Source organism: Megalops cyprinoides, chromosome 1 (assembly GCF_013368585.1).
Source record: "Megalops cyprinoides isolate fMegCyp1 chromosome 1, fMegCyp1.pri, whole genome shotgun sequence".
Lineage (NCBI taxonomy): Eukaryota > Metazoa > Chordata > Actinopteri > Elopiformes > Megalopidae > Megalops > Megalops cyprinoides.
In genome coordinates, this window is record NC_050583.1 from 35372250 (window position 1) to 35489024 (window position 116775).

The following is a 116775-nucleotide window of genomic DNA, read 5'->3' on the forward strand; positions in this document are numbered from 1 at the left end:
CAATAGAATAGAATTTTTATATGTAAGGGAAGGGGAAAGGAGGAACATTTAAAAATAACTGAGAATAAAGGATCGAAGAAAATAGAAGGCAAGGGAGGAAAGCGAACAAAATTAACCAATTGCCAATAGCAGTATTATTGTGTTATCAAATGTATTGTCAGTGGATGACTCAATGCACAATTACATATGCACTCAGAAAGAGTTTTACATTACTCTGCTATTACACAGAGATCTGTTGGGTTTTAAATAAAGAATTATAGTGGTCATTCCATTCCAAGTAACTGTCAAAATCTAACAAGCTTCATAGCCACTTTAGACTGGAATTGTCCTCTAACTGTGTGGTGGAAGATTGGGTGTAATTTGCTGTTCTACTACATAAGGGTGCCCACATCTGCATGTTCATAGGGTTCCATGCTGGTTCAGACTGTTAAATGAATGGCAGATGAATAATTCTGTCCAGTACAGCAAATCTGTATGTATGATTGTTAATTAGGGCAAACTAAAAATGCCAATTCATGCTATAATAATTTCCTTGTGTAGAACTAAAACAACAACAACAATAATAATAACAATATATGTTGTTGTAATAATTTATTTGGACAACAAAATTAATTTAAAAAATTAATTTTGTTGCATTTTACTATATTTTCTAGTTTTCATTTAACTGTATCAGTTGCACTCCACTTTTAAGAAAATGTATGTCTATTTTAAATGTATTTTAAAAGTATTAAGCTGGGATATATACAATAAAGCATGTATGTTTAATTATTTAATTGAACACCTTTGATCATTCTCATGTATGTGTAGTGAAGTGAATGAATATGTCCTATAAATAAAAATGTATGTACAACCAATATTTGAGTGCTTTTCTCAGCACATCTGTATTTTGATTCTTTTCTTCAGCTCCTACTTTCAGCCACACATGTATATTTTCACTAGAAACAACAAGCTAACACAAGATGACTAAACTACTAGTAGTAAGGAGTAAGTGTTCAGGAATATTTGTTACAAAGTTTAAATGGGAAGGTCATAGCAGGTAAATGAATATAGCAAGTAAATGTCAGTTCACTCCGATGCAGTTCTTTTTGAATAGATTAGTTTTAAGAGAGAGCCAGGAAGTCATGTTGCTGTAGTGTAAATTCCTTTTGGTCACAGCCAGTAATTTCTTGATGGGTATTTATTAGAGATATGGATTCAAGTAACATGACTTGGACATAAAAGTGATTTGATTCTGGCCACCTGTGATTTACCTGACTGTTGCAGCCTGAGACTTGAGACTTGCCCATTGTTACTCAAAACATAATTCAAGACTTATGACTTGAGAATCACTTGGAACATGAGTAAGAGTGATTTAGTGCCATGTCTGGTATTTGTCCTTGTTCTGTTCAACCCCACAAGGGGAATAAAATGTCCTTTGGCTCTTTTGGTGGCCTGGCACTATGTCTCTGTTTAGGATATTTTTGCCGTCCTGCAGAAACAGCCCTTTGGATCTTTCAATGAGGACATTTACTTTCAAACTCAATTTTCAAAGTCACATCTAAAGACTTTGTGTAGAAGTCTAGTTGATTTGCATTTAATTTATATTAGAGTAAAATGCTGTAGTATTAGTTATGCACATATTTATTTATTGTTTTAAGTGTGTTATGAATAAAAGCCAATTTTTTTCACCTGGCATGCACGTGATACGTTTTTCACATTACAAAATAATGTAATGTGCATTTGACATGGTTTTTATATGTTTACATGACCATACAATCTGTACTCAGCCCTCACCTTTTCTCTCTTTATATGCAATCTCTTGGCTCTGTCATCTCCTTCCACGGCCTTTCATACCACTTTTATGCTGATGACACGCAACTCTTCCTGTGTTTTCCGTCATCTGACACACAGGTTTCTGCACGCATCTCAACTTGCCTGAAAGACATCTCACAGTGGATGGTGGACCACCGACTAAAGCTGAACCTGGCTAAAAACTGAGATTTTCATCCCATGCAAGTATTCCCTGTTTCAAGACCTCTCCCTCAACATGGACTACAAGGCTTATCACCAATAGCGCTGTCAAAAGCCTTTAATGTAATGTTTGATAGCCAACTGTCCTTCACCTCTCAGGTTACAGCGGTGAGCCAGATGTGCAGATTCTCAGATTCACCCGTAGCTCAATATTCATTGCAGCTCCTAGTTCAGGCCCTGGTCCTTTCATGCATGGACTACTGTAACTCCCTCTTTACTTGTCTTCCTGCCTATGAGATCAAACTCCTACAACTAATCCAGAATGCAGCTGTATGACTTGTCTGTCTCCCCAAATGTAGTCAAGCCCCCCCCCCCCAATTTACTTCATTGGCTTTCTGTTATTGCTCACATCAACTTCAAAACCTTGGTGCTGGCAAAAAGGACAGTGAATGAGACCTATAATCAGTCTTCAAACCAAATGTTCCATCAAGATCGCTATGCTCTGTGGGGCAGCTCCGGGTCACTCATCTCAGATGTGATCCCTGTCTGTACTGGTCCCCAACTGGTGGAATGAACTTCCCATGGGGGCCAGGACAGTGGAATCACTGGCCATCTTCTAAAGCAGACTGAAGACCCACCTCTTCAGACTGCATCTTGGTTCCACCTCAGTCCCCGCCCCCTAACACCTGCTAGTATTTGATATCTATTTTACCTGTAGTATTGTCATGTATTTTGAGTTCTTTGTTGTAGTGACTGTTGTATCTCAGTATGCTTGGCTTCTGTTACCTAGTCAGATCACACAAGTTAGCTTGTGGTGCTATACTTATGCTCACTGGTCTGGGACTGTTGTTAGTCTGGTCTGACACTGTCTCTCATTTGACTTGAATGGATATACTTATGTCCTTTTGTGCCAGAAGTCACTTTGGATAAGAGCATCTGCTAAATGCATGTAATGTAATGCAGTTGATTACACGCTACAGCCAACCAAACTCAGAATACCCTCCTCCAACAGTAATACACACTCTGTATGCCTCTGTTCACTCACAGTTGAAACTTCAGCAAAGAGCTTTACAAAAGACATTGTAGACTCTTACATTTCTCTTCAGTCAATGTTAATTTTGACAATACAGTTGGTTGATGCATATTCGGAATTATAAAAGGCAATTGTACATGCCTAGCGGCTCATATACAACAGGTACTCCAATTGCATTTCACATTTTAAGTGTAGGTAATTCAGCTATTAGACTTTTCTTAACATGTACTATTTTACTGATAAATGCATTTAAATAGTACATTTTTAAGAGAATTTCACAAAATGAATAAATGGGGCCTAATGATATCAATCTTTTCAGTATAGTGTGTTCATTTTGTCAATATTATTATTTTATTTTATATACCGAAAATAATACAATTAGACATGCCCCCAATGTTCACCAGTCCTCAAAGTTAGTTTATCCAAATTTTCTTGTAAACACATACAACACAGTTTGGAGGACCTTGACATTTCAAATGCTTATAACTGACATTTTAGACAGTCTTGATAATGAGCAGTTACTCATCATATGTTGTGCGTCATGTGGAACTGCAGCTAAACCCTATAACATACCATTTGTTGGTAAATATTGTTATGTGTTTTTTCAATACTTTGCTCAAATGCATAAGCCTCTAAGCCCAGAAAGTGAGTGCATTTCACATATGCTTTGAATCTTGGATGGTTTAACTACATAGTGAAAAGGGATTCTGGTTGTGTGACTTGATTTTGTCACCATACCCCATTCATCTTTCTCGTACACTATCTATTTAAGAATCCAAATAAATGAAGTATAGGTTATTTTTGACCTATTTTGATGTTGTTTTTAATATGTGATTTATGCTTGACTGCATCAGATGGTTTGTCAGCCATAGCGTATATGGTGGATACTGTAAATCCCCATATATTTATCATTTCACAGACATCTCCAAAATGTTGGGCAATAAACTCTGTTCACACAATACACTAAAGCAAAAATACCCTCAAGCATAAAGTGCAGCAGAGGGATATCACAGCACAGTGGAAAATGACTTATTAGTACAATAAATATCTGAAATTCTTACAATTTTACTATGGCAGCTGTTAGAAGTGGTCCTGAGCATTTCTACAGTATCTCCAGCCCTGTAAATCATCGCTTCACACCCTCTACCCTTTCGCTGGCTTGACATATGGACAACTGTCCTTGCTGCAGGAAACCCTTTCCATTGGTCTCTCTGTTCTTCAGACAGAAATGTTTGATGGTTATTGCATGTTTACCGCTCCTGTTTCAGATCCTTGCATCTGAGATCTCCAGTTCATGATGGATGGTCTTGCTGACAGCATTGTCTTCTGCAGGGTCAACAGTATTTGGGTGTTGTGTATGAATGTGTATTCATTTTAGTATGAATCTCTCAGTTCCAGATGAGATCTCGATTGCATGAAGTTGCAGTCTGCTCAGTAACCTTGACAGAGGAATCCTGTCACTCTCAACCTCTGCATCAATGTAGTCTGATGTCCAGTCAGTCATCTTACATACCCAAAGTGTTTCCCTTTTTCCAAAATGGTTTTTGCTTTCAAGGAGTTTCGAATGACATAACCAACCCCACTATTGCCTTCATACAGACCAACACCACGTGGCATCCCCACCCCCATGACCTTTCTCTTCCTAGGTCCTTTCCATCCACCCCTTTAGTCCAATCCCACCCCCAGAGTGTATAAGAGAGACAGACAAATGGTAGTTTGTCCAGGAGCACAGACAAGAAGAAACCACCAACATATTGTAAATAATACCCAGCTTTAAGATGCCTGTCAGAACACCATCAGCCAAAATCATACCTGATTCCAAGAAGCCAGGTAGGAACTTCCAATTCATCCAATATGCAAAAATATGAATCAATTTCTAAGTCTAAAATCTCATTGAACATCCTGTACAGTGTACCTGTATGTCTTCTCACTAATCATGCGACTATGTACATGCACTCCTAGTTTATTGTAATTTACTCTTTATTTTAGGTAAACTGCTAAACAGAAGCAGTCTACACAATAAATATGCATCTTCATATTGTAAAGGAATTATCCTGAAAACAGAGAAGTGGCATGCTCAAGCTCATGACTGTATGAATATTGTAACATCTTGTCTCCTGCAGTAATAGTCACACCCACTAGTTGCTCACACACTTTAAGACAGTCATAATCTCGGTACATGTGGTGCATGTCCTACAACTGTAACGAACAGTTTTTTTTTGTTTGTTTGTCGTTTGGGGAAAGACATGAAAATTGAAAATTTGGGAGAAATGAGCTTTTTGGGGTCAATTAGTTATACAGGAAACGGGCTGTTCCTCATACAGTGTGTCTTCTCTTTTAGTGCCCAGTGAGAGTCCACTGAGCTTTTGTTTTGTCAAGGCCAAACACTATGAAGTGACTGATGCAAATCATGGCATTAAAAATTAGCAGTGTTTACAGAGCTGACCTGCAGCTAGTTAGTTTTAACAAGCTCAATAGGTTGGTGAACTGCAGGGTACGTTGACCAAGCTGATATATTATCACTCCATTTTCATGTTGCTCTCAGTTATATAACCGATTTAGGTGCAGACCTTGTTTTCATTGATAGAACAGACATGAATTAACTTATACTTAGACTTAAACTTAGAACACTGTTTACACAGCCATACATATACACTTCTTTGGCTATTTAGAAGGGTGTGGAAAAATTAAGATGGAGTCCAAGACAATGTACACTTTTTTATCAAGATGTACATGAAAACTTGGTATAGGGTTGAAAAACCCTGAAATTTGCTTGACTACAGTATTTGACAGCTGAAGTTTTCAGGTACATATAAGAAAATGTTTGCATAGCTAAATATACAAGGCAAATCATAGAACAATCCTGGTGGCATAGGACAAGTTCCAGAATTTATGCTGAGTGAATTCATCAGCTCTAAGATATTGTAAGTATTTACCAAAAAATAACTTAAGCAGTTCAAGACTATCACAGGAGTCACTCTGATTTGTGTTCAACAGATCTGTCAAAATATTAGTAAAAGCACATCCTAGTCACACACAAAAAAAAACAGAAAACAGGTGCAAGTCATAAGATTATGAGAGATAACTGTAAAATATCTGTCATTTTTCTCAGGTATAGTGTTAACATTATAATATTGATCTGCAACATAACAAATTGTCAAGTGCAATCTCAGCTATTGAATGTGTCCAACACAAAAATTTTGCCAACTGAGAGGACCTGTTTGTGAATGAAACATTTAGCTTTACTATGGTGACAGCTGGGTAGAGAGTAGCTGCGTAAGTAATACATATGGTATCAGCTTAGTAAACTGCAGTCATTCTAAAGACAGAGATGAGAGCTATAATCTTGGGTCCCATAGTTTAGGTCATGTGGAAACTGACTCACCCCTCTCGAATTCTTCTCAATTTACACAAAAAGGACACAAAGTTACCTAAAAAAAGATCTCAGGTAGAAGAGTATAAAATAATAAAAAATTTCAGATATTCACAAGGTTTAATTTTTTTTTGTTTTATCTCAATGGCATTATTTTAATTTAAGCTTCTTTTCTTTGGTATTGCTCTTGTCTTTTCTTTTTATCCTTACTTTTCTTACATTTTACTTAAAAGGAGGAAAAATAAAGACTGGGCTCACTTCTGCTGGTAAGAAATTAGAAATCATTTTCTTGAACATCTTTCAAAGAATTTGATACTACTGTCACAGTGTGCTGTATGTGCCCTAAAGCTTTTTGTGGTGAATCATCATTTTGCAACTGTCAATGTGCCACTGCGTCCAGTCACTGAATGATATTATATTTTCCACCACAGAAAAAATTCCAGTCTATGATCCAAATATTCCAGAGCCCACAAGCAGAGCTGAGCTCCTGAAATGTAAGACAATGCCTCTTTAATTAAATGTATCCCTTTATCACTCTGATACATTAATTCTGCTGCAGATGTAATGCCATTTGAGCCATCACAGTACACAATTCTCCTCGTTATGTGATACCCAAAGCTGATTCCTTTATTTTCTCTTTTCTACTCATATTTTCCCTCACCCTTTTTCTTTCAGATTGGATCAATCTCTCTCTGGATGAAAGAACTGCCCAGAAGTTGCTATGGATTTCAGAGGGTGGTGCCAAGGTGTCCCGCACGAACGAGGCAATTTGTCCCTACCTGGACAGACCAGAGAGATATGACCACTCACCACAGGTAAGTCTGTCTTTCACTGTTGGTATTATTATACTGTTGTGAATACTCAGCTGGTTTGTATGAAAAATGCTAATCCTTCCTTTCTTCATCTCCCTCTCTCATTCTCCAGGTGCTCTGCAAGGAGGGTTTATGGGGTACAAGAGGATACTGGGAGGTGGAGTTTTCAGGTTGGGTTGTCATTGGAGCCACACACGAAGGAGCAGTTAGAAAGGCCCATGATGGGCCCTGTGGCCTTGGAGAGAATGATGAATCCTGGGCTTTGGGTTGGGCAGGATCCTGCTATCATGTTTGGCACAAAGGGGAGAATGTTGAGATCCTGGGGGTCCCCTACTCTGGCACTCTTGGGGTGTACATGGACCAGCCAGCTGGGATCATCAGCTTCTATGTGGTGGAGAGCAAGCAGGAAGGAGAGGAGGGTACAGGGAAGAAAGAGGTTAAGCCCCTTTACAAGTTTCAAGCTCAAATAAAGGAGCGGATTCTTCCAGGTTTCTGGGTCGGGTCTATGTCTTCCTGCCTGATACTTAAGAAAGAGGAGTGAGGGAAGGAACTGGAATTCAAGAGAAAGAAATGTGACTTTCAGGGAAAGGAAAGATTGGGGGTAAAAGATTGGGGCTTACAATAGAATAGACTTTTTTCATGTAGTGCAGAGGGAAGGGGCAAGAAAGACCTTTTCAGAAAAAGACTGGGTATAAAGGACAGAAGAGAAGAGGAGAAAAGAGAAGGGAGGAGAGGAAAGAGAACTAAACTAACAAGACCTCAATTAATATGTAAGTTACAGAATAGTGAAAATGGCTGGTGTTAATATTATTTTTATCATAGATTATGCTTCAAAAGCATGGAGGACTCATTAAATGAAAATTATTGCAATTCTCCTAAAATCAAATACTGTACATGCAGTAATGAATTTTAATATATTAACTATGTGCAATATATTTGCTTTTACGCAGACATACATCACTGTTTTATGCAGCCATAAAACATGTCCAGTAGCCTACATGTTCCTTGTCAAATGTATTGTCTGTGAGTCATTCAATACATGGATACATAAGCACTCGGAGTGAGTTATTTTCTATTACACCCAGAACCATAAATAAGGGTATGCTAGATGTCATTCCATTCAAAGAACCTTTCAAAATCAATTACCTTCATAGTCATTTTACACAGGAATAATCTTCTGTATCTATGGTAAAAGCTGGTTTTGTGTAATTTGGGGCTCTTTAAAATCCTGTTATGTACATCTGCATACTTTTAGTTGGCTTCCATGATGGATGGGACTGTTAAATATACATCAGATGTAATTTTCTGTCTTGTCTAGTAATTCTGTATGTACAATTGATTTCTTGAGAATATCAAGAAAAAAATACCAATGCCAAATACAAATTAATAGAATTAAATAAATTAATAGAAAATATGAATGATATAGTAGAATGTTATCTTTATTATTTTAAAAAATGTGATATATACATAAAATCACAACTTTGTACAATACAGTAGAACATACAGAAGTTTATTGTTTATTTCATTGAATAACTGAAGTGCTCACACTCATGGTTTTGTCATATGAATAAAATTGTATATTATAATCAATGTTTGATGGAATGTTTCAGTGTTTCAGTTTGAGTATCTTGTACACTGCTGCTAAACCGTATTTTGATGCTTTTCTCTTATAGCTCCTATTTGCTTTTCTTTTCAGCCACATGTCCATACTCTCACAATAAACAAAAATTAAAACAAGAGGCCTGCACAACAAGAAGTAATTCAACTTTCTTACAGATTTTAAATGAGAATCTTCACTGGTAAATTGTTAGTTCACTTAGTTAACTAATTACAATTTTAATGTCACTATTTTAAATAAAAGGCACACTAGGTATACATTTAATGCCACTAACCACTAGGCCAAATAAAAGGCTTACTAGTGATAAATTGCTACCACTAAGAAAATACTTGTCACTAGTGAGAATTTAATTAAAAGTAAAACAAAAATTTTAAAGGATTCAATAGGACCTAAATGTGCAAGTGCACTGGTTAAATTTTGAATGCCATCAATGAGAAAATAATCAACAATAGTGAGGCCTGAATTGTCACTACTAAGATGTAGCTAGTAGCTACATAGTGAACTAGTAAATTACTAATTGACTAATTATAATGGGGTATTAAATGTGTAAGAGACATATAAGTGTAACTAGCTAGTCAACTTGGATGCAAGCCCGCTAATAAACTCACATGCTTCTGTAGCTAATAAGTTAGTCCATACGATTAATGTTTACAATTTCCATGAGAACACTTATTTATGCTTAACATAATGCTTAGATGATTATGAGCTTGCTAACTACAGAAGCACTACCTGTTGTAGAGAGATAGCTACTGGTTTATCAAGTCATCTATCAAGATATTAGCTATAGCATTACAACAAATTACTAGCCAGCTATTTAGCTACCTAGCAGCTTAATTATTAGGTAGCTAACTTATAATAAACAGCTAGCTACAACCTCTATCTAGTTAACTTGCCAGCTCATCATATCTGTGGGTAACAGGGCAATCCTTGCAAACTTTGCTTAGCTTAATCTATTAGCAACAGATTGTAACCAGGTGATAACTTACTTGCTAATTATCACCTGTAATTGATTGCTTAGCTGAGCATGTTTTTCTCTTAAAATGCTTATAGCCAAACATATTCCCAATATTCAGAACCAGTGTCTTCACCCACTGATCCACAGATTCCCCGGCTGTTTTTCTGGAGTGTCCTGTTAACACCTATGAGCCAGAATGGAATAAACCCTTTTCTTGTCTTTTAAATTCTAATGAATTTCAACAGAAAGTTTCATACTTTCCAAAAACAGAAATCACATTTTGCTGGCAATTTGTTTCCAATTCTCTCAATTTACACAAAATGGTTAAAGTAAAACAGCATTTGCAATATGATAATACAGAGGAGTGAAGGAATTACACTTGTCTTTTCCAGATCATTCTATCACCAGCAGTGAATGAACCATGAACAAATTCAATGTATGGTTTAGTCACTCGTAAATGTATTGTTCAATAAACAAGGGTACATTGTAGTTATGTGTCCATTGTTTTTACTCTGAGACAGCAATCTGCCACTCTGGAAGATCTTCTCTAGCAGGGCAGGGCAAATATTCCATTACATTATACTATTTTCACTTAGCAGATGCTCTTATCTACAGCAACTTACACAGGTTACAATTTTATCCATTCATACAGGCGGATATTTACTGAGGCAATTGGGTTAAATACCTTGCCCAAGGGTACAACAACAGTGCCCCAACAGTGATTTGAGAGAGCTGCCTCTCAGTTACAAGTTTTGCTCCTTCCCACTACACCACACTTTAGCATTTCCACACTATAACTCACCCCTTGTTTAGAGGTGAAGTGTAATAGAGGGGCTTGACTGATGGAGGTTTTCTCAACTGTAGACTGCATCAACAACCAACACTGTCCCCAGCCTGTAGTTTCTTTCAAGCAAATGTCTGTGTTCACTGGTGTAAATATCAGTGGCCCATCAAGGAAGGCGATTTTTTGCTGCTTTACAATTGTAGGTGGGGCCTCTCATTCATTGACCATTTCACGCAGTCTTTGAAGTAACCATTCAACGATATCACTAAAATTACTTGTAATTGTGATAGTTATATATACCAACTTCCCACCTTGTATATAACACTTACGGTTTTGAGTCATGGCCTATTTTTATGTATTTTCGCTTGTGCGCTTGTGTTTGGGGCAAGTGTGTGTGGGGGGGGGGCAAGAAAAAATATTTGCACTGGGGCCAATCAGAATTATGTTACACTACAGTCTCTGTTCCTCAGTAGCGAAACTCTTCTCCTGCCACTGGTAATGAGACTGGTTTACATTCAAACACAGGATCTAGTGCATTATGGAAGTTAGGGCGTATCTACAACACTCCCCAAATAAGCAATAAAATTTGATTATGTATTAAGAAGTCTTTTTATCTTTTGATAGTTTTTTGTTTTCCCACCCTTTTTGTTTTGCAAGGAATTCTAGGATAAGAAACATGAAACATGAATCTGGATAGTGTACAGCCAATGCACAATTCCTTTCTTACCAATTGTAGTTTGACATCTGGCTACTTTCAAGCGTGCTATACTATCCCTACTATCAGTTGTGAATGTGGGTAGATGGCCAAGCAGACCTGCTTAGCACATTATTTAGTATACTACTGTGCAGCCCATAATTTTCTCATATTGTTAATTCACTTGCACTAGGTAAGTATATTCCATATCATCCCAATAGTTTTGTAACGTCAGGCAACATGAGGAAATTAACTACCCTAACCTAACTAATTAACTGCCCCAAGTTTTGAAAGGTTGCTCCTGCAATCAAATAAAGTGAGGTTTAGCCACTACATTTAAAATGGGATTTAAAAAGATCAGAGTAAAATTCAAACTGGGCTGTTCACATTGACACCACTGCAAAAAATGTTTCCCAAAGTTTTCCGTCTATGCTACCTGTCTTACACTCAACTTTAATAGAAAAATTGTTATTTGTGGATGTGAATACATTGGAAAAAAAAACTCTATGCATTAATTTTCTTCAGTGATTCTGTTGATGTCACCATAGGGAGTAAACAGTTTACTATGATGTCACAGCCTAGACCTATAAAGACTCTACTAGTCAACTTGCAGTTCTTTTTGGGTGCTTGTGAAAAAAAATTGCAGTCCAGAAGTGCTTCCTTATTAATACATATTGGATCTACTTTTATGATGCTAGTCTTTCAGAGTGAATGTTCATTTAAATTTATAATCTAAGCTGCAACAGTCTCATATTTGCTGACCTATTTAATTACTACATTTTGAGCAATAAACCTCCTTCAGCAGCTCATGCCTTAACCTATTACATCTGAGACAGGATATATAATTGACAATTGTTGCTCAGTGCACAAACTATAAAAAGGAGAGTGAAATAATTAATTGGTATATGGCACTGTGCTGTTTTGTAAAATGAAAAACAAAACCCTATTTTTTTGTTCCATTCTCTTGCCATTTGCGTGTTAAAAGTAACTTTTCATAGTTTCAATAACAGATGGGCATCTATGTGAGTGGTGCAGACATATCTAGATCAGGCCATTCCACATGTCCAAATCAGCCCGTTTCAAATATATAAGTCTCTATTTATATGTGTTGTACATGCCTTACACCCATCCCATTTAAAGTAATGTAGGTGAGCAGTGGAGCAGACTCCCCGTAGGGGTGATAGGCAGACATAGACTCCCTTCCCCTTGCGTCACATTCACATGATTTGTGTATTCAGCAACATGAGCATATGTCACCAAGGTTAAACATTACAAACAACATTACAAACATTCAGAAGGCCCTATCAAAAATGTGTATTGACCAAACTGCCTCATGAACCATACTAAAAATAAGAAATACACATCTGTTCATCTATTTATCTGTAATTGTCTTTAATAATTACTCCATATATTTTAGACTATTTATGTATTAATTCTTCAGTTGGCAGGTTTTGTCCTCCCAAATGTTTAGTTAGGTTGCTATAACAGTGGTGCTGGTGATAAGGACTAAAGAACTTCCTTTAGCGAAGAAAACCCCTCTGTCTAAAACCCCTCTGTCTAATTTGTTTCTGAAATGGCTACTGTGTCAGTTATGCTGTTCTTTATTTGCTCCCAGGCATCATGTGTTATTATCACTTGTAATGCTTAATTACAGTCAGTCTGCAATCTGCAGTTGCACTAATTGTCTCTCTGAGGTTGTGCCTGGCTCTGGGCACTGGTGCATTTGGGTATTAATCCCTAAGTTCCAGAAGTCACCTGGTTTGCATGGCCTCTGGTTAGAATGTAGGTCAGTGTGGATGAGTTTCCCTTGGCACTGCTCATCAATCTTGTGACTCACGCCTCTCTGACTCTCTGCTAGTGTTGATGTACCCTGAAGTCCCAACAGTCAATCTAACATACCCAAAGTGCTTGAGTCCATCTTTCCACTCTTATAAGGACACTTGGGTTCTATACATTTCAGATGACATAGCCAAGCCCACTGCTACCTTCATGTCAAACCAAACCACACCCACATCTGCTCTCATCCCATCCTCCTTTCCATCCCCCCCCCCAAATCGGTGGGTATAAGAGGCTCCTCTGGGCAATGGATGAATACTTGTTCCAGAGGGAGGAAGAAACCGAGGTCAACACAAGAGAGAAATAAGCCAGCCTCAGGATGCCTACCAGAACACAAACACCCAGAATCATCCCTACATCCCAGAAGCCAGGTAGGAACAGCCCATTCAGCCAACACACAGTGAACGAAATGTATGAGCTTGTTAAATGTGTGTGCTATTTATTAAAAGTATTACTTAAATATTGTCTATAATGCATATAATCATGCATTCTAGATATATTCTAGATTTTTATCACCATTACATATTTTACAGTGACACCTTAAATAATGTAATCACAATGTTACTGTCTAGATTTCCTTAAAATATCACTGTAAAACAATGTTTATAAACACAGAAATGTAACAGGTGGGCTTAATGAGTGTGAAATTGCAGTGTTGATGTCAGCAGAATATGTTCCCCATGTGTTAAGAATCAGAACATTATCATTTTCTATGAGAGATTTTAAACACATTATAAGTGCAGAAATCTGGCAAATTCTACCCAATGAGATGTGTATTACTATTACGACTTATCTCTTCCACACTAATGTTAGGTATTTAGGATAAATTAAATTGAAAATGCATGCTTGATATATGTCACTTCTGTGAACCACAGCTGTTCTTGTTCAGATTAAACCATCCGGGGTGTTTTCAGCACTAAATATCTGGCTTTTTTCTGGGTCAGTCATATGGTAAAAGGTTGGGTGGGTATTTTGTACTTCTGGTTCAGCCATGTCAGAGATAAATGGTCTGAGAATTGGTATTTGCTTACTTGGAAACACATATCATATCTTTTATTGTCCACCTCATATTGACCAGGTTTCTCTTTTGAGGGTCTCTGGGTCAAGTGTGTGGGGCATGGGTGTGCCTATACTTCATCATCTATATATTACAGTGTGATATTAATATGTGATATCAAGTAATAATTTGAATGCAACATTTACTACATTAGCACAAGTTTCTGTTTCCTAGTGTTCCTTATAGAAGTTAATTTGTTGCTTGACAGGTGTGACCGTGCAGGTGATTTAGAATATTTAGGTCAGTGGGTTAGCATGTACTTGGAACAGCAGACTAATTTGACAGCGTCACTGCTGGTTGCATGTTGACTGAAGTCCCCCACATATTATATGGTGCTGGAATGTACATTCAGAGGGAATGAGAAGCAAGTTACCAATGGGTTCATTAAAACAGTAAATGGCCAAGCAGGTAGGAAACAGGGGCATAAAAGACAGTTAAGCCCTCATCACTAGGCATATTTGTTACAATTTATGACCTGATTCATTTGTTGTTTATTGGCAGAGTGATCATGTTACAATAACATCTTGTTCTTTACCATGTCTTCCTTGGGAAGTAGACATCTTGCTCCCTCTCTTACACTGCAAATCTTTCCTGTCTCATCAATCATCTTGCCAGTTCTTTCTCACCTTTCATCTCTGTCTTTTCCTGCTGCTCTCTATCATCTGTTTTTTTTTCTCTCTGCTTAAATTCCTCTCACTGTTCATCCCCTATATCTCTCTCCATTTTTTATTACAGTTAACTCTACTTTTTCCTTTCTCCTAAGACCTTTATTTTTTCCTTTTATATCTCTTTCTGTTGAGTCTTGTTGAAGCATGATAAAGCTCCATTAAATGCTCTATGTGATCCCTAACTTACTTCAATTAGGGAGACTCCATGAAGTTGACACTATTTTGTCATCAAGCTGAACCACCTTTCACTGCCTTTCACTGACTCTTATAGCAATGGACCTCATGGAAATAGCTCCTCATGTCTTTTTATTACAACACTTGTACCAGAATATTCCTTCAAGGTTCCAGTAATCAGTAACAGTTGTCAACAAAGTAAAGTAATATTGTCATTGATTAATGATTTTAAATTCTATTTGATTGTACAACCTGTGTGTCTGTTTGCTCATCTCTGTTTTACTAAACATTTTTATCATAACTTTCATGTAGTCATACTGTTCTTATAGCAACTGATCTTTGGAAATATATCTTTAGTCTCTGTCAAAATAGCTGTAATCCATACAATACGTTTTATATAAATTTTTACTAAGGTGATTGTGCAAAATTAATAACTTGTGTTTCATGCATTTATCAGACGCTCTTATCCAGAGCGACGTCCATCACAATTGAACATAAGTGTATACATTCACCTTAAACAAGCAACAGTGTCAGACCAGGCTTACAACACTCCCAGACCAGTGAGTATGAGCGTAACACTATTCAAGCCCTACCACAAGTTAACTTGTGCACTCTGACAAATACTAAGTATACTACGATACAACAGTTCCTAGAACACAAATTATAATACATCGTAATACTACACATAAAATCAACATCAAATGCAAGATGTAGCAGGTGTTGGGGGTAGGGATAGAAATTTGAAATAATACAATAATACTACTCCCAATACACAGTTTCTAAGAAACTATTCAGCTGAACCCGCTCCATCTGTAATGTGTCCGCCTTGCCCTCTAACTTGTCTATCATTCTTGTGCCTTCCATCTGTCTGTCTTCACTGAGCTTTAACACACACCTCGTGAGCACAGGGTGTTTACAAAATTAGGGCCGCTACTCCTGTTACAGCTCATTGATCTTGCTCCTTACTTTTCAGTCCCTCACCATGTCATTATAAATTAGCTGTTATATCACTCATATTACATTTGCGTTATGTGACACATTAAGATGTCTGAATGAGATTACAGAAGAACCCCCAACACAGCACAGACATAGTCATCTGGGAAGATCATGAGGGAAATTTGCAAAGCATAGCATAGCAGGAACATTCTGCTACTGCCTTGTTTTCACTGGTCTGTTTTTAATTTCATTAGGGGAGGAAATTTGATATCAGAGTCAGCATTTTGAGTCAGCACAATATTATACACTAGCAGAAATCATCTTACAGAGGCTTATATGCACATATCCATATGCATAAATATATACATAAATATAGTAAAGATAATCACCTTTCAGAATAGCAAACATTATTTTCCTACTGAATTCATTCTAATAGAATCAGCAGTCAACAAGCAAACCGTTAAAAATTTAAACATTTATTTTACTCTCATTTATTTTACTCTCAAAACCTTGTAATCAAAAGTAAAGTTAATGACAACACAAGGAAGTCTCTAATGTGTTGTCGATTCCTGCTTAAAATCTGTATAAACCTACAGAACCTTTTTTTCCTCATTGAATAACATCTCATTGAATAACATCAGCCAATGACCTGTGTGATTCCTTTTATGTGTACTTACCATGTGCACAGTCTGAACTAGATAGGAGACAGCAACTGCCGGGAGACTTTTGATTTTTGACGCCTTTGCATTGACATGTTGGTCTCCCTAACACATATGCAATGACGTACCTATCTATTATTAGAGCCTGTTTTAGGAAAGCATATTGCGATGAGAAAATTCCAAATAGGAGTGATCAGTTTCAGCTGGGAACAGCACATCAACACCTTTATTTTTATCATAAATAATTAGGGACTCACACATTTGAAAAAACACTTTGTTTCTCAAACAGGTTAAGGTTGTTTTTAATTTGCATTTATTTTAGAGACATCTAAGAAATAAACAAGCTACTTTTTACCATGAAGCAGTATAGAACACTTACACGGGTAAGCACAAGCATACATGCAATTCAGCAGTTTCAATTATTGTCATATTTATATCTACATATATCTAATAAATAAATCTCATATTTTACAGTATTTAATTTGAAAACATTTTCTCCAATAATTGCATAACATTGCATCTATAAAAAGAAATAATTACTATATGTTCTAAAGTATCCATTTTATAAACATACTGTACAGTGTATTAAAAACACAAACATATTATTATAAACGTATTATTTTAGTTCTTCTTTCATTTGAAGTTTGCATTTTCATAAATCCTGTATCCTATCAGACACTTGTTTTCCTCCTTTCACCTCCTGAAGTAGCCCCTCCCAGTTTGCCTTGCATACATCATTTCCTTATAAGGGAGGATTCTGGGAGCGTGTGGAGAGAGAGATGATTTATGGAGTGTTGTGTCATCACCCGTCCATTGTTCTAGGTTTTGACTTGGATCACACATGCACTCATATTGCAACTCTCAATGCAACATTCAAGTACAAATGTCCCATCAGTCAATGGGTATGTAAAAATTGCATTATATTTTTGTAGTAAGTATATTAAAATACTTTAGAATACATATTCAATAAGTTTAGAAATTTAATACCATTTTGTTCCCAGCTTACTCTCTGTTCATTATTTTCCCATGTAAGTCATATGTACTATGATTATACAACAATATTTTTTTTTTTTTTTTTTTTTTTTTTACCAAAAAACACTTAAGGAAGTGAATTTTTTTAATCTCCCATGTCTACACAATAATAAGAACCAATGGTTTCCATATCTCATAAAGATAGGATATCTCATAAAGATTAGGAGTGTCATGTGCCCCTTTTACAGGACCTCTAGCAGGGTTAAGTCACCTCTGCTTAATATTACATATATTCTATTCATTTCTCTGTCAGATTAGTCTTCAAGTGATTTAAAGTCAGATATTCCAGTTCCAGCCATTGAAGAGAGAATATGAATAAGGCTTTTAACATAAAATTAATCTGATGAAATGCCGAAGGCAGTAAATCTTCACAGATTTATTTACTAAAATTTCATGAGATTATTTTAGACCATATGAAGAAATTTAAATTATATTTAATTAGTGCAGGATGTATAGTTTATGCAAAAGTCATCCCTCTAAGTTTTCAATAAATGAGAGGAGTCAAGAATTCTGGCAATGCAGCTGTTCAGATCACTACTGTGGTTTATTAACATTTATTAACAAACTGAACAACATATTATTATAATATAATAATTATATATATTATTATTATATTATATATATATATATATATATATATATAATTTTATGTAATATTAACAAATTGAACAACACTTTCTTTTGGTGGATGTCAAGTCAAGTATGAACTTGAGTATGAGTATATCTTACTCTGGGGCCTACATGAATCCTAGCCCCCCTCCCTCCCCTCTCTTTGAGAGAGTGTAAGGATGTGCAAAAACAGAATTTACAGCTAGAGATTTTTATGACCTTGGTAGTTACTGGCATGTACCTCTTTGCCTTGATGTAAATATATACTAAAGTATGTATGGTTTATGGAGCTATGAGGAAGCATATCAAATTTTAGTATGTGTAACTAATGGAGGTAATTCTGCCTTTTCACAAGTACTGTACAAAGCCTAGGAAACAAGACAGTTCCACAGCTCAATTCTTTCTGACAGAAAACCACTCTCTACTCTTCTGCTAATAAGATTGCATCCATTAATAAGTCTGTTTTAATTGGTGTAGACTACTCCATAATTAAAACCAGATCAGACTAAATGTTTTGGATTGTGTGAAGCATTGCATTAGTCCTGGGAATGAAGTTATTTACATGACCTTGCTTTAAGTACAGGCAGTTGGCAGTAGATTACTGCCTCAATGAACATGTTGTTTTTCTTCCAATGTGATAAGCAGTATACTAATTTGGTGGTGACCCTGACTGAAACCCACAGGCATAACATCCACTAAGTGCTTGCTTGTGGCTCTATAATTATTTTCCATGAAGGCCAATTAATTTGAGACAAAACTCCAGACCCAGCAGAAGAATCAGATATTCTAAGCATGGATACTGATGGTAAATGAAACAAGACAATTAATGGATTTATTTATAGCTTAGAGCTCAGCATAAGACTCTGCCTATTGCTATATGATATAACGTGCTATATCTGTGTAGGTGATAAAATTAAGCTTGCTATTTTCTTGTGCCATACATCGAAGAGATGCCTTCAAATATTGTTGAGACTGCTAGGACACGCCTTAACATTTTCTTGCATCCATGTTGCAGACATCCCACAGTATGTTACATATTGTTATCTTCATGATGTTACTCAGCACCCTTTGGCAAATGTGTATCCTGATTACACAGCTTGATGCCCACAAAACAATTACAAGGAGACTGATATTGGAAAATAGCTTCAATGTATTCTGGATATCCTTTTGCATTGGCAAAAAGTTAAAGTGGTCCAACAGAGACACTAATCAGTTTCGAGATTTTTTTTTCCTAGATCAAAAGGTTAAAGTCCCCCAGGGCCACATCTTTGAACTAGCCATTAGAATTATGCTGTCAGATGCACACAGTGTTTTCTCCAAGCACGTGTGTGTGAATGAAAGTGAAACTTTTATCTGTGCATGTTCTGGTGTGTGTCCTGGGCAGAGTAAGAAACACCACCAGTCAAAATAAACTGCAAAGTAAACCCCTGCCGTTCAGACTGTGCTCTTCGCTACTTTCCTTCTGTTTGAATCTCAGTGAAAACCTTTTTTCTTTTGTAGGAAGAAAATTAAAGGCTCTGCCAACTCCTGTTGGTAAGGAATGCTGTGTGACTTGAAACACATAGTACATAATTGAACAGCAATAACCATGTCCTCCTGTCATAAAGAAAACATGCCTGTTGTTTGAGTACCCTATGCGAGACTAATACAGCATGTCATCCAGTTTTATGACTAGGTGAGGTTAATGGCTATCGTGTGCTCTTCAATATAAGTGATACACCAGAGTACATACAGGCATGCAGAGCTTGTGATAATGTAAGTGTTGAAATTTCCTTTGGTTTGAGAACACTTCGTAACACTTGTTTTGTCTTCCACCATAGCGGAAATTCCTGCATATGATCCAAATGTCGCCGAGCCCACATGCAGAGCTGACCTCCTGAAATGTAAGGAATTGCAACTCGATTTGTAGTGTGTTCATCTGTATGCTACATTCAGAGTAAAGTTTGAATGATAAAGTTTGCAGCTACTATCAAGAGGATCGTTATCTAGAACTTGTGTTAATGTGCAATGTAACAAAATGGCATGTGGTCTTTATATAGCACTGAACATTACAATTTAAGTACTGTTGTTTGGAGTTAAAGTGTTTTGCATTGGATAAAGACTGTCCTGTAAAACAAATACATTGGGGTTATCATAAGCCAAACTCGGATTCACTCATGGTGGCCATTTATTTATCTATGTTGACTCCCATAGAGGAGACTGTAAACTTGCTTTGTATCAATTTTCAGCTTAGCTGACAAAATGCTTTATGAGGAATGCTGCATTAGAAAAAGCTTCAATCTGATCCATGGTCCACGGAGGTCATTTTGTTTTGCTTATTCACTTTTGGTTAAAACACCTAATTAAGAGCATGAGTATGTACATTCAAGTTTCATCTTAATAGGTAGCACAAGCAAACAGTACATCACTAAACTGTGAGAAGAACACTAATAGCAGTGATGTAAAGTTTTATGCTTACATGAAGCCATTTTGGATTTTTGATATTTTTGTGATATGGTGGAACAATAATCAAACAAGAAACAATACTTTTATATGATACTCAAGTCAAACAATTTGAGCTATCATACTTGTAGGATTTGATTATGTCATTGTATAAGGGTGTATGCTTTTGTCTCAGCTGCTCTGCATATGATGCATGTACACTAATGCTGATTCAACCATTCTTTCTTTTTCTCTCAGACTGGATCAACCTCTCTCTGGATGAAAGAACTGCCCAGAAGACGTTGTGGGTTTCAGATGATGGTAGCAAGGTGTCCCGCATGACTGAAGAGGTCTGTCCTTACCTGGAGAGACCTGAGAGATATGAGCTGACACCACAGGTAAGTCTCATTGTTAATATTAATTACTTTACTGTAAATACTGTAACTGTAAATAATACAAATGTTAATTCTGTTCTGATTCAGCCAGTTTGTATGAACAATGCTAACCCTTCCTTTATGTCTCTTTCCATCTTGTTCTCTAGGTGCTCTGCAAGGAGAGTTTGTGGGGTAGAAGAGGATATTGGGAAGTGAAGTGTGCAGGATGGGTTATCATTGGAGCCACGTATGCCAAAGTGGGAAGGAAAGCATATGACGGGCCCTGTGGCCTTGGAGAGAATGATGAATCCTGGGGTTTGGGTTGGGCAGGATCCTGCTATCACGCCTGGCACAAAGGGAATATTGTCGAGATCCAGGGGGTCCCCTACTGCCCCACTCTTGGGGTGTACTTGGACCAGCCAGCTGGGATCATCAGCTTCTATGCAGTGGAGGGCAAGCAGGAGGGAGGGGAGGGTACAGGGAAGAAAGAGGTTAAGCCCCTTTACAAGTTTCAAGCTCCAATGGTAGAACGCATTCTGCCAGGTATCTGGGTGGGGAGGATGTCTTCCTGCCTGATAATGAAGAAGGAAGAGTGAGGGGGAACAGGGAAGAGAGGACTGGGAACAAGAAGTAATTGAAGGTGAATTTCAGGAATGAGGATTTTTTTGGCAACTGGGAAAAGAAAACGAGAAATCAAAAATGGGAAGGAAGGAGAAAGGGACAGTAATTATTGTTATTTTTGTGTTCCCGGAATTTTCTTATTATTGGAAACATATCCATTTTAATGATAATGAGAGGAATCAGAAGCCAATAATGACAATAACTGGAAAGCAACTGGATAAATTTATTTTTGTTACACCTACCTATATATACATATCTATATTTTTTTCTAATTTGCATTAGACTGTATTAGAATACATCAATATTATGATATTTTATGTTTAAAAAGATACTTTATATATTGTAAGAGTGTTAATATCTGAATTGTTAATGGTTGTGGGAGTATGTATTGTTCAGGGAATGAATATTCCGTGTAAATAAATGTGAATGTTCATACAAAAGTATTTGTGTGGCTTCATTATCAGCATTGGAAAATCTAGTCAGGTGGGACCCTCATGCTCACATGTAGGAGAAAGGATGACATTTTTATTAACATTTTTAAGTTTGAAAATTTAGTGCATATTGGTAGAATGACAAACAACATGCTTAGACAGTGGTTTTGCCACTTCCTTAACAACTGTTTGACAACCATCCTTGATATTCAACAAATACATTGCCCCACACCATTCATTAAATAATACAAGAAAAGAAATGTAAGTGATAAGGATACTGACTGAGTGTGCAACACTGGCTCCTCCATTATAATTCAACATGCAAAAGACTAGCACTGAGTGTACCACTTGGATGACTGAACAGCTGGGTCAGACCACTAGTTCATTATCCAACAAGCTAGCTACCTGCCTAAAAGATCTCAATATCTTGCCACTGCTTCATCACTTTTGGTTGTGAGATGCTGATAACATCCCCTGACCCTCACCGGAACGACACCTTGGCCAAAACCAAGAACACACAGGTCATTTTCAACATTGCAGTGGTTTGAGTTATGCATCTTTCCAGGTATTCAGACAAACACTAGTATAAATCATAAAAGGCTTCTTTGCCCAACCAACAGTGCTGGGCACAACACCATAACATCTAAGCAAGGCCTGGGGATCCACCTGGGCTTCATCCCTTTGCAGGCTGGGTCTGGTCTCTCCTGTCTCAAGCAGGTGTCCCATAGGACACATGGCAATTTGTTTTTGTAGAATATTACATGATGGGGATATTACTTGAGGACATATATAAATGTGTCATGTGACCAATGAGTACATGTTATGGCAGTTCTTTTTAGTACATTCACTAATGTACTAAATGTACTAAAATGTTAGGTGTATTTCCCAGGTGCACTTCATGTCCCATCTGCGCCTGACCATCCCAGAATGAAGAAAATATGATATCATGTTTAAAGACAGAAAACATTCATCATTTTATTGATAATTGTTTGGGGCTACCAAAATTGGATAAATGCAAATACAAAAATCAATATGTGTCAGAAACTGATTATAAACAATGTTGATGTTTGTCACTGTGGCAATGTGAGCATGAGGTTTGTGGAGAGAAAACCTGGTAATAAATGACACACACCCATGTCTGGCTAATTTATGGCATACTCTGGCCCAAAGGTACCTCTGCCTGTATGCCTCCTACATAGGACGCTTAAGTTCAGACTTCACCCAGTGGTAATAGAAAGGAGATCTTGTAGGAAGTGCTTACTTTTTTTTTGCATATATTTTTCAAGTCTGAATCAGCCCCAAGTCTGAATGCACGAATTAGGCATTCACCTGCTGTTGTCACTCTTAAGAAAAAAAGATTTGCAACTCACCCTTGGGGAAGGAGGGTGATAGGCTATTGCCTTTCCTTAAAAACATTTGTATTTCCAGTGCATACATCAGTGGCCCAGGGAATTGTGATCATTCATTTGCATGCTGGAAATATTTTTTCTTTAGGACCGAACAGAGGAGACAGACCAGAAACATTTAACTGTGTCCTACTTATGTTTGAAATCATGTGTCAGAGCCAAGTCGAAATATTTGGACAGGTCTCAGAATTCATTCATGCAGTGATTGGAGACCCCCTTTTCATTAAAACTGTCTGAACCCTTGAGTGGAGCATTTTTGTCAGTCCCACAGTATAACCTTATGGGACAGCAGTGGGAGATAGCATCTGTATATTGTGCTCTAATCTGTGTAAAACTTTCAGCCAGCCAGCACTGCTCTTCTTTAAGTAGGTGCTGGGTGTAAATCCCCCTACGCAAAGTTCACTTGGGTGTTATTTGAGTGGTGTTAATGGAATTCATGTGGATCATTTGACAGAGTGACAGCTGTGCTCCAGCCCCCCTCCACGTTTGGACCTCTGTAGGGGATATGACGGGGTGTTTGTTCACCTGTGCTGCACAGTGGGGTGCACACGTACTGAACCAAAAAAGAAACTGGCACAAGCACACACACACACACATACACACACACTCAACACATAGTGTGGTAAGTCATGAGATGCACTTGCAGTGATATGGTGTCTCCAATTTAAACATCGTGCTCCAAGGACAGGACCTTGGAACTATTACATGCAAATGTTACGTCCTCAGATTATGGTCTTGCTGAATATGAGATGACTTTCTTATAAGCCAAAAGAATTATTGCCATTCAAGCCCTGCAAAATGCTTCGAGATTCAAAACATACAACTGAAAACACAGCAGACACATACAGATTAACTAGTGGAGAGCTTGTAATAAAAGTTCAGGGTGATAGGGTGTTGAGGATCCACCCCCATAAAGGAATGAGGTAGAATGTGACTGTAATTTACCATAAGAGATAGCCAGAAAAACTACATTATCGAATTAAACATGTCCTCATTCCCAAGTGCACAAAATTACCTGCTGCATTCAAGGAATATTAGGTCTGTGAGGTCAGAGTCGCTATATTTGAGTCTGTAGGAATACATAAATGCCAGGTGACACATCTATCAACCTTTCTATGCTTTGAAGTGATGCTGACCTACATACTGTAAAATTAATCATATTTTCTTCCCTACCGTACTCCCCTCTCCTTTTTTCATAATTAATTTCATCCACCCAGTTAAAATACTCATCAATTAATCACAGTGAAAATTAGAACAGGCAAATCTTTGAGATTCTTTCCAGACCAACAACATTAGCTACATGAATAGACAAAAAGTCTTTCACAAGCACAGAACAAATATGCACATATTCCTCCTGCACCTCCTGCAGCTTGCTGTGTAGTTCAGTTATCATTGTGAACACAAACATTCTAAACTAACACTCTGAGGCACACATACTGTATACACACATTACATGTATGTATGTTTAATGTATAAATTAAATCAATGTTTATTATGTACTAGGGCTGAAGGATATGGGGAAAATATCTAATTGCAATTTTTCTGACAGATATTGCGATTGCGATGCTGCCACTATAGGATAAAGTGCAGAACAAATAAAATCTTAAAATTACTCTAAACAACAGAAGCTTTACATAATACTCGATTCCCTGACATCTCTACTGGTTCTCTACACTCACTGCAGTCTTTACAGATTTTTTGTCAAGAAAACCAGCAGGTTTGCTGGTTTCAGACATGAACACTGGCATGTGACTACATTGCCCCCAGCACTAAACACTCTCTCTGATGGCGAACTCGTGGCTGGTATGCACAGGAATTTGCTAGCCAGTTTGCTCAGCATCAGAAAGTTAACACTGTGTACCTTCCACCAGGCCAGGGGATCTTCCTCTCCATCGATGGTAGGAGTCATCAGGTGGCTGTTGAGTTCAGCTTCCATGGAATCCTCCAACTGCAGGGATGAAGCAGGGGGCACAGCGCTGCTCTTAAAGAAGCTGCCCAATGGCCGCTTTCCCTTCTTCACAGCGGATGGCTCTGCCTCTGCTGCGCTTTGAAGCACGGCGTCTGTGGCGCTGACACGAGCTCTCTTCTCCTGCAAAACACAGAGATGAGAGCTGTTCAGTTTCGCAATGTGATGTCATTTTGAGCAACTGGGCATTTAATGTAAACATTTTGAAAAATTTCCAATCAATGTAATCAAAACACAACAACTTATACTGCATGTGGCATCTTGAATTCACTAAACTGCACATAAAAACAAGACAAGTTACTTTTCGTGCCACCTGCTCCATTTCAATCTTCACTCTTGCTTTGATATCTTGGACATTCTCTGTGCTTATGCAGTTAATCTTGAATCTTGGATCAAGGAATGAAGTGATGTCCAGAAGCTCCTGTGTGGCTGGGTCACTGTATTTATCCTCCATGTAGCCAAGGGCTGTTGACTTTATTGCCTTGGTAAGGTCTGTGTCCTCGTCATTTTCAGCCAGACTTGATGTTCTCAGGAGATACAGGACTGGCTTCAGGTATGACACGCTTACATACACTTCACCAGAGAGGGAATCTGTAAACTCCTAGAGAGGACGCAGGGCGTTGTTGATTGATATGAGGACCTCTGTGTCCTGCCAAGTGGGGACCAGGTGACGCGTCTTCCTGTCTTCAGACAGAACCTGAGACAAGGCCTTGCTCTGCTCCAGCACCCTCCCAATCATCCTCTGCCTTGAGCGTCTTTTTGGACGCTCTGTAATCAACGAGTGCTCCAACAGATTTAACTCTTGCTGTGCCTCACTCAGTGTGGTCTTCTTTTTCCAACTGTGCGAAAAATGGCCAACCAACTGTTTACAAAGTCCTATTGCCCGATTTTCACAGGATTTTCTGAAAAAGAAAAAAAATCATGAACCAAAACATTATTTGTGTAAGGTACAGTATTGCATTTTTCAGACTGAAAATGTAATAACAATAACAATAATAATGATAAACTTTACTTGTGTAGCACTTTTCTAGCAAGAGCACAAAGTGCTTCGCAGAAACCAATACAATCAACAACAACAAGGTTATTATTATTTATATTAATTGTAATAATAACATTAATACATTAAATAATAATAATAATAATAATAATAATAATAATAATAATAATAAATATTTATATAGAACTTATCATACAGTGCATCTCAAAGTGCTTTCAAACAATAATATCTAAATCCAGCGTTTGGAGGAGTTTTTGAAACCCACCTCTGGTCACAGTGTTAATAGACACCATGTACAGTTTCCAAACATGTACAGTTAGCATATAAAACATGAGTAAGTATACGGTGTAAGAACTGACATGCCCATCCTAGGGCCAGCTGCATAGAGATGAATAGATATGTACCACTATATACAATGTGCTTGACTTGCTGTGGAGCCAGAACAGGTGAATGAACTATCATGCTGTATGTGACCCTTTTATGCCAATGGAATAACTGAACATTTACTAACTCAAAGAAACCACACAATAAATTCTCTTAAGACACGGACAGCACTGCTAAGCGCAATAGAACACAGACAGAACACTACCTAATATACCTAATATTATTTAATAGTAACTCAACTCAAAATCACTAATTTGATATGTTTGTTAATATCTATTATTGTGCATGAAGTTATCCTTACATGTTGGAAAAACATCAGATTCAGAGTGATTTCACAATCCCAGTCATTTCACTGGATAAATGCACTCTCTGAGGTCACATCCATAACATTACCCCTCAGCACAATTCTAAGGTCCACACCAGGTTCTCATATAGTCCTATCAATGTGCAGTATTTGCACTGTGATGATTGCACTGTTTAGACCATTTGTGAAAAAATTTAACACCCTAAATGAAACTCCAGATGATGCTTACACTTCCCCCAATGAAGGATGCCATGCTAAAAAGCCTTGCTTTTTGGTTGTGTCAGTCTGTGTCAATGAGTCAGTTCCTGAACAAATTTGTTGTGCACATTTACATTTATTTATTCAGCAGATGCTCTTATCCAGAGCAGCTTACAAACAGTGCACTCAATGGAATTAGGTATGCAGCCATATAAGTCCTGGATCTTCAGTGCCATAACTGTAATATAGCGCCATAAATATAGCGGCTGTTCACTAGATATCAATTTCCATACAACCGGTCTGTCTAGGTTTGATTAATTTCAGAAGGATTTTCTGACAATTCTCCTCACAAATCTTCATTTGGAACTTTAAGATTTAATTTAATGTAACAGAGGTTGTTCTCTATTATCTATCAAGGTCAAAGTTATGTACAAAAGGGCTGTTTTTCTGCTTATATGTCTTACATGTGTATATGCTCTGGGACTGGGTATGACCTTTGAAGTTCAGGAGGCCAGATTATGGTAGAGGGCTCCATTACAGCTGTTTCTCTTGCATTCTTTGAATTTCACAGCCATTTTGCGATTTCTTCACAATGTGAATTGTGTAGTAGAAGAAACAGATGCCAGATGCCTTTTTGTTAAAGAAAAGCTTTTTGGTTTTCAAGATCATTTTCTCCGAATCCACATCATGATGAGGTTTGTTGAGAATGGAGCACCATTTGCCAGCATTTTCCACCGTCCACCTCATGGCATCTGCATTCTCAAGTGCAAGTGTAGATGCACAAGTGCCATACATTGTGTGGCAAAGTTTAGATTGTTCTTTGTTTAAGCATGGTAGCAGGTGAAGCTTGTGAATAATGAGTGGGATATACTACATTCTTTCAGCTAAAAGCCCTGTGAAATCTACTTCTCTTCCAAACTGAAAGGCAGTTTCTCTAGCGTAGGACTTCTGCCACAAGCTGTGTTAAGAAAGGCTAGGCTTGGTAGGACAGCAGTTCTATCAGCATGTCTCCCACCTCTCTTAGCTTCTTAGGATCTTCATTTAAGATTCTGAGGAAAAATTTCAGTCTGATTAAAAACTGCACTTTCAGGTGGCTTATGCAGATTGGCACCACTCTGCTGTTCACGGAAGAGTTTTGCTGATGTGGATTTAGTTAATTAATGAAGTTAATTAGATTAATTCATTGTGGCAAAAGCAATGCAATCGACTAACTAGACAACTAGCTAACTAAAATGAAAATGTGAAAAATCCACATTGTGTAGCTTCACATCTGAGCTATGCACATGCTTCCCATCTTGTCAAATTTTTAAAGAGACATCAGAAAAGGGTCCTTTGGCTAAGAATACATTCCACATTTGAGAAAAATGGTACATTGCTTCTACCTAGTGCTTAAAAGGATGAACTGCAACAACCAATTTGATTGCCAGATATAGCGAGATATAATAAATGCTAGTTGACACCCTGACACCATAATTTGTGGATTTCTCCATGATTTTGAAAGGGCTTATTTATGACAGTAATCCACAGAACACGGCATATTATTTTAAGTTGGATATAATTAGGGTGACACTGTTTCAATGTCACATTTATGTAATTAATTGATATTTTTACAGATTTTCCTTTTCTGTGATTTGTTCATAACTTTTTCAGGCATTGCCTTTCAAGAGTGTACTGTTCAGGTTACAATTAAATTAACAGAAGGAAGAGAGGGCAAGATATACCTTCCCAATTGTCTTACCTGCATGAAAGCAATTTTTGCCAAAATACATCCAATCCAATACAAGTGACCCCATAAATGTAGAAAACCATTATGAAATCAATCAAATGCACAGGACTATGAGAAAGAAAATCAATAGCAAAATTTAAAATAATAAGCATAACATTCTCTTTTTGTATAATACTGTCTAACAACATGTATTGTACAATGTGTTGTATTGCATCAGGTCTAACAAGTCTAACAGCAGCAAATCCTCAACAATAATTCTAACCAGTGAAACACCAACAACTTTCACCTTCCTATCATAAATGCAAAGGCATCCTCTGCTGGTGATTTTGGGTATTGCAGCAGTATTAAATACAGTACCACTAAAAACTGCTCAAAGTTTCTCTATTGGACAGAATAGTCATATTTTTCTACAAAAACACTTACTTAAAATACATTGTAACATGTGATTATAAAATGGCTGTCTTCCTTAAAAATCCTATCCTTAGCTTTCTTCAAATATCACTGAGATACATTAGGATGTCTGTCTCTTTTAGTGAGCTATTATTTATTGTTGCATAGCTTAGATTTGATAAATAAACTTATTTGCATTATTTGCATTCATTCTCATCCTTTCAATCCTTACTGTCTTCTAAAATATGATTGGAGGAATATATATAAATATAAATATGATAAATATGATAAATGTGCGGAAATAGTGTTTGCATTGGTTACGTTTGCTAGCTAATCCCTTCAGCATCACCTTGGAATAATGTTCATCTGTTTTATTGTCCGACAAATGAAGAAAATTTTACTTACCCGTACATTACGAGACGCCTTCAACTACGCGTCTATGTCTTCCACATTTTCTTTATTTCCCTCTCTTTCCTGCTCGTCTCCTCTGTTCCTCTTCATGGTTTTTAATGAGAGTTTGAATTTAGGTTTATACCGCCACTCATTGTGTTGGAGAGTGGATGATAATAACATTCACCGCAAAGGTATGGAGGCCGACGGAGACCCTCTAAGGACGAAAGCAGTGTTGAGAGCGACAGTTTTATGACCAGCTTTGCTGTTGAATTTATAACATGGTTTTAGGTTACCGTTGTGATTCGACAGTCTGGTTCTAGACCAGTATCCGAATAACTCCTGCTTCGAGTGTGTTAGGAGCAGTGTTTGCTACCTACATTAGGTTGTAGCCTATGATTTTTCCTCGTTTCCTGTTCATCTGAAGGAGTGGGTACGGTAATTTGAGGGTACACAAACGACTAAATTGGTACAGTTTGGGTTAGAATTGATAAATTGAGGCTAAGAATTAATAAACAGTGGATACGGGTTGTTAAATTCGGATCCCCCATAAAGGGGACTTTATGTATTGTCCACGTCCTCTAAGGGGGATCGTAAAATTCTGCCACCCAAAGCAATGAAACCTTCTGACCCAGCCGATACGGACTCAATAGACCAATAGCCTAACGGTTCTCTATTTAAAACAGAAATCTGATTAGGGATTATACTTTAATTGTAACATTAAAAAATGTAGCGCCCCTTGGAAAGCAGTTTTGCGATGGAGGGAGTGAAGGCTACATGTAAATTAAACACCTCTCAAACCCCATGCAGCAGGTGACTATTCCAGACTGTAGACGAATTTACTCTGTAATAATACAGCAGGCTATTCAGATAAACATGGAATGTGGTGTTCATGAAATCAGGCCTAATGTTAAATCATCATTAAATGCAAAGAAAACGTTAGGCTATCCGAAGTCACTGGAAAACATGGTACAAGATCAAGTTTATGTTGCGGTTTGTCTATTTCTGGGAAAATAAATAATTAAATAGTATAAATCAGTATTAATAGAGAACTTGAGTGACTTTCTAAATCGTCTCCATCGTGCTAAATCGTGTGCCTTCTTGGCTTTTACATTACCGTTGGCAACCACTGATTTCAATGAGTAGTCTATATTTCTATAGCTCCTTCACGGTGATCGCATGACTACGGCCTCCATCTGCAAACTGAGAATGGATTATGTATAGCAGAAAGCTAAATTGCTTTCGAAGCTAAAGGAATTATATTGTTGATTGCCTACAAGGCGCGGTTTGTTGACTGGTAAACATCGACATCGAAAGTATGGATGAGAAGCGTCCAGTTCCCGAAGGGAGGATGTCAGTGTTGAGCGTACTACTTTCAAAACTGAATTTCGCCTCTGGCTGAAAAACGTTCGGTCGACGTGCCTATGGAACCACTCCTGGTGTGTGTGTGTGTGTGTGCGTGTGCGTTGTATTTTGATGAAAGCATGCTGTATATATTGCTGCTACCGTAAAAAAAAAAAAAAAAAACTCGTTATGTATGATAAAATGACGTCATATATATATATAAAAATTTTTTAACGTGAGTAGGCTATGCAAGATATGAGGCTTTCGGTCAAGTTAAAAGTCATCCAGGAGTGCTTTCAGGCATTCAGGCACACTTGGGTGATTGCTGTTAAAAGAGCTGAAAGAAAGATAGTTGAAAGAAACTAGACTCTGGAACAGTGCCCAGAGGACAGGGATATAGAGAAAGAAGAGACGGGGATGATGAGAAAGGAGAGCAAGGTGTCACTGCACTGCTGTCCTTGAACAAAGTTTTGAGACTCAAACAGCTGTTACACTTAGGGAGCCAATTGAAAATGAGACGGGAGAAGAATAATACAATTGTTTCTGAATATTCCTTTCTTTTTCTGCTCTTATTCAAACCCCACTTAGAGTATGCACAGAGTATGCATGTTTTGGATGGTTTGTGTATACCATCTTTTTTCTATATTTATATACACATCCCTCTTTTACTGTCTGTTGTTGTAGTTGACCAACATGTCTACCTCTCAGAATTCACTTCTATCATTGTGTTGGTCCTCTATCTGCCATTGTCTACCATTAAACCTGCTAACAAATTGCAGTATTTTATTTGCAGACAGTCATATCTGGAGCACCTTGAATACCTTACAGTTTTTACATGTTACATGCTTGATATTTATTAAATTAATCAATTTTTGGGTTTAGTACCTATGGCAAGAATACAAGGTCAGTGTCCCACCTGAGAATGGAATGACCAACCTTTGGGTTACTAGCCCTGCTCCTTACTATGCCACACTGCTGCCCATGTTTGATGCCATAGCACACTTGTGTCTTATGATACATTATTGTATTTTTCTCTTTTCTTGAACCATTTGGGATATTTTCAATAACCTGGAATGGATGACACCTATTAAGTAAAATGTATTCTCCAACCCTATAAATAATACATTAGATTGTTTTTGTGGTAATTGTATCTTTCACCTTCCCACTCCACACTCAAGGTCATGATCCCTATCCTGTCCTAATTTCTGTCTGTTTGTCAGTCCCTATATCTTTATATCTTTATGAATACAAGGACTACCATGTTGATGGCACATGGAACATCTTTCTCTTTTTCTGATGTCTGACATTGTGTACAAGCAGATAATAATCATTTCATCTGAATGGTTATATTATGTTTTTAAAAGATAAAATGTTTAAAAGAAGGAATGTTATTTTAAATATGAATTATTATCATTTATATATAGTATGATTTATATCGGATTAGTTGTAAATTATAGCATTTCTGTCACATGGAATTTTTGTAGTTTTTTTTAATCAAAGTTTAGTGAAGGATCAGGTTTTTTAAATATACTTTCCAGTTGTGAACCATAAGAGGTCCATGATTTAACGTTGCTTAATGCAGTCTAATTACTGAGTGAACTGCCCGTAGTCTTCTATCACGCTGCCGTGCTCACTCAGCAGGTGTCTGTGAAATGTCCCTTGTGGGAATAGGAGCACACTTTTCCCCTAACCAGAGAAATGGGCTGGAAAATAAGGGGAGGAGAATGGATCCTCCCTCTCCCCATCCTTCTGTCTCGGCTTTTTCTTCTGTGCCTTCCTCACAGTGTCTGTTTGAATACAGCTGCAACACATGAATTTAACATGCTGGTTAAACAGGCCATCCATTTCTCGGTTTCGCACCTTGTCTAACTTTAAGAGTCTATCAGTTCTTTCTGTTTTTTTAAGTGTAGTTCAAATTACTTTGTTGGCTTGACTTGACTATGCATTTGTTCTGCCAGTATACCATCGTCTGCTGTCATGTGAGCCTCTGCCAGTTATCTCTTTTTATTGGACTTTCATAAAACTTTTTTTTAAAAACAGCTGTGCTCCTTCCCTTACAGTACATCCTTTTAAACAGCAGAGAGAGGACATTTGAGATCCTTAGCAGTTAGCTGTCCCTGCATAGGTTCTTAGTGTGACATACTTTATACTCTGTGGTCAACCCTCTGAGTCAAGGTATGGGTTGAAGTGAATTTTGGGTATTTCACTTTTGAGTGATTTGCATAATATTACAGGGTTTGTCACTGCTTAATCTTCATGAGGTCAATACCCTTTATGGCTTTTCTAACTAACTTTCCTAACTGACCCTAACTTTCTAACTGTCTCTCAGTGTGCTGTATTTCCCTAAGCAGCCTACACTCTGTGTCGCAGTGTATGTATGTGTCTTTGAGTAGTTAAGTGAAAACAAATGTGAATGGAGTCTGCTCCATGGCCTGATCTGGTTTGGTATGTGCTCTGGTGACTTCATTTTGTCTCTGTCTGGCCTGAGCCCAGCCACAGAAGGTCCAAATCTGTCCATCCACCTGATTATTTCTGCTCCTTGGTGTTGGGCTTTTGGATGGGTGACCTTCACAGCACAGTGAAGGTATTCAGGATATTATAAGTGAAAAAGGCATTGTAAAAATGAGCCCTGTCTGCTTATATTATTATAAATATACTAATATTGTTTATGTTGGAGTTATCTGTGTTTAGTATTTATTTATTGTGTTAGATTCCTTGAGAAAGATAGTGAAAATTCAGCAATGTCTTAATGCTCAGTCTCAGAATTAATGCAAATACTAACTTCTTACAACTGAAAAAGAAAACAAATGGAGACTGACAGATGTAAACACCACAAAGGCAGTAAGTAAAAAGTCAAGTGAAGTTACTGGCTGTGTCAAATACAGTGCAAGTGGCCCTGATGAGTGTGACCCCCCCTTATGAGCGACCGCAAGCCCCAGAGGAGTGTGTGTGTTTGTATGGGTGCACAATAGACCATAAGGCCAGGAGCTGGTGTCTGACAGTGATTTGTGAGGGGGACAATACGCCTCATTGACCTGCCTACCATCACTGTCTGTTTCACATACCACACCCTGCCCTCCCTTATGTATTTGTGGAGCTTGAAACAGATAAACAGATTGATACATAGAGAGAGGGAGGGTGCCACAGGTTCCTTTGACAATGAAATTCCTCGGAGAAAAAGAGAGGAAACATAAGTGAATTTACAAGACGGAACTGAGATAAAACTTAGAAGTTATGTACAGAGGTAGCTATAGATTTTCAGAGCAGAAAGCCACAGAAAGACATATTGCTGTATGTATATATACTGTATGTAGCCTTTTTGTACAGTACACAGCACTCTGTGTCTCAAACTGTCAAGACAATTCTTAGCCTCAGGCCAGGTCTGTTCTTACAATTTCATTTAAGTTACTTTCATTTTCCTGATCGATAAGAGCCCCATAGCAAATCACTGGGATGAGGGTTTTGATACTGTGATTAATGTGCTGGGACAGAAACATCTTCCACTCTCTGTTTTCCTCTGTTCACTTCTCCCCCTTGCCCTCTCACTGTCAACAAACATATTTGTTCCATTGTTATTCATTCCCATTGTCACAATTTGGAGATGACCTCTTTTTGCTCTCCCGCTCTTTCTTTGCCAGTCTTTCTCCGTCGGAGACAATCTGTTCCCTTCTCTCTCTGGGCCCCTCCCTCTCTTGTCTGCTCTCTCCCTCATGCTCGCTCTCTCTTTTCCCTTCTCTGTCCACCTGTTGATGCCATTGTTGAGCCTGCACAATTGCAGACTTTTTATTATTTTATTTTTTACCAGCTCTTCCCTCCCCTCTTTCTTCTCTCTCTCTCTGTCCGCAACCCTCCCTCTCAGCCATTCTTTCATGAGGGGTATAAAAAGATGAAGCAAGCAATGAGGAGTCAGATCTGAGAGAGACACATGTCCTGACACACATAGATTCAGTGGATGAGGCACATTTGTACTGACAAAGAAGCATATTTGGTGGAACAAGGACGCAGATAGGGGCGCAGATACAACCACAGACAACGCAGAGACACAAACAGACTGTTTAGATTAGGGATTAGGGAAACATTCATTTAGAGACGAACACGGCACATCTCTCTCTCTCTCTCTTTTTCTCCCTTTCTGTCTCTCATTCTCGCACATTCTTTCTTTGTGGCTTTGGGATGTCCATGTCCCTTTGGTGTGAGGAGGACAGCAGGGGCCCCCAGGAGCCTCAACTAAGAGCGCCGTGGGACCCCAATGCATCCGGGGCACGTGTGATTAGCAGGCTACTGCAGTCAGAGGAGAGGTACTTGCCCTCACCACTCTACGTCTCTGTCATTCAAAGAGAGCCGCAAAGGAGGGACGCGCTGGCCAAATGGGCACTGGAGGTATGCCTTTTTGCAAATTCAAATGGCTGCATTAGCATGAATCACATTTCTTTAAGTAGCTACTGCAGAAGCTCACAGGTTCAAGATCACAGGTTCAGCTCACAGGCTGCTAAAATATTTAAATTGTCTGTCTTGAAATTAAAATGTAAATGAACTGCAATTTTAATTATATTGAATTACATTGAATTAACTGGATTAAATACAGCAAATTAAGATTTGTTTTTAGGAAAGAGATTGTTATTAATTTAAATAAAGAATTGCCCAATATACTCTTCATTAGAAATGCCTAGTTTTTCTGCTAATTAACTTTACACGCTATAAGAATTATTTGCATGTTTTGCTTGAATGTTGCTAAATGTTGCTAAAAGTTTACTTGTACTTGATTGTTAATAGTTAACTATTAAAATAGGGCATTATGTAAAAGTCTTCATTGTGAGATCATGCTAATAGGAAATTGGTAGGCTGTATGTATCTGCTTATAGAGCATTTCCACTAACCAGATATTTAAGGTTGTTTCTACTGGATCAGAAATTAGGACACATAAATGTAACCACATTTTCAGAGGAGAATGCAAATTTACCTAAATGTTATAGCATCCGTTGTAGCAAATAGAAAAGAACAACAGCTACAGAAATGAAACTATGGCAAATAACAATGCTCATGGCGGTGGACTAAAATTAGAGTTAAAAATCAGCTGTTTTTTTATTCCACACATTAATTAGTGGTGATAAATTGACAAGGTAATTAGAAGTGATTGATGCATGAGTAGCGTGCAGTAAACGTGTGCCTGTTTCTTTCTGTCCCAGGTGTGCTGTGAGAGCGGCTGTGAAGAGTCAGTTTTCCCCCTGTCTGTCTCTCTGCTGGATCTCTTCCTGTCTGCCTCGTTGTCCCTGCCTGTCTCCCCGCTCTGCCTGTCCGCGGCTTGCATTCTTATTGCCTCTAAAGTGGCTGGGAGTGAGCCGGTCAGCACAGACTCACTGTGTGCTGCGGCCAGCTTCAGCTTCCTGCCCAAAAATCTCAGGGTGAGTCATTTGGCATGATCTTGTGGCAGTATGACCAATTACTTTTATTGCTTTGAGTGGCTTTTCCTATCCATCTGTACTAGTAAATTATTTTTGTATGCATAGTTGTTAATACTACTTCTACTACTACTACAACTACCATTACTACTAGCACTACTACTACTTGTACTGCTACTACTACCACTACTACTACTACTACTAATAATAATAATAATAATAATAATAATAAAAATTTGCCTCCGTGAGAGATCGAACTGTATTCATTAATGTTCATGTCACTGAATTTGAGCTATCAAAGCGTGTTGTATTAATCTTCCTCTCTTTTTCCGACTCCCAGGACATGGAGCGTATTGTCCTGGCAACCCTCCGATGGGATGTTGCCGTGGTAACCCCACATGACTTCCTCCCACACTTCTTGTCTGCACTGGGGGAGAGGGAAAAGGACAGAGAGACAGATAGAGACCCTGAAGTGTTCTTATCAACTCTACGTCGTCATAGTGACACCCTGGTTGCCATGTGTGTTTGTGACTCCCGTTTCCTGGGAACTCCCCCATCCCTGGTTGCGGCAGCATCACTGAGTTCTGCCCTTTGTGGCCTGGGCAACAGGGGTTCTCAGCTGAGTCACATGACCACCACGCTGGCTACACTTTGTCAGACTGACTTGGTGAGTATTGGACTAAAATTTAAAGTGGTACTCTTATTATACATATACACTGAGATATTTGTGGTCACAGAGGGAAGATGTGCAGCTAAATGTCCCTAAATCCATCTAGAGAGCAAGGTGTAGCATGTTTTATATAAGTAACCATTATTTCCTAACTACTTTCTTACTTTCTTCTTTCTTTTCAAGGCTTTTGACTTTTATCAAACAAAGGCTTTTATATTCTAGAAATTCTTAATTTTAAACAATATGTTTCATCTGCTTTCATGTAAATCATTAGTCAAAAAACAATAATGTGAGGCTGTTTTTAAATGTATAATTATGATGGTTTTAAAAAGAAAACATCCAATCAAACTGGACAAGTTCACAGACCAAGTAGTTGTCTCAGTTAACATCAATTTTCAACACAAGCAACTTGTGTTGTATCTGATATTTACTTTAATATATTTTGTTAGTATCTTTAGCAACTGTAAATAGCTTTTAACTAGAAAATCCACTCTCAGTCTTATTTATTATCTTAATATCTTAATATCAACTTTCATGTCTCTTCCAGCAACATCAGCAATAAGCTCAGTTATATGTAACGGTCTTCCCTAATTGCCACCATTGGAATTTTTCATGGTAATTAACAGGAAATGTTTAAAAATAGGTCAGTTTTTTTTTTTTAAGATTTAATGCCATGTGCAACTTGACATCCTGTGACAGGATTTACCCATATGGAAAAAAATAACTGAGCATAAACAAAAAGATGCCATTGAGTGAAAGTGGAATCAATACATTGCAATACATGATGTCTGTATCACTCAGGGCGTGCTGCAATACTACACTGAGCTGATAGAGGGGGCCCTCACAGAGCGTCTGAGAAATGGACCGACAGGAAGTGGACTGTATCCAGGAGGGAATAAGGATGAAGCTTTAGAGGAAAATGACACAGAGAGAGCCGGTACACCAACCGATCTGAGAGAGATCGATTTCTGAGAGTTAGACTGCAACGTAGAAAATGAAAGTCAATCAAATTTCTTGATTCAGTTAAAACTGATCTAGTTTTATTATATCTCTCTCAGTTCATCCATCTGTGTGTTTCTGTTTATATTAAATTATTTAATATTCCTTAGAGTATGATTGTCCAAATTTAGATTATTATCATAACTGTTTTTGTGACTGTAGTGACAATATTTGATATATAATTATTTTCTGCATTTACCTTAAGTTATGGTTCATTTGTGTTTTATTTATCTATGTATCTATTTATTTATTTATTTATTTATTTATTTAATTGTATTTATTTATTATTTATTTGCTTATTTATTTAAGGTGTGGTATTTCTGTACTGTTTATGTGTGCTTGCTTATCATTGTCTCTTCTTAAAATATTGCATTGTATGTAATACAATAATGTAATAATCTATGTTAAAATGTTTATGCAGATTTATTTTTTCAAAATGAATAAAGTAAGAAACATAAATTGAAATTTGAAATGTTTAAGTTTATTTCCCCATAAGGACAGAACACATGTGAAACATGGGACACTTAAGAAAAAATAACCTGAAGCAGGGATATCCGCCTTTTTAAAGCTTTTTATGAAACAGCCACCAGACTATGTGTGCAATGATTATGGACCTGTTGTAGACAAAATGTATGACTCCGTGTATCATACTTCTGACCTATAAAATAACTAGGAAAAAATTCTATGATCAGAACTCATTTGATTCGCCGAATGTAACACGCACCGGAAATTGTCAATGGGATAAGGAAAGGAAAGCAGTCCACGGCAGTTTCCCCGTGTGCGGCTAGGTGTGAAAATCAACAATTTCCCCCTTTTTTGATGACGTTAAATGTTCAGGAACACAGTTTCGGAAAGCAAACGTCAGTGGGATCGGCGAAGGTGAGATTAGCACGGAGGAAACAAAAAAGAACAGCTATTTCGTGAAAAGGAGAGAGGAAATAGCGGTAAAGGTAAGTGAATGGTGAAGTAAGGGGGAGTTATCTGCAAGCTAGTGCAGTGTCGGCTAGGTTAGCCGGTGAGCTGTACATGTAACGCTGTAGCACACAGAGGCTTTTCTACAGTTAGTAAATGATAAAGACGCTTACGTAAAATGACTTCTGGAAGGAGCATCCAGAACACCGTTCCTATGTTCTGCTCAGTTGGATTAGGTATACAATAGAGGCTCATCATGAACAGGCTGTTATCAGTTAAAATGGTATTTAAATGAGTGATGCTTGCACAGAATCAATGTTCATTAACTCAGTACAGCCAAGTCTTTCTGACAAGTGAAACAGCTACCGTGTAATTGCATTGCATTAAGATGGTAACAGTGCTCTCTTTGATAAAAAGATTAAAAAAAAAAACCAAAACCAATGCTGTCTCTGTAAAGATAATGAACAGGATGTCTTGCTGGCTGCTGCTCCTGTCCTTCTCACTTGGGGTATTGTCAGTGCCCATTGACCACAACGCCACACCCCAGGGAAATGTGGCTCCACAGGAAGACAAACAGGAAGAGAGTCTGGTACGTCATTCACAGAAGTTTCTGTCTTTACCATGCAAAGTCCTGATAATCATCTTGTCAAATTCGACAAGAACAACTCATATACATGGCTTTTCCATTTGTTCAATCTCCAAGGTTATGTGGTTAATAGGACAATTTGCCTCTATATAGCCCTTGCATTCAATTTGATCCTAATGCTCTGACAGTACGTTTCCAAAACATCTGTACCTCTCTCCCACTTCAGGACACAGGTCTGTACTATGACAGGTACTTGAGGGAGGTGATCGAGGTGCTGGAGACAGACCCCCACTTCAGAGAGAAACTACAGACTGCTAACACTGAGGACATCAAGGTAACTCTAGCTTCTGTCTTTCACATCCTCACCACCGCCTTCAGTTTTTTAAATGCTCTCTTTTGGTATTAAAGTATGGTCTTTAAAAAAAAAAACATAAATACAGACCATCTAGGTTAGACCACACCTGACCCAGAGTGTAGTGGTTAAGGAGCAGGACTTGTCACCAAAAGGTTGCTAGTTCAATTCCCCGCTGGGGCACTGCTGCTGTACCCTTGGCCAAGGTACTTAATCCACAATTGCCTCAGTAAATATCCAGCTATATAAATGGATAACATTTAAAAAAACACTGTAATCAATGTAAGTTGCTCTGGGTAAGAGCATCTGCTAAATGCCAATGATGTATTGTAATGTGTATAAATATTGTGTGGAAACACTCTGTTCCCCTCAGAATGGTAGGCTCAGTAAGGAGCTGGACCTGGTGGGTCACCATGTTAGGACCCGTCTGGATGAGTTGAAGCGGCAGGAGGTGTCCAGGCTCAGGATGCTGCTGAAGGCCAAGCTGGACAGTACCGACACACACAGTGAGAGAGGGGGAGGGAAAATAGACATGTGCGGGTGCAGTTTGTGTCTGAATGCATATGCATAGCTCTGTCAGCAGAGATGTGAGCCTTTGGTTTAACATTCACTCATTGCCTTCATTTTGACATGATGTGAAATGATATGGAGGACTATACCTGTAATTTCAAAAAGACTCATTAAGTTATTGTTTAATTTATATGGAAGTATATGATGTAAATTATAAATAATGACATAAATTAATTAGCACAAAACTGCGCAAGGTCTCCTAAATTATAAATAACAAATCAATTGTATGTGAACAATAATGTCTGCCTGTACGTTGTCAATGATTTATTATGCTCACTTATTATTAATATTATTACACTTACTTAACCTCCCAGCTGTGTATTAGTAGTACTATATATAATGCAGCCCCCTCTCCTTTTCAGATATGCAGATAGATCATGCAGCGCTGCTGAAGCAGTTTGAACACCTGGACCCCCACAACCAGAACACATTTGAGGCCAAAGACTTAGAGCTTCTCATCTCTACGGTAACAAAGAGGGGTGGGCAAGTGGGGGAGGAAGAGTGAGTCATACAGCAGAGAGAGGAGGGTTGTGCATTGGGGGCAGACTGCTACTGTTTATACAAATCATAGAGATGTCAAGCAGTGGAGACCCAGGTAGAGGAGCAAACTATCAAAAAAATATTTTACAAACTACTGTTTGTTTGATACTCTCCCACATACAAGTTATCTCTCTGTTGGTGACAGGCAACCAAAGATCTAGAGAGCTATGATGCAGAGCGGCACGAGGAGTTCAAGCGCTACGAGATGCTGAAGGAGCATGAGAGGCGGGAGTACCTGAAGAGCCTGGACCAGGAGGAGAGGGAGAGGGAGGAGAAGAGGCTGGAGGAGCTGAAGGAGAAGCACAGACAGCACCCCAAAGTCAATGCTCCGGTGAGAGAGGGAGAGGGATCTCGGAGGAAAGAGGGAAAGAATGGGGAAGGAGGAAAGGAAGAAGAGGAAACAGGAAGGGAAGAGTCTGAGAGAGTGAAACTAGAGAGACAGAGGGAGGAGCAGAGAAGCTAAGAGAGAGGAAAGAAATGATGAGTGTCCTGCTTTAATATACACGTACTACAGAGATCTCTCCCACTCTGTTAGTGCAGTCTAGTGTATTATATTATATATGCGTATTTGCTATACATGCACTCCTTTATGTGTGCGAGTACAGTGCTGCCTCTGTTTGTTTTATGTTTTTATCAATTGTTTCATCAGTTGTGAAGCACTTTTACCACACTGTGAGACCTGATGTCATTATTGTTAGTAGTAGCATTACTGTTATAATAATGATCTTCCTCATCCTCTCTTGGTGTCTCAGGGCAGTGTGGCTCAGCTTCGGGAGGTGTGGGAAGAGACTGACGGTCTGGACCCTCAAGAGTTCAACCCAAAAACATTCTTCAAACTTCATGGTCTGTTCGTCACCCAAGCTGTCCAACACCCTCCCTGAACATTACCTTGTCAAAATAACATTAATTTAGACATGGCATGGTTTTAGGCTTTGGTAGCCATTTTTTCTGGCCGAAGTGTACGTTTGCTGACTTAATTTACACATTTATGCTCCACATACTGCCACTACTGTCTTTTTGCAAGATGGCTTGTCCTCATTGGCCTTGATTTGTACTTGAGCTACCAGCAGAACTGAGTGCCTCATGGCATGCTGAGCCTTGTCCAGCGCTCTTTTGTTATTTGTGTTATAGGATAACAGTTGTATTCCAAAATATGCATGCATGTATTGGAACACCACATCTCATACCCTTCTTCTTCTTTAGATACCAATGGTGATGGAGTTCTAGATGAGCAGGAGTTGGAGGCTCTGTTCACTAAAGAGGTATTACATTCTTTCACTCTGTCAGAATCAGTTCCTGTATTCTGTTGTGCCCATTCAATATTTATGTACACTCTATTAACTCTCTCTCTTTTTCTCTCATTCACCCAGCTGGAGAAGGTGTATGATCCACAGAACGAAGAGGATGATATGGTGGAGATGGAGGAAGAAAGGCTGAGGATGAGAGAACATGTCATGAAGAATGTTAGTCTTCATTTTCTCTTTATTTAACCATACAGCCCTCCATCCTTTTCACTTTATTATTTGCCTGACACATCTCTGTATTGTTCTAAGGTTATATTCTGCAAATGTTATTCACCAATGATCATCTCTGTTCTTTGATATGACAATAGAGAGGGGCTCCCTAAACGGGGCCTGCAAGGATGTGTATTGCACTTCACAGATCAGGCCGTGTTTTTGATCTTTCACTTTGTGCAGATGAAATGTGAACCTTGGCAAGTCATTTTTATGTTAAAGGTATTTATTTCTTTTTTTTTTATTTGGTCCAGTAATTTTTATCTGGCACCTTCAAAATGTGCTATCAAAACAAAATCGTATTGGAAAAACAATTCCCTTCAGTTTCTTGAAAGGCTTAGTCAGTATTGACATTTGCCCAGAGCATGGATCAAGTCATACATTGTACCTCTGGCATCACTGTTTTGAGTCTTGGCTAAGTCATTGTCTGACTATCAGTGGGAGTTCACTGTGGTGGGATATAATTGGCCTCCTCCCACCAGGTTAGGGTTGGCTTATGTTGGCCCCAGTTCCTCTGCTCACCAATGTAACAGTTCCTGTTAGCGACTTGTCTGGCCTGGTTGTTATCAGTGAAAGACATTGCTCCTCCAATCAGCACTAGATGACCTGTAGTACTGTCTGTGACTTGGAGTGTTAAAAATAGCCACTGACCGCATGAGTGCATATGGAAGGAGTGCATGCTTCAGCACTTCCTGCGCGGGTGCAGGAGGTGCTGCCATGAGTCAGGCTTAGTGCTCAGTTGCCAGTCCAATCAGCAGTGTGAAAATGGGGGGAAAACATATTCCTTCTACTACTTAATACCTACTTAAATGGCCATTGCTTGTGGTCACAGTGCTAGTGCTATCGTAGTATTTGTTGTATGGTATAATAAGGATAGAAAAGAATATAATATAAAGAATATAAAAGGGAGTACAAACTAGTGTAATTGAAGGAAGTATTCCCTTTTTGATGTGTATTTCTGTTTCATGAAGGGTGAATATTGAATGTTCTTCCGCTTCCCTTAATGCAACTGTCAGTGATTAGTCCTAATTCAGTGACATGCTGAAACCCCTCCTCAGAACTTATTCTAGCTACATGTCTAACATTTGATTTCCCTAACTGTCTTGGAAGGTGGATACCAATCATGATCGCCTCGTCAGCTTGGAAGAGTTCCTGAAATCAACAGAAAAGAAAGAGTTTAACAATCCTAAAGAATGGGAGGTGAGATACTGTTTAAAAAGGGCGTCCAGAAATGTTCAGAGAATAGAAACATGAGAGGTTTGCATTTCAGATTACAATAAGCAGGTTCATATTGATTGATGATATGTATGGTAATATTTTATGTATGATAATATTTAATGTTGTAATGTATGTGAGGCATTATACCACCCTCATGAAAATATGGATGGAACTGGATATGGATAGAATGTAGGTATTAGCAAGCTAGATGAAGTCCAAGTTTGGCTGCTTCTGAAAAGCTCATCAACAAGTTAAAATTATTTTGCTAATGTATACCCACTTGTTAGTGTAGCATGGCAGCAACCAAACTGTAAACCACCTTTTGCATCAAATGAAACTGCCCAGCTCCCTCTTCAAAAATCAGCAGTTGTTCGCATGTATTTGCCTGTTCAAAAACGAGATCAAACTTCCCAGCAGAGTAAAAATGCTGGTGTGAGCAAGAGCTTAGACCTAATTCTCTCAGGAATGTCCTTTAGAAGTTTCTCTACATTGGAATATTGTGATAAAGAGGCATATTAAGAGCCATAATGGATTCATGCAAATAAGAGTATTTCCTCAGGTATTTTATAGAGCTTTAGTACGTTGTAGGGTCCTCTTTGTTGCAGTCGCAGTTTGTGCTTGGTCATGTGTAATACTCCCACAAACTGACGTGACAAATACAGTGTCCTTAGTGGTGTGGCAGTCAGACTGATGTCATCTTCTTGTGTGTCCATCTGGTGCAGACACTGGATGACACAAAGCCTGTGTACTCGGAGGAAGAGCTCCAGAAGTTCGAGGAGGAGCTCCGTGAAAAAGAGGTGGAGCTGGGTAAGAGGGCAGCATCTCTGCAGCATGAACAGGAGCTGCTGAAGGAGAGGGGCAAGGCCCTGGAGGCACAGAAGAAAGAGTACCAGCAGGTGAGGGAGGAGAACGAAAGCACCGGAGTTGAGCGGACAACTGTAGGATCTTGTCTGCTTTTGTAATAACATACATTCTTTTAATTATTTTTATTTGCAAATAAGATTTTAATTGTATGTTTTTGTCTTCTGTCAATTTGTCTTCAGGCAGTAATGGAGATGTCTCAGAAGCAGAAAGACCTGCAGGTAGTGGAAGGACAGCCTCTGGCAGGTCCTAATGAAGAGTTGCAATTTCACAAAGAGATGAAGAAACTAGAAGAAGGTGAAAGAGGTAGGAAGAAAATGGAGGAATGCATGGGTTATATATGATCCAGTAAGCTTACCTGCATGTTCTTAAGTCTTCTCTTCTCCCTTATAGGTTCAAAGGTACCTGTTCCTCAGGGTATGGCAGGGGAGACCCAGAACATCCACCCTGTGGAACCCCCTCAGAATCTTCCCCTGCACACCCCTTAACACATCACAGTGCTCTGCACCTCCAAGCACACCCAGCTGTACTCCGTTTCCATTGTGTGCACCTTCCTCCTCCTCCTAAACAAGTGGGAAAATGGTATGTCATTTGACTCTGGCTGCTTGGTGTGGCCTTATGCAGCATTGCAGGCACAGTGAGGAAGGCTGTGATTTGCATGATTTTCAACCAGTTACAAGGCTTGGATCAGGGGCTCCCAAGTGGCTCAGACAAATGCAGGCTAAGTCCTACGGCACAGATTCTGAACAGGCGGTGTCATTTTCTGACAGCCTACATCAGTGGATTAAATTGGTTTGCTTTTCTCTGGGGATAGGGATGGGTAGGTCGGCTGGGGTCTCCACTCCACTCATGACATCCTGGGACTGAGATAGCATCAGGAAGGATGTGCATATCCTCCATTGACATTTGCCTCCTGATGAACCATTGTACTCACCATTTGAAAAATGGCCCCAGTAGGTGTGTTGGGGTATCAGAGGATTGCACACTCCTTGCCCTGCACTCCTAAGTGGGTTCACTGGTTATCATTTCAGTGGTGATGAGCTTAAATGCATAATTGACAATTACTAAAGTTGTATGAAAAAGAGGGAAAGAAGAAGTCATGGAGGGGGAGAACTGAGATGATGCTGTTCCTTCCCGGTTCCCTGTCATAATCGTACTGTTAAAAGCAGTTGTGACATGTTTGAACTGTAATTCAGACCAGGTAGACTCTGAAAGTGAATACAGTGAAGTACATACACATTCACACACAGCAGCTGCATGACTTGTCTACAACCTCCCTAAACATAGTCATGTCACATCCTTCCTCACCTCACTTCTGTTATAACTCGCATCAAGTTCAAAATCTTGGTGCTAGCATACAGGACTGTGAATTGGACAGCCTCTTCATACCTACAAGCAAACTATATGTATCGCCCAGATCACTAAGCTTTGCAACCATGGGGCAACTGACTGTTCCATCCTGACAGGGTTGTTCTTCTCAGATATGATGTGTGTCTGTACTGGTCCCCCAGTAGTAGAATGAACTTCCCATGGGGGTCAGGACAGTGGAATCACTGGCCTCTGCAGACCCACCTCTTCAGATCCTGGCTCCACTTCAATACACATAACATAAAATAAATAGCAAGTATCACAATATGTTATGGATTCTTTAATCTAGTGACTGTGATGTATGGTAGTGGTTTCCCTTAGTTTCTAGGCATCTAGTCAGGCTAGCACAAGTTAATTTGTGGTAGGGCTGGAATAGTGTTATGCTCACAGTTCACTGATCTGGGAATGTTGTTAACCTGGTCTGACACTATTGCTCACTCAATTCGAATGGATATACTTCTGTTCTTTTGTGCTGGAAGTCGCTCTGGATAAGAGCATCTGCTAAATGAATGTGTAATGTAAAGTTAACGTGTACATTATGGCAGTGATCATTTCATTTTAGCAGGTGGAACTGCACTGTCATTAATGAGTAATGAGTAATCCATGATCAGATTCCCTCCATCCTTCAGTATACCCTCTTTCTTCCTCTCTGTCTATCATGCACACTGGTACTCCCTCAAAGGCAGGCTGGCCCATGCCTGCACAAAGTGTTCATTTCTAGTTTTTGTCTTTCAGTTCTAATAAAGAACTCAGTTTAACAGAATCCTGGTCATTTGTCATTATTTGTAAGTCCTTTGTACTGCTATTTATGTGTGAATGGGTACTTTGTTGCTGTATGTCTGTGTATATGGTATAAGTGTGTCTATGAATGTGTCTGCATGGCTGAGTTATTAGAATGATTCTGTATGCATAATTAGAATGAGTTTTAGTTTCTGTATGTATTAGTGGGTAGACCTTCAATTCAGTTCAGAGGATGAATTGAAACTCAATTGATGAAATGAAAATTCAGAATTTATGCGGCTGGTATGAGTGTTGGCATTACTGCTATGAGTGTCTGTGTTGTTGCTGTGTGTTAGTGTTTGTGTTATTCTTATGAGTATTAGTGTACTGCTGTCCTCACTCTGGGGGGTTCAATGAGCTGAGTAGCTCAGACACACTGTCACACTGTGGAAAGTTATGCCAGTTATGTGGCCAGCACTTGTAATGGGGGTAATTATAGATTTGGCACTGTTCATCTCTTTCTGCCCTCATTATCAACACTGCCAATCCCTTCAATTTGTGAATTTGTGCTGGACTATCCATGCAGTGTGTGAGTTGTGTTGATCCTTTTCTGTTTCAGTAATGTGCAATCACATCTCTCTGTCTCTCTCTTTCTCTCTCTCTCTCTCTCTCTCTCTCCCTCTCTCTCTCTCTCTCTCTCTCTCTCTCTCTCTCTCTCTCTCTCCCAGTCACAGTATATTAATTGTTCCCACTCTTGTTTTCCATAGAACAGAAAAAAAGTACTGGAAAATTACTGATTCCCACGCTCCTTCTTTCCTTCATAATCCCCCCTTCCACTTACTCTCACACCCTCTGTGTGTCATTTGGCTCTCTATACCCCTCCATCTCTGGAATCAGTTGATCTTAGAAATCATATCCAGGGCTGAATGGGAAAATAGGGTACACAGTGGCATACCAGGAGTACACTGGCAGAGAGTCATAGGACCGGAGAAGGTTATGGTAACACTTAGGGACCAGGTAGTATGATACATTAATAAAGTGAATGAGATGGAAAGAGGGTCAGTATAGTTTGTGGGCACTTACTAGAGAGCTAGGTCTTTAAAAGTTAAGTGGGGTAATATAGGTGGGGACTCCGTATCAAGTGTCAGAGGGAGAGAGAGAGGACAGCTGTTTTCAAATGCCCGAGTCACACAATCCCACACTCAGCAAAAGAGAGTGAGGGAGAGAGAGAGAGCAAAGGGGAGGGAAAGAGAATACAGAGGGCTTACTGTGAGAGGAAAGAAAGAGAGATTGACACTCAATAGACAGTGAAGGTAGACGAAGAGACCAACGGTGCCGATAAGCACGGTATTCAGTGAGATAGGCAGTTTGGAGGAAAGAGAAAGGAAGAGATAGGTCACTGGAGCAAAGAAAGGTAGGCCGTGTGAATAGGTGGGCAAATGGTGATGTTGATGGAAGAGCAAGCAACAGCAGGATGCTGTGAGGACTGAGTGATGGAGTAATGGAGAAAGAAAAAGAGACAGCAAAGGAGTGGAAAAGATTGGTCAGGTACTTCAATACAATATTTTTGCAGTTTGAAATGTTTACTTTGTTACAATATTGCTTGTAAAGACAATGGCAAATCACCCATTTTATTCATAATTACTGCATTTATGACATCTGTGTCATACTCCAAATTTATATTTTTTTGCTATAGTAAAAGGGGTTTCTGTAGTAAAAATGAATACGTAAGTAGAAAGATGTCTTTATTTCAGGGGATTAGATCATAACTTAGCAAAAAGATTATTTGTGCACACTTCAGTCACTTGCATATTTTTCAGTCCAACAAGAAAGCCTACAAAGGGCTAAATGTGATGCTATGGAAATATACTTGGCAGCTTCTTGTGTCAGACAGATCAGGGACCCCTCATGCACATACAACGTACTGAGTAAAAGTGACCCATAATAGGGGGTTAATATTCACTGCATATGACTGTCTTTGCTTCTTGGTCTTCATTACCATTATGCTCTGCTGTTAGTGTGCAATGGGAAGTTCCTTTACCCAATGGGCCTGACCCCCATATTATCACCCCTGTCACTGCACAGGCCATCCACTGCATTATGGAGTACCCCATTGACAGAGAGGCAAAGTCGGGTTGTGGTGTGCGGGACACTGAATAGCTTTTACCACCACTCATCATGCATGTTGACCTGCTTGGTTCGTTGATATACGATGTCTGTATGCCATGCTGTCTAATGCTGTACTCTAGGTCTTCTTTCCATGATAAATTCCTGAGTGCTGTCTGATGTGGTGCTCTAGTGTTTGTTCTCTATGATATACTGATACAGGGTTCCCATGATGCAGTCCAGTTCACCAGCATCACAATGCTAGCTCTGTGTGCTGAACAAACCAGCATCTTTAGCTCCTCTCACATTTAAGAATTTCACATTTCTCAACAGTGGCTTCTGACCTCAGTACAAGTGAGGCAGATTTTCAGAATATTTTGGCAGCACTGCCCCCCCTACCACCCACATAATCTGACCCCCCTGATCCCCACTCCCATTCTTGTCAATACCTTATTGTTTGCTCTCTCTGTCTTTCTCACTGGGTTTATTGTCTGAATAGTGTTTACATCTACATTAACTCTGTTCCTCTCTCATTCCTAAAACAATACTGCTCAGTGAAAGTATTTTACCAGATTGTTAACTAGGTTTTCCATATTTATATATTGGCTAAGAATTGTTTACATTCTCTTTGATTCTTTGCATTTGTCTTTATGTTTTATTATAGCCTCACTCCCCTCTTGCACCATTGTCACCTGTTCCGACCTCCCATGCCCACCCTCACACATGCACACAGACAAATACACATGCACACTTTCTCACACTGTGTTTTACCTGACACACTATTGTCATTTTTTCTGGCATTTATTTCTGCCTTAATTCTATCCCAAAAGATTAGTCTGTGTAATATGGGTGGAGTTTGCACCCGGTCCCTAGCATATGCAACATTCCAGTTCTGCATTCCGTCAGATTGATTTTCACACACTCCCTGACCCTCCCCGCTTCATGGCAGTGCAGCTGTTACCTGTCAGTTTCCCACTCAAATAGCAGGGATGGCATGGCTCAGGATAGGACTCAATGTGTATGTGGGAGAGAGTGCATGAGTGTGTTAAGTGCCAAGTTGGGCTTAATGTTGCATTTTTGTTCCCTTTTAAGTTTCATTAGGGTAGGTTAACCCCTAAGTCACCACCATATTTTATATACGCTAATGACTGAATAGGGTTGAACAAGTATAAAATATCCACAGAATGTATTTTAAACCTTTTGTTTAAACCCTTAATTGTGGGTTAAATACCTCGCCCAAGGGTACAACAGCAGTGCCTCAGAGGGGAACTGAACCAGCAATCTTTCACCTACAAGCCCTGCTCCTTGCCACTACTTCACATTGCTTCCCTAAAGCCAGTTTGTACATGCGATGACCCGGATATGAACTGGGGTTGCTATGGTTTCATAACACATCATGCTGAAACACAGGGTGTATATTTTACATCAGTATTGATATCTGTAGGATCATGACTGGACTACCCCAAAAATAAATGTTCATGAACATTTTGCTTTGGTAGCTTGTATCACCAATGTACACACAATGCTGACAAATACAGCCTACAATGTTTCTGTATAGCAAAATGTAACAAAATATTTAAGGAAATGCCCTTCAAGGTGTTTAACCCTTCCATTATGTAAAGTTAGTATAATTATACATGCAGATCACTCACAATCAGTGGTGGGTTGGACTGGACACATGCATCTCAGATTGGACTGGACACATGCATCTCAGATTATTAGCAATTCATCCATATCCAGAAGAACGGGAAGCTGTAGTAAAATTATTTACATTTACCATGAGCATAGCCTGTCCTTTCCAAGCTGCTGGACTTTCCTGTGTAAGATGCCAGAACTATATGCCTATATAGATACCGTAGCCAGGCTGCACCAACCCAGTCTGTTGTCATGTTAACAATTTGTTGATCATTTTTTTCTGTCATGTAGTCTGTCACAGAGCCTTCATTAAAAGGCAGATATATCTTTATTTGGTGACATATAGCATGACCCCTCTTCATCTCTCTCCCTCAGAATGAATGAACAGGATAGAGTAAGCCAGGCCTCAAGTCTGGCCACAATCTCTGCTTTCCCTGTCCATGGCAAGGTTTGTCTGTCTCTTCTCTCTTTCTGGGTTAAATGTATGAACTTTAATCACTTAAAATGCTGATGGAATACATTGTATTAGCCCCTCTCTCTCAGTGTTAAATTTTTCCCTGTCTGTCTCAGCATTAGTAGTAAGGTTTTCACTGTCTCATTCAGGCCAGTGATGGTAAGGTGCAGAATTTTGGAAAGAGACACAGAGCAGTGAAGAGAGATCCTAACTGTCCAGTGGTCATCAGAGGCTGGCTCTACAAACAGGTACCAACCAAATTGATCAGTCAAAACACTCCCTGTACTAAGAATGTTTAAAGCTGTACCATTATTAAATACCACACATTTCATGGTATATACTTGTAACCTTCTCATAATTAATGTTACTATAATTACTACTACATACATACACTGTCAGGATAAGTGTTTGTTGATAAGTGTTTTCTGTATGCAGTATTAACTGTAACTGCTCCTCCCATAGGATAGCTCAGGACTGAAGCTGTGGAAAAGAAGATGGTTTGTCTTGTCTGACTTTTGTCTGTTTTATTACAAAGGTAGGTATGTGTTTTATGTGCATGTATATGTACATGTGGATGTTAGCGTACCAAAAAATAAAGAGCAGGTTGCCATTAAAATTTAACTGCATTTTATTTAGTTATCCGGCTCAGACATAAAAATAAATGAAGAGCACTACAGAGTACTCACCATTTCTACTTCTCTTGTTCTCCCTCTCTTTCTCTCTCTCAGACAGTAGGGAGGAGTCTGTTTTGGGCAGTATCCCTTTGCCCAGCTACAATATTCTCTTCTGCACTCCGCGAGAATGCAAGAACAGAAAATATGCCTTTAAAGTGAGTAATTAACCCTTACCATCGGCCTTTGTGCTGATATAATTGTGTTTTCATGAGATGCCGCTGTTTAGATTAAGTGTGCTTATTGGGGCAATCTGAAGTCATTTTCTTCCTCATTGAATTCCCAGTGTTCCACTGTTGCAGTGCCCAAGCGTGTCAGAACCCTGACTCTTTCAGTTTCTGCACTAGCACTGTTTAATGTTGTACAAGCCATCCGTGAGCTCTATGAAAATACATCGTATTCACTGTCAGTGCTATTCTACCAGTCAGCATCACCGGTCTTGAGGTGCTTTAGCATCCATTCTGTGGTACCAGTGTGTGTGCACACCATATGACCTGTCCCACAGGCGGTGCACCAGGGAATGCGCTCCTATGTCTTCAGCGCTGACACTCAGGAGGATATGCTGGGCTGGGTCAGAGCTCTCAGTCAGTCTGCCTCCATGGAAACAGAGAGCTCCCTCGGCAGGTACCTCAAAACAATGGTCTCTCTTTCTTTGCTGGACATGTAACTTTCCCACCTGTTCTGCTTCAGCACAACCAGATCTGAGACAGTTTATGGTAGGTGTATAAATGTACCTTTGTCTTCAAAGGCGTTGCTCCAGCTATCAAGATTTCACCAGGATGGGGGGCAGCAGCGAGTCACTGGAGCTTCCCCAAACACCTTCTCTGAGAAATGGTCCAACCCAGATGTCAGTGCCAGGAAACGGACTGCAGAGTGAATCAAGCCACCTGGTGGGAGGAAAAATGGGGACACCGCAAATGGAACAGCGGGGGAAACAAAAGAGACAGAGGTACTGTAGGGCAACTCTGCTGAGAGCTCAGTGTTTGTGTTTAAAGCCGCTGTATTCATGAATAGGTGAGAAATTCCAGCTAGCAGGCTTACCCATGTATGTAGAGAAAGTAGATGTGACAGCATACACAGTGTTGTGATGTTGTGAAATATGAGGGTGATTGTTGAGAAACCTTCCCCCTCTCTCAGTCCATCACCCAGGACATCAACTCCCACAAACTCTGGTGGGCAGCGGAAGCGTGGCCAGTCTCTGACTCAGGAAGGAGCTGAGCAAGACCATCTCCCCTTCAACTCCCCTCATCAAACACCACCCCAAACCATGAAATCTATTGGAACCAGGCCTTTGACACCTAGGTGTCAACTAGGATCGCGACCCCACACTCCAGTTGGCAGAGTGGACATTCGACCTCAGGATGACCCTCTGATGTCACCTCAAACTATAGGCTCCACCCCACCGTCTCCAAACCTGGATTTTAGCTCAGATTCCTTCACCCCAACCTTGGAAAAACGGCACATGCTGAACAGGGTGAGTTAGAGGTGGGACAACTGGACAGGAACATAAGGCGGGAGTTAAAAAAGGAGCTAGTGCATGCACGGAATGCACGAGAGCTGCAGAAGGAACAGATACACAGTAGATCAGGAGGGTCAGAGGTGGGCAGGGGACAACAAAACTGAATAGCCGTGAATCAGTCAAGAGAAAATTAAGGAATATGACAGAAAAATTGGGCAGTGGCAGTGGTAGAGGATGTAGAAGGGATGAGAAAGACAGGAGAAAAAGGCAGGGATTTGAAGTCATTATTTTATCAACATCAAAGATATCTAATGAAATCACCTCTGTGTACGCTTTCCTCCCCAGCCCACTCCCATGTTCTCCTCGCCGCATCACATCTCCACCACGAGGAGAGCCGCAGGAAAGGTATAGATCAAAACTGATAAGAGAGGGAAAGACTGAAAACAGATTGACAAAGGAAGTAGTCAAGACAGCCTAGACATTTAGACATACAGTACCAGTCAACAGCTTGGACACACCTGATTAAGATAATGGGAAACATGCATTCGAGGACATTTTGATGTAAAGACTTATGCTTAGATTCTTGAAATTTGTTTCTTAGAAAAATATAAATAGTGAAGTTGATGCCTATGTATGAATTTCTTTCCAAAAAATTTTGATTTAAAAGAATATTTTTTGGCTACTTTGAAGAATGTAAAATAAGATTTGTTTAACACTTTTTTGGACACGGCATATTTCCACTTGTGTTATTTCATAGTTTTGATGCCTTTGCTATTATTCTAAAATGTGGAAAATGTAAAAGTAAGAAAAATCCTTCTTGTTTTGTGTCCAAACTTTTGACTGGTACTGTATATCTCTTAGGGGACAGAAATTTTGACTGAGGTAGACGAAGAGACTACCTCTACTGTTATGCTACGTAAATACAAAAGATGTGTTTCACGGTGATAAAAATGTGTTAGCTGAATCAGAATTGTTTGTGCTCTTCTATACTTAACGTGTCATAGAATGGGAAGAACTGAGCCCTCTCTGCCCTCTGGATTGGCTGAAAATGATTCATACATACAGTGTGACCATGGAATGCTGCTGTAAAATGACATTCTGCTTTGTAATATGGAAATGCACAGTTTAGTATGCCAACATCTCAGTTCCTATATTAGGCTGGCTATGACCTTAAGACATTGCTGAGATGTTTATTATGTGGTCTAAATGTTTACTATTGAAACATATGCAGACTTTGTTCAATTGTGCAAATATGATGAGCAGAGAACCATAGAAACCGTTGTCTATTTGAAAGGTACACTCACTGAACCACTCCTTGAAATAAATATCAAAAAATGTTTGTTAAGTACTGACATTTTGGTCAATTGACCATGGTCAGAAGACATGAAGATGAAGTAAGCTAGTTAAATACCACAGATAACACAGATATATCTAGAATTGCATATGTTATTTATAGGTTGCCTTGATTTTTGTAGCATTTATTGAAAGATACAGTGACGCAGTTGATATTTTACAGCCAGTCAGATATTTTGTGTGTATTTTAATGCATTCATCCCCTTTCTTTCTCCTTAGACATGCTCTTCAGGGGGGCAGGCTGGCTTATTGCCCCCTTTGCCCCCACCAAGAATTGCCCCTGCTCCTCCCCCACCACACCACCACCATCACCATCGCAGCCATATGTCTGTTTGTTTGCTACAGCCAGCTATGGTACTAGCTGTCAGTGTGTCTCTGTCTATGTGTGTGTGTGTGTGTGTGTGTGTGTGTGTGTGTGTGTGTGTGTGTGTGTGTGAGTGTGTGTGTGTGTGTGTGTGTGTGTGTGTGTGTGTGTGTGTGTGTGTGTGTGTGTGTGTGTGTGTGTGTGAGAGAGAGAGAGAGCGAGAGATGTGTGTTTCTCTATATGTAGAAATGTATTTAGTGTACAGTATGCAATGGGTTGGCTTATTCTGTTTCTGGTTTGGCTGAGACATATCATTACATACAGAAGGTAATCTATATTTATATCAACTATTCACAGATCCGTTTTGTTTCATATATTAGAATGGGCCAACTCATTTCGCAGCTAAACCGAGGCATATATTTTATTAAGGTGAAAATATATGAACTTGGAGATCACATGATGCTTTGTTTGGCTTTGCGAGCTGAGCAATGTTATTGGCTCTCATTATCACGCATTTCTTATTACACATATCACTCCTATTATTGATCATTTCTCTCATATTATCACTAATACAGATAATAGCATTGCCAAGCAGAACTGACACTGACACACTCACAGACACTGATACACAAGCTCTAAAAACAGGAGGAATACATTAGGCTGAACAACCTTTGGGCACATAAGAATGAAAAAAGATCAGTGAGAGTGAAGCTGAGTTTCAGATTTATCTGCATTCCCTGATAAACTTCTGTCCAGCTCCCTCTGTCTTCTCTGACCAATAACTTCTCTCCTTTTAGCCATCAACCTCTGACCTCTTCCAGGAGAGGGATCAACAGCAAATGAGGCCACCAGAGAGTGATGTTGATGTAAGATGACAGCTTCAAATTTCAGTTTTGTAAAAAGGTTATCATAATCCTGATTACCAGTGTTACTGTTTCAACTGTTAGTTAATATTATTTGTGTGATTGCTCTCTCTCCCCCTCTGTCTCAGGCTGTCCTGACTAGGCTGTGTGGTTGTGACAAGCTGCTCCAGTCTCTCTCGATAGAGCTGGCCCAGCTTCAGGCAGACAAGGTCAGTTTGTCATGGCAGCTTGTGCACAGTATGACTGTGGGTGAGTGGGCTGGTCAGTGACTCAGTCAGCCTGTTGATTTGTCATGATGTCCATCGGGGGAGAACGCATTTCACCATCTCCCCCTCCATCCCACTTTCTCTCAGGACAATGTGCAGTGCGCTCTCGAGATGGCTAGACTGCAGCTGGAGGAATGGAAGAGTCAAGGGTTCAAAGGCCAAGGTGTCAGAGGGCAGGAGGGGCTGCTGTCCCAGAAGGCTTTGCTCCAGGAAGACCTAGTCACAATCCGAGCCAGAATGTGTGATGTATCAATGGTAGGAGCTCTTGGGAGTGTTGGCAGGGTGAATGTGTTGTAAACTCTATGTTGCAGGATGATGGCAGTGACCACAATGACAATGGAGGATTTCTTGAGATGTAATAAACAGTTGTAATGCCATCTTAAAAAGTGTATCATACTCAACACAATATTAGATCATTGTTACTTGAATAATAATTTATGTATTAATTGATCTCTCATGCATACAGTAAATTCTACAGTAAATAATGTACATATTACATTTAGACTCATTTGTAAATGCTTGAATTTTCAATAAAATACATGTGTATACCTTCATAAGGATTTTGAAGTGTATTTGATCCTTTCTCTACTCTTTTTCCCTATCAGGAAATGGAGAAAGTGTGGAGCCAGTATGAACGGATGGAGAGTGAGCTGTCTGTCCTCCGTTCACATCTCCAGCACATCTGTCGCTTTGGGAGGCCCCAAGTAAACCCCTCACCCGATTCATTCACTGTGGTCTCATCTCTCTTTCTAACTCCTCTTCTCTCTTTATGTCTTCCTCATTTTAAAGTGACCTGCATTTTCATTCTGTCATATCTTACCCGCCTTTTATATCATATTACCAGCATCCTCTTTTCTTTGCCACTAGGTATTTCTGACCCCCTCTAAATATCTACTTTTCTACCTGTGTGGTGGGTGTATAGATTACAACAAATTATTGAAAATAAGTGAGATCTAAAACCCTTTTCAGGAGCAGTCTCAGGCACAGAGGGAACTGTGGATGATGGAGGACATCCTCTGTGGCCTCAAGACCAACAGGAATCATTTCCGGGTTATGCTGGGATCGTCAAGACAGATAGGTAACCAATAATCCTGTGTCACTCACTGCAGTCATGTTTAATTTCAGTGTGTATAAATGCGCTCAGTTCCTCTGTCTCTTCCATCAGTGCCCTCTCCAGTGCTACAGAAGTCATTCCTCCACGCCGGCATCCCTGGCCCACAAATAGATGGGTTGCAGAGTGAAGTACCTATGGTACATTGCTTTGTTGTCTCTTTAACTTGTTTGCTTTAGGATGTTGAAGAAATGGTTGGTAGCCACTTCATCTTACTAACATTAGAAAACCAATAGTTCATGTGAGAAAACAAAAACATTGTACGCAGGGAATTACTGCATCAACTGTAGTAGCATCACTTGACTGCTGTTTGCCAGCTGTCTCAGTGCAAACAATTGTTCATTACTCAAGATTTCATTTCCTCAGGCAGTGTAGTCAAGAGAAATCAGAACAGTACAAATGCTACTCTCTTTTACCTCAGGTTCATTTCAGTTTTTTTTTCATTGCTTCACTCCTCCTTCTTTTTGTGCCTTTTGCTCTCCAGTCAGCCATCCACCTCTCTGTCCCCTTCTGCAGTCCTTCCATTTTCTTGCTCTCTGTGCTTTCACTGAGTCTGCTGCTTTTGTCTCTACTGAAAGAGAACACCAGTTGGTAGAATAATATACATTGTCTAGGTTAAACAGCTGGCTTGCTTGTCAGTATGTTAGGTGTTACCAGTGAGTAAATGACTCTATCAGTCAGCACATTACTAATAATCAGAGTGAAATTTTGACAGTAGTCGTAATCAGTCTCCCAATTCTAGTCTGCTTGTCTAGGGAAAAGATTGCTCATGTTTAGCATTTACAGTCTCTAGTGTTTACAAAAATATAATATGAATTAAATATGTCAAAAACCTCTTTTTTGTCCAGCTGTTCTACCTGTGTAACAGGTAAAGCATAGATTTAAACATCACCCATTTATTGTAAGACACTTTTAGGTTTAAATAATTAACTTTCTATTCAGGGAGTGGAGTCAGAGCCTCCACCCCGGCCCCCTTTGCCTCAGGAGCTGCAGGAAACCAGTCAGGGCAGAGAGGTGGGACAAGGCTGGCTGGATAGCGAATCAGAATTGGAGGTGAGTGTCAAGAGTTTTGATGAAATTGCTATTAACACTACATTATTATCATTTGGCAGACTCTCTGATCCAGAGTGATTTACCTATGTTACATGTTATCCATCTATACAGCTGGATATTTACTGAGACAGTTAAGTACCCTGCCCAAGGGTACAACAACATTTCCCCAGCCAGGAATTGTAACCTTTCGGTTACAAGCCCTGCTCCTTATCACTATGCTGTCTCTGCCACCTACTAACACGTTGTATGTACAGGAACAAAGGCTAACATACTCAAATACAATTATTATACAACTGTATTTGTCACACACTCATCCCATCAAAGCAGTGACTGGGACAATAATTGTATTTCACTTGTATTTCATCTTTCTCTTACTTTCATTTTACCTTCCTTATTTTCACTCCCCCCCCCCCATATTTCTCTTACTCTACACCTTTTATGAATCCATACTCATTCTCCTGTTTTCACTGCCCCTCTTGTTTTCTCTCTGTCTCTCTCCATCTCAGGCTCTCAACAGCGCTCTGTCCTCCCATCATCGGTCAGATCGATCAGGAAACAATATGTCTGCTCCAGCCAGAGACAGAAAGAAATCTCAAACCATGCCAGGTAACAACTTGTCGCCATTCCATCAGTGGCATCAATGGCATCATCCTATACATTTTTCAGTGGCCACTCAATATTAAAATCATTTCTGCAATGCTTCAGTCTAACAGCTGATGCAATAAAATGGTCAAGTACCTCAGATGTGACAAAGACCAGTAGACATAATGACATTCACAGAGTTAGTGCACTGGGATCCCTCTCTTTCTTTCCCAGCCTCTCTGCCTGGTGTTACTGCCTCCAGCTGGTCAACACCAGATACTGCAACCAAGGTAAGGGTTCTTACTCTGATATACACTAGACCACTGATTCTCAATCCTGCTCCTGGGGCCCCCCTGCTCTGCACGTTTTCTATCTTTCCCTGCTCTACCTACCTGACTGAACTCATCATTGGCACTTTTGATTAGCTAAGCACACCTGATTTAATCAAGAGCATGTTAATCACACTAATCAGGTGTGTTTGGAGCAAGGATAGATAGAAGATATGCAGGGCAGGGGGGCTCCAGGAGTAGGATTGAGAAACGCTGCACTAGACAAAGAAGCATCTAATCAATGCTGCCAACCATTAATATTTAAGTGAAATGACTTGATAACAGATCTTTCCCTGTTATTTTATTTTGATTGGTGTGCTTAGTTGTTATGCCAGCAGAGACAGAGCTGAATCTAGTGTTCAGGGCCTCTCTCTGTCTCTATGTCAGCTGGTGACGCATTCAGCAGCAGAAATGTCTGCAGTGTTCTAGTCCTCCCTCAGCAGGATTGGCAGTTTGTCCCTGTTTTGAGTTATGCATGATTAGGTCCGACATCAGCATTAGAAAAACACAGCTCTGGCAATGTTCTGGATGTGGCAGGAAATCTTTTTCATCATAATTCCACATTGGTTTGTGTCTAAACCTTACACAAACCACAGGAATTCAGATAACATGCCTGTGTGTGATGAAGAACAGTACTCATTGTGAGAAACATGTACTCCCCTCGTTCAGTGTAATTAGGGCAGAGTGTCATTCCTAATACAAACCACAGAGGGCAGCAGATACCCAGCAATATGGTCCCATACTTTAGATACATGTGAATGAATTATGTTCTTTTTTTATTGTAGTTTCTTACTTTGTCACTGTATGTCTATTAACCTTCCCTCTGCCAGTTTCACGTTTAACAAGCTGAACATTCTGGTTTGTACTGACCATTCTGTCTATCTCAGAGAGTGAGGATGAGTGAGGAGGAGCAGAGAGAGAGGATAAAAAGAAACCAGGAAAGGATGGCCGGTCAAAAGAAAGCAGCAATGCCTAGTGTCACAAACCACACCCAGTGTCAAGGGTCATCTCCTCCCAGAGAAGAGGCAAGTACATTTGGTACTGAGGGTGAATGTTACATTGCGGAGATACGTTCACAGCAGACTGCGCAGTCCCTGAGAGTGCAACAAGAGTGTTACCCTCCTTCACTGTGGTAACACAGATGAGACTCTGACGTGTTGAGTGGGGTAGAACAGGACTGGACTCTCTCTACAACCAGCGTCAACCAGTGTAATGATGGGTCACTCCTATTTCATGAAGAGAAATAAAGATATTCTGCTAGCTTGTGTGTGTGTGTGTATGCGCGCGCGTGTGTGTGTGTGTGTGAGTGTGTGTTGGGAGTAGGGTGCTTGGGGTCATCTAGTTTAGAGTCATAATTTTTAGGACTTGGGTATAGTCATGATCCTGTGCAATTTTGAAAAGCATCTTCATTTTGTGTTTTATAGTGTGAAGTAATATTTAATGTGTCACTGAGTCAGCAATAAGTGCAATATAATAAGGCATACTTATTCTTTCTGTTTTTGTTTCTTCAGCCCCCCTTTCCTCTCAGAGTGACACGAGTACTCACTGCTGTTTTGCCATCCACTCTGGTTGCCAGACGCGTGTCTGTTGAAGACCCCCCTCCCGAGCTGGCCACTCCATTCTCTGAGCAAATATCTCCTGAGTTACATCAGCCAATAGCTGAGAAAAACAAAAGGCTGCAAAGCAAACATGGAGAGGGCTTTCTTGAGAGGCCTGATCAAAATTCTAACTGGTTATCCACAGAAATGCCGGAGGATTGGCCTCACCAAAGGCTAACATTGTCCTTTCAAGAGTCATCAGAAATGTCAGAACAGAAATCAAATCAGGATGAGGAATTTCCTGCCCTGAACCAGCACACTCTTCAAGAGGATGGCTCTCCTCCACTTTGTAACCAAAAATGTGTTGCGTCCTCCACCGGCCAAACAATGGATTTACTGGAGGGAATGTCAAAATCCACAGAGGCATCCAGCAAAGAGCCTGAAAAGGCTCCCCGACCACACAGGCGTGACTTTTCAGTGTCGGGAAATGGATGTTTGGCCTCTGATGTCAGACCGAGAGAAGAGGAAGGTGGTCCTGGCTTCGCTGGGGCAATGTTGGGAACTGGCAGGAGGGAGAAGGTGAGGAGCAGGAGTACAAAACAGGAGGCATCAGAAAGAAGCATTAAAAGAGAGGAGATCGAGATGAGGAAAAGGGTCTCTTGGGACAGAAAAGAAAGTCAGAAGTTCCTAAAAGTGTGAATGGATTAAAAAATGTAATGCTCTTGGCTCAGTTGGTGGTAATGTGTTGTAAATTTTTTGTTGATTTGAACTCTACAGAAAGTGCAGGGCTGAATTTAATGGATGCTGGGCCCTAGGCAAACAGAAAAATGTCAGTTGTTGATGTCTGAGTAGAACGACTGAGCGCTGTTAATTTCACTGTGAAATACAGTACAATTCTACCAATAATGCATTGCTTTTGGCAAAGCCTTAGACTCAGTTTTGAGACAATGCTAATGGTATTAAACCAGTTGGAGGAGAAAATCATTGAATGAAGTCATTTGATGTAGCCTATAGTTAGTTATGCTCTTTAAAGCATAGGCACATTATACTTGTACTATACTATGCTTGCTAAAAAATATCTTGATAGAAATGGCTGATATGATCCAATGCACATGAACAGATTTCCTTAATGCAGTTAAAGAACGAGCAAGATCTGTAAAGCAGACTACTGACTAGAAGAACTAGTCAAACACAGCTACAGACACTCAAAATGTCAACTCAAATGTCCATTCAAAATTGCAAACATGTGGGCTTGTTTACACATCTCATCTACACATTCATACATTATCTCAGTGTGCGCCGATCTCTCCCTTTACAGGTTGGAGGTCGCGCCCCCTTTCTGGTTTCTGACATTGACCTTGAGTCTGACCTAAGCCTGACACCAGAGCAAAGGGAGGCAAAGCTGAGACGAGTGGAGAGGATCAGAGAAAGAGTAATCAGAAGGTGCGCAAGTCTGACCATCCATCTTTCCACTCATGAACCATCTTTTCTTTTACAATATCTTACATTAATCTGTATACTGTTGAATACGTTGGGTGTAGTGTAGTCAAATCTCTTGACATGTACCCGGTGGGTTTTATTTATACGTCCAAAATGTAATTGTACTGCAAATATACTTTTGAGCAAATAACACAGTGTCTTTATGTCTTTAGGGTCAAACCATTACTATCTATTTAACCTTAGCCACCCAATCCTCCTCTTTCTCTCTCTCCCTCTTTCTCTATCTCGCTCTCTCTCTCAGTGCAGTCAGAGAGAGCAATGTGCAGCCCCATCCTCCACAGGCAGGGGGCTACAAAGAGAAATTCATCAACCGCTCTTTCACCCTGGCCAATGAGGTCAAAAAGAGCAAGGAAATGGCAGGTAAGAACTACAATCACCATAATGCTTTAGCTTGTCTCACAGAATTGTACAGAAATGTTAAATATAGCAGCCAATTATTAAAATGATATAACACGCATCTCAAACATTTTTACCAATGTGTCCAGTGTCAAGGTGGTTTCTACAGTGAATGATTTCTTCTGATTAACCTCTTTCACTCTGCTTCCCAGCTCTCTCAGGAGGTGCAGAGGAATGCTGCTATGCTGAACGAGTGGAATGTGATAGCTGTTGCCATAGTGACAGGGATCCTGACCTTAGCAATGGTGTGACAACTGAACCCCACCCCTCCCAAATCCTAAATGCAAATAAAGGAGGAGGAGACAAGAACGGTGACCATTCCGATTTTAAAATAGTGGCACAAATGCCTCTTGATCACAGTCATAATACTGACATCACCAGTAGCCACAGTAGAGGTGTTCCCCGGAAGCATTTCATTTCAACCAATCATATCACCAAGCTAACTGTGTTTCCAACCAATAGGAGTCTGGAATGTACTCAGAGTGGTGATGCTTCCCATCTGATCCATCATGACAGACATGAATCAAAATTGGTGGAGCAAACTGGAGTTGATCAGAATGAAAGCCACTTTACATCCACCAACAGGAGGGCAGAATGGTTCCTTTCTACCAGTCAGAGGGTAGAATACATACCTTTATTTTTTAATCACAATGTGAAATCATTGTGTAGTGAAAAGTCCACTGATGAAGACCATCAGAATGCAACTTGTGACTCTACATGGCAGCATACGGTTACTAATGCTACTTCAGAGAGTCTCTCATCCCCAGCCCAGGACAGTTTAGAGGAGCCTATATCTTGTGTATTTCCTGACGTTTCTGAGAAAATAGAAAGTACACCGATACAGGTCATAGCCAATCAATCCTCATCTCCTGAACACCTACCCAAACACATCTATGGACAGGTTCTAGAAAAAGTAACTAATGAAATTAAAGAATCAGACAAACCTGACATGAATATTTCAGAGCAAACAGGTCCCAGTGCTCCTAAAATACTGCAAGACGTTTCAGCCAGTCAAATTCAACACTGTGATTCCACTGATAATAAGGATTGCAGCCCCCCGGAATTTTCAATGAATCAGATAACTCCATATGCAACAATCCATTTTGTGTCACCCACTGGCACCACATCCAATCAGAATGTTGATGATAACAAGGAGATCATTTTAGCCAATGAGACAGAAGATCCCCACGCATTAAATCCCAGTGTGTATCCCACACTTTCTGATGGTAAAAATTCCCTTTCCTCCCCTAAACCAACAAACGAGTTGCACATCTATGAGGAAATAGCATATGATGCCATTTCTTCCAAGGTACAAGCTGATCAAAGCAAAGAATGTCCATTGACACTTAATGAGCTCTCTTCATCCAATCTCATTTTATCGAGACATACCAAGGTGTTTCCCACCGATCTGGCTGGACAGAATAATGAAACAGAGACGGAAATAGGAAATGGGACAGTTAATTCATTTGTGATAAATAAAACACCCAGTGAGGTGCAGACAGAGTCAGAGGCAACTAGTGAGTGCCATGAATGTGGAGAAGGGAAGGGAAACATAGTGCGACTTAGGAGGGATCAGGCCAATTCCAACAGTATGCTCAAGGATGTAATGGAAGATCTGAATTCTCCATTCACTAAGGCAAGGGTGACTGTGGTGAGGACTAGTTTATGAAAGAGAGAGAGAGAGAGCGAGAGAGAGAGAGAGAGAGAGAGAGAGAGAGAGAGAAGCAAAGAAAGAAGGAAAGAAAGAAAGAAAACAGTATAGGTACAACCCTGATCCCAGATTATGTTAGAGAAAGTCTGAGCTGAGAAAATGTGGAAGTGATGGAAAGAGAACGCATGTGATTGTGGAGATATACAGTGAAGGAGATTGCAAGGCTATGACAAGGAAAGTAGTCAGTGCAAATTGACTGACACTACATGTGGAGGGTGAGAGAGAAATGACTCACAAGAGGCAATGCCAACACAGAGTCAAATTCCCATTGACAATGTTCAATTTCAGCAAGATGTGAGGCCAACGCCCCATATTTCAGCAACAGTTTTCTGAACTGACTTAACACTGAAAACCTGCAATGGAAAGACAGACAGGAATGAGGGAAGTACAAAAATAACATGTAACTTTTGTAAATGTGGATTCAGTTGATCAGCGATAGACTATACTAACATACTTAAATATTTTTATACTTTATCAATTCCACTCATAATTCCATCAGCATTTGCAACAGACATGATACATATGCATGTTTTTATTGTTATGCCTTAATTTTGAGCTTATGTCATATATTATTTTCTCTGTCATTGGTTTTATTATATTTTGGGTTTCTGCATTAATAAATCAATACATGTAAAATCACTGTGTGCATTTTAGATGCGGTATGACTGGTACTTCAATTGCTGTATCTGTATCTTTTTTATTTTTATGCATGGTATTTTATTATCAATTTTATCTTATAACACAGGAAATCAATCAAATTTGGCGCAATTGCACATCGCAAATTACAAGTCTGATAAGTACTTACCATAATATAATGTTATATGTCATCATATACAAGATAATTGTTTTTCTCTGTTTTTTGCTGATCTCTGTCACTCACCTGATGCGGCATTTCACTTTATTTTAAATAATGCAATGTGTCTTTAAATCCTTTCCGCGTCTATGTCAATGACATCATTGTCTAAAATTACATTACATCACCTCTTTCGGGAGACCACTACCTTTAAGACAGCCCCGCCTTATTCCACAAGTGTCGGCCGAGGTAAATTCGTATTGGCTTTAGCATGTTTCAGAGTCATCTTTCTATTGGCAGCACTTTTTTCCGCTGGCCTTGAGGATTGGCTCAAATACATTTCCGTCCGTAAATTCCGCCGCTCAACAAAAAGGAATTGGTAGAAAGAGGTAAGCGGGTAATTCGGTTTGTGCAGGTATTGCGTTCATCCCACTGGCGCCCTGTTAGACGGTTTTTTACAGATCCTTCCACCACTTTCCTCCAACTGTAGATAAAATGAAAATAAGTGCAAAATAATTCCCGATACAATTAATTGACCTAGGCTGATTCGAATACTAGCCGCGAGTAACATGGGTATGGTGCATTGTATCAATCATAGCAGTCATAGCCAGACTACTTGAGTAATTTGCAAATCTATATGCCACATACATTCGCCAATTTTCAGTTGTTTTAAATTTAGGGTTCATAACATAACTGATGCGTACAGTACGACGTACTTAGCTATCTATTCTTCTCTGGTTGGGAAGCATGACATTCTTTACATGTAAGGTGGGAGACAAGTCCCATGTGTTTCTGTAGTCCCCACATGTGGGCGCTGGTTGGCGATGAAATTGTGCGTATATTACGTTCCATATAATGAGATGAGACTCGTAGAATGGTGCCCGTATTAATTATAAGACAACAGAAGTGTTTTATACTAACTTCTGGACATACGTTCTGAGCTATAGTTAAAGTAGTCTTGGAGGCATTACTTATATTATCAGGATATATTCTTGAGAGGGTGTGATGAATCAATTAGGTGTAGTACTCATTATTATCGCCAGGTGGGGTGAGGGATGCAAAGGGAAATGGAGCAGTTATAACGCCTCGCATCAAGAAGTCTACGTTAAAATAAGAATACAAAATGATGCGCTGTTTCTTTCGGTTTATCAATCAACGTACCGAGTCTCTTCAGCAGTGATCAAAAGGATAAAGGTGATAAAAATGAGTCTAAATGGGACATTACATCTGTGTGTTATGGTCATGGAATTGGCAGTTTCTTATTGATTGGTCTTGCTTTAATATAACTTGCTGTTGCTACATTGTCTTGGGGTCAGTAATGCCAGTTTCATTAAGCCATGTAGTCGTATCACGCGTAGCACTTTATAAATTTAACGTTAATGACTCTATTAATGACTCAACGTTATAATGACTGTTTCTTTGAGAATGTTTTAGAAAGCTTGTGTTGATATTAACCATACTTCAAACATTTAAAATTCCATTTATCGTAAGTATAAGATGTATGCCAGATTAATCGAGGAATACCTTTGTTTAGTGAGATATTGTCATTGTAGATATAATGTCATTTTACTCGTGCAAGATAAGGTGAAGCTACATTTACCAATGCATTACAAAATGATCATGTTTGTATAGCTTTAAATTTTGACAGGCAAAACAGTGATTTCTCATTCACTAAAATAATTGCTCTTAATAATATACCATTCCTGTTTCTGTCAGATTCCACCAAAAAAAAATCCTCATTAATTTAGGTGGGCCCATTATTTTCTACTCCGAATGTCTCTGTACATCACGTGTTTTAAGTACGTTACGTGTCAAAGTATATAAACGTTATCTTTTAAAAAATAATAATTTCCACCTAGCTGGTTGTCTTGTGTGTCGTTTATTGACAATTGTAGAATTAACGCTTTAATATCCAACTTTTAAAATCTGACACCTCAGCATTGAGACTATTCTAATATTTTTTTAAAAAAAAAATCCACTATCTAGACAAGACTTGCTGCACCCAATAGGCCTATTGTTAATAACTGATCGCTGAAATATGCTTGTACAGTTATGGGAAACGTAACACGGCACCTTAGTTTGTGCGTGGTGCTGGCGTTCTGGTGAGACGAGCATATAACCGTTGCTCTTTGGTCTTTCATTTACATTATTTATTTAGCAGACGCTTTGACATACAAAAGTGCATACTGTAAGTACAGCGACAGTACGGGGACAGGATGTGTACAGTTCCACAATGAGACAGTAGTTCTCAGCTGAGAGCAAAGTCTGTTTGAGGACGCAGTACTATCTAATTTATAAAACTACAGGGTATAGGGCAACTAACAATCCATCTGAAATTGTTGCCAACAGGCGTACCGTAGAATGCTAATATGTTACTAATATGCATTCTCCTGCAACTTTTGTCAGCAGGTGTACCTGTCACTGAAAGTGTATTGTTAAGCGTGGGATATAGTATGTGTTACGTTGTATAGTATGTGTTACGTTGGCCTCTGTATAAGTTAGAATGTTGTGAGAATGTTTCTTTAAGACTCATTACCTTTTCATCCGAGAGCGAGTGAGAGAGCGAGAGGAGGAGGAGGGGTCCACGGTGTGGTGGTGTAGCGTCGAATTCTATTGCCTTGTGCCTTTTACATGTAGAAGGAGGGGTGAGAGTGGGAAAAAACATATATCCGGGGTTTTTAAGGGGGGTAAAGGCACCGAAAAAGCGAGAGGGAAAGAGACTGTGATGGAGCCGAATGGACTATAATGCCGACCATCTGTTCTCCGCGATGATCGGGGTAAGCGACAAAAAAAACGCAACCAATTTTCTCCCAAGTGCATGCAATTCAGTATCATCAGATGTGCGTGCGTTTACGTGTTTTGTGTAACGGTGTGAATGTGTGCGTGTCTAATATCTCTGTATGTGTATTCGATTGTGTAGCGGTGCAGGGAGGGGGAGAGAGAGGAGGGAGGGAAAGAAAGAATAAACGATGCAACGCTCGGAATGTCGAGACACTTCATACATTGACAGGTGCGTTAGCTTGAACAACAGACCACAATTTATTCAGCATGTGTGTTTGCATGTACGTTGGCACATATACCACAGATGAAATTTACTAGAGAGATATGCGTCAACGTATATGCCTAGTTTGTCTGGTACTCCTAATACAATACAGCCTGCCGTTAGTTTCTTAGACAGTTTCTAGTTCCGATTCAAACGTACATGAATGTATGCCTTCTTCCGTGTTGCATATTTCGTATATCATCGCTAGTATGTACTCAAACACATGAAAGAGAACGAAGGGTTCCAGAATACTGTTACGTTTATTGTTCGAGATCTTTCACCATAATCGCTGAATTTTATTCATAACATGCTGTGTATATCTAATGGTCCTGTCTGTTGAAATTATGTCTTTACATGGCACACGGGGTGCAGTCGCTACATATGCTGTATATTAGCCTAAATCTTTATAGTTATTATTTTGTACAGATTGCGGACCCGTATTATTATGAAGGTTGTGATTATCATCACCGTAATCTTCATTTGAAGTACAATTGTTTTATTATTACTATAGGGTATGGTTCTTTAGTGTAAATTATAGCTATTGAAAAGAGCACAGACAAACAGAAACATACATACAGACACATAGTATGGGGAGGGGGTCTTGATATGGTAGCGTCACCCAAATAGGTGTTGTTAACAGCGAGCGGAATTATGCAATGCCATACCACGGATTTATGCGAATGCAGAATATGAAGGAATATAATTCAAGGTGTGTGTGTGTGTGTGTGTGCTCATTCGATTGGTCATTTTTCTCCTATAGATTTAGAGATTGAGATTTGGCTAGTTTAACAGGCGACATACCATTTGAGCTCAAATCCTCTGTCCATAATTGGAATAAAATCAAACACCATTTCTGGCCAATATATAAATGTATGCTTGTCTGTCCAGCTGCCAAGCATCCGACCAGTATTGATTCTAAAGGAGCGTTTCGCGGTATGAAAATACAATGTCGCTCGCACACGGAAGACCCTTCTTCGCTTACTTGGTGATCACAGGGCGTCTAAAATGGACTGTATGGTATAGTGAAATGGTTGTTATTTATATTACCATCGTTGTTTGATTGATATTTCAAGACACCCAGTTAAATGTCGGCCTTATCGGCTGCTCAGTATCGCTTGCCCGCGGTTACGCTCCCCGACTCGGTGTCTGGTGGATGCCGCTTATTCTGCTGCCGTGCAGCCCCCCTTTCCCTTCCCCTCCCTTCTCGCTTCCTCCTTCCCCACACCCTCCATCTCTCTCTCCCTCTCTCTCTCTCTCTCTCTCTCTCTCTCTCTCTCTCGCTCTCTCGCTCTCTCGCTCTCTCACTCACTTTCCGTTCCATAACATTGCACGATTCCATCCTTTCTCTCCCCCTATTTTAAGAGAAGGTCGTTGCATAGATAACTCAGTGTTTTGGGGACCAATGCCTTAAATTATCCTTCTGACATGACATCCTTCCAGTGGGCTCCATGTATAGTAACAATTCTGCAGTTGTTTGTTGTATGTATGCAATAAAGTGCCTACAGGCATGGAAAAACGGCTGTGTTACTCATTGTCATATAGAAGAGGGAATTGCATTTAAAAACATAATTTGTTCATCCTCCTCCTCTCTATGTGGCTTCAACTTTTTACCAGATATATATGGCAGTCTTATGTAGTCTGCAGAACCTTTTGTCCCACAATTCAGTTGTAAACGTTCAGAAAAAGTAATTATTACTTGTATAAGTATTTGTATTATTACTATTAGTCACAGTGGTTGCAGTATAAACGCAGTAGCAGAAATAGGCCTCAGTGTCTTAGTACATTTACCAGTTATGTAATACTTATTTCCTATGTGCATTGGTAATTTCCCCCTGATTTTTTTCCTCAAACATTGTTTTCTGATTGGACTAATTGGAGTGCCCAAAGGGGTCATAAGAATAAACTATTTAATACAGAAATAAATAACTAGCACAGCTTGTGGGTTTGACTGAATGTCCTGGATCACACAACTTACACAGTCTCCATTGATTGTACTTCAGTACCTTTCAGTCAATTTCCCTCAATTTATTTCTGTCTTACTTAGTTTAGTTGTACCAAGGGTACAGCAACAGGGCCTCACTTGGAAATGGAACTAGCATGGTCCCTACTCCTTACCACTACTGCACACTGCCACCTTTTTTCTTTTACTCCCCTTTATTAAAACAGACATTTCCTCATCACTCCTTTTGTGTAGTGACCTGGCTGTAGTCACCCTTTCCTCCATCCCTCTCCACATGCCTGTTTTATACTTTTTCTTGCCACTCTCACTGCCAGAGGTAATAGAGTGTGTCATTGGACTCAGTACAGATTGTGTACTAAACAAATCTGTCTCTCACTTTCTGTTCCAGCTTCCTGTCTAAGCTCTGTGAAGTCCAGTCTGCGGGTTGTAGGTCCTCCTCTACTCCAGTTTCCCCTCTTGCCCCTCCCCTTCACACCCTTAGAAACACCCAGTCACCCTTAACCCTGACCCTGTGGACCTTTATTTGCTTCTCCTTTATTTTTTGAAGCCCCGCAGCATAAATGAACTCCACATCCCTCCTCCAAGGCAGCACATCACCAACCAGTGCCAGAGGTTAGACACATTCTCTGTAACTTACCACCACATGCCACTGAATCTACAGTCACCGACAGTCAAAGAATGAACAAGCCGTAGCATCATGGCTCTTTGCAGACACATGAGGAGATGAACAAGCATTAAGAGGTAGATTGGATTATATTGTAAAAGCGTATTTTACCTCAGTGTCTGGCACACAGCACACAGACTGGCAAAGAGACAGACATAGAGATGAGACTATGTGTCTGTCTAAGTAAAATACGCAGACTGAACTGATGTGAAGTACATAGAAAAGGGAGAGGAACAGATATCACGTTAAAATAACAGTGCGGTATAGACACAGAGCAATATGGAGATTTGTGTACAGTGAGGCGAGTAAGAAAGTAATGGGTTGTCAAATTAAAACTGCTCATTGATATTGAAAGATAAGATTAACCAATCACTCTATTCTTTAAATAGGTAACGCACAGTCAGTGCTCAAAATCACCAACTACACACAGAGGAAAAAGACAGACATACAGACAGAGGAAAAGTGGCACACAGAGACACCTACAACCCACACAGTTGTACTTCAGCACATAGTATCACACAAAAACAGGCAGCCAGGACCTCTCTGGAACACTCATTCCTGCAGGCTGTAGCACACTCCCTTTGGCCTCACGATGATGTGCGAGGTCATGCCCACAATCTCGGAGGATGGGAGAGGAGGAGGTGGTGGGGGCCCCTCCTCTCCAGCAGGGGGTGGGGTCGGGGGCAGTGGTGGGGGTGGGATGGGGGCAATGGGAGGTGGTTATGGGGGCAGGGAACAGAGAGGAGATGAGGGGGGCAGTACTGGAAATCTGGAGTCCCTGATGGTGAACATGCTGACGGAGAGGGAGCGCCTCCTGGAAAGTCTGAGGGAGACCCAGGACAGCTTGGGAACTGCCCAGCTGAGGCTGAGGGAGCTGGGACACGAAAAGGACTCCCTGCAGAGACAGCTGTCCATCGCCCTGCCACAGGTACAGGAAGAGCCCTCATCCACACGCTGCATGCATCTGTGTGTGCGTCTCTGTATTTGGATATGGTGTCTCGATGTAGGGCTGTAATTCTGTGTACTTGGCCTCTATGATAACTACCAATGTTTCTACAGCGGCAAAATTCACAGGCAAATATGTTCTTGGGAATTTACCAGAAGTCTTTAACCAACACCAATGGGTGAGATTGTCAGATACTGACTGTCTTCTTGCTGTGTTGGTTATTATCTTCAGTCAGTTTAGTAACTGCAAAGGAAGCATACCACTTCAGCCCTTTCTGTGCACAATCAGTTTGCTTTGGGACACCAGGGAGAAATTAAACAGGAGGGACCAGAACTACTCCCCACATTGATCAAGAATGTGTAATCGAAGGACAGCAGAGTCAGAAGAGAAGTGTTAGTGTAATAATCTACACAAACATACACTTAGGTACAGAGAGAAAACAGTGATTATAAAGTACAAAGTAAATAGGAAATTTTGAGAGAGAAAGACAAAGGGAAAGAGAGGGAGAGAGTGAGAGAAAGAGAGAGACTGGGTGTTTTGTACAGAGTGACAGGTTATGTTAGTGCCTTTACTAAAGAATGGAGAATGTGGATTAAATTCTCATTGTGTGAGGGAATGTACACATATTGACCAATGTACAAGAATGCTGTGTACATGAAAAGACTGACTTGACAAGATAGGGGGTAGTAAATGCTGCTATGCAGACATTTCCGGCTGAAGAACAGGAGTGAATGTGTGAGAGAACTGGCGATGGAAAATAGGTACAAATTTCTGCTCAATTTACATATTGCTGAATGCTAATTGGACCTCAGGAATCTATTCTTAGGTTCAGTGGATTAACACACACTTAGAGATAAAGGGTGAGAGACAAAGAGGTGATTGGCTGGCTTCCACAGGATCACACCAACACTGCCCAGGAGTACATCATACACCTGGATGCTGCAGTTTACTGATAATCATAGCCATTCAAGTGATCATACCAAAAGAGAGAATGACAGGGAGGCAGAGGGCAGGAAAGAAGAAGAGGATTGTGGGACAGTGGTGCCAATAGGAACTCTAGCCCAAACTCAGCAAGATACAATCCCAGAAGGCCATGCGCCAATAGGCCCACTGTGTCACCATCTGCACACCCATCTCTTTCCTCTACCCTTTCTCTCCATCTCTTTCTCTTCATCTGTGTCACAGTGTCTGTCTGCATTTGTAACTGACAGACTAGATCGACAATTCAAGCATGAGCTGACCCATGCACAAGCTTATATGCTGATTTTGCAGCTGGTAAATTAATGTTACTTTGTTTTGGGTTATGGCATCAGTGTGGATGATTTGCTAATGTAAATGTTAATGTGTATCTTAAAGCATGTAAGTGTGTTAGAATGTAAGTCAGGAAGGGCCTTCAGCACCACATCTTGTTGGACAGCTCCCCTTCAGTGCTATTCTGGACTGGACAGAGTGAGACTTCGGTGTGTGAGTGGCTGCATTCCTCACAGGATTTTAGTACAGTCTGTATAACTTTGTTATGACTCACACAATGAACAGAAGCTTTAAAACGACCAATTGTGTCATTACACTTTAAAGCTTCTGTTAGCTTTGTGATTTGGTAACAGTAAAACTGTGATATAGACTGCCCTAGAATCTTTGTTCTGTCTCACTGTGTGCTTCACAGTGTTTAAGAGGTTTCATCTCAGGAAAACAGTTTGCAGCATATTGGTCCATCTGTATGGTCAATTATTAGGCAATATGCTGATAGCACCATGCTACAGAAGTTATGTGATCTTATGATAAAACTGAGGTAATACTGTGTATGATTCATAGACACAACATAATAAAACAAACCACACAAACATAATTTTCCACTTCCAGTGCTTGGCTCCCTGTATCTCTGGGGAACAAAACTTCATTTTTTTACAGATTGCAAATTTCAGAGCACAACAATTCTGCCAAACACGTATTACTCATTATTCTGAAGCCTGCCTCCATATGTGGGCCCATGTGTTGTCAAATGGAAGCATAAGTATGCTGTAAAACGGGCAACTCATAAATATGGTGTAAAACAGTGAGCTCAGAAGTATTCTTTAAAACAGGCAACTGAGTATTAAAAATTATGAAAATTCAGAAGTATCTTGTAGAACAGGCAACTCAGAAGTATGCTGTTATGTTGGAAACTCATAGGTATGTGGTAATACAGTCAATGCATAAATATGTTGTAAAACAGGCAAGTTACCAATAGCATGGCTGTAGTTAGCACAATGAGCAATGAGCAGAATGTGACAAGGTCTGATGATCCTTGTTAATGGGCGATGGAGGGAGTGAGCATGTACAAAGAGATGATCGGGTAGAGAGACTGAGGTCGCATGAGTGGCTGTACACTGAATGTGCTTGCTCTCAGTACAGAGGGATTAACTGAGCAGCATTCCTTCACATGAAGAGAGAGGTGTAAATTAGTCAGTGATCTGTGTTGCCATGGCGTCAGAGTGAGTATACCAAAGCTAAATATACTGTAAAGATTGGCTAAAGAATTGTGTTTATGTGGAGAGCGTGATGGTCAGTGGAGCTGTCCAGATGGCCCTTGCAGATGGCTGAGAAACAGTTTGGTCTACTTTGGATCCAGTCAGGATCCCTCAATATGCTATTGATTGGTATTTCTTTTCTTGTGATTGCATTGAATGACCAGGTAGAATTAACTTGGAAAACAGTAACCTGATCCTGCATGTGTAAGGTCATTTTTTATATCCCTTTGCATGTTTCTACTAAGTTCTCTCTTAAGTGAATTTGATTTATTTGGTTCTACCATTGTGTGGTTCTTGTAGGTATTGTTGTTCTCAGTGTTGTAGTGTAAGAAGAGCTATCCCTCCAATGTGTTATGTAATGGGGAAGTATTTCCTTGATAATGGCTCTTGACACATACAGGTGACAAAATATGATTAGTAATACCACTTAGGCCTGATGTGTGACAATGACACTGGTGCTTCTTTATGATGTCACCAGCAGTATGCATGATGAACACATTTGTTGAAGCTACATTTTCATTGTTGGAAATACAATTGTTACTCCTACAGTCCACACATTAGATTGCAATGTGTATTATCCGTAATAATACATAATACATACATAATAATACAAAATGTGCCCTCGAGATGCTGTAACCATCAAAGCTGTTGCTGTTTTGTTTTAGAACTTTATTAAACATCAAAAGTAATTTGTACTTACATGCATTTAGGAACATGAAAAATAGAACGTGACCTTTATACAGCATGCAGTCTCCACTGTGTGCAGATGAATTTAGCATTAATCTCAGAGAGGAGTTCAGAGTGACGGAAGTGGAATGGAAAACAGAGCTTCTGAAACAATGGGTCTCCATGAAGTTTAAAGGATCAATTAAAGGGCTGGCAGACTGACATGCATAGGGCCTGCTTTGCATCGTGTCAGATGTGTGTTATTGTGTATAAACTGTGAAAACAGTATGTATTTAAGTGCCTCATGTGAATATATATTTACAGTCTTACTTATTTAGCTGCTGTATGGGTGCTGGACTGTACTGCGGTGAGCACTTTGGAAAATGCATTATCATTGTGCTTTCATGCAGCGCTGTTTGCATCCCCGTTATATTCCACTGCCATTGTGTAAGAGTGTGATGTAATAGCAATGTTCAAGTGCACAGAGCCAAGCGAAGGGTTGAGTGAGAGTTTTGTAGGGTCACTGCAGAGTGCTGTTTGTGTGACACAACATAGCACACTCATTACGAAAGGGGCACTGAACCAAGATTTATGCATGCACAGAGAGAAAGAGATAGAGAGATAGAGGAAGATACACATGGAAATCTATTTTAAATGTTGGTCATTTCATTCCCTTATTTTTTTCTACTAGTTATTGTAAAATGCATTTTCATTCACTGCTAATGCACCCAGTCATGGGGTTTTTCTTTAATTCGTAAATACATGTACAATCTAAGCTCTGGCAACAGCTGCAGTTTTTTTAAATGCAAACACATAGTCCTCATGGGACAAAACTACACATTGTCCTCGTGGGACAAAACCATGAGTTTGGCCAATGCGAGAGCTGGTCATTGCAATGTCCATGGTCAATGCAATTTCACTTTCTATGGACTGGTAGGGCAGCGGCAAACACCGAAAAGCTGTCTCCGTGTTACAAACTGAGGACAGATATCAGACTTCCCTGTTTGCTTTCACTGTGAAATTCCTTAACGTGGCATTCAGGCTCTTGTAAATCTCCAGGACAAAGGAAGACTGCCTTGCCCTTATTTTACCTGATTCTGAGCCAAAATGGTGGAGGATGTCAAAACTGAAAAAGCATGTAACATGTATGAGTGTGTGTTCTACAGGTGGGGTATTTCGTTGTGAGTTGTCTGATGTTGTGCTCCTTTGCTGATTCTTCTGGTGTGATCTGTGCTGACTAAAGAGCTAATTTTGTCTATGAGTGTGGGTGAGTGTGTGTGCACTCACTTGTGTGTAAGCTGGAGTTTGTGTAGTGTGTTTGTGCATTTTTTATCAAATGATTTGGGATGCGGAGCCCTGCATTCATTTTCCAGGAATTTGCTAGTCACACTCCAACAAAAACAAGCCAATGACTCAGTTCAATTTCAAACCACACACATACATGAGACTGTATAACTCTCCCACCATCCCTGTGGAAATGCTACGTACATTTGTTCCAATGCAGTTTTTGAATATTTGCATAATATCCTGCAGGATATTCTTCTTGATCATGCATTTTGTGGTTAATATGATGACCATTTTGAGGGTTGTACTATGAAGCTCACAGGGTGACGAACTGTCCTTCTGATAGAAAGTCTATTGCATGTTTTTTTTTATTGTATGTTGTTTATGAGTTTTCCTCTGTGTCAATTCTCCAGGAGTTTGCGGTGCTGACCAAAGAGCTGAACGTGTGCAGGGAACAGCTGCTGGAGAGAGAGGAGGAGATCGCTGAGCTGAAGGCGGAGAGGAATAACACACGGGTCAGTCTAGCGCTTTCACCCCGCTGTTCTTCTCCATCTTTCTCACTTCTCCTTTCCTCTTAAAGCACCTTTCAGACTGAAACAAGGCGAGGAGTCACAGTGATGGCCTCTTTCCATTCCTTTTTCCCCGTTTCGTTCTCTTGTGCTCATGCACTCTGAGCTGCTTCTTTTTACACTGATAACTCGTGTTATCTCTGCCATCTGATTCTCTTGTGCTCACCCTTCACTGTTCTGCCATTACCCCCCATTTTCGAATTCAGTTCCCATGTCTGCCTCTATCTGTCCCCATAGTTTAAAACCACACCCTGCTTTGTTTCAGCACTGCAGATGCCTGACAGCTGCCTCACTATATTCTTCTGTATGTCCAAGGATATTTAAAACAGGGGAATAGTCCAGAACACAATGTGTTTAAAATTTTCTGATGTCCATTGATTGGAAATGTTTAAATAATGGAAATAATTATGTTTAGAATTAAAAAAAAATGAACATGGATTACAGATTATTAGTCCTAAAAAGACAAAAAATATTTGGTACCTCTAAAAAGCTGTAACTGATGGATTGATATCACAAGACTAAACACAAAACCTTCATGTTAAGTGATGTTGCTTTAGCTCCTAAAGCAACATCGCTTAACATTGTGACATATGTTTTGTCTGCACAGTCTATGCATCCCCTGTCTCACCATCCTTTCCTACTTCATGCCCTGTCTCTCCCCCTGTGACAGGAAAATAGCTGCGCTTTTTGATTTTCCTCTCTATTAGATGCATCTTTTTGATCCTCTCACTTTTTTTCTCTACATTTTTCTTAGTTTCTTAGAGGATGAGACCCACTCCTTGCCCATCACTGTCTTTTAAGTCTATTTCTTCTTTCTTTCTCTGACTCTCCATCCCCTTCTTTAAGTTACTCTTAGATCAGAGATGTGTAATTGCGGTTTTGCAGGGTGGCTATGTCAGCTCCTTAGAAATTTAGCCTTGGATCTTAATTGCTTAATTGAAGCTAATGATAGGAACTAGAAGTCAACTCACCTGTTGTTGCAGAAGTAAATAAGATGCTGATTGAACTGTCTCTTCAGAGCTTACAGAACTCTAATCATCCATGACTGGGACGGTTGTCCCCTGTCTCAAAGGTCTGCCTGCGTGATCTCACTTCTCGCCTGCCTCTCTGTGTTCCTCAGCTGCTGCTGGAGCACCTGGAGTGCCTGGTGTCCCGCCACGAGCGCAGTCTGAGGATGACGGTGGTGAAGAGGCAGGCGCAGTCCCCTGCTGGGGTCTCCAGCGAGGTGGAGGTGCTCAAGGCCCTCAAGTCTCTCTTCGAACACCATAAGGCCCTTGATGAGAAGGTGAGCTGTGAGGGAGCAGGTGCCTTTTACACCACGTGCCTGCATTAAATCTTCTCTGCCTTACGGCCAGCTATACAGGACACATAAAGCTTCTGCGTTATTCTGTGCAAGTGTTATGTGGCTATAACAATGCATCGTATGGGTACTTCTCTTACATGAATACACAACACTGCTCAAATGTTCCATAGTTCATTAATAGCTCAAATGTCGCTCAGTTACATTGTTAGGTTTACTCAAGTATTTTATTGTTCATCTGGTGGAAGAACTGTCCATTATGTGGATGTAATCACTGAAATGATGAGCGCAGCTCTTCCACATTGGAAATATCTGTAACGTCCGAGTTAGTGAAAGAGAGAGTCAATACAAGAAAGAGAGGCAGTGATGTAAGGTGCATAGACAAAGTGGAAGAAGCTGTTCCTCAGGTATTCCCATAATTCAGCAAATGTGTCTCTTGTTCTTTTACCCTCTGTCCTCATTTCCACCCATCTTATCTTCTTTATCCCTCCCTCATGTTCCCCTTCTCTGGCTCCAGGTTCGAGAGAGACTGCGTGTGGCCCTTGAGAGGGTGTCTGTTTTAGAAGAGGAGCTGGAGTCTTCCTCACAGGAGGTAAGCCTCTGCCTGTCCAGTTCAACATATGTTTGACTGGTAAAATTTGTGCTTTGCTCCTCTGTGAGGAAAGTCTGTATTTTCCTTTTTTGTTAAATTTGGAATGCCCAATGTTTTTTCCCTATTTCTTCTCAAGTCGGACTGCTCAGTTGTGCCATAGATGCTGTCCCAACTCTGCAATCCCCACTGACCATCTGGGGGGCAAGGCAAACACATGCTGCTCCGAGACACATGGTGTCACCACTGCTTCTTTCCATATCACAGCTCCCATGCCAAGCTTGCGCAGATATGAATTGCAGGAGGACACCTCATGTGCAGGTTTATACAGGCAGATTGGGGCCACCTGAGCAACCAGCAGGGGTCGCTAGATAGCAACGGGACAGACAAACCCCTGGCTGACCTACCCACCCCTACATTCCTGGCAGAGCGATGCTAATTTGTTTACTGGTGACATGGCCAGGATCAAACTCAGACACCTCACACTTGATAGAGGTGGAGCCACTCAGTAACCTGTGTTTTTCTTAATGATAATTACAGTAACTAGCCATTTAGTTAATGCACTCTGTTATTCTCTCTGTCTTACAGGTACTCTCTTTACGGGACCAAATTAAAAGGCGACAACAAGGGCTGGATAATGGAAAGGAGGTGAGGTGATTTTGCCTAGTCTCTGTGCACGTGTGCGTGTGCATGTGTGCACACCTGTTTTTGCAAATGGCAAAGTGGAAGGTCCTCACAGACAGAACTACAGCTGTGTGTATACCACAGGCTCACACAATGTACAACACCTGTTTCCCCTCCTTCTTCATTAGGCCATTTCCTTCCCTCTCCTCGTTTTCCTATACATATTTCACTGCTGTCTTCTACCTCTGATATTTCTCTATATTTTACACTCTGTCACAGCGACTGCCCAACGGTCCCTCCTCTGTGCTAGATGATGGAGAGATTGACAGAGACAGACAGAGAGAAGGAGAGATCGAGCGACAGAGGGCAGAACTCTCTCAGCTGAGAGAGAGGCTGGCTCTCATGTGCCGACAGGTGAGAGAGGGGGGAGTGAGAGGTGAGAGGTGAGAGGGTTGGGATGGGGGGGAGGGGGAGACAGAGAAGCCATATTCGTAACACATACACTTTTGTGATTTCACAATCGAAACTGCATTATGCAGTAAGTCCAGCAGTGTGGCATTGTGGTAAAGAGCAGGGGTTATAACGTAAAGGTTGCTGGTTCAGTTTGCTGCTGGAATTGGTACCTTAGGTACCTTACCCCTGGGCAAGGTCCTTAACCTAGAATTGCCTCTGTAAATACCCAGGTCTATAAATGGATAACATGTCGAACTGTAATCCATGTAAGTCAATCTGCTAAATGACAGCAGCTTATAACAGTCAATATGGAGTTCAACCATACAAGCTGGTTTCTGAGATCTGTCCCTCTTGTGGACAATTCAGGGATCACAATCCTAGTGCAAAACCGTGCCGACAGGAAACAAATGATACATCATGTATTCACATACTGAACAAAACATGATAAATAATACACTTTATTTTCATGGAGCAGATAGTGTTGATACATTTGACTCATTTGTACCATTTCTTGTCCTGCTGTCTCACATCCTCTTCTGTCTCCTTCTTTCAGGTAGGAGAGATAGAGGAACAGCTTGCTGCTGCCAGGAGGGAGGTGACAAAGACTGAGGAGGCCAATCAGAAACTCCAGAGGGATGTTAAAGAGGTGGGTACCACCCATCTGCTCCTGGAACTGCAAAGAACAAGGCACTGTTCTGTCCCCTTCTACTGCTGCATAGTATGAGTTAAGATTATAATATCAGCTGTTAAAACTAGAAGTATAAGAAAACTTAGCAACTGTATCAACCACAGGTAAACATCTATCAGATGTTGGACGTTTACCTTATGCACATGCAAACCAAGTGTGTGGCAGCATGCCCTAGAATTTGCCCTGAAACTACAAAACAGGCTCATGCAAGCTACAGCTTGGAATGGAGGAAATTGTTTGTTGCTGAGGAGGATATCGTCAGTTGTCATGGAAAATGTTACCATCTCATCTAGAATGCAATTGATGGGCAGGAAGAGCGAGTCTGTACCTGTGTGTTTGGGTGTAGGTTCCTTCAGTTTGTTGTTTGTTGACAGAAAGTGCTGAAAGCTGTCTGGGACTTGTGCAATGCTTAAACGGGGGAGTTTCCAGTTGCAACTTTCTGGGAAACACTGTAAACAATGTGCTAATACGGGTCATTGAACCTACATGCATTTGCAACGAAGTCCAAATTAAACAGCTCACATGGATCAGAGGCCTTTGACATATGGCATTCAAATTTTAGCCAATCAGTGTCTCATGTATCATAGGTATGTAAAGTGTGAAATGACATTTCTTAAAAGTCTATTTCTGGCCCTCAAGCTGCTGTTGAACTTCAGTTTTCAACATGCAAGTACTAAAAGCTGTCAGCTCACCGAAGGCCACTCTCTTATTTTGTTGAAAAATGGGCCGGCCAGACCTTGTTCTGGGTATACTCTTCTTCATGTGAGTGGTCCCGTGTCATGCTGCTAGGTGACATGATAGTCGTACAGTCAATACTAAATGACAGGGACAGTAAACTGGTTTCTCAGCCTGCAGTTACAAATATCTTTGTGATTTTTAATTAAATCACATTGTATTAGGATAGATTCTAGGGATGATCTAAAAAAAATTAAATGAACAAATTGGTATTGTGTAAAGAGGAGCTGTGGATAGCAGCTGTTTCTTTTTTGATGGATTTACTGGATCTCAAATGTCCTCCTACAAGGAGAAGCATGGACGATAGTACTTCTTGCACAGACTGTGTTTGCTACAAAATTGGTTTGTCATTCCATCTATCCAGCTAGAATTTGTGTACTTCTGATTTAATCTGGTTTCACTAACTGCATTCTGCATTTGTAAATGGAGGCACTTCTGAATTCTGATAGCGTATGTGAAAAGCCTCTTACTCCTGTGTTTCTTATTCTGTTTACAAGCGTGCATTCTCCCATCATACACCCTGTGCATATTGGGTGTTTTTGGCTCTCTGTATCCAGGTCATTGGTGATACAGTCTTTTTGTGTCTGTTATACCATTGGAGGTGCCTGTTTATCTGTGCTGTACCTTATGGTGTATGTAGCCATTTATCTATTTATCATTGTACTGCTCTGTCTTTTTCTTTATATACCTGTCTTTTAAGATAATACCCAACTGTCAGCAGTATTTTTCTACAGTACAGGAACAGATGGGTTCATTTAGAGTTTACATTATGTCTTACAGAACATTCTCTCTTTCCCAGGCTCTTTGTCAAAGGGAAGATATGGAGGAGAGAATCACTACATTAGAGCGCAGGTAACCAGCTGTTTTACCTAGATCTGTTCTGAAACCTAGTCAGTTTCAGTTCAGCTACCCAATATGCAGTTCGTCCTTGTCCTTACTGCACACTACCATTACACTATGATCCCAAGCACTTTTCACTACCTGCTGTTTTAAGCCAGATCGCTAACTGACTATTACTCACACAAAGAGGTTTAATATTTCAGCTCATATCCCTCTGTCTGGGTTGAGTGAAACACATTTCATTCTGTGTGTCTCTGTGCATACATAATTTGCACGTCTTACCTGTGTTTATGGTGTGTAGGTACCTCAGTGCCCAGAGGGAGGCAACCTCTCTCCATGACATAAAAGACAAGCTGGAGAATGAATTGGCAAGCAAAGAGTCTCTCTACAGACAGGTAATAAAATACTGCTTACAGGATGCAGTAGAAACCATTAATTATTGTTAAGTGTATAGCAGGGCTCAGCGCTTACTTTGAAATGTGGTTGCCTGGCTGCGTAAGGAATCATCAGTTTTTGGTTTCCCAAATGGAGAATATGGTTGCCATATTTTTACGCTATATATTTTGTACTCAAATCACAGTGCTCATGTATTGATTGGCAGCAGTACTATAAGTTACAAACTTGCTAGATTAAGCATTTATGACAAGAATGGGATTCATATGATCTTATGGATGCTGCAATTTTTTTGGATGAGAATACATATTGTTGGGGTTTAAGGAGGGCAGGAGGAGATGATATTTTAATGCTCGATTTTCTGCAATATTTTGCCACCATTACAATGCAATGGGGAGGGAAGTCATTTTATTTAAAGAGAAAAAATAACTTAGAATTGATTGTGTTTTTTATATTTTGGTCACCAAGATGGGCACCTGGAAAACATGATATGGTTGCCAAAACCTCTTGATCTGTGAAAATTGGTTGCCTCAGGCAATTGGTTTAATGTCGAGCTGTGGCATGTGGGTAAGCATTAAGGGTGCAGGGAATTAGTGCAGTTTACATCTTGGGAAATCTTGGGACAGACACAACTGTGTTGTTTTCAGCTTGCTTGCATCCCTTGTAGTGCGAGAGTAGTGTGGCAGAGTAGTTAACAGGTGGATAGTGTTGATTATGTTGATCTTGGGAAGAGGAGGTTTGTGTCTCCAATCACCAGTCATCAGTCATCAGTACCATGTCTTCCTCGCTCATTCCTCTCTTCCTCCTGTTCACAACCAGAGCGAGGAGAAGAACAGGCAGCTGCAGGAGCGACTAGACGATGCCAAGCAGAAGCTGCAGCAGACCCTGCAGAGGGCCGAGACCCTGCCGGAGATCGAGGCCCAGCTCGCTCAGAGAGTGGCTGCACTCAACAAGGTCTGTCTGTCTGTCTCTCTCTGGGCATCTTCCTCTACAATCAATGTAAATGTCGCATATCTCTGAGGACAGTCTGTGTGTTACTGGCTTATTTTCACCTACTCTTTGCCCCCTCCCAACCCCCTTCCTGTGTTCTGTCACTCAGGCGGAAGAACGCCATGGCAACTTTGAAGAGCGATTGCGACAGATGGAGGCACAACTGGAGGAGAAGAATCAGGAGTTACAGAGGGTGACTGTCTCTCTCACCATCTCTGGCTATTTATAGTGCCTTTCTTTTCTACGCCACCTATTTGTCGATCCACATTTGCATCCAAGGACTCTCTCCTCGCCATTTCTCGCCATTTTCAGTCAAGCAGAGCTGATGTCCTGTTCTAACCCTGCCCCCTCTCTCTGCCTCACCCCCTCTCTCATTTTTTTCCCTCTCAGGCAAGGCAGAGAGAGCGGATGAATGATGAACACAACAAGCGTCTCTCAGACACTGTGGACAAGCTCCTCTCAGAATCCAATGAGAGATTACAGCTCCACCTGAAAGAGAGAATGGCAGCTCTTGAGGAGAAGGTATTCCACTTACAAACTCCATACCTTAGTCTGCATGAACTGAGGGGAGAATGATAATTTACCTCTACAGGAAAGCTTTCTTCATTGTGCATCTTACAAAGTGCAAGAACAAAGTTCACATAATAAAGTGGCATGAAAAGTTGTACAAACAGCACACTAACTAACCATATTTTAACATCCATCAGTGCCAAATACTTCTGAGATTGCAAGTGTATACTAGGTCCAAAGTGTAAGTGCAACAGAATATACAGAAACCTACCACATACCCTGTAGTAAAACTACCAAATACAAAATTATGCATTAGGGGAATAAGAGATCACGCTTAGTTACAGCCTGAAGAGGTGGGTCTTCAGTGTGCGATGGAAAGTGGCCATCGGCACCGCTGTTCTGACCGCTACAGGAAGCGCGTCAGAACAGTGGAGTTGCTGACCGTCTTCCAATAGTAATTTGTATTATTGGCAGCACAGTGTCTTTCATCATTTCAAGATAAGTCTTGTCCCACGCTCCATTTAGCCCATTGATTTTATTGGCTCTCTCGCTATGCATATTGTAGATATCTGCTAAATACATTTTTAAAAAGAAAGCTACAGATTTGTAATACTGCATAAATGATTAGGATTGAAGTAATAACAGTGTAATCTTAAATACAGGGGTCACATGGATTTTGAAGCATCTTTATATGTCTGGAGGGGGGTCATGAAATTGATAAAAGGATTACAAGAAAAGCTGTTGAAAGAAATTTAAATGGACAAAACCATGTCCTCTTTTTTTTAAACCATTTAGACATTTACTATTTCAATTTGCCTCTTCTTGTCCTTCATTAACACTTCACAAATTTAAAGTATGCCCATGGCATCTTTGCTTTTAAAATCATTTTAATAATCATTGACCAACTAAAAATGGTTGCTAAAATCTTTCAATGGTAATTACGTAAATTCTGTTTCTCATGTTTAAGAAGGTGAGGTAGAGGGAGGGCTTTAGTTTGCAGACTGTTTAAACACAGTTGGTCTCACTGCTGGTCTTGAATCTAGAATTGGATGTGTGTAGCTGCAAGGTTTACTTCATTTGCATATGGTTTAGCTTTCTAAAAACATAAATGAAGAAAAGAAATACTAGATATCTGTAATGCTGTACCATAAATATAAATTAATGCATTTCTGCATGCTAGCTGTATAAGGGTTTTTGCATGTAATAACTTGCTAGGAGACCTGAAGGAATATCTGATAAAGAAGCTGCACTTCTGCCAATTTACTGCAGCTGAACATGTGTTTGTGTGTCAGACACAATTGATACCATCTGTGTGCCAATGGGCGGCCGTTTCTGCATTTACTCTGTAATTGTGAAAATCCTCTGGAACATCATGTGCTATTAACTGGTTAGCACCATTTAAAATAACATTTTTGTTCTGGCACGTTGGAAATTGATTTCCAAAAGTGTTCTTGTACATTCCCTAAACTTGTACCATACCCTCTCGGAAAACCACCTTATTTTGCTGTATATGTTTTCACTGAAAAATAATGCTTAGGTAGTCCTATAAATATGCATTATGTTTTTTGTACCAAGTCAGTACTCTCATTTAATCAGCTGCACAGGTGCCCTTCTTCCTTTTAAGCAACCTAGCATTACTTATACACATTTGTACAAATTACATGAAGCATACTGCACTTCTGTCTCTTGCCACCAGAATGCCCTTTCAGAGGAACTGGCAAATATGAAGAAGATACAAGATGATCTCCTAGCAAACAAGGTACCTTTCTTTTCGCATTTGGACATTGAGGTGTGGATTGATTTGTGTACTCTTTTATGTGTTAGTGTATCAACACTCTTATCTCTCTCACTCCCCCTTCGTTTCTGCCTCAGGACCAGCTGATAGCTGAGCTAGAGAGGATTCAGCTGGAGCTGGATCAGCTGAGAGGGCGGCCTGGCTCCTCGTACTCCAGGTTAGCCACATTGGCGATTGACGGGTATCTATGATTTGAAAAACCATTAGCAAACACTTTATTCCGTAGGCAGCAATGATATGCAGAAGCCATTTTAAGTTGCTATGCAATGTTTATAGCATGCTGTGCTGAATTCCACTCCTCCAGTTGGGTAACCGATGTGGGCTCGAACCCCCCTCTCTTTCTCCCTCTCTCAGGTCTCTCCCAGGAAGTGCATTAGAGCTGAGATACTCCCAAGGGGGCGGGTCCCTCCCAGCCGGCTCCACCACACACATGGAACACTATGGCAACGCAGCTTCAGGGGGGGTTGTCAGGAGGGCTCACCGCGGGCGATGGGGCCCTGCCAGGGAGGATAGCAGCAAGGTGAGGTGGCCAGTTCATGACCATGCTCACAATGACACAGTACCCAACAAATGCCTGGATAGCTGAATAACAGAGCTGTCCATACTCACTTTCTCCCCCTCTCCTCTTCACTCCAGTATGGGGAGTGGGACAGCAGCACCCTGTTGGGCTCCGGGTTTGAGGGAGGAGTGGAGGGGGGTTGCTCCGACGACGAGGAGGACAGAGAAACACTCTTTGGCTCGGAACTGCTCTCCCCCAGTGGACAGACAGACGTGCAGACCCTGGCCATCATGCTACAGGAACAGCTGGAGGCCATCAACAAGGAGATTAAGTTAGTGCTTCTGAGGCCGTCTCATTGCACAGTAGCTGGGCTGTGTCACAGGCAGAGAGTGAGAGCGAAGTCACCCCCTCTGTTGATTTGCTATTGGATTGTCTGGCCTGCTTTGCCTCAGTGTAATTTGTAATTCAACAAACAGTTTTGTGGTTTTCCATTACAGCGGGCTGGTTGGAGTTTTGGGAGAAGTAGCAGTTGTTTATGTGCTCTCAAGTCAAAGAATTATGACTTTAGTACAGGTGTTGGATGACATTGTTAGGTCAATAGGTCAGTCAGTCACGTCATGCTATTTGCTCCATCTGGTGCAAATGTGATGGGCAATGTGGGTGTTCAGTGGGTGCTGTTTGGTGTTCGACTGTGTGTGAGGATGAGGTTTATGTGACACATATAGAATAGGAAGGCTTTAAGATATGACAGTTTTGGGTGTGATTTGGGTTACATATTTCATTTATGGGCAGAATGGTGTCACTGGAAAGAGAGAGTAGTGTTATATCATCTGACTCTAGCTCCTAGGATAATTTTTTCCTCCACTGTCCCTCTCTCTCAGACTGATCCAGGAAGAGAAGGAAAGCACAGAGCTGAGGGCGGAAGAGATTGAGAGTCGGGTCAGCAGTGTTGCCCTGGATGGCCCCCCGCTCCCCCCATCCTCTCTGGGCGGAGGAAGGGATGGGACCGGAAGGGGCTTCATCCCCCCATCTCTCACCTCGTCCACCCTGGCATCCCCCTCACCCCCTAGCTCTGGACATTCCACTCCTCGCCTTCCCCACTCCCCCGCCCGGGAGACCGACAGACCGGTACGCTGTCATTCTGGCTCTGTGTGGGTGTGTATTTGTGCGTGCTTCCATAGAGAGCCTGTGTCTGTGAATTTGAGCCCTTTTCCTGGAATGACCTCACATTGCTATGTTCATGCTCACTGTAACTCTGAGAGTTGTGGGATTTATTTAAGGCCTGGTCAGTTCCTTGAGGCTAGCAGTGAGTTGGCTTTTAATGTTTCTTCAGATCACTGACTGAAGCCCTGATGTGGGCTGGAAGTCACATGGCCTCTGGTTCCTGGTGTAAATTAGTCTCTTGAATATGTCAACTTAAACAGAAAGATCATGGGCCTCGAGGACAGGAATTGCCTACTCCTGATATTTTTGTTTCTAACAAGCCACTTGGGTAATTAAGGGAACTGTAGTTCCTTAGATCTTGGAGTTGCTCTGAACAGAAATACCCAAGGCACTGACATAACTAAAACGAAATGTCTCTCTCCAGAACAATAAGGAGGATGACAGGTCCTTGGCCCTGCTGGACTCCACCCCTCCTCCCACTCCTCGTGCACTACGATTGGACAGAATGACTCACACGCACCCAGGGGCGGGGCTTGATGACCATCGCGAATTCCGTAGGTCCGTTAGTCAGCAGGCAGTTTTTCTCTATCTGTGTCACTCCGTCTTGCTCTTTTCCTGAATTCTTTTTCCACTCTTGTGCAATACAGTACTTGCAAAGATGCAAGAAACATTCACACTCATTCATCATTCATGGCAGTCCGGTATATTGTCCAGTCTTTTAGTTGTACTCTATCGACACCCTCCTCTCTCTTTGGTCTGTCAGTCTCTCAGCGGATGGCAGCAGTTCCAACAGCAGTCAGGACTCTCTCCACAAGTCCAGTAAGAAGAAAAGCATCAAGTCTTCCATCGGCCGGCTCTTTGGAAAGAAGGAGAAAGGAAGGATGGGTCAACCTGGAAGAGAATCTGCCTCACTGGGTGAGAAGGAAGAGAAAGAGACACACATTCATTACATCTACATTATTCAAGTCAAAAATTTTAAATGGAAGCATTTTAAATGCAAGCGCCTTTCAGGGTTGCATAGTTCACAGGGTTTCTATGGTAGAGTCTGGGATTTTTAGAACTAGGAAGGTGTTATCACAGAGTGCTTGAAAAATAAGAACAAAAGAAAGTCCAGACCAGAGTTAAAATGGCTGTCCTATACAGGATTGATAGTTCAGAAAGACTTTTTTGTAGTTCTGTCAGTCCTGACCTACTTTGTCCCCCTCAGCCTCTACCCCCTCTGATGACCTGGGTTCTGCAGACCCTCTGGGCCTGACCAAGTTGGCAGGAACTGTGGACAAGGATCGCCGTAGCAAGAAGAAGTTAGAAAATCTCTTTTTCATCTGTGGCTTACTTTTAAAGTTTATAAGACTGCTGAATTGTGGGAATATAAAGGACTCTTACAGTATGTACTTAATAGTGGACTCTCTGTCTCTTAAATAGGCATGAGCTTCTGGAGGAGGCTTGTCGTCAGGGGCTTCCCTTTGCCTCTTGGGATGGCCCCACCGTTGTCTCCTGGCTAGAGGTACAGATTCTTGCTGTTTCCCTGTCATCGTCTTTCCCAGTCAGTACAGATATGTAGGAAAAGGAGTGATGTCACACTGAAAGAGCCTTTCATTGTAATGTGCTGCATCCCTCTGCCAGTTACCCTGGATTAGATTCTCGCCTCTCAGTCTCTCTTTCCACTCTCTCCTCCATCTTTGTCATGGTTCTCTCCCTTCTCTTCTCACTCATCCTCCAACGCCCTCTTTTGCCCCGTGTCTCCCTTAGCTGTGGGTGGGGATGCCGGCATGGTACGTGGCGGCGTGCCGTGCCAACGTGAAGAGCGGTGCCATCATGGCAAACCTGTCGGACACGGAGATCCAGAGGGAGATTGGCATCAGCAACCCCCTGCACCGGCTCAAGCTGCGGCTCGCCATCCAGGAGATGGTGTCTCTCACCAGCCCCTCCGCCCCCGCCAGCACGCGCTCCGTCAGTATACACGCAGGCATTCTCTATATTTTTGGTCCAGATCAATATTTTCTGCTACAGGCCCCATCAGACTACCATGTCTATCTGTTGAAGAGCTTGCACAGCATTAATAACCCACATAATGCATAGCTCTGGGCTCTGAGCTCATTGTGATGTATGCAGAGATAGATAACTCAGTGTATTAAAACAATCATTCTCATTTTTATTAATGAATTTTATTTTCATTGACCTTAATGTTACACTTATTCTACTATTCAGAAAGTATGAATGATCCGTCTAATGGTGACTTAATTAGTGCCTTGCTCATTTTGATTCCTTCTGAAACCCCTGAAATATGTTTTTTTTTGTTTCTGTGTTTTTTCCAACATTTGATCACAGTCCACCAGTAATGTGTGGATGACACATGCAGAAATGGAGTCACTGACCGCTGCCACAAAACCTGTGAGTCTCTCTGCCTTTCTCACTTACTGCAGTACGTTAGAAGGACTGGGCTATGGTCGTGCTTTCTCTCCTTGCACACTGTATACTGGCAGATGCTAAATAGACTGCAGCTCTAGCTCCAGTGTTCTGATTCAGTTCTGGCAAAGATGGATCATTACAATACATGTTACTGTATTCCTGGTCTGGCTGTCCTGGCAATCAGACTGTGAGTCTGGCAAGGGAATGAAGCTCACCTTTCCAGCAGTGTTTGTAAAGGTTTGATGCTCGTAAATAATTTCCAATTAAAGTCAGGGAAAAGAGCAAGTTGCTGCATAAAATAATGCTATTTAGTAATTCAGACAAAGGTGTGGCACAATGTTGAAGAAATCTATGATGTAGCCATATTGTTAAAGTTTTGACTCCCTGGTAGGACACAGCCGGAGTGCCCTTTAGCAAATTACCATAATGAGTGTAGGGTAAGAAAATTAACAAAATCACTCACAGCAAGAGCTAGCCTTGGGCATGTGAATATTGCCATAATGTAGTCTTGCAATTGTTTTGTGGAAAACCCCTTGCTTCTATGCAAAAGTCTCACTCAACAATGTGTGATTTGTCAGGGCAATATATTTTGCAGTAGATATAATTAAATTTATTTCTTTAAAAAAGTGTGTGCAGTCTCACAATGGCTTCAGTGTTACTAATAAGCTGAAGTATGACCTTTCTATAGCCTTGCTGTTTGTTCATTGGAATCAGTTCACAGGTCCTGTGCACAACTGTTGGTCTTTATATAATTTTGTTGAGCTAACAGTACAATGAGATGGCAAGATGGACACATTACATTACATTACATTATTGCCATTTAGCAGACGGCAGAAGAGCGACTTACATCAGTTACAATGTTATCCATTTAGACACATCAATGTTAAATAAAGATTAGTGGATCAGCACAGCCCCTGCTTAAAACTACACTCCATGTAAATGAGTTTATATCATTGACTCACACAAAGGAGATAAAAGAAAACTCCCATACACAGACATAGACAGACCTTATTGTAGACTCCACATGTAGAAAGTCTGACATCCTGCATTATAATTACTATTTCTCTCTTGTGTCTGTCTGTCTGTCTGTCTGTCTAATTAGGCCTTAGGCTTGAACTTCTCCGAGGTCCCTCAATATCTGCTTAAGTGTAAATTTTACCAACTAATTTCCGTTTACTAACAAATTATTCCTCCCTCTGTATCCTCTCTTCCATTCTGCCCTCCCTACCTTCTGCCTTTCCTCAATCAAATTCCTCTCAACCATCCCATATAACTGCCTTCCCTTCTCCACCTTTCACCCCCCCCTCCCTACCCACCCAATGCTTTTCCTTCCTGCCTCCAAGGAGCTGAAAGAGATTAGCTGGGATCAGGTGAGTAACTGTTTTTACCTTAAAATAAAAAGAATGAGCACACATATATGAGCTAAGCATGAGGAAACAAACATACATACACACGCTCTTTTAGGTACGTAGAACTGCACAAATACAAGCAAACAAAGAAGACAGTCTCTCCCTTTTCCTGAACCTCTGCCCTTTCTCATCATCTCTTTATCCTTATCCCTCAATCCTCATTCAATCCTCCATCCGTTCTCTCTGTCTTTTCATCTTGCCTTTTACTGTCCGCTTGCTTTTGTTACTCTACCCAAAACCCATGCTTTTCTCTTCACTTTTACTTTGCTTTCATTTTTGTCCTCAATCTATTCCCCCTTCTCTCCCTGTGTATGTATTCACCACTCGTGGCGACACCCCTCTCCAGATCTTGGCCTATGGGGACATGAACCATGAGTGGGTGGGGAATGAGTGGCTGCCCAGCCTGGGTCTGCCGCAGTACCGCAGCTACTTCATGGAGTCCCTGGTGGATGCCCGCATGCTGGACCACCTGACTAAGAAAGAGCTGAGGGGCCAGCTCAAGATGGTGGACAGCTTCCATAGGTAAGACATGTCTAGATGAGTCACACAGCTGGTTGCTGATGATAGGCTTCACTTAGCATGAATATAGTGCTAAGCAAATTTACCTTTGTTTCTTGCTGGTTGTCATTACTATTTACACTTGATGTTAATGTACTATATATCTTGTTCACTTTACAACAATGTCCCATTGATGAATTGCATGAATCGAAAAAGTTTCTCCTTTTCTTACTGCCTCTTTCTCTCTTCCTCTCCCTTGCTCTCTTTCTCAGGGTCAGTCTGCATTATGGTATCATGTGTCTGAAACGCTTAAATTATGACAGGAAGGAGCTGGAGAGAAGGAGAGATGACAGTCAGCATCAGAACAAAGGTGATCTTACCCTCTCCTCCCTCCACTATGCAAACCCACTGTTTAAGTGTATAACAAGACTGCATGAGGTGACACAACAGTTGGAATGCTTGTCTGTTCTATAGATTCTGTTTGATTATTAGAGATTTACTGAGCTGTAGTCAAATTAATTAAAGCATTATAATGCCCCAGTTGTGATGCTTTTCCAGCACCCACTCTCCTAACCACCTGATCTAATGATAACATGTGAACCAGCAAAGTCTAATGGTCTTTTGGCCATCCCTCTCCCATGTCCAGACGTGATGGTGTGGTCGAATGAGCGTGTGATGTGCTGGGTGCAGACAGTGGGGCTGAAGGAGTTTGCGGATAACCTGACGGAGAGCGGGGTTCACGGGGCGCTGCTGGCGCTCGACGACACCTTCGACTACACCGACCTCGCCCTGCTGCTGCAGATTCCCAACCAGAACACACAGGTGGCCCACTTGTCGAGACCTTTAATCACAACACTTACCCAGTTACCCAGTCCCACAGAGCAGCACTGCCCTGCAGACACGGGCTGACTTTATTTAGCTCATATTACCGAGCCATGTTACCTTTGAAAAATTTTGCCGTCTCTTCTTCCTCCCCCTCACTCCAGGCCAGGCAGCTCTTAGAGAAGGAGTACAACGCTCTCATTGCCATGGGAACAGAGAGGAGGCCAGATGAGGTAAAGCCAAAGTAAAGCAGTAATAATAAAACTAAGACCAGTAATAGTGTGATCTCAACAGGGGCCCTTATCTCAGTCACTGATCTTTGACCTCCTCCCATGCCCCTCAGGACGGCACAAAGACCTTCACTCGCTCACCCTCATGGAGGAAGATGTTCAGAGAGAAGGACCTGCGGGGGGTCACCTCTGACTCCTCTGAAACATTGCCTCCAAATTTCCGTGCCTCGGCCATCTCCACACCCTCGGTGACCTTGAGGAAAGTGCAGAGCGAAGGTGAGGAGATTTCACTTGCAGAGCTCCTTTCCCACCTCCTCCTTTCTCTCACTTATTCTCTCGGTGGAGTTGCAATGCTGTGAGAACTCAGTGGTTCTTTTTCTTTTTCGTGGTTTGCTCAATATTCAGCCTCTTTCTACAAAAGCCCAAGAATGTGCTGTACAGTTACCATAGAATGCTCAATATTGTGCTTGTTAGTGCCTCTTTTTATTTTAATCATACCACAGTCTGCAGTGGCATGCTGCAGTGTAAAGTATTATAGATTGCATTCTTACACTGTGACGCTGTAACAAGTATCACAGCACATCCTCCTGTGACCCAGAAAAAAGAAAAGTTTTAACAAAAGTTTACATGATCTAATAACCCTGTTTAGGGTTTATAAAACATATTACAAAGAAAATAATTCAAAACATATTTTCCTTTGTATTTTATTGTATGTGCACTGTAGTGGACATTAGGATTGGGTTAATCTGAAATGTGCTAAATTCAACAACTGAATTTGCACTTTGGCTTGTAGGAGCATATTCTTCATCATCACTGCTCTTTCTTCAGAAGCGATCTCATTTTCCAAAGCAGGTCCTTCATCCTCTCTTCTTTTGGGCCATAAAGATCATTGAAGTCACTTGAGTCAACTTCAGATCTTCAAAATATGATCCATTGTCCAGTTGTCACGGACTTAGATATTATTGGCACTATTGGCATTATTGGAGGCCCAGTTCATTTTTATTCTTGGGTATCCAAGGCATGCCATGTACACTGAGAGCCCCAAGTTGTTGATCTCCTCTGGTGTTGTATTCAGAATAGATCCTGACACCCGAAGCTCACACTGATAAGTGAAGGTGGACATATCCTCAAAAACTGTCTTAACAATGTATCAAAAACATTTGCATGGACTGTAGTCTTGACAGTTTGTGGCTGTATCATTATGGACACCTCTACACACAGCCATGAATCCTAACAGATAGACAAAGATATACAGAAAATAATTCTGTTCTATTAAAATGTTACCAAATATTATTTAAACCAATTGTCATACTCTTATCAGCCTGATCACAATTACTACATGAGTCAAACTATTATGAGATACATAAGAAGTCGAAACAAACATTAAAATTGGACTTCTTATAGATGTCATTTTCGTAAACGGAAATCTTTTTAGGTTAAGTAATGCTGAATTTAACCTAACCTAACTCTAACCCTAACCCTAAACCCCTGAACATCCTACATGTCACTTTTGGCCCATATTGGATGGTGGGGGGCCATTTCATCTCGCACTGTGTGTTGCTCTTTCTCAGCTGACACTTCCTCCTCTGCCTCACTCACTGCCTCTGGATCTTCATCATCTGACAGATCTATGTCTGAGTTTCCATCAGTGTTTCTGTTTAAAATTCTCTCCGCCTTGAGTCAGTGAGTTGTCTCTTACAGTGTCATGTAAAAGTTGGTGAAAAAATAGATAGCAGATCCCAATGTATGATACAGAGGATGTTTATATACAAGCTTATTTCATGTCAAAAATGATTGCACTACTCTGAAAAGTTTCCAAACTGTTCCTGAGATATTTACTTACTAGAAGCAATCTGTATAGTAAACTCACAAAAATGATAATTACACAATTATACACTTAACTTTCTGTAAAATGTACAAGTTGTGATGGCAGCCATTTAGTAGAACAAGAAAGAAAACGTTTCAGGGTAACACCCCTACACATGTGATGTTATTGAAAAGCCCAGAATGTCCTCTCAAAGGAACAACAGGAATGAACACAGTGGAATATATGGCCTTTGAGATACGGCCCCTAAACAAATTTCTACTGGAGGGGACATAAATGAATTGCTGGGTCTCAGAAGGGTATACCACTTAGCCCCCTCCTCCCTGTGTCCCCCCCCCTTTCAATTTAATTCAATTGGCTGGATTGGCCCGACAAGTGTTAACTTATATGGCTAAATCATATGACTATAACACTGCAACGGAGCAAGCGTGGGGGCAGAGGGTGCGGCTGCCCCGGGCCCACGGCTCTTACAGTTACAAAGGGGCCCACCTTGGGCCCAATCTGCCTGACTGATCATGCATTTTTGTTGTTTAGTTGAATATTTTGAATAAAGTTTGTTTGTGTGTCTTGATTGCGGCAAATTGAATGGGCAGAGACAGAATAGAGTTACAGAAAATTTTATTCGCTGTCCAGTATCTTTGTGTAACTGTACAAATAGAAAAATTATGCCCTCTGTGCGAGTCCCAAAGTATAGGAACTAGGTGATCGTCGGCTGTCTTGTTTTATTTCCTATCGTTGTCACTGCTGACGGAGATGCGCTATTTAGCTATTTTGAATGAGCAGAGACTCAATAGCACATCTCATTGTAATCCACATTTCTCTCCGTTCCGCCCTTCCGTCCCCGTAGGTTTCCCATATAATAGACCGTATAAGGGGCCACTACAGCCAGGTCCTCGCCCCTTCTGCAATGAGCCATTCGCTCTGCCCCTGCTATAACAGATAACAAATGGAATCATAATGATAAAACCATCTATACTACTATTATCGTGGACCGTGTATTTTGTTTTCGTATCACTCAGAATCAATAAAGTTGTGGCATACAATGGCACATATTCTCTCTTCTGACCCAGGATGGAAAGCATCCTGTCTGTCTCTCAGAAGTTCTCGAATTCAGGGCAGATTTCTTTTATTTTGTGGAAGTAATATGCCCCTGTCTCGCTGTACTTTTCACTTTTGGCCCTAGAATGCAGCTCTGTCTCCACCTCATGAAATTGACAGAGTGAGCACAGCCTGTTCTGTCCGCATGGCTGAGTTGTGCAGTCTTGATGATCAATTTGCGTTCACTCAGTCAGTTTCTGTTTTGGATATTTATTTATTTAATTATTTATTTATTTGTTTGTTTGTTTTTCCATGGTGATGTGGTCTGCTATGGTCTGTTCTCTTTTCAGGGCCAGACCACAGGCGAATTTGCTTGTGCATGTGTCCCAGTGATGTTATTTTGTTTGTACTGTGCTGTAATTTGGCTGATTTGAATAGTTTTTATTGTTATTGTACTGCAGGGGGACTGCTTGGCAGTGGTAGCTTTTGAATGCAGAATTGCATTGCCCTTTTTTGTATGTTAGTTAGTGTGTATTGGCCGAATTCTGCCCCACATGCACTGTGAGGTGTTTTTCTTTCAAGGGTAATTTGCCAGACTCTGCATACAGGGATTCTGTTGGGTGTTTTTCTCATTAAGGAAAATCTGTCTGTGAACAGACTGGTACACTTCGCTGTCATAGAGGGAAACAGACTCCATGATTGATCTGAAAATCTTTTACCATGTTTTTATAGGTTGTTGAATTTTTTTTTTTGGTTTTGTTTTTCCTTGACATAAGCCCTGTGAACTATTTCTTCCAGTTCATTTACTTCCAGGTTTAAGGTCCCCTTTGAGTTGAATTTTAAGCCTAGGTACGTATAGGATGTGCAGTATTCCAGTGTCTGGGGTGATAGTGTCTTTCTCTCTCTCTCCATCTGTCTCTCTCTCCTTCTCTCAGTAAACTCTGGATCCAGGGGAGAGTCAGGATCAGTGAGAACATACTCCTGCTGAGACACAAACTGGGTGAGGACAAACTGTCAGCACCATTACGCATCTCCTTATTTCTCATTACTACTTGTGATAGCATTTCAGTGTATGGGTATAGGAAAATTACCACTCAGTTCTGTTGGCAGTAAATTTTCTTCTGGCAGATTTTAGGTAGAACTGGATCTGGATAGCTTTTGGAACATCTGGAATATTCTGTTTTGGGTATTTTACAAATAAATTATTGTTAATCATTATCACAGTAGGAGTATGTGGAAATACTAGAAAATTAAAATATTGTCTTTTGAAATATGGTATGGAGCAACCTAGTCGTTTCACATACAAGGAAAAAGGTAAACTTGTGTTGCTCATGAATATATGTAGGGGTTAAAAACACAGTGGAAAATTTTAGCTAGTTACCAACATTTCTCACTTAAATCACTAGTAAGTAACAGTAGTAGTTGTGCCAGCACCAGTGCTGGGAGTTGTTCAACTGAGGAAAGACAAAGCTCTTCATGAAAGAAGTAACTGTTTGTCATGTTCTGCAGGATCCACTGGATTTTGTTTTCCTTCTTTTTGAAAAATACAACAGGGAAGCAATGAAAATAAGAACAAAAACTATATAGATTAATATAAATACACATAAATATATATTTGTCTGACGATTCTGCAATAACAGAGAATGAGTAAAAGAGAACTCTTGAAATGAAGAAGATTCTGACGTCTTGAAAAGCTGAGGAAGACGAACAGAAGAATGAGCGGAATTGATGGAAGAGAGAATATCTGTTTGTCTGTCTCTCTTTCTCTCTGTCTGTCCACAAATGTTCTATGAAGGCCTATGCTGGTTTAGAAACTGACAGCAGAAATTGAACACATCTTTGCAGAATCAGGCTTCAGGCCCCTATGAAACTGCACACCCTTTATCAGGCAGCCATTCTGGCTCTAGCTTTCCAGCTTGGGAAGACTTCCTGTGGGAGACCATGACTTTGCTCTGTTTCCTCATTCATGCACAGTGGCCCAGGTCTGGTTTTCTATTGGTGTCATCGTTTTAAACTAGATCTAATCCATGGTGAGGTCAGTGTAAATCCATGGAAGTATCTATCAGTTGCAACAGAGGAAGGTTTTAGTGCACCCTGTGCATTTGCAAATGGGCTGTTGTGTGCTTAAGTTGGTGAGATCAGTTCATCCCATCCTCTTCTTAGTGTACACAGATCATTCAGTTTGCCTACTGTAATTGATCACTGTTTGTTGTGGAATGTAGACCTTTCTCTCTCTCTATCAATATGACGAGTAGTTCTTACCACTGTACACTCAGTGGCCAGTTTCATCTGATCCTGTTTGTACAGCTAGACAGTGAGAGAGACAGTAAACCTACATGAACCAGCAGTGGTAGGTCTGAAAGAGACAGAAGAAAGATACACAGACAAGGAAGAAGAATGTGTACAGGTAATGACAAAGACATTCGTTTATGCACGCAAGCCATAACAGAAACAAAGACAGAGGGAATGACAAAGAACGAATGCGAGAACAGAGGGGAAAGAGCGACCAGAGAATGAAGAAAAAAAAAAATGCAGCTGGTGGGCACCAGGCGAACTGAAGAGCAAACCAAGTTTATCTTCTGTGTTCAATTGCATGACAAAACAACAGTGACAATGAACTCAGTTTCAGAGAGAGACAATTATAATGAATTCAAATAAAATAAATTATCAAATGATGTGGAAGCTTGGAGGAAACGTTTGTAAAATGTGTGTATTTTATTTATTTTTTATTTTTATGATAACTGATTATTTCTGTATGTATGTATGTATGTATTGAATAACTGTATGTACTTGTTCATTTATTACTTAATTCTGACTGACTGTAATTCAGTTGCATTTATTTAGTTTAAAAAGTAAATACATTTTAAAAAATGGACAGAAAAAATATGCTACTTGTATGTGTAAATTTTGAGAACAAATTGTGTTATGATTTAAAGAAAATACTAATAAAGAAGACAACAGTAATAACAATGAAAATTACCAGACAACTACTATTATGATTACAATGATGATGGTGATGATGATGATGATGACGATGATGGTGATGATGATGATGATGATGATGACAAAATCAAACGTGATAAAAAATAAAACAGTAATGGTACAATACCACTGTATCAGTATGGAGTCTGAGTGCTTGTTAACATATATTTCTTTTTAGAAGTGCAGGAGGTAGCAGAGTGCTCCAGACTTACTTTGTCTGCAACAGTATAATTCGTGTAAGGAAAAGCTGATAGCATGTTGATCCATGTGCCTGTGTTTGGATGTCCTTATGTGAATGTGTAAGTAAACTGTAATTTGAGCGAGTATTGTCACTCACTCACTGATTTTGTGAAGGCAGGGCTTGGAATGCTTCAAGAATTTTGGAACCCCTATGAAAACGAATGAAGGCCAATCTATTGTTGCATTTAGAGCACGCAGAATTATTTCAACTTTTGTTAGATTTTTGGTTAAAGATATATATGAGAACAGCACAAAAATTATTGTGATTATTATGATCATTATTATTATAATTATCAATTCATTTGAAACAGGAGCATCCAGATCACAGATACTTATCAAACTTGTCATACATCATGTCTGGCACTGTTAACAAACTCATTTCAGTAAATAGTGATAACAATAATTTCTGAAGTTCATATTTCCTTTTACTTAAGCAATATGGCATGGTCCTCAGATATGCATACTCCAGTTCTGATTTATTAATATGTATATGTGTGTGTTTGTGGGTTACCTTTAATATGAACCTGTGGTGAGCATAAGTATATAGTTTATTAATAATTTAAGTTGACATTGACATTTTTAAAAAGTTTCCTTGTTAAATATCAATATTTACTTCCATACATGTCAGAATTTGATACAAGAGAGCTAAGGCACATTGCTTGGATGTTATGTTACTACACTCTTACTGATATTGCTAACCCATTATGGATGCAACCATGCCTACAAATGGTAGTGTCCCTTATTTTCTCATTCTCTCATGGTTTCCCCAGAGTATTTATGACACTTGATTTTCCACTAGATGGGGAAAAGGCACTAATATAAGAATCCAACAAAACAGGCACAGATGTTGTGCATGTGCTTGTATCTTGGTGCTTGTGTATCACATTTGTGAATACATATCACTCAGCCAGAAGACATTTGCCAAACATTCTGTACATTTCTACCCCTGATATTCAGCAAATGTGTATATTTTGGAATACCAGTAATTCAAGATAGAAAATAGGTGAAACTATAAAACAGATACTCTGATATATGATTTCTAGCCATTCAGTTCAAAGTCTTTGGCTGTTTTGTCCAGGTTGGACATGATGCAGGTATACAGCTGCAGAAATGAAAATGGAGAACCTTCTTAATCTGTTGCTAAGTATGTTCATAATTAGCAGCCATGCAAAATTTACACAATTCCAAAATAAATTTCCCTTCCACTCTTTAAATTGTGAGATTCAGTTGCCTCTTTGTAGTTACTACCGCTGTGATTCTTATTACGCTTCCAATCATTTGTAATAAAAGTGGGTTCAATCATTCTGATTTAGCAGTCTTTGTATGTCCCTTTTATGACCCAGTATTGCACTCTTATTTGTATACTCCAGTGGTATGTCCAAATTATTTCAAAGAAGTACACTATATGGACAAAAGTATTCGGACGCTTGACCATTACACCAACAGGGACTGTAATGACATTGTATTCAAATACATATACTTTAATATGGAGTTGGTCCCCCTTTTGCAGCTATAACAGCTTCCACTCTTCTTGGAAGGCTTTCCACAAGGTTTTGGAGTGTTTCTGCGGGAATTTGTGCCCATTCATTCTGTAGAGCATTTATGAGGTCAGGCACTGATGTTGGACGAGAAGGCCTGGCTCGCAATCTCCGTTCCAGTTCATCCCAAAGGTGCTCGACGGGGTTGAGGTCAGGGCTCTGTGCGGGCCAGTCAAGTTCTTCCACACCGAACTCATCAAACCATGTCTTTATAGTCCTTGGGCCTTCCCCAAACTGTTGCCACAAAGTTGGAAGCATAGCATTGTCCAAAATGTCTTGGTATGCTAAAGCATTAAGATTGCCCTTCACTGGAGATAATGGGCCTAGCCCAAACCCTGAAAAACAGGTGTGGCCAAATACTTTTGTCCATATAGTGTATGCTTACATTGGGATTGTACACTCATGTAAGAGTACTTGTTCAACATACTGGGCCCTGACACACTCTCTTTTAATCTGAGAATGTTCATGTTCCATGTTCCACATGTTCCAACATGTGCAAACATAAATACATGAATGGCATATGATGAATTGCACTGTCTTGAAGAGTTCCAGCTCGTGTGGGAGGAATGCTTCCAATGTTCAATGCATTTTATACTGTGTGCAATGAAAAAGACTAATTAAGCAGTATGTGGTGGGGTTTTCATGCCAAAGAGCCAAATACTGCTGATTATCTATCCAGACATATAACAACTGTATATACCAACATATTTTTATCTACTATAAATATGCATAGCTATATACAGACATATATACATGTATACAGTGGACATATATATGGTACATATAAGAAGAAATATATTAATATCAAACATACTTGTAAAGGATTACATATAAGCTAAAGAAAAAAAATAATTTACATTATATATAATAAAATTGACCAAACAAATATGAAATATAAAAAATTGCTGTAAAATCACATACTCCTTCAAGGGAAATACAAATATTTACATCAAGCTATTTCTCACAGGTCCTTAGATTTGAGGTTTTTCATGTTAAATAGCCACGCATACTTGGCAGATAAGGATATAAGAAATGAGAAGTGGATGCAGGCATGGCTGTGGAGGGCGGGTTAGAGGGGAAAGAGAGAATGGGTGAAGGTAAGGAGGAGCAGAAGGAACATGCAAGCGCCCGACTTTGGCTGAAACTTGTGTGAGTGAGTGGAGCTTAAGCCACAGCTACTCGCAAAAGCCCTTTCGTTACAGGGCACCTCTGCTACTCTACCTCTTTCACTGTGTGCTAGAGAGAGGGGGTGTCCGTGTGGCTCCTTTCTCTTCTGCACCTGGTGTCATCTTCTCAGTGACCCAATCAAATTATTCCGAAGAATGACCTGGCAATCCGTGTTCAAGACCTGTGGTTGGTTTTGGAATGAGGGGAAGGCTATGGTCAAGTTTAACAAAAGGGTTTAGTGGTGAGCAATAAGGTTTCTATGAATATGCTGTTACAACAATGTAGGAATATAATATGAGTACAGCAAGCATTTGCAACTCTACCTGATTATAAATGATTTGTGGTTGGTGACAGTGGCAGTGACCTTCTTAAGCTGAGCTGAGCTGACACATTTGAACATTTCTGTGGGACGCTGGAAACAGAGACTCCTATGAGTCCTTAAGAGTCTCACTGTTCCACTTCCACACACTTCAATCTTAATTTTCTCCCTCTCTCTATCGCTCGTTCTCTCTCTCTCTCTGTACCTCCATCTGTCTCTGCCTCTGTCTAGTTCCTAGTAACTCGGGATAGCAGCACACACACACAGGATGAGTCGATCCTAATCCACCTCCAGCCCACCCTTTTGTTGACGTCTGCCGTCAAAGCCCTGACGAAGGACTGCTTGGCCTTACACTGACTGACCCACTGTCTCTTATCGACCCCCAAGCAGCCCCCTCCAGACACGCCCAGGAGCCCCGAGCCTCCTGAGGCCCTGTCTGTGCCTCCTCCACCCATCCCGCGGTGCTCAGCTGTCCTGCACCGAGTCTCGTAAAAGTACTGTTTGAGGGGGCCCGTGAGGGTCTGGATCTCAGGCAGTACAGTGACGTTCCTGCCGTGGGAGTCGATGGCGGTTTTCTTATCTGTCACCCAGAGACTGACCGCTTCACACACTGACCTCTCCCCTCTCCTGGATGTGGAGACATGGGAGCGCTTGGTCCTGGCTTTGGGGCCTGCTCCGCGTTCCGCGCTGGGGTCCAGGCGGGCATCAGTCCGAGAGGCTGCCCGTCCGAGAGTGGCCGAAGGCTCTCTCTCAGAACTACTCTCTGTACGGCTCACTCTTCCACTCTCTTTCTCCACTCTGTTTCTCTCTTTCTCCATCTCACCATACCCCTCCGTGTCTGTCTGTCTCCCTTCCTCTCCTGGCCTGTGTGTGACTGCGTCATACTCTTCATCTCTCTCCTCCCACTCTCCCTCTCTTTCATCCTCTGCCAGCAATCCAGCCTCCAGCATGAGTAGGTGAGGGGGGTGGGTTGGAGGGGAAGGAGAGGAGGAGAACAGAACTCTGGGATGTGTATCCAAAAACAAAAGATCTGCCTCTCCCAGCAAATTTCCACCTGGCGTCTCTGTATTCTCCTCTGCTTCTCTTGGTTTACCCTCCCAGGTTCCGCCACTGTCCATCTCCATACCCCTTTCTGGGCTGTCATAATAGCCTGCTGAAGTGGTAGTATCCTGGGGGATTTGGTTTAGTGATGTAGCACCTTCATATGGATTAGAACGCTTTCGAACAGAAATATCTGGCATTTTATAGTCGTTTTTAAATATTGCTTTTGGGGAATAATTCTTTTCCCTCTGAGTGGTGCCAGTTACGTGGTTGCCTTCATGTGTGATAATATTCTGAGATTTGTAGTCCCCTGGTGGTTGATTATTGAACGAAATGTAGTTTCCCTGGCTCTGGTTACCTTGTGATTTGTAGTCTTCAGTGCCAGTGGGTGCCAGGGTTCTTCCAGTAGTGTCAGTGGCAGTATTTTGAAGTGTTTTATCCCCTTGTGTACCTTCCTGACTTTGTTTCCTTTGCAATTTCTCCTGATTTTTATTGTCCAGGGAATTGTAGTCCTTTAGGTCATAAAATAAAGGTAAATTGTAGTCCATTCGGCTGTGGTCATTTTGCAGCTGAAAATTCTCTACTGTATTGCTCAGGGATTGCTTACCTGTTTCGTTGCTAACAGTAGTCAGACTGAAAGTCTCTTGTTTAGGGTTTTTCAGGCTTTCATTACTTTTGGTGATGTTGTCCACAGAGGATTTACCAGGATAATTCCTCTTGCCATTCCTAGTGTGAGTAATTGAGCTCATGCTTGTATTTGATAAACCGTTGTAGCTGCTATTGTTATCCGTGTGGTTGTAAAGACTTCTGCCAGTCTCTGTTGTTGCAGTAATGGGTCTAGGGGCAGGACTGCGAGGGAAGGGGAGGGCCGAGGCAATCACCATGGCAACCAGGGAAAGCCAGTGCATTACTCCCAAGACGTATCAACTAGGAGAGACACAAAATATATGTTTTAGATAAAAACAGGTATGAGGGAAGAAGAGATTATATTTTAGTGTAACTTTATTTTTAAGTCCTTTATTTTTTTTACACGCCTTCTGTGGACAGGTGTTGAGAATTAGCACATTAACACTCAATGCAATGCATCTGATACTTGTTAGTTTATTCACACAAATGTGATTGTAATGTCCACATCAAATAAAAAATAAACTAATAACTGTTTTTGACAATAATGGTTCCAAAACCATGCAGCATCTGCAGTGTGTGCAACTTCATGTTTATACCACTAGAGGGCAAGCAATTCAAAGGCATTTTATTCACTGATTTGCCTACATGCTTTGCCAAAGTTTGCCTCTGGCAAATTTGAAACCGATTATCTGAGAGGCGTGTGTCCTCAACTGCAGTGATGCGGCTGAATTCCGCCACTTAATTCTCCCTGTCTTACAACAAGGCACAAATGTCATTTCTTTCTCCACCCTCCTCACCCCAAGGTACTGCCAGGTGTCCCTCTTTTCTTTCTGATGAAAGACAGAAAGGAGGGAGGGAGGACTTGAGACAGAGAGTAAAAAGAAAGGAATTCCCAGAATGTGAATGATGCGTTTAGACTGGACTGGTCCCCTGTCATTCTGACTGCAAGGAGGAGAGGGAGAGAGCAGAAGTCAGGGGCCCTCCCTGGCACACACTTCCACAAACTCAGACGTCAACACACTGAGTGGCAGCCACACCCGGCTTCATTCTAGAGGGACCCAGTTGACAGGGTGCTGCTAAGCCAGCAGGAGCGAGCCCCGGTCCAGGTTTAAAGACCCAAAATAAAAACACAAACTGAGCCTGCACTCTGTGCTGCCACTTGTACAATACAGTATGCACAAGTCTTCATTACACATTCGCTGCAGCCATTTTCTTGATAATTCCACTAATTACTGCAGTTTCAGAAAGCATTTGTTCACTGCATGCACTTCTCTTGCCTCTCTCTCCGTAGCTATACTGGTATGACTAACAAACATCCAGAACTGGTGCAACTTGTTACACTGACAAAAATATTTATGAGCTTGCATTTGACTGGCAGGCAGCTAGCATTTCTATGGACATACTGGAGGCTTATGAGCTAGGGAGCTAAAACAGCTGATAAGCAGCTGATACAGCTGGTAAGCGAAGTTATTTATGTGTCATTTTGGAAGCTTTCTGTCTATCCAGGCATATTAACAATGGAGCATTAAGCATGTGAGCAGTGGCTATAGAAGTATGCTTTATACTGAATCGATACTATTTATGTATCAGTTCCCCTTCCCAGAGTTCCTAATTATGGAATTTATCAATCAATCTTCATTCCTGGGTTTTAAATGGAGTTTATGTATGAATCTCACTTTCTGTTGTAAATGCCTTTTCCTAAAGGCCAAAATATTTCTATGTAACCCTCTCTGTCCCCCACACCCTCGAGCAGTGTGTTCATCTTTCACTTACATTCCCACCTGGAAGGCCATCATTCTCCTAACCTTTGATCCCCCTCCCCCTGCTACTTGCACTGTGGGTCCATCACTGTCCCAATCTAAAGACCTGACAGAGAGGTGTTACTGTAGTGTGAGTACAGACAGTGCCAGAATGGAAGCATTGTTACAGTGTAACAGAGGCTAATAAAGGGCTCAACACTGTCAACACACAGTTCCTGAAGGAAACAACAGATTGCAGAGTTTGGTCTTTTTATGAGGCACCCAATGACACTGGGCAGAAAACAGTCTGAAACACCAACAGGAAATGAAGGACAGAGAAGAAAGTGAGCAGTTGTGTTTTATGAGATATTCTTTTCACTTGTGTTTTACTAGAGAAGGAATGAATGGCAGAGGAAGGAGTTTGTGTGTGTGTGTGTGTGTGTGTGTGTGTGTGTGTGTGTGTGTGTGTGTGTGGAAGCCATGTGTGTGGATAACTGTCTACTGTCTCTGTCACACGCAGATGCAATTTCACACTTAATTTGAGGCAATGACATGCCTGAGTGACTGAGTTGGACTTACACTGTCATCGTTTATTGGCTGGTTTGGTGTATTGGATGTTGTAACACATTTGCACACATTCAGTCCCACTTGCACTTCTCCATGTTTTGTTAAACAACTAAGCCCAAGTAATACTGCTTGTACTGACATTCAGGCAATACACGGAGCTTACTCCTATTAAAATGCTCTAGTGTGTAAATCAGTTAAAGAGCTAAAGAGCAAAGATGTCATTTTTTTGACAGGAAACTAAATAAAAAATAATTTGGAGGCATGATCATTTTGAAATTTGAACTTGACTAATTGATCCAATTAAAGAACCACTCTCACTTGCAATTTGATATACTATCTATTATAGTGTCTTTTCTTGTATTTTTCCAAATCGCTAACCAGTAACAAGAACGGTATGGTAGTGTCGCTCTTTCAAGGTTCCTTGTACATGATAAGCAGTGGGACCTCTAGGGACATGTTGTTCTTATTACAACACCTACAAATTTACAAGTTATTTTACCAGTGTGCCTTACAGAAGGCCTCACAGTACAATGCACTCTGGCAAGTCTTTCTCAGCACTCTCTAGAGCTGTATTTTCCTGATGTTGAGATTAGTTGCAGTTATTTGCAATAGCAGCTAAGAAATCAGGCCAGTGCCAAGCGCCGAACTCTATCCGTTTAAGAAATGGACAGAATCTTCCATTGACAAGAAAGTGAGAGACCTGATCTGACATTTGCCAGTTTGTGTTCTGCTTTGGTCTACAGGTACAGGGATTCATGCAAAACATTTGAAAAATTAAGCCTGCAGCATATTAAATTACAGTTGGATAAGCATGCCTTTAAGCAAGTGTTTGGAGGAAACATGAGCCAGTGGCTAGTGCAGCTGTGCACTAGTCTGACCACCCATGCTGCAATGTCTCCTCAATATGAACAATGTTGATGATAAATATATAGTGTATACAATGTATGCTTTCTGTCCTCACGTGTTTTTCAGTCTTAATTGACTATTATCTTATTCTGACACAACATGACTCATTTATTAACTAACTGAAATCCAAATAATAATAATAATAATAATAATAATAAATAGTTAAGTCAGATTGCTAAAAGATCAAAGTCATAGTGTTTTTCCTGGTGTGGTAACAGAGAGCTATAGATTGATATATTTTTTTCTCAGTGCCTGAAACTCGAGGAAGGATCATACTGGGATCATTCCAAAAAACATAAGTCATAGCAAGCTTTCAATAGGCAGTGCTATTTTTCAGTCACTAAAACATTTTTATATATAGAATTTCAGCTTTGAAAACCATTCTACTGCTATACTGACATACAACAACAAAGATGAAGAGGAACATAGCTCTGCACACCCAAAACGTGGTACCTTCTAGACATCTTAAGTTGCTTTTCATTTATGTGCCATCACTTTGAAGATTAGGGCTATATCACGTGACTTTATGTGCCTTCTTTAAATCAGACTGAGCACATGAAAGTCCTGGGTCATTTTGAAGACATTTCAGTAACAACTTAACATGTTTTGTGGCTGATGTGTTTTTCTGTTTTGTTTTCATTACAACAAAATTTCACCATGTAAAGGCAGGAGATTAACTTTTTTAGAGTGGCTGAACAGCACACTGACAGGCACCACTAAACAGACTCTAAAGGATACTGTAATCCTATGTGCTAAAACAAATCTTCTCTGCCTTAGAAGAGAGGATGACAGTTTCACACTCACTGTGTTTGTCTATGCACGGTTGAGCTTGTCTGTCTTCAGTGCAAACAGTCCATTAGTCCTGATGACTCCCTGATCCCCTCATGCTCAATGAACCCATTCTCTTCATGATACAGTACCTCTCACAGCACTTTTCCTGGTAATGTTGACTGGAGTGTGTTTGTCTGACTCTCACACAAGGGAGAAAAAGTGTAGGGTCTATAGTGTATTTTCGCACAAAGTAAAAGCATGATCTTCATAAACATGCTTTTTTCCTTTACAGTGCAGAATTTGAATTAGCTGCTAAATGAGAAAGCAAGCTCTCACTAAAATGGAAAGCCATATGTCGTTATTGCATTATCAATACATCAATCTGTCAGTCTCGTTCACTGTCAATTTCAAACTCAAAATAAGAGGCAACACACAATATGTTAAAATATATATGAATAAAACCTCACAGGACTGCCTTCCTACAGGGACGTTTTGTTTGTCAATCAATTGACAGTGAACTTTTTGGACCATTAAACTTGGACAACTGTGGCACATTCAAACTGTCAACAACCCTAAAGTTGAGCATGATTCTTAAATTACTTTCAACAGTGCAGAGCATAACTAAATAATTAATTCTAATAATTAAAAATTATAATCAAATAATTTTGAATACAATTTGATTTAAGAAAATGTTAAAGCTTAACTTCTAAGAAACCACAACATGCAATGATTTTTACACATTATAAAATGACAAGCACCACTCTCATCCCTTTAGCTGTTGCATGATGACATCATTTATTATTACAGACATGAATTCATTTGACCTAAACACAGCTGAAAATTAGTTTTCAACTATGTGAATATTAACTTACAAAAGCAGTAGGATAAGTTTATCTTGTTTAAAAACCAAAGTAATGATCCATGATATTAAAATAACCATTTAATGATTTTCTCAATATATATCCCGTCTTTTACACAGCTCTCCCTTTTTTCTATGAATGAGCTTTAGATATGATTTAGATTTAGTCTCTTTAGTTTATTAGTTTCTTAATGAAATGTGTCTGTGATGGAATTACTGTAACTACACTATAAATATCATTATACAAGGTCGTCTTCCCTTCAGATTGGACAAAAACAATTGTAGTTCTGGCACTGTCGTTTCGAATACTAAAACGTGCAGCATTTTCTTTAATAACAAGTATTACCATTTTTATCGACTGGTCACTGCAAGCGACTATCAGACAGAGGAAGACATTAAAACAGACAGTGTGATTTTTAATATAATTAGAATAAAGCTGGAATAAAGTAATACATTATTTAAATACCAAAGTATAACTGTTCCTTGCCAATTAGGTTAAAAACAGAATTAAGACACATTTAAATTAAGATATTCTTTGGTGGTATCGTATAACTTTTGCGGACAGTTGATACGCGATAAATGCATCTGATGAATTATTCTTGTGCGGTCCTTACTAAATACACATCAGGTAGTGAAGATGTTACGCATAAAACAGACGTCATTGCACAAATGTAGGGATATTAGAATAATAAAACACACGTTTCTAGGCCGTGGTGAGGGGGACACAGTGGTTGGAGCGCTGAACCCATAACATAAAGAGGAACATGCTGTTATCCTCTTTTGCAGGGTAGTTTAATCAGATCTTCGGGTGACAACCACAGTACTGGTCAATATGAAACTGTATGTGTTATGCGAACCACATAAATGCCACATATTGTACTTATGACTGCCCACACTCTAATGTTATATCCACGTGTGTGTTCTCGCCCACAGGCCTACATGAGGGTGGTGCATGGATACGCTACTGAAAATTACTATCGAGTACCTAAACAAGTAAGCATGGAACCCTGCAGATTAGTTATTCTCTCATGAAATTACGTGTTTATAGTAATAATGAAGGCAATATTGAAGTGTAGTAAAATAGCGTGATTATATAATATCAAATTAAGCAATTTTAGGTGGAATGATAATAATAACAACAATAATAATAATAATAATAATAATAATAATAATAATAATAATAATAAATCTTACCGTTTAGGTGAGATTCGGACAGCTCGTCCTTTCAGCGGACGCCGCATTGATTCCGTGGTCCAAGACTCTCCGAAAATCCGTAATACCACAAATGTTACCGGCAAAGACAATGCATTTAGTCCTTTTTTAATAATCTCTACATTCTACTATGCAGCAGCGTGGAAAACTGAATCCCCTTATCACCTCCCGTCCTAATTCCAAAAATGTGTTAAAGGTTTGTTTTTAAAAAACGGAGGCGGTATTATGAACACCTTACGTAAAAATACATTCCAAAGTTTACACGCGTTAGAAACACCGCCAGACTAATTTGACTCCTATATTGCTCAGTTTATTTAGTAAACGTATGGTAAACAGCTGTGATAACAAATTAACAAAACATATGCAATGTAGACATTATCGTATACTAGCTCTGTTACTATTTAGACGTGTCTTTTCATGTCAGCAGTCTGGAGATTAAAAAGTCAAACAACGCCGGAAAGGTTCTCAGAAGAATTCGCGCAATGAACCTCATTCTCCAGACAAACGGGGAAGGGAGAACAGAGCGCGAGGGGAGGTTTTCTGGAAGAGAGTGGACAGTAAGAACTGCGAGGAACACAGACAAGATGAGTAACATCTGTAAAGACAGTCGGTCTCGATAGTTTATCCGTTTAATCAGGTTATTTCTTGACAGCATATGGATTAGCCTATTTTAAGAAAAAATGTAGAGTAAAAATCCATCTACTAGCATTCAAAATGAACGGATGCTAAACGCAAGGGACGCGTTAATAAAGTTTGTCATGACAAACGTGTTTAACGTGACTAGCCAGCATACTACTACAGTTAGCTACCGCATCTCATTCTCTGTCTCCCTGTTTTCAAGGTAGACAATCTACCATTTACCAGTGCAGGCATGTTTAACCGAGGGAGAGTTAATCCGAGAAACACCAGGTTCCTCAAAATAAAAAGTATATTTTCAGTCGCCGAGAGGTCGTGCTTTCTTTTTGTTTCTTCAGATAAAGTAAATCGGCCAGGTAACTGATGACGTCACGACAAGAACAATTATTTGCTTGAAGGCGGGACTACTGTGTGCGTGAGAGAGAGGAAAGGATTCAAACAAGACGTGTGTGTGTGAGAGAAGGCGAGGACAAGGAGGGATGGGGAGGTAGATAGAAGGGTAAAGTGAGTGGAAGAGAGGAGAAAGGGAATGTGGGGAGAGAGCACATAAAGATAGAAGGGTGATAAGATATAATGGGCTGAGGTTTTAGCATGTAAATGTGTATGGTGCAGTGTATACTTTGTTAGCCTTTCAGAAGAGGGTACTGTTAGTGTCCAATCAGCTGTTGGTCTAGCCTCAAAGTTCTTGTTGAAAGGAGAGCCATAAATTGGTAGATCTACAGAGAAAGGGGGGCACCCCTTCTCTGCCTTTCTCTTTCCTTTACCAATCTGTCGTTCTCATTTCACCAAAACCTTTCTACCTGAAAGTATTAGAAGATGAAAGGATTTGGAGAAGAAAGGAGACAAAAGAGGAAAGTATACTGTTACAGCACTGCCCTAAGCAACTGTCAATGAAAGAGAGAGGGAGAAAAAGGGGAGAGAGAAAGAAACAGAGGTTAATCCAGACTAACACTGGACACTGCAGTGCATGACAATGTAATGGTTTATAGTGGACAGACACTGACATTAATGCTCTATTCAAATTACATGACTGAACACTTCACTGTATTAGTTGTGATAAATACAGACAAAAATGGTTCAAATTATATACACAGCCAATTAATTTGACACTGACTGACACTTTGCAGTATGGTAAACTGAATATGTCTAACTAATAGACTCTTTTTTTCCTTTCCATACCGTATCCTCTCTCTGTTCTTAGCATTTGATGTCTGTCACTCTTATTTGCTGTGCCCTCCCTCCACTTGCTTTCTTGCGTTGTCTAAACTTGCCTTGTGCATACTTACCTGTGGATATGTCAACCTTGAGTCAAGAGTGTAAGAGAGAGGAAAGAGAGAATGTTGGTACAAGAAGAAGACATAGTAAAGTACAAGGGGAGGAAGAAAAGAAAGCAAAAATGCACTACACTAACCGCTAACACCTTGCCCTAACCATTTATATTCAACTGTGCTTGGCCAATAACCATGTCAGCTTGGGGACTTCAAAACAGACAGATGTATTTTTGTTTAATTTTGGCAAGTACACCTCAACCTAGATGCCCTCCAGCACTGTCTGAGGTCAGCTGTCCCTCACTCTGCATGTACATTCTAGCTGTTCATGCAACGCGACAGAGTGCTTGTGGATTTCCCAGTTTTTTTTTGTTTTGTTTTTTGTAGATGCATGCTATTGAAACTGGCAACTGGCTTGAAAAATACTGCAAGATGGAAACCAAAAGGTGAAAATGAGTGTTTGGCAGCTACATGATTTTGCACACAACTCTGAGGAGAAGTTTCTTTTTCCTTTACTGTTATTGATAGCTTGAGATTGCAGTTAGCTAATTCTACTTAACCAAGGTTGCCTCAATGAGATCACACGTATTTGGCATTCTAGTTTATCTTAACCACAATAAGTTTTCTAAAAATTAGTTTTAATTTCTCATTTGAGGTGATTAATATTAGGTAATAAAATACAGCAATTCAAAGCATTAAGCTTTGCCTCAGTCACTGTACCTGCCCACTCCTATCACTGCTTTCAGCAGTACCCATACCAAATGCAAGAAGTTGTTAAGGATCTTTTTGTATTCTATATAACAAATACATTCTGAATAATCTTTACCTTTTGCCATGCCTTGCATTGTTTTTAGCAGTAAAATAAAATGCAAACATGCTTATTTGCTGCACTGTTTATTTGTGGGTTGTGTGTATAAACGAAACATCTAGATTCCCCATGCCACAAAAGCCTTCCTCCTCCCAGCCCACATTTTGCCACATTCACTATTATATTGGAAAGTGAGCTGAGAGAGAATGGTCCCAGGCTGAGATGAAGTATACCTGGAGGTAATGTAAACTTGGCGAAACCACAGCCATATTCAGGGATGGCTGAGGAGCATAAACATGGCAGAAATACACACAGAGTACATAAACAGAACTGAAGTGACAGCAGAGTCTCGCAGCCTAGTATAAACCCAGTTTGTACATTATCATATATACATGCAAAGGGAGTAGTGGAGTGATGTGATACACAGTATTCTGCTGCTATAATGTTTTTTCCAACTTGTTCTCTCTCTTTCTCCATCTCTCTCCCCCTGTTCTCTGAAAAGTACAACGGTTCATTTTTTTGGCTCTGGCCCATTTTTTTTTTTTTTTGCTGATCGCTTTCATGTCCTCATACCAGAAGGGGCATGGGATGGATAAAGAGAGACTGTCACAGAAAACTAGGGTAGTAGAACAATGCAAATCTAATACATCTTCCTCTGTTTCCTATTCTTTTTCCACCCCTGTAGGCAAACCACATGCAAAGCCCTCTTAATGTCACAAGACCTAGGATTGATATCAGCATCTGATGAAATTCCATGTAAGCATGTAAGCATGATGAGTAATTCTGATGAAGTGGTAATTCTTCCATGTATGTTTGGCTTTAAGTGAAAGTTTAATTGGATTCCCCTAAATAAAGAAATAGCATCACTTACTGTGCTATACTTTACATTGCCTTTACAAACCTGAGTCGTTTCCCCACTCTCTCTAATCCTCGCCTTTCTTCAGTTTCTTTAGTTTTGTGTATTAGGACATGAGGAAATAGAAAAGCCAGAGTTTAAAAGCTTGCCACAGACACACATGGGCTAGTATAGTAAGAAACCAAACAGGGCTGGCAAATCACATCAACAACAAGATGCTCTAATGAAGAAAACATAGTAAAAAAAGGGGAAAAAAAAGTCAAATGTTAATGTAGTTTCCAGTGAGTCTACATTTTAATGCTATCAAGTGTCTGCTGTGTATCTGTTAACCTCTCGTTTTTCCTGTCTCTTTAGTCTGGCCTCAATCAGACAGAGTGCATGGGCCAGTGTCAGTGTTAATGCACTGAGCTCCAGCTGTCCTCTTGCAGCGCCTGTGTGGTTTCAGTGTGTGGTATTAACCCCTCTCTTTCTTTCCTTTCTCCTCCTCCTCCTCCTCTCCCACTTTGTTTCCTGAACCTCTCCCACTTTATCCCCCCCCCCACCACTGTCTGGGGCTTGATTTCAGCCACATGTGTTTCCAATTTCACCCATAATCTTCCGCCCCGCCATAATCCTGCTTAATTAGCCAATAAACTCAGAGCAATGGGTGACAGTGACAGAGAGAGGGGGTGAAGGATACAAAAAAGAAAGGAATGGGAAAAAAAGGCAGAGGGAGGGGTTTTAGGAGTCAGGAGAACACTTTTTATTTATTTTGGCATATGCAGAGAAGGGGGTAGGATAGTTTTTTTTCCAATCGTCTGTAGTTTATGACTCTCTGCTTGTATGTAATTTTCCATAATGTGCCCCATTTACAGATGTTTTGAATGTGATGCTTTTAAAGGTTTGGCTCCAGAGGAATTGTGCTCAGCAAGCTAGGTCTATGAGCAAGAATCTGAATTGCTCTGTGAATCAAGGAGGGCCAGGGACATCCTCTACCATATACCTGTGATATCTGAGTGTCTATAACACAATTTCCACTTTTTGGGGAAGGTGTGTGTGTGTGTGTGTGTGTGTGTGTTGGGGGGGGAGTAGTGGAAAGAGGGTGGAGTTTAATTTCTGGAATTTCTTCATCATGGGAACAGAGGGCATGGTTCAATTTAATCCTTAATGAGAAACAGATTTGAATGAGTGAGAGTATGTGCATTGTTGGGGGGTCTGCACAGAATTGCTGAATTATATGATCAGTGATCCTGGAAAGCTAGCTTTTTGCTGCTTTCTCTCCCCCAGGCCTCATGCAGCATCTCTGAGTGTTACCCTAACAGTCTCTGAGTCTCTCATCCCCCATTTCACCACTGTCCTGCTCCCTTTCAATTGGCTCCCCAATCTCCCTGAAAGGTCAGATTTCATTCAAAGTCAAAGGTGCTTTGTTGAATGGACAGAGTGCAGCAGAGTCAATGCTGTTACCCTGAGAGACACTGCAGCACAAGTCTATCTGTATTAGTACAGACTCTAGTGTGCTCAGTTGTTGTGCTCATTTTCCTCCTCTGTCTCTTCCCGTTGTCCATTCATCCATCCATCCATCCATCCTCTTTTCTCTTCCTTCCCCCATGTCTCTTTCTCCGTTCCTCTTCCCCCTCTTCCTTTCTTTCTCCTTGTGTCAGGGGAGGAATGTGACACAGTATAAACTTTACTCATACTACAATGCATACTGGATTGAATTTCAAAGCCAGTCTTGTTGTATAGACTGATTGAACCACACCAACAATTAACAGGAGATAGACTTACACTGTACCAAGAATACAAAAGAGAGACGGTCCAGTTTTTCATGCTTCTGTCCAACGCTGAAAAGGAGATGTATTTCGGTGCCCCTCTCCGCCACTCTCTCTCCATCTGTCCATCTCTGGGGAGTAGGCCTGTTTGGGTGTAGGGGGGCTACACAGATGGACTCACTGACACGTTGACTGACTGGTTATCACCACACTATACATGGCTAAAAATACACAAAGTGAGTGATGCATTTATTCAGTAACAATATTTGTCACACCAGCTGATTCACTGTTAAGCCATCTGACTATTAGTAAGAGACACACTAATGAACACTCTTGACATACATAACGCCAGATCAATACCAAGGCTGTAGACAAGATGACAACATATACACTGAGCTGTGCACTCTTAATTATATATCTGTTGTCATGACCTGGCTTCTTCAGTCATTGACTAGCTGACTGATACTGTTAGAGACTCGTAAACTGACTGGAACTCTTGCTCACTGATGCACGGACTAACAGACTTAAGGAAGAGCAAAATACGGTTGAAATTTAATTTGCATTGGCATCATTAACAGACATCTGTTACTGCCAGACCCATATCACCACCCAGTGGACAGGGATTGTACAAACACTAATTGAGTTACATCACTTTCACACCTGGATTGTTTGATTATTTCTTTCAAACATGAGTGCAGTTGGTTTGTTATATGTGAAACCATAAAGCCACCAAGATATGAATTAAAACAAACAAACCAAGACCTCCAAAAATGGGTTGTGGTGGTGGCGGCGGTGGCGGCGGTGGTGGTGGTGGTGGGGGGCTGGGGTGAATGGGGAGCTAGCAGGTTCAATGGGAAATGAAGGGCTTAAAAAGGGCACCAAACTGTGGTATTGTGGTGATTTTTTGTCTTCACCTCTGCCACCTTCCGTCTCCCACTTCTATTGCAGTTAGCAGGTGAAAGCATCAAATAAGAAACAGGAAAAACAAGAGCACAGTACTTCCAGAGAGCTCCTTTTCTCCTATGCAAGTAAACAGCCAGTAAATCTAGCGCAGATGAGAAACTGCAATGTGAAATCGAGGGAATTCTGATTTGGGTGTTGCAGCAAATGGACTTAAAGAAACTTAAAATTAATTTGTCTGTCAATGATTTCAAGTCCAATTGCATTTATCTGGTCTGAAACAAAGCTAGCCAACACTGGCAAAAAAACTTGGCAGGTCATCGGACCACTGATTGTAAGCATGAGCCCACAGGATAGGATAACTGTGCTGTGGCATAGAGTGACAGTCAGCATATGGGTTTTCCATCTGAAAACAAGGGTAAGAATGAACAGCAGGTCAATCTACACTAAAATCTACACTAAATAGCTGGACAGAAGTATTGCATGATGAGCAATAGTACAGGTAAGGTCAGAATTAATTCAGGACAAGTCTTTGATATGGAGAGCTCCAACACAAACTAGACACAAAACCAGTTCAGCCAGAGTAAATAAAAGGACTTTTAAAAGTATCTTGGAAATTTCAGCATAATCTGAGGTCTAAACAGAGACTCCCTGATTTACTTAATGATCATGCAGGAGGAAATAAAGAGATGTCAGAACTATGTCAGAACTGCCAGAGTTGTTCTGTCCTCAACAACCAGCTGTTAGTCACAAAGCCTTCAGTGTTTGGAATTTCAAGAAAGGAGCGCTGGAATTTCTACTGCTCACGGCATTTATTTTTAAAAGAGGAATTAGCAAGACTGTGCCCAGGTCTCACAAACCAGTGTATTGACTAAAATCACAGATACTCTGAAGTCTGTGAAGCCAATTACAGAATCTATTGGAGAAAAAAAAAAACGAAAACAGTAGAAATGAAAATAAGAGCTAAAAGTTCAAGTGGGTGCAAAATTGGTCAGCAACCACTGCTGAATAATGAAACTACAGTGCAGTAGATATACCCCCAGCATCAGAGGAACTGTCTGCAACCCACACCCTGAGTCCCCTTGCTGAAAGGCAGCCGGGAACATCACATTCACATTACATTACACATAGAGTGATGTTTTGATATTCATTAGGATCTTAGACAT

At 40.4% G+C, this 116775-nt stretch overlaps 7 protein-coding genes across 13 annotated transcripts in view; 6 read left to right on the forward strand and 1 right to left on the reverse strand.

The window, feature by feature from the left end:
* The window catches only part of LOC118792369 (stonustoxin subunit beta-like), a 10608-nt gene extending 2899 nt beyond the window's left edge, over positions 1–7709 (forward strand). Inside the window, exons 3-5 of one of the 2 annotated variants that reach the window (XM_036550207.1) lie at positions 6788–6850; positions 7032–7171; positions 7281–7709. In XM_036550207.1, the coding sequence (XP_036406100.1) occupies positions 6788–6850; positions 7032–7171; positions 7281–7709 (632 nt within the window). Of the gene's footprint in view, positions 596–6787; positions 6851–7031; positions 7172–7280 lie in introns of those variants that run through there. The other variant, XM_036550215.1, reaches the window with a different exon arrangement.
* Positions 7710–18982: 11273 nt separating this feature from the next.
* On the forward strand, positions 18983–21680 carry LOC118782393 (tripartite motif-containing protein 16-like protein). The gene is made up of 4 exons (XM_036535764.1): positions 18983–18995; positions 20011–20073; positions 20870–21009; positions 21153–21680. The coding sequence occupies exons 1-4, from the start codon at positions 18983–18985 to the stop codon at positions 21579–21581; spliced, it is 645 nt and encodes a 214-aa protein (XP_036391657.1). The 3' UTR covers positions 21582–21680.
* Positions 21681–35315: 13635 nt separating this feature from the next.
* On the forward strand, positions 35316–38183 carry LOC118779668 (G1/S-specific cyclin-D2-like). The gene is made up of 4 exons (XM_036531853.1): positions 35316–35522; positions 36329–36544; positions 36882–37208; positions 38013–38183. The coding sequence occupies exons 1-4, from the start codon at positions 35316–35318 to the stop codon at positions 38181–38183; spliced, it is 921 nt and encodes a 306-aa protein (XP_036387746.1).
* Positions 38184–38956: 773 nt separating this feature from the next.
* LOC118779652 (nucleobindin-2-like) lies at positions 38957–46288 on the forward strand. 2 transcript variants are annotated; one of them, XM_036531841.1, is made up of 13 exons: positions 38957–39160; positions 39580–39711; positions 39935–40042; positions 40434–40566; positions 40993–41096; positions 41316–41501; positions 41923–42013; positions 42374–42432; positions 42541–42633; positions 43795–43884; positions 44625–44798; positions 44946–45069; positions 45157–46288. In XM_036531841.1, exons 2-13 carry the CDS (start codon positions 39583–39585, stop codon positions 45249–45251), a joined length of 1386 nt encoding a protein of 461 aa, XP_036387734.1. In that variant the 5' UTR covers positions 38957–39160; positions 39580–39582; the 3' UTR covers positions 45252–46288. The 2 variants fall into 2 exon arrangements, with proteins under 2 accessions (XP_036387734.1, XP_036387726.1); XM_036531833.1 differs by lacking the exon at positions 38957–39160 and having other exon boundaries at positions 39569–39711.
* Positions 46289–51219: 4931 nt separating this feature from the next.
* Positions 51220–64545, forward strand: si:ch211-234p6.5 (the record flags this gene model as incomplete). Its single annotated transcript, XM_036535887.1, has 21 exons — positions 51220–51294; positions 51509–51581; positions 51775–51875; positions 52223–52341; positions 52466–52666; positions 52855–53191; positions 53522–53581; positions 55631–55699; positions 55825–55905; positions 56050–56217; positions 56568–56666; positions 56932–57040; positions 57128–57213; positions 58016–58126; positions 58633–58732; positions 58943–58998; positions 59925–60062; positions 60549–61154; positions 61894–62018; positions 62317–62435; positions 62624–64545. Coding segments are annotated over 21 exons (4350 nt in total), but the record flags the coding sequence as incomplete, so codon positions are not given.
* Positions 64546–66016: 1471 nt separating this feature from the next.
* Positions 66017–96964, forward strand: LOC118774016 (liprin-alpha-3-like). Of its 5 annotated transcripts, none has more exons than XM_036523131.1 (32): positions 67244–67752; positions 70367–71570; positions 76459–76560; positions 77735–77899; positions 78432–78506; positions 79092–79151; positions 79407–79541; positions 80134–80226; positions 81803–81855; positions 82145–82238; positions 83056–83190; positions 83336–83419; positions 83617–83748; positions 85433–85495; positions 85609–85712; positions 85886–86051; positions 86168–86361; positions 86912–87158; positions 87619–87752; positions 87958–88109; positions 88402–88495; positions 88617–88698; positions 88944–89144; positions 89523–89585; positions 90947–90973; positions 91359–91534; positions 91783–91880; positions 92157–92332; positions 92497–92565; positions 92676–92838; positions 96361–96425; positions 96935–96964. In XM_036523131.1, exons 2-31 carry the CDS (start codon positions 71235–71237, stop codon positions 96411–96413), a joined length of 3726 nt encoding a protein of 1241 aa, XP_036379024.1. In that variant the 5' UTR covers positions 67244–67752; positions 70367–71234; the 3' UTR covers positions 96414–96425; positions 96935–96964. The 5 variants fall into 5 exon arrangements, with proteins under 5 accessions (XP_036378996.1, XP_036379024.1, XP_036379032.1 ...); XM_036523139.1 differs by having other exon boundaries at positions 85609–85688; XM_036523103.1 differs by lacking the exons at positions 96361–96425; positions 96935–96964 and adding an exon at positions 66017–66169 and having other exon boundaries at positions 67659–67752; positions 92676–93103.
* A 4934-nt stretch (positions 96965–101898) lies between these two features.
* LOC118782577 lies at positions 101899–103629 on the reverse strand. Its single transcript, XM_036535968.1, has 2 exons — positions 102578–103629; positions 101899–102358 (listed from the first exon to the last, which is right to left on the reverse strand). Exons 1-2 carry the CDS (start codon positions 103618–103620, stop codon positions 101899–101901), a joined length of 1503 nt encoding a protein of 500 aa, XP_036391861.1. The 5' UTR covers positions 103621–103629.
* Positions 103630–116775: the final 13146 nt, after the last annotated feature.

Bases quoted from the DNA above. Each gene is read 5' to 3' on its own strand.
- LOC118782393 (XM_036535764.1), top strand. The intron at 20,074-20,869 runs GTAAGGAATTGC...TTTTTCTCTCAG, and splicing joins CAGAGCTGACCTCCTGAAAT to ACTGGATCAACCTCTCTCTG. The intron at 21,010-21,152 runs GTAAGTCTCATT...CTTGTTCTCTAG, and splicing joins GATATGAGCTGACACCACAG to GTGCTCTGCAAGGAGAGTTT.
- LOC118779668 (XM_036531853.1), top strand. From the start codon at position 35,316: ATGTCCATGTCCCTTTGGTGTGAGGAGGACAGCAGGGGCCCCCAGGAG. The intron at 35,523-36,328 runs GTATGCCTTTTT...TTTCTGTCCCAG, and splicing joins TGGCCAAATGGGCACTGGAG to GTGTGCTGTGAGAGCGGCTG. The intron at 37,209-38,012 runs GTGAGTATTGGA...TGTATCACTCAG, and splicing joins CACTTTGTCAGACTGACTTG to GGCGTGCTGCAATACTACAC.
- LOC118779652 (XM_036531841.1), top strand. From the start codon at position 39,583: ATGAACAGGATGTCTTGCTGGCTGCTGCTCCTGTCCTTCTCACTTGGG. The intron at 40,043-40,433 runs GTAACTCTAGCT...TGTTCCCCTCAG, and splicing joins CTAACACTGAGGACATCAAG to AATGGTAGGCTCAGTAAGGA. The intron at 41,502-41,922 runs GTGAGAGAGGGA...TTGGTGTCTCAG, and splicing joins ACCCCAAAGTCAATGCTCCG to GGCAGTGTGGCTCAGCTTCG.
- LOC118774016 (XM_036523103.1), top strand. From the start codon at position 71,235: ATGATGTGCGAGGTCATGCCCACAATCTCGGAGGATGGGAGAGGAGGA. The intron at 90,974-91,358 runs GTGAGTAACTGT...ACCCCTCTCCAG, and splicing joins AAGAGATTAGCTGGGATCAG to ATCTTGGCCTATGGGGACAT. The intron at 92,566-92,675 runs GTAAAGCCAAAG...CATGCCCCTCAG, and splicing joins CAGAGAGGAGGCCAGATGAG to GACGGCACAAAGACCTTCAC.
- LOC118782577 (XM_036535968.1), bottom strand. From the start codon at position 103,620: ATGCACTGGCTTTCCCTGGTTGCCATGGTGATTGCCTCGGCCCTCCCC. The intron at 102,359-102,577 runs GTGGGAGGAGAG...CCTGGACCCCAG, and splicing joins GAGGATGAAAGAGAGGGAGA to CGCGGAACGCGGAGCAGGCC.